The sequence below is a fragment of the Nyctereutes procyonoides genome, unplaced genomic scaffold, assembly GCF_905146905.1.
Source record: "Nyctereutes procyonoides isolate TBG_1078 unplaced genomic scaffold, NYPRO_anot_genome, whole genome shotgun sequence".
NCBI lineage: Eukaryota > Metazoa > Chordata > Mammalia > Carnivora > Canidae > Nyctereutes > Nyctereutes procyonoides.
In genome coordinates this window covers 41,522,743-41,658,894 of record NW_026575131.1, presented here as the reverse complement: position 1 = coordinate 41,658,894, position 136,152 = coordinate 41,522,743, and the positions used below count along the sequence as shown (strand labels likewise).

Genomic DNA, 136,152 nt, shown 5'->3' with positions numbered 1-136,152 from the left:
GGACCTATGGCTAGGGTGCAGTGCGGGCACTCCAGTGCAGGCAAATTTCTCTGGTGGTTTGCTTCTCAAAGTGTGAGAGAACTGGACTCCTGTGTTTAGTTTCTACTTCTCCAAATGCAGCTGCATTCCAGAGCTGCCTTCTTGAGATTACACCCTGGTTACTGTGGTTGTGGATGTCAGGAAACTCTTCATTCACACTTTTCCAAAAGTCAGCTACTGACTATCCATCAGGTAATGATTATTTGTGAATGGCAACATTATTTTTTCGAGTCTTTGGAAGAGTAGGTCTCTCCCACATACATCCCACCAGCACATGTTTCACACATAAGTGCTATTGATTCTCACCGGGACTTCGCAGGTAGTGTGGCTCATTTTAGTATAAGGAAACAGCCTCAGAAGGGCTGAATAATTGACCTATTCATCAGCTAACTGGTGGTGGTGTCAAGAATTAAGACCAGATTTCCACACTCAGTCTAGCTCACTAGATGGGAGCAGTGTCTGACCTTTGGAAGCAGCTGTTCCATCCAGCCTTGTGCCCAGTGTGAAGGGGGCCTGGTACTATGCAGACCTTAGATTATAGAAGCAACATCTCTATGCTGAAGCAGAGGGAGCCAGGTTATCTGGGGGCTCAGTGCTGCAGGAGAAAGATCACTGGCAGGGCAGCCTGGATGGCTCAGCAGTTTAGTGCCACCTTCGACCCAGGGCCTGATCCTGGAGACCTGGGATTGAGTCCCACATCAGGCTCCCTGCATGGAGCCTGCTTCTCCCTCTGCCTGTGTCTCTGCCTCTCTCTCTCTCTCTCTCGAATAAATAAATAAATCTTAAAAAAGAAAAGAAAAAGAAAGATCACTGGTCCCTAAAATAAGAACAGTGCTTTTCATGGCATCTATACTCTCTTGCTCAGAACCAAAGAGCCTATGGATGAAAAGTGGACTGTGAGCTTTATTCCTCTGCTTGACTTCCCAAGTCCTTTTGTTGTAGTTCCGTGGACTCTTCCCCTCACAACAAACAGCAGAAACCACTCCTCTTTGCCCCAAAGGTGAGCACTGCTGTTTTCTGTTACTGCTCATGATCACATAACATTGTACAACCAGGAACTGGCCAAGGGATCACACAGTTCTCGTGGCAATTAGCCCAGACTTGCTGTTCCCAATTTAATCTTTTGTGGTACACAGATGTTTTTCTCTCTAATGGAGCTGAGCCCCGTTCCGTATTCTCTTTTTCCAGCTTTGCAGTTAGGATAAAAACCCAAACTCCATAGCATGGCATAGAAGGCCACTGTAACCTGGCACTTTTCCCCACTCGGCCTCCCTGAAATAGTCCTTCAGGGTGTCCATTTGGATATCACCCCTGCAGGAAAGCAACTCTGGTCTGCCTGGTGCCCCTTCTCTATGCATGCTCCCCATTCTTTATGCCATCAGGGCCATGACCTCTTTGCCTATCTTAACCTGGTAGATTGTGTCTTTTGTTGTGTACCCAGCAACCGGGCACATAGAGGAGGCCTAACAACTATGTTTCTTGAACTTGAGGACACTTGGGTGTATCAGATCAGAAGGTTGCCTAATCATGCTTCTCTCCTCTTCCTCCATTTCACATCACTGGCTTTTTAATAGTTTTATTGAGGCATAGTTTGCAGACCTTAACATTCACTTGTTTGAAGTGCTCAAAAGATTTTTGGTAAATAGAATTGCACAGCCACCGCTATCCCATCTTAGAATATTCTCACCATTTAAAAAAATTCCCTCATGCCTGTGGGCAGTTAAATCTCCGCTCTCACCCTCATACTCAGGCCTTCTGTCTCTAGATTTGCCTGTTCTTGACATTTCATGTAAATGGAATCCTAGGGATCCCTGGGTGGTGCAGCGGTTTGGCGCCTGCCTTTGGCCCAGAGCGTGATCCTGGAGACCCCGGATCGAATCCCACGTCGGGCTCCCGGTGCATGGAGCCTGCTTCTCCCTCTGCCTGTGTCTCTGCCTCTCTCTCTCTCTCTGTGTGACTATCATAAATAAATAAAAATTAAAAAAAAATAAATGGAATCCTATAAAATGTGGTCTTTTGTGTCTGGCTTCTTAAGAATGTTTTTGAGGTTCATCTATGCTATGGCATGTTTTGTTCTTTCTGAATAGTATTCCACTGCATGGATATGCCACATTTTGTTTAACCAATTTTTTTCACTAACTGATGAATATTTAGATTGTTTCCAGTTTGTTTGTGGCTGTTACAAATAACACTGCTATGATGTACAAGCCTTTGTGGACATGTATCTTCATTCCTCTTGAGTAGATTCCTAGAAGGTTGCTATCACATGGTAAATGTTTGTTCAACTTTTTTAAGGAACAGAAGAGCTTTCCCAAAGAAGCTGTACCATTCTACATTTCCATCAGAAGCAGGTGAGGGTGAGGGTTTCTCCACAGCCTTGCCAAACCTTGCAATTGTCTCTATTTGAATATAGCCATTCTCGTGGATATGACGTGGCATCTCCCTGTAGTTTTAATTTGTGTTTTCCTGACCACTAAAGATTTTGAGCATCTCTTCATGTCCTTATTAGCTATATCTTTGATGAAATATCTTTTCAATACTGGCCCATTTGGGGGGCCTGGTGGCTCAGTCTATTGAGTGTCTGCCTTCGGCTGAGGTCATAATCCTAGGGTCCTGGGATTGAGCCCTGTATCAGGCTCTCTACTTGGCGGGGAGCCTGCTTATTACTCTCCCTCTGCCTGCCACTTCTCCTGCTTTTGTTCTTTCTCTGTGTCAAATAAATAAGTAAAATCTTAAAAAAAAAATCTGGCCTTTTCTTTTTTAAGATTTTATTTGTTTATTCATGAGAGAGAGAGAAAGGCAGAGACAAAGGCAAAGGGAGAAGCAGGTTCCATGAAAGGATCCCAACGTGGGACTCAATCCCGGGACTCTGGGATCACACCCTGAGCCAAAGGCAGATGCTCAACCGCTGAGCCACCCAGGTGTCCCGAATCTGGCCATTTTTAATTTGGGTTATATGTCTTATGAATAAACTGTAAGAATTCTTTACATTTTCTGGATACCAATCCTTTATCAGATACAGGATTTGTAAATATTTTCTCCTAGTATATGGTGTTTCTTCATTTTGTCAGTGGTGTCTCTTGAATTGTACAAGTTTTTAATTTTGATGAAGTTTGGCTCATCAGTTATTTGTTTTATGGATTAGGCTTGGAGTCATGTCTTAACTTTTTGCATAAGCAAAAATCATGAAGAAATTCTAGAAGTTTTATAGTTTTAGCTCTTAGGTAGCTATAGGAACCATCTTGAGTTAATCTTTAACATTTCATTATTGAGGGGCACCTGGGTGGCTCAGTCAGTTGAGCATCCGACTTGATATCAGTTCAGGTTGTGATTGCAGAGTCATGAGGTCAAGCCTTGCATTGGGCTCCATGCTCAGCAGTGTGTCTGCTTGAGATTCTCCTCCCTCTGCCCTCCTCCTGTTCATGCTCTCTCTCAAATAAATCTTGTTTTAAAATTCCGTTTTTTTGTGTACATGGATATCCATTTGTCTGAGTACATTTGTGGTAAAGACTATTCCTCCATTGAATTGCTTTGGCATCTTTGTTAGTCAGTTGACCATAAATAGAAGAGTTTATTTCTAGCTTTTCAGTTCTGTTCCGTTGATCTTATATACTTGTCCATGAGCCAATACCACACTGATTGTATGGTATTGATTTCTTCATCTTTAAAGTAAGTCTTAAATAAGTCCTTAACCTTGTCTGCTCAAAATTCTTTTGACTATTTTAGATACTTTGCACTCTCATACCTTTTATAATCAGTTCATCAGTTTATACGGAAAAGCCTTCTGGGGATTTAATGGATATTATATTGAATTTACAGATCAATTTGAGGAGAAGAGCCATTCTTACAATATAAGTTCTTCCAATCCATGAACATATAATGTTAGCCATTTGTTTGGATCTTTCTTGATTTCTCAGCAATATTTTGTCATTTTCAGTGTATAATCTTGTACTTCTTTGGCTAAAATATTCCTACATATTTTTGTTTTTATGCTATTGTCGATGGAATTGCTTTCTTTATTTTCAGATTTTTTTGGTGCTAGTTATTTAGAAATGATTTTTTAATATTGATCTTGTATTTAGACCTTGCTAAACTCATGTATTTGTTTTTATTCTTAAAAAACATGTATATCCCTTGGGATTTATATACATTATATAATATATATGATATATATATGACATATCATTTGTTAATAAAGGCAGTTTTACTTTTTTCTTTCCAATCTGGATGTCTTTAACTTTTTCCTGCTTAGCTATGCCTGGGGGCTCAGCGGTTGGGTGTCTGCCTTTGGCTCAGGGCGTGATCCCAGGGTCTGGGATTGAGTCCCACTTTGGGCTTCCTGAAAGGAATGTGCTTCTCCGTCTGCCTACGTTTCTGCCTCTCTCCATGTGTCTCTCATTAGTAAATAAATAACATCTTTAAAAAACAAACAAACAACTTTTTCCTGCTTATTGCACTAGCTGGAACTTCCAATACAGTGTTGTGTAAAAGTGGCAAAAGTGAACCTCCTTGCCTTGTTCTCAGGAAAACATTCAGTCCTTTACCATTAAATATGTTAAGCTGTGGATTTTTTAAATTTTTAATCAATTTATTAATTTATTTTTATTCATGAGAGACACAGAGAGAGAGAGGCAGAGACATAGGCAGAGGGAGAAGCAGGCTCCATGCACCCAGACATCCCTGTGGATTTTTTTTAATAAAGATTTTATTTATATAACAGAGTGAGTGTAAGGTAAGCCCGATGGGGAGGGGCAGGGGGAGAAGAAGACTCCCCACTGAGCATGGAATCCAGTGCAGGGCTCTATCACAGGACCCTGAGATCATGATCTGAGCTAAAGTCAGGTGCTTAGCCAACTGAGCCACCCAGGTGCCCCAAAGCTATGGATTTTTCATTGACTTTTCAAGCTGATAGGGGCTTATTCTATTCTTAGTTTGTTGAAAGTTTTTGTCATCAAGAGGTATTAGATTCGGGGATTCCTGGGTGGCTCGGTGGTTTCGCGCCTGCCTTTGGCCGAGGGCGCAATCCTGGAGTCCCGGGATCGAGTCCCGCATCGGGCTCCCGGCATGGAGCCTGCTTCTCCCTCTGCCTGTGTCTCTTCCTTTCTCTCTCTCTCTCTCTCTCTGTGTGTGTGTGTGTGTCTATCATAAATGAATAAAAATCTTTAAAAATAAAGGTATTAGATTCCATCAGATGCTTTTCCTGCATATATCACAGTGATCATGTGGGTTTTGTCCTTTAACCTACTAATATGGGATATAACACTGATTTTCAAGAAGAAACCACTAGGTTCCTGAGTGAGCAACTAGGAAGATGAGAGATACAATATGAGGAGGGGGAAACTAGGGGGTAACCGGTTCAGGTTCCACTTTGGACGTTGTCATATAAGAGTCATTCATCTTTTTCTTTTTTAAAGATTGTATTTATTTATTCATGAGAGAGAGAGAGAGGCAGAAACACAGACAGAGGGAGAAGCAGTTTCCATGCAGGGAACCCAGTGTGGGACTCAATCCCAGATCTCCAGGATCAGGCCCTGGGCCGAAGGTAGCGCTAAACTGCTGAGCCACCGGGGCTGCCCTCTCTTTCTTTCTTTCTTTTTCTTTCTTTCTTTCTTTCTTTCTTTCTTTCTTTCTTTCTTTCTTTCTTTCTTTCTTTCTTCTTTCTTTCTTGATTTTATTTATTCATTCATGAGAGACACAGATGGAGAGAGAGGCAGAGACACAGGCAGAGGGAAAAGCAGGCTCCATGCAGGGAGCCTGATGCGGGACTCGATCCCGGGTCACCAGGATCACGTTCTGGGCCAAAGGCGGCGCCAAACCGCTGAGTCACCCGGGCTGCCCCCCCCCCCCTTGGTCCTTTATAGAATATTTGTCCAACAAGTCTTGCAGGATCTCCCCAAAGAGATAGCAGGGATATCCACATTTTATAGATAAGCAAACAGGGTGAAAGGGGAGGAGACCCCCTGCCCAAGATCACTCAATAATAAGTGGCAAACAAAATCAACAGGTAGATAACAAATTGTGATGAGACCATACTTGGCAATAAGGAATGAACTATTGATACAACATGAATGAATCTCAAAATCCTTAGAAAAGCCAGACATGAAAATAATGTCTACTGTCTGATTCTTAGCCCATTCAGGCTGCTGTAACAAAATGCTGTAGATTGAGTGGCTTACAAACAACATAAATTTATTTCTCATGGTTGTGGAGGCTGCGAAGCCTCAAATCAAGGAACTGGCAGACTTGGTGTCTAGTGAGGTCCTGCTTCCTGGTTCACAGACAGCTAGCTTCTTGCTTTGTGTGCCATCACGTGGCAGGACTGGCAGGGCAGTTCTCCATCTCTTACAAAGGCACTAATGGATCCATTTGTGAAGTCCTCACCCTCATGACCTAATCACCTCCCAAAGGCACCACCTCCAAATACCTTCAGTTTAGAGCGTAGGGTTTCAACATACACATTTTGAAGAGACACAAACACCCAATCTAGAGAAGCTTCCTTTTATATAAAACTCTGGAAATTGCAAACTAATCCATACCAACAGAAAGCAGTGGTTACCTGAGAACAGCAGGACTGGGGAAGACAGTGTTAGGGAAGAGGCAAGGGTTATAAAGAAATGTGAGGAAGTTTTTGGGGATGGTGAATATGTGTACTATTTTGACTTTGGTGATGACTTCAGGGGTATTTACTATGTCAAATGTATCTAAATGTACATTTTCAATACATATAGGCAGGTTAATTGTATTTAATTCAATGTGTATTGTATGTCAATTATAGCTCAATAAACCTGTTTTGGTTTTTCTTATTTTTTTTTTTAAGATTTATTTTAGAGGGTGAGTCAGAGGAGGGGCAGAAGAGAATCTTCAAGTAAGCAGACCCCTTGCCCAGTGGAGCCTGACTTGGGGCTCGATCTCACAACCCTGAAATCATGACTTGACCCAAAACCAAGAGTCAGATGCCTAACCGACTGAGCCACCTAGACACCCCTGTTTTGTTTGTTTGTTTTTTAAGCAGAACACTGATTGTCAAAAACAAAACACTAATTCTCACTGCAGCTTCTGAGTCCCCTAAGATCTCCTGTCTCCTCTGGGGCTCGGGATCCTGTGATAGGGTGCAGATGGTAAGGGGGCCTGTGGGGCCTCAGGGCACTGTGGTCTCCATCACATGGGGACAAGCCCAGCTCAGCAGCTCCCGGGCTGAGGCCAGGTATGTCCTCCAATGTAGGTAAGCTTTGGAGTCCTGCTTTTACCATTTGACACAATTTCCTTGATGTTACATTGTCCTCAAGATTATCACTGTTTTGAATTGTTCAATTTCTTTATGCCTATACTCACCTCATACCTCCCCCTTCTACTTCACATAAAGGAAAAGTGTCCCTCAGAGTAAGGCTTTGCTCCAGTGCAACTCCCACTTTTTTCCTTTCATTTCCTGCTTGACTCCCCCTCATTCTCCTACCACTTGTATCAGTAGCTCCCCCAACAAAGAGCCCCGCTAACACCCATGGATTTTCATCTCTGCTTTTCTCCATCTAAATGTCTATATTAGGACTTTCTGTCTGTTTCACAGAAAACGGATTCTACTGTCCATAATGCTTGAGCTTTCTTTTCCCCACACCTTCTGCTGAAGCTCTAATCTAACCCATGTATTTGCCCCACCATTGATTCAGCCATTCCCCTCACCATTCCTGGTTTCCTCTTCATTCCCACATTTTGGCCACTTGGTTTTCTTGAAAGATGTTGTTTTATTTTGTATACCCTGTGTCTTTAATCCAGCTGGAATTATTAATAGATGTTATATGTTTCCTCCAAGTGGCCAGTTAGACCTACCTCATTTGAAAACTATCCTTTTCCCACTGACAGGCCCTGCCATCATGATCACCCATCATCACCCATCTCTTCTGATAAACCTTCCTAGACCGTAGTCACTTTGTCCAAACACATTTTTAATATTCAATAATTTTTGTCTATTTTTTAAAAAGATTTTATTTATTTATTCATGACAGACACAGAGAGGCAGAGACATAGGCAGAGGGAGAAGCAGACCCCTGCGGGACTTGATCCCATGTCCCCAGGATCATGACCTGAACCAAAGGCAGATACTCAACCACTGAGCCACCCAGGTGCCCCTATATTCTGTAATTTTTGAAAGCATGCATTGCTTCTATAATAAGAATCATTAATCACTTACCAAAAAAAAAAAAAAAAAGAAAGCAATTCGGGAAAAACCAATTCTTTAAAAGGCTTGCACAGTCAAACTTCACATGGCCAGTTGAGGTGGGTGGAGGCAGAGGCTCAGCGCCTTTGAGGTGGGACAGTGGACAGGGCCTGCTGCTCCCCTGCCCCAGTGGTGGGAGATCCACGCCACTCTCCCTGAAGGCCCACCTCTTTAATCCTGAGGTTGAAGTGGGTGGTGGTGCTGGACTTCTAAAGAAGCCAGAAAAAAACAGTGGTTGACTCTGTTTTACAGATGAGGGAACTAGGGCGTGCAGAGGTCACAGTTACAGGTTTGAAGGGACTTAGCCCAGGTCTTCACTTCCCACCAAAACCTCTGAAAGGGGCCTCTCAGGTGACTTCCCCAAAGATTTAAGATGTTTGGGGCTTTTAGAAACTAGCTGAAGGATCTCACTTCATAGCTGTATCTGACCTTGAGGGGTCACTTCCTGTCTTTGCCCCTCCTCTCCATTTCTGTGAAGTCAGGAGAATACCTGCCTTGCCTGTTCAGCTGCCAGGAGAGGGGCAGTTGGGCCAGAAGGGGATGCCAGAAGCCTCCATCCACCACCATCACCAGGAGACACTAGTGAGACCAGTCCCCTTCCTGTCTGTCCTTTGAAACAGCTCTGTATATTCCTTTCTGCTCAGGGCCTGAGTATAGGCTGAATTCCTAGACCCACATTTCATCCTTGGGCAAACCCCCAAATTTACTAGCTGTCCAGCTGTCAGGCCTTGAGATTAAAATCTTTGTCTTACCTTACCATGGAAGAAACATGATCACAAAAACAGCAGTAGCTAATGTTAACCAAGCACTTAGTACCTGTGCCAGGCATTCTCTCCTGCCCACTGACCTCACAGGCTGCCTTTTGGAGGTAGATGTTATGTGCTTCCCAGCCTGGGTGGGCCCTAGGACACTCATCAAGCTCAGTAGTGGGATGGCTTCCAGGCTGAAGAAGGGCCATCCTCGTGGCCTCTTATTAAAGAACCACAAGGCTTGGGTGACAATCTCCTCATAGCTTGGTTGGCGCTGGGCCACACAGGCCACCAATGTTAACTAAGCCTCTGGTTAGCACTGGTGTCCTCCAGGCCCCTACTGTTGTCCCTTCTCTGATCCTGCCACCCGCAATCCCTTTTGGGTGCTACTCTGGCTGCCTTGCCCAAGGGCTGCTGGTGACTTGTAAGACTGGTGCCTTCCTGAAAGGGGTCTCTCCTTTGCTACAGATCAACCAGTCCAAATGCCGACTGACATCCCCAATTTAAAATGGAGCCTCAGAAAGAATTTTGGGGTGGGCTTCCTCTACCCTAAAGGCTGTATAGGAGTTGGAAGACAGCCAGAATCCCAGGGACCTGGAACAGGTCAGCTATGGGGAAGAAGAGGTCTGGTCACAGCAGCAGCCTAATTGGGGTAACTGGCATCTGCCTAATTCCAAGTCTTATTTATCCTATCCGATAAGAGACACCGAGTTTATTTTTTTACTTATTAAAAGATTTTGTTTATTTGAGAGAGAGAGAGAGTGCAAGCTCATGTGCAAGACCTGGGGTGGGGGGAGGTGGGGGGTGGGGCTGGAGGGATTGTGTGGGGTTGGGGAGAAGGAGAGGAAGAAAGAGAATCTCAAGCCGAATAACCATGGACCCACGCAGGGCTCAGTCCCACAACCCTGGGATCATGACCTGAGCTGAAAGCAAGAGTCGGACACTTCACCAATTGAACCATCTAGGCACCCCAAGAGACACCAAGTTTGGGAGTATGCACCCTGCACCCTGAAGCCAGGCTGGTAGTTGGAGTCCAGCCAGAGATCCATGGGCTTAGACTGCCCCCTACAGGTGGAGGCGCACTAATAACATGAAGCCTGTGCCTGCTCAGGTGGCACAGGTCAGAGTGGCCAAGTGCTGCAGCAGGACAATGTGGTCAGGCAAGGCTGGTTCACGGCCACTTGAGGAGTCCCTGGCATCAGCCTAGCAGCAAGCCTTCACCTACACAAATGCGCATATTCACTGTGCAGGCAAAGCTGGAGGAACCTGTACTACCTTGCCAGGTTCAGCCCAGCACAGTGGCTGGGATATCTCCTCCAATAAAAGATACCTGTAAGTCTTGATTTCTGGAAGAAACCAGAGACCCCAAAGAGCAGTCAGTCCAAATAGAGACTGTCCTTCAAAGCTGACATCTCAGGAATATATTTTGGAGGTGGGCTTCCTCAGTCCTAGAAGCGTGTACCAACTCACACTCCACTTGCCTAGAGGACCCTGGCTGACCTCAGCTGGCAGACCATGTGTGTGCTCTGCTTGTTTGAGGTGTGCAGGTCAGGTTGTCAGGGTCCTGGGACAGGGCAAAGTCAGTCGAGGCCTGTCACAGGAGGGGCACATAGATCAGCCTGATCCCAACCCTTAACCTACACAGATGTGCATTTTCCCACTGCAGGCAGAGCTGGAGAGATATAGACTCCCTTGCTGGGGCAGTGCCTGGAGGGATGGCTGGGGTACCTTCCAATAAGAGACACCTGGGAGCCCCAATTGCCACAGAAGCCCGGGACCCTATCAGGCAGCCTGTCATCTGTAGAGCAGAGATGACTCCTCTTACCTTGGAAGAGTGAGAAGATTAAAAGCTAATGTGGGTGGAGGACCTGGGTCAGCAAGTAAGGCAGAGGAAGCCTCAGGTGCGGTGGCTTCTAGGGCTGTGGTGATTTTTAGGGCAGTGATGGCCTAGAGGTGCAGCTGAGACCATTAGCAAGTATGGAGCTCTGACCCCTCCAGACTCTGACCAGGACCCGATTTTGCAGATGAAGAAAGTCAGGCCCGGGGAGGTTAAGAATGGGGTCCCGGGCACAGAGCTGGTAAGTGGAGGTGCTATGGTTTGGAACAAAAATATTTCACAAGGGCCAAGGAATTGTGAAGAAAGGGATCCCTGGGTGGCGCAGCAGTTTGGTGCCTGCCTTTGGCCCAGGGCGCGATCCTGGAGACCCGGGATCGAGTCCCACATCGGGCTCCCGGTGCATGGAGCCTGCTTCTCCCTCTGCCTGTGTCTCTGCCTCTCTCTCTCTCTCTCTCTCTCTCTCTCTATCATAAATTAAAAAAAAAAAAAAGGAATTGTGAAGAAAGAAGCCCAGTGGCCCCTTGGGCCAGCCTCTGTCCTCCCGGGCCTCAGCTTCCCCCTTGCTCTAATGGGGTGGTCAAGGGGGGGTACAAATTCTGGGAACCCTTAGCCCTTGCCCAGGTGGCCTGCACAAGCCAGATGGAGAAAGTGGTTGTGGCCATATTGGGCCCATGGGGACACACACTCAATGTTCCAGAACCAGCATTAGGGCCCCACTACCCACGAGCACTGAGACCTCAGCTAGAAAGAGCCTGACATCTGAGAATCCCACAGGTTGGCCCCAGCCCTGACCCATCAGGTTTGGCACCCCCTTCCTCCATGCAGAGGGTGCTGCCCAGCCTCCAGACTCTCACTGCAAAGGCCAGGACGTCTCAAAGTTCTGCCACGGTTGGCTGTGCTACTGCTTAATGCTTAGCACCAGGCAATCCAGGAGGGTGCGTGTGGGCAATCCTGAAGGCTCCATCTATCCTGGAGTCTCTCCCTATCAATGACCTGAACTAGGGGGTTTGTCCTAGGTATGGGAGGGATAAATCCTCTGATGCTTCTTTTCTACCCACAAACACTGGTACAGGAGGGCCCCTCACCCAATATTTAAATCTGGTCCTGAGCAAAAAAAAAAAAAAAAAATCATTGTTTCAGATCTGCTGGAGGTTGGTGTACCAGTGACCCCTGGGATTGTGGCTGTGTCGTTACAACACTGTGGCCTTGGCGCCATCTGCTGGCCAAGTGGCCTCTGGGAGATGAGGAGTTGAGGGGGAGTGTGGTTTCTTGGATGGGCCTCAGAGGCCCCGGACCTTCTTGCATATTTGCAAACCTGTTGTATGGGAGCCTTTCCTAGGAAGAAAGTAACCAATGCTCCAAGAGCTCCTAGAGGGTCCAGGGCCTCTCTAGAGGGAAGAGGACCAGCCCTAAATCACTGAGCATCTGCTCCCTTGCTGGGGGCCTTTCTCTGGGTCAACGGGAGGGGAGCTGCCTCAGAGTCCCCTCCCAAGCTCCAGTAAACTGGATGGTGGCTGGAAGGGAAGGAATTCCATGGGAACTCCTCTGGCTCTGGCTTCCAATTTGTCAGGTGTGAGACCCAGAGAGCTCTCTCCCCACTCCCTTCCTTCTCTCCTCTCCTTCCCTCTTCTCTCTTCTTTTCTCCATTCCCCTGCCACACCAGACTGAGCCCCTGTCCTCCCTCAGAGCCCATGTGCTGTTCTAGGCAGGCTATTTCCCTTTCTATGCCTCAGTTTCTCCACCTGTCAGGCAGTGGTTCTCGATTCTCATCCAAGGAAGGTGGTAGGGGATGAGGACTCCCTGTCTCCTATTTGGATGGCTATGACCATTCTTCCTGGATACACCTCCTGGTGTGTGTGGGCAGGAGTCTTTCTAGGCTATGTAGATACCCAGCCATTGAATTGCTGGGACACAAGAGATATGTAGTGTCAACCCAACTAAATAATACAAACTGGTTTTCCAAAGTGATGGTGCCAATTTACCATCAGTTCCTGTGGGGGCATATCCTCACCAATACTACTTTTTGACTGATGTGTACTCATTCATCTGATTTGTATGAAGTGAACTTTCATCACTGTTTGGGTTTGCATTTCCCTGGGTATTGATGAGGTTCAACATCTTTCCATACATGACTGGCTGTCCCCTACGAGTCATATGCCCATTTTTCTGTTAGGCTATTTGTCTTTTTCTTCTTTCCCTCCTCCTTGTTCTTCTTCTCCTTCTTCTACCTTTAAGATTTTATTCATTAGAGGGACACCTGAGTGGCTCAGCGGTTGAGCATCTGCCTTCAGCTCAGGATGTGATCCTGGAATTCCAGAATATCTCTGCCTTCTCTCTGTGTCTTTCATGAATAAATAAATAAAATCTTTTAAAAAAAAAAGAAAGAGAAACTTCTTTTTAAAAAAATATTTTATTCATTATAAAGGAGCAAGGAGTGAAGGCAGAGGGAGAGGGAGAACCAGACTCACTGCAGAGCAGGGAGTCCAATTTGGGGCTCAATCCCAGGACCCTGAGACAATGACTCGAGCCAAAGGCGGACGCTTAACTGACTGAGCAACGCAGGCACCCCTGTCCTTCTTGAGAACTCATGAGAGTATTTTACACAGCCTATTTTTATTCATTTTTATTTTTTTTAATTTTTATTTATTAATGATAGTCACACACACACACACACACAGAGAGAGGCAGAGACATAGGCAGAGGGAGAAGCAGGCTCCATGCACCGGGAGCCCCACGTAGGATTCGATCCCAGGTCTCCAGGATCGCGCCCTGGGCCAAAGGCAGCCGCTAAATCGCTGCGCCACCCAGGGATCCCTTTTTATTCATTTTTAAAAAGAAGTCTTCATGCTTGACATGGGGATCAAACTCACAACCCCAAGATCAAGAGTTGTATGCTCTACCAAATGATCCAGTCAGGTGCCCTGAGGTTTGTTTTGTTTTGTTTTTTGTTTTTACATATTCTGGATGATAATCCTTTACTGGTTATGGCTGACAAATATTTTCTCCCAGTTTGGTCATGTCCTTGCTTTATGGTGTCCTGTTATATAATTTCAGACTTATATAGAAAAGTTACAAAAGTAGTATAAAGAATTTCTTCATCCTCTTTTCCTAGATTCTCCAAGTGTTAATATTTTGCCACATTTGCACCCTCTTCCTCTCTTGCTCCCTGTATATAACATTATGGATATAACACAAGTACACACACACACATACTTATCCTTCACCCGTCCCCCTCCCAGCTTCCTGTGAGAGATTTGAGAATAAGGGAATAAGGGACAGGGGCAGAATGCTGCCTTTTTACATCTAAATAGTTAGATGTATATTTTCTAAAAATAACTCTCTTCAGTAACATTGAACAAGTCTCAAAATCAATAAATTAACACAAAAACACTACCATTATCTAATCTACAGACCTTATTCAGATTTCACCAATTTTCCTCGTGATGTCCTTTAGTGCAAAAGAAAACCTCATATCACATATGTTTCATTCCATTGTTAGGCCTCTTCAGTGTGGGTCTGTCAAGCTCCTTCATCTGAAGTTATTTTTTCCCCTTGGTAATTAATAAGTATATTGCAGGGAGCTACTATGGGAGTATAGAACTACCATGTTACTTTACTTCTTAAGTTCATTACTTTTATGTCCATTGATGATTTTGTCTGAATTATTAATATGATGGTTGCTGAAGAGTGGTTTCCTAATTTCCTCCTTCGTAATAAATCTAGTAGTTGGCTTTCTACTGTTTTCCCCATTATTTATTTATACTTGTATAAATTTATGTATCTTTTATTTGATAGGTTATAATCCCTTACTATCCTTATGTTATTTTCATTCTCAAATTGTGCCAGATTTGGCAGATGAAGCCTCTTAAGCTGGCTCCAGTGTTTTATGATGTCTTTTGCTCAACAGAATTTATTAACTCACATGAAGTTGAATTTACTGATCTTCCATCATGGCTGGTACTTTCTATACCTTAAGAAATATTTCCCTGCTCAACTTTATGTAAGATATTCTCCTATATCTACTTTGAAAAGTTAGAGATATTTGCCTTTCTCATTTCAGTCCTTAATATACCTGGAATTAACTTCTTTTTTTTTTAAGATTTTATTTATTCATGAGAGACACACACACACAGAGGCAGAGACACAGGCAGAGGGAGAGGCAGGCTCCACGCAGGGAGCCCGACATGGGACTCGATCCCAGGACCCTGGGATCCCAACCTGAGCCAAAGGCAGGTGCTCAACCAGTGAGCCACCCGGGCACCCCTGGAATTAACTTTTTATGTTAACTTTTTATTGAACTGTAACATGTATGCAAAAAGTGCTCAATAGAAAAGTGTACAGCTTGGTTTATTTACCTCTTACTGAAGTAAGTAAACAGATTCCTGTAACCAGTGCCCAGATCGATCAAGAGACAGAACATACATTCACAGGAGCCCACAAGTTCCTTGTGTGTCCTCCACTTGCTATCACTTCTCTTCTCCCACCCCCAAGGATGACCCCTCTCCTGACTCTCTGCAAGACTGGGAACATGATGTGAGGTTGAATCTGTATCAGTTAGGGTTTTCCAGAGAAAACAGAACCAATAGAAGACACATAGATAGTTCGTAGATAGACACATAGACAGATGGATTGATTTTAAGGAATTGGCTAACGTGACTGGGGGGTTTGCGATGACCAAAGTCTATAGGTAGAATTTCTTCTGTTAAGGACACCAGTTGCTGGTTTAGGGCCCACCCTAATCCAGTATGACTTTGACTATATCTGCAAAGACCCTATTTCTTCTCTCTCTTTTAAAGATTTTCTTTATTTATTCATGAGAGACACAGAGAGAGGCAGAAAGAAAAGCAGGCTTTCTATGGGGAGCCCGATGTGGGACTCAATCCCCAGACCCCGGGATCACAACCTGAGCCACCCAGGCATTCTGGCCCTATTTCTAAGTAAGATCATAGTCACAGATACCTGGGGGTTAGGATTTTAACATATCTTCGTGGGGGTTACAATTCACCCCATAACAGACTCCAATTTATTATTTATTTTTTAAAATTTATTCATGAGAGACACAGAGACAGAGAGGCAGAGACACAGGCAGAGGGAGAAGCAGGCTTCATGCAGGGAGCCCGATGTGGGACTCGATCCTGGATCTCCAGGATCAGGCCCTGGGCTGAAGTCAGCGCTAAACCACTAAGTCACCCAGGCTGCCCCAGACTCCAATTTAATTGTTTCCCTTTGGGGAACTAGTTGATCTGCATCATTTAGTCAGTCACCTTTCCACTCCTCTCTGGCCTGCAGTGCTAGAGTCCACTGAGTGGACATGGAAGGCTTCAGTCTTTTACTGGGTTTTCTACTCCATTCCGATGTCTAATGTTATATTCCTGAAGAAATACCTACCCTGTTCCAATTACCCAGGTTTCTACCAGGACTAGACATCTGGTGGAATAGGTCTTCTCATTTTGTTTCTCTTCTTTAACACTATATAGGCTCTTGAGGCCTTTGCTTTTCCATCTAAATTTGAGAAGCATCTTCTCAACTTACACACACACACACACACACACACACACACACACACACACACACAAATTAGGAGTTTGACAGGAGTTGCACTGAGCCTAAGGATCACCTCTCTTCTTTTAGGAAGACTTCTCTCCTCACCAACCCCATTAGGCTCTCTCTGCCCCCCACAGATTCAGTTTCCCTACCCTGTTCTGTGGAGGTGATTGGGCCTGAGCACACCAAACCCCACCCCCGTTCTGCCCCTGTGGTACATTATTTCCTCTAGTTCCCCCTCACACATTTCCTATGTGTGCCTATCCCAGACCTCTCTGTGAAGATCCTGAGGCAGCAGTTCCTCTGCCCCTACTGCTCTCTATAGGGCCCAGAACAGAGTCCTGGGAATCCATAATTCTTGGTATAGGTCCTTCCTCTGAGGCACCACCCTCTACAGCCCATCAGTATACCAGCCAGTGTAACCCTTAAACCTAGGTCCGATCATATCCTTCCTCTGTTCCGGAGCCTCCCATGGTTCCCCAGGTCATCCAAAGAAAAGCCCAGATCCTCACCATGGCTTTTGAGACCCTGTACCACCTGCAAAACCCTACCTCACCTCTACCTAGTGCCTCTCTCACCCTGTCTCTGTTTTCCACACACCCTGGCCTCTTTGTTGTTCTCCAGACACAGCCTTGGCTCAGGGTCTTTGCCTTTGCTATGCTCTCTTTCTAGAACTCTCTTCCCCTAGCTATGTCTCTGGCTTGCTCCTTTACTTCCTCAAATTTCTGCTCAAATAGACATTATCAATGAAGCGTTTTCTCACCATCAATATAAAAGCTACAAAACTGCAGATATCCCTTCCTCATGCTCCCATCCTCCTTTCTCTGCTGCTTTTTCATCTTAACCATAGCTGTTATCGCCATCAAACATACCATATATTCTTTGTTCTGTTAATGTTTGTGTCCCCTCACTCGATTATGACCTCATGATGGCAGAGATTTTGGCCTGTTTTATTCAACAGCACCTAGAACAGTGCATAGGACACAGGCAGTGTTGAGTAATTATTTGTTTTTTTTTTTTAAAGATTTTATTTATTTAAAATTTAAAATTTATTTATTCATGAGGCACACAGAGAGGCATTGACATAGGCAGAGGGAGAAGCAGGGTCCCTGCAGGGAGCCCAATACAGCACTTGATCCCAGGACCCAGGGATCATGCCCTGAGCCAAAGGCAGATGCTCAACCACTGAGCCACCCAGGTGCCCCAGTAATATTTGTTGAATAGCTTAGCTAAGAGGGAGGACACCCTGACCCAGCGTGGACTCTTCCATTCACTTGCAGGGAGACTTGAGGGATCCAGTCATCAATCCAGACCTCAGTTTCCGCTTCTGTAAAATGGGGAGGATGTCTTTGAATCCTGGAGCCTAGTCAGAGTTCCCTTTTGCCACTGCAGTTCCACTCACTTGGAATGCCTGCCTCTATGTAGAGGTTCTCTGTCTTAGGAGACTTCCTATTCCTGACCTGTCCCTTTCTGACTGTCCCTGCCCATACTAACCTACAACCGCTTAATTTTGACCCCTTGCTGGTCTTAAGCTTGGGGCATGAGCTGTCTATGTCCCTGTGGCCAAACTGCTTCCTGTGTCTGCCTGCTTCCCTAGCCCTATGTCCTGAATCTTGTCTTTTTTTCTTGTTCAGCAATGTTTTTTTTTTTTTTTTTTTTGCTCAGCAATGTTATGCTATAATTAGTCTCCCATCCCCCAGCCTGCTCTGGTTCTAGCTGCTGTATCCATGTCTAATGCTTCCCTGATGGCTGGCCACTACCTCACCATCAGAGAACCCCTAAATAAGCTGCTTTCTGCTTCTGCATTTCATTTACTATAACCTGTGTTGGGGCAACTTTCTCCTCTTTCTCGTGGTTGGGATTTTTCAGGGCATGGGCCTTATCCTCAAGGCCTCCACCTGTGACCAGGTGACCCCAAGATGCTCCTCCAGAAACAGGCTCTTTTAAGATATCAGTAAATTTTTCTCTTCTTAAAAAAAAAAAATTAACTGTAAGATCTTGCCTTTTCTTAAAAAAAATTCTATTGTAGTAAAATGAACCTAAAATAAGTTCAGGATTTTAACCATACAATTTGACATTAAGCACATTTACGTTGTTTTGCAACCACCATCCATCCCTAGAACTATTTTATCATTTCATACTGAAACTCTATATCCATTAAACACTAACTCCCTCCCCTGGCTCTGGTAACCACCATTCCACTTTTAGTCTCTATGAATTTAACTATACTTAGGTACCTCATATAAGTGGAATCATACAATATTTGTCCTTTATTTTTATTTTTTTTTAATTTTTATTTACTTATGATAGTCACACACACAGAGAGAGAGAGAGGCAGAGACACAGGCAGAGGGAGAAGCAGGCTCCATGCACCAGGAGCCCGACGTGGGATTCGGTCCCGGGTCTCCAGGATCGCGCCGTGGGCCAAAGGCAGGCGCCAAACCGCTGCGCCACCCAGGGATCCCCTATTTGTCCTTTTTTTAAAACAGATTTGAGAGAGTGCGTGTGCAGGAGAGCACAAGGTGAGGAGGGAGCAGAGGCAGTGGGAGAAGCTGAGCAGGGAGCCCCACCTGGGACTGGGTTCCAGGACTCCAGGGTCACGACCTGAGCTGAAGGCATGCTTAACCAACTGAGCCACCCAGGCACCCCAATATTTATCCTTTTTGCTCTGGTTTACTTCACTCAGCATAATATTTTCAAGTTCATTGATATTGCAGCAGGTGTCAGAGTTCCCTTCTTTTTTTTATTTTTTATTTTGACAGGTGAATAATAGCCCGTGGCATGCATTTGCCACATCTTGTTTATCCATTCATCCATGATACACATTTGCTTTGTTTCCACCTTTCGGCTTTTGTGAATGACATAGTTAGGAACACTGGTGTGCTCTCATTTTCTTTTCCATGAAGGTTGGCCCGTGACTGAGTCTTGCAAAGTCTGGGGCCAAACTGGGCCCAAACTGCGCTGTGGGTGAATCCGCTCTTGCGAGCCCCCATACCACATTCCAGGCTCTCCTTTGCATTTCTTGAACGGCTCAAAGGCATCCATATCCGGCTTCACACAAGACAGACCTGAACTCTTCGCTTCCCCTGGCGTTTCTCCGCTTTACACCCCATCTAGGCGTTCTTCTCCCCTCCCTGCGAGGGGACACGTCCGTGTCTGAGTCCCCGGCCTTTCAGACCGAACCGAGCGTTCCAGTCTCCAACCACTCACTTCTTTGCCCCAAAGCTCTGCACTTGGGATAAAAACCCTTTGCTGTCTTCTCAGCCCCATGTCCTACCCAGCCCGGGGGTCTCTCCTTCAGGGCTCAGTTTCCAAGTCACCTCTCTAGGGCGGCCCACCTGCCACGCTAGCTCTATCAGAGCACCTGCCTCTCCCCTCTCTGTCCTTCCGCTCCACTTGGGACTTCAAGCTTCTGGGTGAGTTCTCTAACGCCCTTCCCACGAGATAGGAGCGCCGAGGCGAGGCGGAAGGCAGGCCCGCAGGTCCCCCCGGCCGGCCGGGAAAGGAAAACCAGCTCGCGCCGGCTTCGCAGCTACGTGCAGGAAAACTATCACTCCCAGAAACCCTTTCTCCGGGGGCTGGAGAGTCGCCCTCCACGCCCTTCCTGCGGAGGAGACTGAGCATGCGCAACGGCCACTGCGGTTAGCCCGCAAGGCTGCGCGGGCGGGGACTGCATCTCCCAGGAGGCCCTGCGTGCAATTTTCATCGCCGCGTGACGAGCGGCTTCCGGCGCGGAGGGGCGGGGCGCGCGGCTGAGGCAGCAGCTGGGGCAGCCAGGGGAGCGGCCGGGTGGCCGGCGGGCGCCAGCCGCCATGGAGGCCGTGCCCCGCATGCCCATGATCTGGCTGGACCTGAAGGAGGCCGGAGACTTCCTCTTCCAGCCGGCCGTGAAGAAAGTAAGTCCTTTCCCCCCACCTCTCCCGCGTAGCGCCGTCTGCCAGCGCGTGACGCCCCCTGCGCGTCCATCATCTCCCTAGGCCCTGGTCGCAGGGTCGGGTGAGGCCGGGAGGGGCCTCCGCTGGATTTCCTCAGCCCGCGCCCCCTCCCCCCCCCCCCCGCAGACATTCCTGTCCCCTCCTCGCCCGCTCGGGGCTAGCACCCGCAGTCCGTCGAAACCTGCTTCCCGACTTCTGCTCCGGGCCATCCACGGTTCCCACCGAGGCACCGCACTTCCTCCGTGTGACGCTCGGGACCTGGTTCTGCCCCGCCCCTCCTCCACGCCGGGACCGCCTCGCGGGGAGAGGTGGGCGGCCCTGGCCGTCTGCTCTGAACTGTGCCCTGCGTGCGCTGTCTGTCGTTCCAGGACCGGCCTGGGACGAGCGCCGGGGATGGCTCAGCATGTGTGTGTGTCAAGGCGGGAGCCAGAGGAGTGCCTGACCTCTGCGATTGGGGTCTCTCTGACACTTGGTGCAGTTCTCTCTGGACCCTTAAGAAGAACCATATTCGGGAGTCCCCTTAGACCAAAAGATACAATTCCTTGTCATTTTTTTGGGAGAGTTACTGCTTTTCTTAATTGCCAGGAGGGGGTAGACAGCGTTGTAGCTCCTGGAGAAACCTTAGCTGTCGTGTTTGGACCTTCAGTTGGACGGAGGAGACCCAGGCAGGTTTGGTGGTGATGGAGGCAGGGGACCTGTGTGGTGAGATCAGGTGGGGCTGGTACAGAGAGGGGGGCCAGGTGTGTTGAATGAGCACCGGGTGCCTTCTGAGACTTCAGCCTTGGGGAGGGCCACCTAAGAGCATTGGGTCAGAGCAGAAGTAAACAGGAACAACCAGGTCGTTACAGGTTGGCATCCTCGTGATTTTAGTAGTTTAGAAAGACAGGAAATTGGATTCATCTAAAACTTAAGAGTTTTGTTACCTCTTCCCCAGACTTTGGCCTTCTAGCCATCTGCTCTTTCAAGTACAGTTAGATGAGTTTTCCTGAAACACAACAAAACTTTGTTTTCTAGTTCATCTCTAACCCATTTAGAGTTCTCCCCGACCAACCACAGCTCTTTCCGTAGTTTTTGAAGGCCCACTGTATGTTTGATCTGTGTTGTTTTTTTTTTTTTTAAGATTTTATTTATTTATTTGAGAGACCGGGTGATCTAGAGAGCACAAGCAGGGGGAGGGGCAGAGTGAGAGGGAGAAGCAGACTACTCCCTGATCAGGGAGCCCAATGAGGGGCTCGATGCCAGGGCCTCGAGATCATGATCCACGTGGAAGGCAGACCCTCAACCGTCTGAGCCACCCAGGCATCCCCTTGATCTATGTATTTCTGTTGTAGGTTCTGTTCACAGTCAGCCTTTTGCTGTTCTCTTAACATTCTCTGTATATTTGCTCTTCTGTGCCTTTGGTTGTGGAATTCCTCCCACCCAGAAGTGCCCTATTCTTTGTCGTGTGGGATGGGCATGGGGCCCTTCTTTAATCTCTTAGGTTGATTCTCTCCATCTTTCAAGGTCCAGTTTAAGTTCTTTCTCTTCCAAAAGTGTTCTCTTAATTCTTTGATTTGGGTTAAACTTCCCCTTCTCTGAATCCTTTTTTCCATTCTTCTCCTGGTGTTAGTATTGTGTGCTATGTTTTAACTCTCCTATTCAATTTTAAGTGACCTGAGAGGCATCTCCCTGCTCCTCGAAGCCTAGCGGGGCCCTCTCTACACAGTTGACATTCAGGAAAATATTGCTCAAATAAGGACATTTGAGAGAGAATTTAGTCATGGTGACCATAAATTTATGGAAATCCAGTGGATAAAATCTCAGCCCAGAAAATCCTAGGAGATATTTTTGTTTAAACTTAGCCTTTGATATTCTGGTCACTCTTATCTAACCAACAAGGTTTTATGTGAGTAATGACTTCCCTGGAAGCCTTCCTGAGTCTCCATGAAAGTAGTTGGTCACTAGCTGTTTAGCCTGAGGTGGTATTAAATGCTGAAGAAACTATTCATTTCCTAGACTTCAGCTCTTTTTCTGTGTTTCCTCCTGGGGATTGGGGAAGATACCGCTGTGGTTGTGACATGTATTTGCATGAACCCATTGAAAAGGACTAACAACCCGTGGGTAGGCTGGGCTTGCAAATGGCCAACTCCCTCAGGGTACCCTGGAGCTCTTCCTACAGGAGACTGCAGAAGCCACTGCAACCTGGGAACTCTTCCTGACCTGGACTCTTCCCCAGCCCTTGAGCCCTTGCTCTGCCCTTGTCCTCTTCTATCCTTTCTCTTAACCATGGGAACCTTCACCAATGATTTGGAGCTGAGAGAATTTAGGTTAGGATACTGGGGTAAAAATTGATTCTGTTGAGGTCACCCTGTTGAACACATCTGTATTGGTAATACAGATGAATAACAGACAATTCTGTTTTTCTTTCATGGAGTTCAGTTTAGTAGAGGAAACTTAAAAACTAAATGGCTATATCAGTGGAAGAATATGTGTAGGGTACAGAAGTACCAGCCTAAGGACGGGCCATCAGAGAAGCCTTGGTGGGATGAATAGCCTTTGCAGGATGAATTGAAGTTTTCCAGATAGCTGAAAGGGTTTGTTTCATTGTAAGGCCTGGGCTGTTGAAAGACCTTTAATAATGATTAGTATTGTTTTTTGCTGCTGATGGACATGCCTTCAATTATGAAATAATGTAAAATAAGAGCCAGGAGAACAAGCTGGTTTTGAACTGCAGCGCCATGTTTTGGGTTGAATAACGCTGCCCATGTAATTTTTTAGTGTAAAAATGCTGCTGTTCCTGCACTTCCTTTTTTTTTTTTTTTTTAAAGATTTTATTTATTTATTAATGAGAGACACAGAGGGAGAAGCAGGCTGCACGCAGGGAACCCGACATGGGACTCGATCTTGGGACCCCAGGATCACGCCCCAAGCTGAAGGCAGGTGCTCAACTGCTAAGCCACCGTCATCCCGTCCCTGCACTTTCTTACCTGAGCCCAGATTGCTGACTCACTGGAAACTGATGAAGGCTGATTTGTACTTTTCATCATTGAGTGATTTGGTGACAAGTGTTGGTATTTGAAGTTGTTTTCTCTTCTGGTGCCAAACACCTTCCCCTAATCAACTGCACTGGAGCATAAATCTGACTTGGACTTAGGTGTTAACATCATCTCTGACTCATTCTTTGAGCAAGTGTTTATTGAGTGACTGTATGTGCCAACCCTGAGAATTCAGGGCTCTGTGTAATGATAAAAATTGTTGCTTTCAGGGAGCTTATCTTTTAATGATCCACATGGTAACCCATCCTCAAGGGAAGATGTATCATGTGGTAGCCACCCTGCCATCTGAGTGACTCCTTGGCCTTTCCCCCACTCCCACTCCGGCTGGATTGATCTCTAAATCTTAGTTTTCCACCAGGTTCCTCCAAAGAAACTGCCTGCTATTCAAGGCCTGCCACCACTTGGCTTCAGCCTGCCTCTTTCTAATTCATTCCCTCAGGCCTCTCCTCTAGGAACTGTCAGCCTCTTTTCCTTCCACATCTGATCATTGCTCTTGCTCTGGTCCTTACTGGAATTCCTTTCCTCTAGTTCATTACTCTGGTTGAACCATACCTCCCCAGCTGCCTGGCTATTGAACAACACTCCAGATTCAGACAGGTCTTAGCACTCAGCTTGTCTGTACCACAGAGTGCACACTCTTCTTACCTCTTGTTACTGTTCCTCTTATTCACATGTAGGGAGAGTCTGGTTTTTAGGTTTGTGGAATTCCCCCCCCTTCCATGTTTCTCATAGGATAGCTGCTGACTCCTTTGAATCACTTGCAACATACACAGAAAAGATTATGAGACAACTGGAGGCCTAAAAGGGGACCTGCCTCCTCAGCAGTGAGGAGCAAGGGACATTGCCAGTTACCTCTGGTGTTGGGTGACCTGTCTTTTCTCTTATCACAGATTTAGAGTTACCAAACCTGTCTGCCTACTTATGTTTTACACAGGATGACTTTAGGAACAAATGACGTGCATTGTCTAGTTCATTCTTCTCTGACTTTAGTCTTATACACCAAAAACCTGTATCCATTTCACTTCAGATTCTTCCCTTTACTCGGGAAGTAATAAATATCTGTATGTGGAGAATGCTTTACAAGTGTTGGTTGAATGACCTAGTCTAGTTCTAGCACCCACTGGGAGATGTAACATGAGTTGTCCTTGCTGATATTGTTTAGATGAGATGTGGAATAGGGATTAGGCTAGGCAGGGACGAAGGTCTGTTCTCTTCCTCTGTGCGGTAGGGCTGTAATTTGGTTTTAGGCTTGTTGACATCAAGGGTGGGACTTGATCCCGGGACTCTGGGATCACACCCTGAGCCAAAGTCAGATGCTCAACCACTGAGCCACTCAGGCGTCCTAATAAAATTAATCTCATTTGAAATTCAGTAGCAAAGTATATATTGTATTTATTAACAGTCCTATATGTGGGACTTAGTTTTATGTGTGTTTCCATGGACCTGCCTAAGGAATGGGCTTCAGAGTGTCTGTGAACTAAAATTGTGTGCACATTTTTGGGTTTGTGCATAGTTGAATATTTCTAGGGAGATTTCTTTTATGGCTTTTGTAGTCTCAAAGGACTCAGAAAAAGGCTAAGAACTATGGATATAGGGGAAAGTGTTTTTCAGGTACCGTTTAATTCTTCAGCAACTCTTAAATATTTGTTTTCCACATTTCCAATGTACAGAAAAGTTGAAAGAATAATAAATTTAATAAATAATAATAAAATTCTCTCTACCTAGTTTTGATAATTATATTTCACCATATTTGTGTGTTCTCTGTGTCTTTATGTATGTGCTTACGTGCATGTGTATGTATCTTGTGAACCTTTGAAAGTAAGTTGTACACATCTCAGCACATCATAAGACTAAGGACATTCTCCTGTGTAACCATATTATCACACATAAGAAAATCCACAAAAATTTTCTGTTATATGTTAAAACTTCACCTATTGTCCCCAAAGCATTTTTTAAAGATTTTTTTTTTCATTTTTTTAAAGATTTTAAGTCATCTCTACACCCAATGTGGGGCTCAGACTTATAACTCTGAGATCAAGAGTCACATGTTCTACTCACAGCCAGTCAGGTGCCCCTCCCCCCAGTTTCTTTCCCCCCAAAGATTGTATTTGTTTATTCATGAGAGACAGAAAGAGAGAGGCAGAGACATAGGCAGAGGGAGAAGCAGGCTCCACACAGGGAGCCCGATGTGGGACTAGATCCCGGGACTCCAGGATCATGCCCTGACCTGAAGGCAGGCACCCAACCCCTGAGCCAGTCAGGCATCCCCCCCCCCCAAATATTTTTTATGACTTTTTCTTCCCCAAATTTGGATTCAGTCAAGGTTCTCATATTGAATTTAGTTCTCTTTCTTTAATATTTTAAAATCTAAACTGGTCTCCTGTTTACCCCACCACCACCATGACATTGATTTTTTTCAGAGACTGGGTTAACTGTTGAGCAGAAGTCCCAGCTTTTGAATATTCTTGAGTGTCTCCTTTTAGTATTTTCAGTTTGTTCACCCATCCTCTGAATTTCATGTAAGTGCCACCATTTGCAGAGCATCTGACACATCTGATAAGGCTCCTACCATTCCCAATGCACTCATTGTTTGGTGCGGGTTAGAGGGGTGTCACTGGCATGACCCTGCCACGGTGCCAGGCACAGTCTGGTGAAGGCATGTTTAGAATGTAGAGAGAGCAGCAGTTAAAGTTTAAGGGATTGACATTTCAGCTGAGTCTTTTTTATTTTTATTTTTTAAGATTTTATGTATTTATTCATGAGAGACACAGAGAGAAGCAGAGACATAGGCAGAGGGAGAAGCAGGTTTCCCGTAGGGAACCCAGTGCGGGACTTGATCCTGGGACCCCGGGATTAGGCCCTGAGCTGAAGGCTGACACTCCATCGCTGAGCCACCGAGGCGTTCCTCAGCTGAGTTAATATTGGAGAGGGGACAACATGTGGGCAAGCATTGAGACCTGAAAGCAGCAGTTCCACAGGACTGTTGGCTGGGCGTCCTCAGGAGTCACTTGAAGACAGTCCTTGAAGGCAATTGGGAGCTGGTTGTGAAGGGCCAGGAACTCTGTGCATAGGAGAGATTGGAGGCTTTGGAGAGCCATTGTTGCACATCCTTTTCAGATTATAATTTTTCTCTTTAGATTGCAACTCATTTCTCATCATCTCACTAACCTGAGAAAAGTTTGGGTTTATTTTTTCCCCCGGTGTGTGTGTGTGTTTCAGAAGGCTTTGAAGTTTGGAGTGACAGTGAAGTTTGCTAGAAAGAGAACTCTGGCCTCTAGGTAAGGAGCACATTTAAAGGGGTGACAACAGGATAGAGAAGAGAGCTCATGGACACACGGGATTTGCAGGAGGTAAAACCAGCAGAAGAGGTGGGCATCACTGCCCTTTGTGTTTGTGGAATGGGTATATCTGGCTCCCCCTAGATTGCTAAGTCAGCCAATAGGAACCATAACAGGGGTGGTTCCAGCTGCCTTAGTCTGTTGACCTTAGGTGAACAAGGGGTCTTTTGATGCAGGCTGTGCCTCCAGACTGATGAGTTTGCTCATTTTTGAGAGAGTCTGCTCCTGAGGTGGTGAGTGCTATTGTGGCCAGGCATGCCAGTCCCCTATCTGATGTGGGCACTGACTTTTCCTTCTATCTTGATCATTCCCAACACACACCTGCAGGCCTTTCTTCAAGGTGAGGAAGATGTAAATTATTTATTCTGTGTTGCCATATCCTAGCCTGGAGAGCTGGCAAAGAAGGCTTTGCGCTCCCACTCTTGTTTGGTATCTCTTGCCTATGTTTGTGGTTGGATTAGGATTATGGTTGTAATCCCAGAACACAGCAAGGTCTAGTCCTTGAGGGAGGCTTGAATTTGTGGCCTATTGGGATGTTCAGTAGGATCCCTTTTCAGCCAGCTAAGTTCCCCTGCTTCCTGAGCTGCCAGAGTCCTGGACTTCACAGAGAGGGCTGCAGCATGATGAAGACCAGAGTGTTCACCTAAAGTCGCCCAGCATTATTTTCTATTTTGCTCAAAGGTAGAGGCATCTTAGCGCTGCTCCATCTTTGAGGTAGAGTTCATAGTGGTCCGGGAGATAGGCTCGTGATTGTGGATCTAGACTGGTGACTGCCAAGGACTCAGGGCAGGAGTGAGAGCAGGGGAGTGTTCTGTATTCATGGTTTAAGTTGTTTTCTCTTTCTCTTTTTCTTTCTAGTTTGTCCTAAAAAATTATGGAGAGAACCCAGAAGCCTACAATGAGGAACTGAAGAAGCTGGAGTTGCTCAGACAGGTAGGAGGATAGTATTTTTATGCACTTGTAAACAGGACTGCTTGGTAGGGAGGTAAAGAAACCACCTGAAACTGTTGTTAATTTAATGTTTTTTCCTCTTTAAGAGCAGCAAAGTTAATGGTAAAAAAATTTGAAAATGCTTTAAAAAAAAAAGGACAGTTTTTTAAAAATCCTTCTCACATTTTTGTATATATTTTATAATTTTTATATAATCAGTCCTTGAACAACAGGGATTTGAACTGTGTGGGTTCGCTTATATGCAGGTTTTGTGTAGTACAGGCTTTGCATGTATTTTCTTTATGATTTCTTTAATATTTCCTTTTCTCTAGCTTACTTTATTATAAGAATACAATATATAATGTATATAACATACAAAATGTGTGTTAATTGACTGTTTCCAGTGGGGCTCTGGTCAACAGTAGGCTATTAGTAGTTAAGTTTTTGGGAAGTCAAAAATTATAGTAGATTTTTGACATGGGGGTCAGCACCCTTTAACCCACACTGTTCAAGTATCAGCTGTGCATTCTATATAAAAACACAATAGGATCCTACACTGCCTGTAGAGCTTATGTATTCTGCGCTTTATTTATTTATTTTTTATTTATTTATAGATTTTATTTATTCATGAGAGACACAGACAGAGAGGTAGAGATACAGGCAGAGGGAGAAGCAGGCTCCATGCAGGGAGCCGGATGTGGAACTCGATCCTGGGACTCCAGGATCACGCCCTAGGCCAAAGGCAGGCGCTCAACTGCTGAGCCACCCAGTCGTCCCATGTGTTTTCATATAATGCATTGTAGATTTGTTTCTTTATCAATGAACATAGAACAGTAGTATTTTTCATGTCTTGTGATCATTACATTGCACTGTGATTTAATCCATCTGGTCTCATTGAACATTAGGTTATTTCAGTTTTCACCATTGTAAGTATAATTCATGTCTGTGCATACTTGGGCATTGACGGGATTGTTTCTGTAGGAATTAGTGGGTGAACAGGATGCATTTGCTTTCGTTTCCACCTCCAGCATGGTACATGCTTATTCCTGCTGTTACTTTTCAGTTCTGGCAATCTGGTAGGTGAAAAGGGTATTTAATTTTAATTTTCAGTTATTTGGCTAATAGTAAGGTTTCACAATTGTGGTTTTTTTTTTTTAAAATTTATTTATGATAGTCACAGAGAGAGAGAGAGAGAGAGAGAGAGAGGCAGAAACATAGGCAGAGGGAGAAGCAGGCTCCATGCACCGGGAGCCTGACGTGGGATTTGGTCCCGGGTCTCCAGGATCGCGCCCTGGGCCAAAGGCAGGCGCCAAACTGCTGCGCCACCCAGGGATCCCGGTTTCACAATTGTTAATGTGTTTGTTACATATCTTCTTTTAGGGCTTGCCAATATCTTTTGTCCATTTTTCTATTAGAGTCATATAGGCATACCTTGTATTGCGCTTTGCTTTATTGCACTTCACAGATACTGTGTGTGTGCGTTCTTGAAGATTTTTTTAAGTAATCTCTGCACCCACTGTGGGGCTTGAACCCACAACGTCAAGATCAAGAGTCACATGCTCCACCAACTGATCCAGTCAGGAGCCTCTAGATATACTGTGTTTTTACAGATTGAAGGATTGGGCTGTCTTGCATGGAGCAAATCTGTTGGTGTGTTTTCCCGATAGTACTTGTTCACTTTGTGTCTCTGTGTCACATTTTGGTAATTCTCACAATATTACAAACTTTTTCATTATTGTATTTGTGAGGGTGATATGTGATCAGTGATTTTTGAGGTTACTGTTGCAATTGTTTTGGGGCACTGCAGACCCCGTATAAGACCGAGAGCTTGGGGATCCCTGGGTGGCTCAGCGGTTTGGCGCCTGCCTTTGGCCCAGGGCGCGGTCCCGGAGTCCCGGCATCAAGTCCTGCGTGGGGCTCCTGGCATGGAGCCTGCTTCTCCCTCTGCCTGTGTCTCTGCCTCTCTCTCTCTCTCTCTCTCTATCATAAATAAATAAATCTTAAAAAAAAGAAAAGAAAAGACCAAGAGCTTGGGGCAGCCTGGGTGGCTCAGCGGTTTAGCGCCGCCTTCGGCCCAGGGCGTGATCCTGGAGACCCGGGATTGAGTCCCACATCGGACTCCCTGCATGGAGCCTGCTTCTCCCTCTGCCTGTGTCTCTGCCTCTCTCTCTCTCTCTCTGTGTCTCTCATTAATAAATAAATAAAATCTTAAAAAAAAAAAAAAAGACCAAGAGCTTAATGGGTAAATGTTCGGTGTGTTCTGACTGCTCAATCAATCCACTGTTCCCTTTTCTCTCTCCTTGGGTTTCCCTGTTTCCTGAGACACAACAGTATTGATATTAGGGCAATCAATAACCTCGCAACAGCCTCTAAGTGTTTCAGTGAAAGGAAGAGTCTCACATTCTCATCTTAAATCAGAAGCTAGGGACGCCTGGGTGGCTCAGTGGATGAGTGTCTGCCTTTTGCCCAGGGCGTGATCCTGGCGTCCTGAGGTTGAGTCCCACATCGGGCTCCCTGCATGGAGCCTGCTTTTCCCTCTGCCTGTGTCTCTGCCTCTCTCTTTCTCTCTGTCTCTCATGAATAAATAAAATCTTAAAAAAAAATAAATCAGAAGCTGGAAATGATTAAGTTTAGTGAGGAAGACAGGTTGAAAGCCAAGGTAGGCTGAAAGGTAGGCCGCTTGCACCAGTTAGTCAGGTTGTGAATGCAAAGGAGAAGTTTTGTTTTTTTTTTTTTTTTTTAAATTTTATTTATTCATTAGAGAGGCAGAGACACAGGCCGAGGGAGAAGCAGGCTCCATGCAGGGAGCCCGACGTGGGACTTGATCCCGGGCCTCCAGGATCACGCTCTGGGCCGAAGGTGACGCTAAACTGCTGAGCCACCCAGGCTGCTCTGCAAAGGAAAAGTTCTTGAAGGAAATTAAAAGTGTTACTCCAGTGAGCACATGAATGATAATAAAACCACATCAGCAATGGCTGATGAGGAGAAAGTTTGAGTGGTGTGCATAGAAGATCAAAGCAGCTACAACAGTCCCTTAAGCCAAAACCTAGTCCAGAGCAAGGCCCTTACTCTCTTCAATTATATGAAGGCCCAGAGAGGTTGAGGAAGCTGCAAAAGGAAAATTTCAAGCTAGCAGAAGTTGGGTTATGTTTTTTTTTTTTTTTTTTTTTAAGATTTTACTTATTTATTCATGAGACAGAGAGAGAGAGAGAGAGAGAGAGGCAGGGACACAGGCCAAGGGAGAAGCAGGCTCTATGCAGGGAGCCCAACGTGGGACTCAATCCCGGGTTTCCAGGATCAGGCCCTGGGCCAAAGGCGGTGCTAAACCGCTGAGCCACCCAGGCTGCCCAGGTTACGAGGTTTAAGAAGAGAAGCCATCTTCGTAACATAAAAGTACAAGGTGAAGCACCAAGTGCTGATGGAGAGATCCGGAAGATAATTCATGAAAGTGGCTACACTAAACAACAGATTTTCAGTGGAGACAAAACAGCCTTCTGTTGGAAGAAGATGCCATCTAGAACTTTCACAGCTAGAGAGGATAAGTCAATGCCTGGCTTCAAAGCTTCAAAGGATAGGCTGACTCTCTTGTTGGGGGCTAGTGCAGCTTGTGACTGTAAGTTATAGCCAGTACTCATTTATCATTCTGAAAATCTGAGATCCCTGAAGAATTCTACTGAATCTACTTTGCCCATGCTCTAGACATGGAACAACAAAGTCTAGATGGCAGTACATCTATTTACAATGTAGTTTACCAAATTTTTTAAGGCCCCTTTTAAGATCTCAGAAAAAAAAAGATTCCTTTCAGAATATTACTGCTCATTGACAATGCACATGGTCACCCAAGAGCACTGATGGAAACTTACGAGGGCTTTTTATTTTGTTTCGTTTTTACCCCCGGGGTTCCTCAGTAAAGTTTTCTTCATGTAGGTTTTACACATAACTTGTTGAGTTTATTTCCGCACTTTTTTTTTGATTGTTGTTGCTATTATTGAATATTCTTCCCCCCTTCTTCTTTTATATTTTCCACTTCTTACAGTAGAGAAAAGCAACTGAGCAATATATTTTGTTTTTTGTTGTTTATTTTTAATTAATCTCTACATCCACCATGGGGCTTCAGCTCATAACTCTGAGATCAAGAGTTGCATGCTTATCCGACTAACCCAGTCAGGCACCCTGAGCAATTTATTTTAATTGTTTTCTTTCTAATAGTATTTGAGTTCACTTTCTTTCTATTTTTATTTTTATTTTTATTATTTTTTTAAAATTTATTTATGATAGTCACACAGAGAGATAGAGAGAGGCAGAGACACAGGCAGAGGGAGAAGCAGGCCCCATGCACCGGGAGCCGGACGTGGGACTCGATCCCGGGTCTCCAGGATCGCACCCTGGGCCAAAGGCAGGCGCCAAACCGCTGCGCCACTCAGGGATCCCTTGAGTTCACTTTCTTGGGTTTTCCAAGTACTTGAGTCATAGCATAAACGCATAATGATTTTACTTTCTTTCTAGTGGTTGTACTCCTTATTTTCTTGGAATTAGGCATTTCCAGAGCATTGCTAATAATTGTGAAAATGACTTGTTTCTGGTGTTGAGGTATCAGCTTTGAGCACAGTGCTGGCTGCTGTACCCCGTGTCTGAGGGCTTGTTTCTGCATTTGGGGGTGCAGTGGCCCATAGCAGTGGCTCTTAGCAGCTCATGTCTGTCTCATAGGGGCAGGGGTGTCTGCACATTTGCTCATTTGGTGTTCTGATTATTAACAGATCATAAAAACTATAAAAAGCTTTGAAAATAAGAGAAATATAAAGAACAAGACAGCCATTCCCACAGGCAGTCATTGTGATTTTACACATTTCATTTTTATTTAAAAAGCGAGAAGTTAAAATAACATTGCCAAAACACTATAGACTAAATTATTTTAATTGTTACAGTATTTGCTTAGATTTTATTGTTACTAACCTTTCTTAACCCTTGCTCCTTAGCAATAAACAATGACCAATAACCAAATGGTGTTTCTGTAATTAATATGAAGAAAGCATTTTTCCCAGTTTTTGAATAAGAATGACATAAAACTGAATAATTTCAGCTCAGCTCTTGCTGGGGGCAAAGCTTGATCACCCAATAGAGAACTAAGAGGAGCTCTTTATCTGTCCTATTTATATACTGGACTTCCAGTCACGCTTTTTATTTATTCCATTAGCAAACATTTGTTGAACGTTTTCTTAATTTCAGGTACTGTCTAGGTACTGTAGATCAACAGTGAAGAAAGCAAAGTTCTTGTGGCATTATGTGACATTCTTTTTTTTTTTTTTTAAAGATTTTATTTATTTATTCATGAGAGACAGAGAGAGGTGCAGAGACACAGACAGAGGGAGAATCAGGCTTCATGCAGGGAGCCTGACGTGGGATTCAATTCCGGGTCTCCGGGATCACACCCTGGGCCAGAGGCAGCACTAAACCACTGAGCCACCCGGGCTGCCTGTTATGTGACATTCTAAATAAGATTCTTTGAGCACAATGGCACTGGTGTGGCACCACTGGCAGTGGGCTAAGCTTCCAGTGGCAGGGAAGAGGACAGAGGAGCCAAATTCTGAGGGTTAGGGGGAAAAAAAAAGGATGCCCAGTGAACAAGAGGCTTCATGAGGGATCCAGGAAGCGTGATGCTGGAGTGGTGGTTTCATTAGGCAGTCTTGGGTAAGGCCTTCATGCTTCCATAGGACTTATTAAATGCCTCCCTCAGCCTCCTGTGGTGTGGTCCCAACCATCCATATGGTGGTTCATCGGAGACACAGTTATGGAGCAACAAGTATGGGAACCAGATCTAGAAGATTTTTTTTTTTAAAGGTTTTATTTATTCATTCATGAAAGACACAGAGAAAGAGGCAGAGGGAGAAGTAGGCTCCATGCAGGGAGCCCGATGTGGGACTTGATCCCGGGACTCTGGGATCACGCCCTGAGCCAAAGACAGACAATCCACCGCTAAGCCACTCAGGCTTCCCCAGATCTAGATTTGATGTAGGTGCAATTCTCAAGCAAGAAGTTGTTCTCCTGCCTACAGCATTGTGGAAACAGTGGTATCAAGGCCAAGTGCCAGTTTGCTTATTTTATTTTTGAAAAATTTACTCAAGAGTTTCAACAGTGAAAGGCTGCAATTAAGGAAGCTGCACATGAGTCCCCTTGCAGATCTTTTTTTTTTTTTTTTTAAGATGTGTTTATTTATTAGCAGGGAGTGAGGCAGAGGGAGAGAGAAAGCATGCGCACATTGGGGGGCAGGGGCAAAGGGAGCTTGAGATGGGGGAAGGACGGGGGAATCTCAAGCTGCCTCTGCACTGAGCATGGAGCCTCATGCAGGGCTCAATCCTATAACCCCGAGATCATGATCTGAGCTGAAACGAAGAATCCAATGCCTAACCAACTGAGCCACACAGGTGCCCCCTGGAAATGGAAGCTGGATACATCTTGGGGAGCTGTAGGCTCTTCTCACAATCTGGCCTGTTTCCTCATCGGTAAAGCAGAGGCTGGAAGAGTTGTCTCTAAGAACACCTTCCAGGTGCAACTCTGAGGTAAATTCTTGATTTATAGAGCATAAAGCTGGCAGGCATGGTGAGGGGCTTGCTGGGAATGGTAGGAGTGGCATGGTCTCAGAGCTTCCTTACCGACCCTCCTGCTCGCTTCAGCTTCTCCACGTGCAGGTATTGGAGAACAGGGCAGGTGGGACTGGACGAGGGGAGTTCCTGGCTGGATTAAAAGTGCCAGTGGAGGGGTGCCTGGGTGGCTCAGTGGTTGAGCATCTGCCTTTGACTCAGGGCCTGATCCCAGTGTCCTGGAATAGAGTTCCTCATCAGGCTCCCCACAGGGAGCCTGCTCCTTTTCCTGTGTCTCTGCCTTTTTCTCATATCTCTCATGAATGAATGAATGAATAAAATCTTAAAAAAAAAAAAAGTGCCAGTGGAGTTGTGTGGCTTAGAGAGAGGGTTGCTTTCATTGTTTCCCAAAGATGATTTTAGGAAGTACAAAGACAAATCTTTTGTTTTAATCTTTTTGTATAGGCTTTAGTATTAAAAAAAAAAAAGTAACTATAACATCAACCCTGTTGCAAAGAGGTGACTTCTTAGGATGTGGCTCCACTTTGAAAAATGGCTCAGCTTAAAGGAAAATGTTAACTCTAGGTGGTATCTGATTATGGCAGAGAAAGATGGGGAGGGGGTAGTGACTCTGATTCCAGAAGTCCTGGTTTGAGGGACAAGTCACACCTTAGCAGTATACGTGTCTGTGGGCCTCATCTTTGCTCTGGGCCCTCTGGAGGCTGCTTCCTGAGGGAGCTTACATTCCTGTTCAGAGAGGAGACAGGCCCTAGGGAATGCTGTTGAGTGCAACTGGTGCTGGCTAGTCCTGCCCTGTTCTTCTGAGAGCATCCCTGGCAGGGCCTTGGAGCCCAGCTCTGGAGGGTGGTATCCTCCAAGAAGGGTTTCTTCTAGCCAGTGCTGGCCAGCTCTCTGCTGGGCCCCCTGGCTGCTAAAGTCTTCTGGGAGTGTGTGTGGGGGGATACTCTGGTTCTCTCCAGCAGGTGGGGGAGAGTGTTCACAGTGCTGCTAGCCTGTCCCTTTGTTTTGTGCTTCTTGGAGAGTAGGTTGTCTGCTTTTCTGTTTGTTTGAGCACGGGGTTCATCTGCTTTGATTTATTTCCCCAAAATGGGAAGAGCTTTATTGTTTTTAATAAAAAGTGAAAGTGGGGGCAGCCCAGGTGGCTCAGCGGTTTAGCGCTGCCTTCAGCCCAGGGCGTGATCATGGAGACCCGGGATCAAGTCTCGCGTCAGGCTCCCTGCATGGAGCCTGCTTCTCCCTCTGCCTGTGTCTCTGCCTGTGTGTGTGTGTGTGTGTGTGTGTGTGTGTGTCTCATGAATAAATAAATAAAATATTTAAATTAATTAAAATATTTTTTTAAAAAATTTTTAAAAATCCTTTAAAAAAGTGGGGGAGGATCAAGGGGGATGGGGTACTACTGAGTGTTGGGAGCACGTGATGTAATGAGCACTGGGTGTTATATGCAACTGATGAATCGCTGAACTCTACCTCTGAAACTAATAATATACTGTATGTTAATTGGATTTAAATGATAAAATAAGTGCTCGCTTCGGCAGCACATATACTAAATGATAAAATAGGAAAAAGGTGAAAGTGTTTAATATGAAGAATAAGCAATACAAAGAAATATATGTCTCTACATGTGTATATAGAATAGGATAAGTTACTTAAACCCTGTTACCCAGTGGTAATCACTTAACATTTTGGTGTATACCCTAGAATCTTGTGTATGTACCCAGTTGGCTATCAGTTTCTATACGATTTCACATAAATGAAATCATACTGCTCATCTGTTACCTTTTTTTTTTTTTTTTTGACTCAATAAATATATCATGAACATTTAAACATAGTACTCTCATCTTGGGTCCTTGTGGCTATAGGGTATTTTCTTTTGTGGGTAGTCTTGACATTATTTAAACAGTCCTGTTTAATGGAAATTTTGGTGGCATCCAGTATTTGACCCTGTTAATAATATACTGTGATAAATATCCTTGTATGCTCACCAAGCATTTGCTTTTCTGGGTGTCTTTTACTGTATGGTTTAGATACAGAACTGTGGGTCAGGATCAAGTACATGAACATTTTTAATGCATGTTATAAAACTGCCTTCGGGAGAAGTGGGACTGACTCAGCCAGCCCTGGCTGGCTGGTGGGGTGGTTGTTGAACAGCTGCAGGCATAGCTGTGGGCTGTCTCTGGATCCCTTGGAGTGTGCAGTTGCCTAGCTCAGATGCAGATTTCTTTCTTGGGGATCTATGGGCAGACAGACCTGCCTGTACTCTACCCCAAGTGATGGCAGGCCTGCTTCTCCCATCCACCCTCCAGAATGCTGTCCGTGTCCCACGGGACTTTGAGGGCTGCAGTGTCCTCCGCAAGTACCTAGGCCAGCTCCACTACCTGCAGAGTCGGGTCCCCATGGGCTCAGGCCAGGAGGCTGCTGTTCCTGTCACTTGGTGAGAGCTGGCAGGCAGGGCTGGGGGGAGCCTGAAGGGTGCCTGGGGCAGCCCAGGGTGTTTGGGTGATGGAGATGTCCCAAGCCCTCCCTTCCCTCCCCTCCCCTCCCTTCTTCCTCGCTGCAGAGGATGGGGAGTGGCTTGGTGTGTGTGGTTGGTCTCCTTAGGTATCCCTCTGACCTCCACTGGGGTGGCTGGTCCCCTCACCTGGCCTCAAGGCCCTAGCTGGCTCCTTTCCTTAAGATGATGTGGGTGGCATGTCTGCAGGACTGAGATCTTCTCTGGCAAGTCTGTGGCCCATGAGGATATCAAGTATGAGCAGGCCTGCATTCTCTACAACCTTGGTGAGCTGCCTCCCACTTTCCCCATGGTCCTATCTCCCAGCCCTGCCAACCCAGGATCTCAGCTCAGCAGGTCACAAAGGCAGTGGGTTCATGGGCAGAGGACCCCTGGGTTCTGACCCCTTCACTGCCTTCCTCATAGCTCTGCCAGCACCTCTTTTATGGGCCAAGGGGAGCCACCATGCTGGGGAGGAGCTCTGCTGGGCTGGCCACCATGTGGTGTTGCTGTGTACTCTGGCCAGGAGTGGTGGCCTCTATTTGACCGGACACTCTGACCCCGCTTATGGCTTTGGGCTGCACCAGTCAGGAGACCAAGGCTGGCCTCAACTAACCCTGTTATCAACCCTGATGACTTAGCCTCATTGTGGCTCAAGGGAGAATCCTGGGGAGCCCAAGTCCTATATAGGCATCCCTGGGGCTTCAAGACTGACCTGTAGGCTGGGTGCTATGTATGGAAGTTCTTCCTTCCTCCACCCCCACATCTGCCTGGTGTAGAGCAAGGCAGAGGGGCTTGGGCTGGACTTGTGAGTTTTTCCTTCTGGGTGTCCTTGGACCAGCTCCCTGATCACGAGTGACAGCACTGCCCCTCCTGCCTTATGCTCAACAAAGGCGTGGGGCAACCTGAGAGCAGCCCCAGGCTAGTTCTGACATTGTGTCCTCTGACTTCCCAGGGGCGCTGCACTCCATGTTGGGGGCCATGGACAAGCGGGTGTCTGAGGAGGTGAGGAGAGGTGGGGCAATGGGCGGGACATAGGACATAACAGGGAGAGGTGCTGAGTGTTCTTCATCTCCAGAGCTCCAGAGTTTACATCCTGTCCCGTGGGAGTGGACCTGGGCAACTCTCTGGCTCTGCCTCTGGCCATCCTCCTCCTCTCCCCTCCCAGGGCATGAAGGTCTCCTGTACTCACTTCCAGTGTGCAGCAGGCGCCTTCGCCTACCTGCGTGAGCACTTCCCTCATGCCTACAGCGTTGACATGAGCCGCCAGATCCTCACTCTCAATGTCAACCTCATGCTGGTGAGGCAGTGCCCTTGTTGGGGCCCAGTTCACTGCAGGGGAGGGGGCAGCTGGCACTGGAGTCTGGACCAGGCCCCGTGCACATAACAGTGGGGCCTTGGCTTTGAATTTTTAAGCCCCAGGTGGATCAGAGTAGGGCAGTGTTTCTTGGAGTAGGAAGGCTAGAGGAGAGAGGACAGGGCAGGGTATCTCTCATTGGTTCCGATGGGGAGGGTAAGATCTCTGGGTGAATGAATGACTGCACCTGCATTTGTCCACCCAGGGCCAGGCTCAGGAGTGCCTTCTGGAGAAGTCAATGTTGGACAACAGGAAGAGCTTTCTGGTGGCCCGCATCAGTGCACAGGTAGGGACAGGGGTAGATGGTGGCATGGCCCCCAAGGGACTGTGAGAATAGGCCTTTAGTTTACTCCTGATCCCCACTCCTGACCCCCTCCTGGTTCCCAGGTGGTGGATTACTACAAGGAAGCATGCCGGGCCTTGGAGAACCCCGACACCGCCTCACTGCTGGGCCGGATCCAGAAGGACTGGAAGAAGCTTGTCCAGATGAAGATCTACTACTTTGCAGCTGTGGCTCATGTGCGAGCACTGTGACCGCTGGGGTGGGGTGGGCTGGGGTGTCCACAGCTTGGGGAATAAGTAGTGGCCTCTCTTCTTTCTTGCCAGCTGCACATGGGAAAGCAAGCTGAGGAGCAGCAGAAGTTCGGTGAGCGGGTAAGTGAGCCGTGGCAGGGAAGGATTCGACTGATTCCAGCCTTTTCACGAGGTGCTAGAGGGGTCCCTTCTCTATAGCATAGAGGAGGCTCTCCTCACCATCCCTCACCCCCACATGCTTGGCCACCCCCTGACTGCAGGCCTGGTGTTTTCTTTTGTGTTGTTCCATCTGCTTTACCCTCATCCCTAGGGGACTGCAGAGCTATAACAGGCTCCCCGCCAGTGGGGACTCCTGGTGGGAGGCGTAGCTGTAAGGTGGAGTGGTCTTTGTGCTCTTGGCTGGGCTGGTGCCTGGCTCCTTCCTCAGCTTCTGGTCTAGTGGGTCACCTCATAGCCAGCCAGGGCTTAATGGGGTGGCATAAGGAGGGAAGGATGGACCAGGCTCTGCTTGTTGCTCCCCACAGGTCGCGTACTTCCAGAGTGCCCTGGACAAGCTCAATGAAGCCATCAAGTTGGCCAAGGTAAAGCTGAAGAAGAGTCTGGTGGGTCTTCAGAGTGAGGGTTGTCCTCACTCTGGCTTTGATTGGTGTTGAGTCCCCTCCCATCTCTGTCCTACAGGGCCAGCCTGACACTGTGCAAGATGCATTGCGCTTTGCAATGGATGTCATTGGGGGCAAGTGAGTCTGTGGGGCTGGGGATGGCCTTGTTTCCTTCCTGTTGGGAAGGGTCTTGGCCCTCTGCATTGTTGGAAGGAAGCCACTACCTGAGAGCAGTGGCCTGATTGCTGGACTTTCCACTTCCCTTTCTGACCCCAGGTACAATTCTGCCAAAAAGGACAATGACTTCATCTACCATGAGGCTGTCCCAGCACTGGACACCCTTCAGCCTGTAAAAGGTCTGGAGCTGAGGGGGGGCTGAGGATTGGGAAGGGGTGAAGATGGGAGTATAGAACAGAGGCATACCCGAGGCTTGTGTGGGCCTGGTTTCTACAGTTGTTACTCTCCCTCCCAGGTGCGCCCTTGGTGAAGCCCTTACCAGTGAACCCCACAGACCCAGCTGTTACGGGCCCTGACATCTTTGCCAAACTGGTACCCATGGCTGCTCATGAAGCCTCATCACTGTACAGGTGGGTGGGAATGGCTAGCTCTGGTCTTAGCACAGATGGGGTTGGGATGTCTCAAGACTCAGGCTTCCAGCAACTGCTTTGTCACTTTGGCAGTGAGGAGAAGGCCAAGCTGCTTCGGGAGATGATGGCCAAGATTGAGGACAAGAATGAGGTCCTGGAGTGAGTTCAGGGCTGGAGGTGGGAGGCGTGGGAGGTACACAGCAGACTTCTGCGGGGTCCCCAGTGCTGCTTGCACAGGGAGAGGAATAGCGAATGTCTTCTTGTACCAGGTTTCCTAGCTCAGCCCTTCTGGCTCATGGTCTTGGGTGCTAGATTTATAGGGGGCAGTCACTTGGCGTGGGAGGGCGATGTTCCCGTGGCCTGTTGTTTTTAGCAGTGCCCTGGGCTGCTACACAGAACACTCTGTGGGGCCAGGCCAGACTCTTTTGGCGGAGGTCAAGAGGCTGATCTGCCTCTGCTAGGACCTCAGACTTAGTTTCAGTGGTGAGGGAGGGAGGAGTTGGGTCGGTGCCCACCTGGTTCTAACCCCCCTGCAGTCAGTTCATGGATTCAATGCAGTTGGACCCTGAGACTGTGGACAACCTTGATGCATACAGCCACATCCCACCCCAGCTTATGGAGAAGTGTGCAGCTCTCAGTGTCCGGCCAGACACCGTCAGGAACCTTGTCCAGTCCATGCAGGGTGAGCAAGGGGGAGAAGCAAGTGAGTGGAGTCCTCTATGGTGGCCTTCTCCATGGACCCTGTTCCTAAGGACAGAGGAGGTGCCAGCACCCGCCCTCATGCCTTTGTAGATCCCTGCACCCTGCATCTGTTCTGCTCGGCAAGTCTGGGGCCACACACAAGCCCTTGACCATGGGGGTGGTTCTGTCTCCCTGGGGAAGGGCGCAAGTTGGGTGCCTGGTGTGCCTGCCTCAGGAGCTGTTCCCCTTTCACAAACACTCTCCAGTGCTGTCAGGTGTGTTCACGGATGTGGAGGCCTCCCTGAAGGACATCCGGGAGCTGCTAGAGGAGGACGAGCTGCTTGAGCAGAAGTTCCAGGAGGCCTTGGGGCAGGCTGGGGCCAGCCTGGCAGGCTCCAAGGCAGAGCTGGCTGAGGTGAGGCGCGACTGGGCTAAGTACATGGAGGTCCATGAGAAGGCCTCATTCACCAATAGCGAGCTGCACCGTGCCATGAATCTGCACGTCGGCAATCTGCGCCTGCTCAGCGGGCCACTGGACCAGGTCCGGGCTGCTCTGCCCACGCCAACCCTCACCCCTGGTGAGCCACCCCCCCCCCCATCCCATGCCCCTGAGAAGGGATGTGGAGCTGTGGCCTCGGGTCTCACCCACCTCTGCTGCACCTAGAGGACAAGGCTGTGCTGCAGAACCTGAAGCGCATCCTGGCCAAGGTGCAGGAGATGCGGGACCAGCGTGTGTCCCTGGAGCAGCAGCTGCGTGAGCTGATCCAGAAGGATGATATCACGGCCTCCCTGGTTACTACGGATCACTCAGAGATGAAGGTGGGGTTGGTGGGCCAGGGACAGTCTCTGACTCTGGGCTCCACACCGAAGTAGTGAAGCCCTGAGTGTCTGCTCTCCACTCCCCCCCCCCCCCCCAGAAGCTGTTTGAGGAGCAGCTGAAGAAGTACGACCAGCTGAGGGTATACCTGGAGCAGAACCTGGCGGCCCAGGACAATGTCCTGAGGGCGCTGACGGAGGCCAACGTGCAGTATGCAGCTGTGCGGCGGGTGCTCAGTGAACTGGACCAAAAGTCAGTGTCTGGCCCTGTGCTCCAGCCCAGACTCCCACCTGGAGCTCAGCCCGGCCACTCACCTCCGCTGGCCCTTCTGCCTGCCAGGTGGAACTCCACACTCCAGACCCTGGTGGCCTCCTACGAAGCCTATGAGGATCTGATGAAGAAGTCGCAGGAGGGCAAGGACTTCTATGCGGACCTGGAGAGCAAGGTGGCTGCTCTCCTGGAACGGGCCCAGTCCACCTGCCAGGCCCGCGAGGCTGCCCGCCAGCAGCTCCTGGACAGGTGGGTGTGGCCTTGGGGCAGCTGCAGCCCAGCCCCAGCTCGGCTAGTGGGGGCCCGGCTCCACTCTCTGCTCCTTCCTGGCTTGTTTGTTCTGTAGGGAGCTGAAGAAGAAGCCACCCCCTCGGCCCACAGCCCCAAAGCCACTGCTGCCCCGGAGGGAGGAGGGCGAGGTGCTGGAGACAGGAGACCTGCCTGAGGAGCTGCGCAGCCTGCCCCCTGAAATGGTGGCTGCTCCCCGGCCACCTGATGCCTACTTGGCTGCTGCTGCCGTCCTCCGTTTTCCTCCTAGCCCCTTCCCCAGCTCTGTGGGCCCAGGACCCCACTATCTTTCAGGCCCCTTACCTCCAGGTGCCTACTCAGGCCCCACCCAGGGCTTGCAGCCCAGGCCCCCCCAGGCCCCAGGCCCCCCTGCTGTGGTCCTGGCCCCTGGTCCTGCTCTCTACCCTGCCTCTGCCTACACTCCAGAGTTGGGCCTTGTGCCCCGGTCGTCCCCACAGCACGGTGTGGTAAGCAGTCCCTATGGGGGGGTAGGACCACCCCCGCCAGTTGCAGGTCTGCCCTCTGCCCCTCCTCCCCAGTTCTCAGGCCCCGAGATGGCCCTGGGGGTTCGGCCAGCCACTACCACTGTGGATAGTGTCCAGGCCCCCATCTCCAGCCACACTGCTCCACGGCCAAACCCCAGCCCCGCTCCACCCCAGCCCTGCTTCCCAGTGCCCCCACCACAGCCGCAGCTGCTGCCCACACCCTACACCTACCCTATGGGGGCCAAGCCGCCTCTCACAGCTCCCCCTGCCCAGCACCACTTTGCTCCTGGGATTCCCCCAGCTTTTCCGGCCCCCAGGGTTGGGCCCCAGCCCCATCCCACAGGAGTGGCATTCACACCCCAGCCCCCCCAGCAGCCCCTTCCGCTCCAGCATCCGAACCTCTTCCCACCCCAGGCTCAGGGGCGGGTGCCCCCACAACCCCCCTACCCTTTTGCTCCTCAGCCTAGTGTCCTGGGACAGCCCACACCGCCTCTGCACACCCCTCTCTACCCAGGCCCCTCTCAGGACCCTCTGCCCCCCCACTCGGGGGCTCTGCCCTTCCCTAGCCCCGGGCCACCTCCGTCTCCCCATCCCACCCTGGCGTATGGTCCTGCCCCGGCCCCTAGACCCCTGGGCCCTCAGGCTACCCCGCTCTCCATTAGAGGTCCTTCACCTGCTGGCCAACCTGCCCCTACCCCCCACCCAGTGCCTTCACCTGCCCCGTCACCAGGGCCCGGCCCAGTGCCACCTCGGGCCCCTGCAGCAGAGCCGCCCCCATGTGTGCGCCGGGGCCCTGCAGCTGCAGACCTGCTATCCTCCAGCCCGGAGAGTCAGCACGGGGGCACACAGCCTCCTGGGGGTGGGCAGCCCCTGCTGCAGCCCACAAAGGTGGATGCGGCCGAGGGCCGCCGGCCACAGGCCCTGCGGCTGATTGAGAGGGACCCCTACGAGCGCCCCGAGAGGCTGCAGCAGTTGCAGCGGGAGCTGGAGGCCTTTCGAGGCCAGCTGGGGGACACTGGGGCACTGGACGCCATGTGGCGGGAGCTGCAGGACGCACAGGAACATGACGCCCGTGGTCGCTCCATCGCTATCGCCCGCTGCTACTCGCTCAAGAACCGGCACCAGGACGTCATGCCCTACGACAGTAACCGTGTGGTGCTGCGCTCGGGCAAGGACGACTACATCAATGCCAGCCGCGTGGAGGGGCTCTCGCCCTACTGCCCGCCCTTGGTGGCCACCCAGGCCCCGCTGCCCGGTACTGCTGCCGACTTCTGGCTCATGGTGCATGAACAGAAGGTGTCCGTCATTGTCATGCTGGTGTCGGAGGCTGAGATGGAGAAGGTGAGGGGGTGGGCAAGGAGGGCAGGGGAGGGGGTGCCCAGGAGGGGGACCCAGAAGAAGAGCAGACCTCACCACCTTGTTTGTCCCTTAGCAAAAGGTGGCACGTTACTTCCCTGCTGAGCGGGGACAGCCCATGGTACACGGTGCCCTGAGTGTGGCACTGAGCAGCGTCCGTGCCACCGAGACCCATGTGGAGCGGGTGCTGAGCCTGCAGTTTCGGGACCAGAGCCTCAAGCGCTCACTTGTGCACCTCCACTTCCCCACCTGGCCTGAGTTGTGCGTCTGCTGCCCCCGGTGTGTGTGGGGGTGGTGGGTAAGGGTATCTGTCTGGCCCTGCTCACGGCCCTCTGGCCTGCACCCTGCAGGGGCCTGCCGGACAGCCCTGGCAACCTGCTGCGCTTCATCCAGGAGGTGCATGCACACTGCCTGCATCAGCGGCCCCTGCACACACCAGTCGTCGTGCACTGCAGGTGGGCCCCAGGCTGGTGGGTGAGGGGGTGTCTGAGGGGGGACCCTGGGCCCAGCTGACACCCGCCTTCCCACCACAGCTCTGGGGTGGGCCGCACGGGAGCCTTTGCACTGCTCTATGCGGCGGTGCAGGAGGTGGAGGCCGGGAACGGGATCCCTGAGCTGCCTCGGCTGGTGCGGCGCATGCGGCAGCAGAGGAAGCACATGCTGCAGGAGAAAGTGAGGGGCGGGCTGGAGGGGTGGGGCTGGGGCTGGGGGCGGGGTGCAGGGGGATACCCTCAACCCTAGGGCAAGGAGGCCCTGTGCTGTTGACCAAACCGAGGGCCCTCTCCAGCTGCACTTGCGGTTCTGCCACGAGGCGGTGGTGAGACACGTGGAGCAGGTCTTGCAGCGCCATGGCATGCCCCCTCCAGGCAGATCGTCAGCTGGCACAAGCGTCAGTCAGAAGGTAGGGAGCCCTTGGGGCTTGTGGGGGGCAAGGGGGCACAGCCACAGCCTGGTGGACTCATGTACACCCATTTCTGTCTTCCCAGAATCACCTTCCTCAGGACTCCCAGGACCTGGTCCTCGGCGGGGATGTGCCCATTAGCTCCATCCAGGCCACCATCGCCAAGCTCAGCATCCGGCCTCCCGGGGGCCTGGATTCCCCGGCTACCAGCCTCCCAGGCCCTGTAGAGCCCCCAGGCTTGCCACCAGCCAGCCTCCCAGAGTCTGCCCAGCTCCCATCCTCCTCCCCACCCCCTCTCCCTTCACCTCTGCCCGAAGCCCCCCAGCCTGAGGAGGAACAGCCAGTACCTGAGGCCCCCAGCGTGGGGCCCCCCTCCTCCTCCTTGGAGCTGTTGGCCTCCCTAACTCCCGAGGCCTTCTCTCTGGACAGCTCCTTGCGAGGGAAGCAGCGCATGAGTAAGCAGAACTTTCTGCAGGCCCATAATGGGCAGGGCCTACGGGCTGCCCGGCCCACTGATGACCCTCTCAGCCTTCTGGATCCGCTCTGGACGCTCAACAAGACCTGAAGAGGCTTTGCCTGCCCGGTCCGGTCCTTACACTACATCATCTCCCCCGCTGGTCTGCCCACCCTAGGAGGGCCTCTCCAGCGGGCCTGGTCTCTTACTCCCATTCCTGCTGCCTTCAGCCCTGCCTGGCCCAGCCCGCACCCCTGTGGGGTGGAGATGCCTTGCGGGCCTTGGGTCAGGTTCTCCTTTGTGGGACCTGACATTTTTCAGCTCTTTGCTATTAAAAGTAATCAACCTGTTCTGTGGCCAGTGTCTGCCCATTGCCTCAGTGAGGGAGCCTCGGTAGCACCGCCTGAACCATGGTGCCTTAGCCGGGATGGATGTGGCCGCCCTGGCCTTCCACACCTCTGAAAGGTTAAGAAAGCAGGCCCGTAGCCCGGGGCTTCCCCGCCCCATAACCTGCGGCTCACAGAAGCGTGTGAGCCAGTGCTGGCTTTTAGGCCCAGGGAGGGTGGGTGCGTAGCAGCTCTAGGGGAAGACGTAAGTGGCTCGAAAGGCCAGTGGCAGATGGGATTTAAAAAAAAAAAAGTTTAATATTACAGTCACAAGGCAGAGACAGCTTCCAGAAGACTCAGCTCTGCACCACAGCTCCTGCCTGCCATGCCCCCACTCAGTCCAGCTTCTCCAGCACAGAGGGCACATACACCAGGCTGAGCTCGCTGCCAAAGTTGCAGACGATGGCAGCATTGTCGAGCACCAGGATCTGGCGGGTGGGCTGGGCCTCGCTGTTCTTCCCCAGGTAGACTGTCTGTAACAGGTCCCCGTAGTTTAGGTCCCAAAAGGAGACACAGCCCTGGCCGCCAGTCACCAGCAGGTTGTCGGAGATGACACCCAAGCTTGCACCACAGCCCAGGTCCTGGAGGCAGAGACACGATGAGCTCTAGGTCTCGAATCCCCCCCCTAAAACACCAAGAATCCTGTGGCCCCCAGTCTGCCCACCTGCTGAATGGAGTAGAGTTTGATGCCCGTGCTACGGTCCCAGATGCTGATGAGATCATCCAGGCCACTACTGATGACGCAGGAGGTGGTACAGGTGAGGGAGGTGACGTCCCCACGGTGAGCGAACATGTGGCTGACCCGGCTGCCGGTCAGCACGTCCCACAGGCAGATGGCCCCATCTTGTCCTCCACTGGCCAGCACCATGGTCTAGGGGAACAGGCCCAGGGGAGCCAGGTCACTGGTGGAATACCTTTGTCTACGGGGGTGTCTCTACCCTGGGGAGTGGGGGGCTTCCCGCTCTGCTTCCCACACGGTTCTGGGGCCAGCTGTCCAGAGTAAGAAACAAAGGCCATGGCTTGGTACCCCTGCAGCCCACCACAGCACCCCCCCCCTCCCCTGACCCCCTCACCTGGTCAATGTACACAGTTGTGATGGCCCCTGAGTGGCCCTGCAGGGTGAAGAGGCAACACGAGTCCTCCAGACGGAACACCTGGGGCAGGGGTGGGCATCAGGTTGTGTGGTCTCTGGGGGCTTCCCGCTTACATTTTGGCCAGGAAATCCCTTCTGCATCCTCTCCCTGACTGACCCTGAATGCTTGCCCTCCTATGGCAGGCCACCCCAGCACCCACAAGATGGAACCAACTCTCACTCTCAGAGTGTGGTCTTGGCTCCCAGTCACAAGCCGCCCAGCTGCGGCCTTGAGGGCAGTGATGGGTTTCTGGTGTGCACAGGGGACGGTGTGGGTCAGGCGACAGGATACTGTGTCACTGCTGCTGTACACAGGGGACGTAGGGGAACTGCTCCGCCCTGGAGTCCCTGGGGACAACAGACCAAGTGAGATCTCAGAGAAAACACGCTGCAAGCAGCGGCCGCCCTCCCCGCACCAGGTGCAGACACCTGCACAGGCCTCTGACCTCGGAACTGCAGGGGACTGAGGACGCTGTGGGTCTCCAAGGAGAAGAAGTCCAGGGAACCGTTGAGCCGGGCAGCCACAATCCTGCAAGAGAAGAGTGGCTGCTGGTGGCTCTCCCTCAGAACACCCGGGCTTGGGGCTGAGCACTGCGGCCACCTGAAGGGTCAGCTCCACTAGGCATATGGGAACAGAGGGACCACAGCCAAGATGCAATCACAGGTGCTGGGAAACCTGCTGAAGCCAGGGAACATGGGGTGCAACTCTCCTTTGCCTTTATCTGTGAAATGGGGACAACTACCCACCTCACGGGATGAGCCTGAGGGTAAATGAGCTTGTGTGTTAAGAGGCACCTGGAGAACATCATGGAAGACTAGGGGTTAAGAACCCTCACAGCCTGGAGATTAATTAGGAGGGCCTTCTGAGGAAGGAGATGGGTCCCGGGGCGGCTGTGTGGTGGAGCCACCGGAGGCGGAGGCACTACGTCTGGTCTGTCTCTGCTCTCCGAAAGCAGCTTTGATCCAAGCTCCACCCACTGCACTTCCTTTTTCCACAAAGAAAGGATTTCTTCACTGCCAGGGGGATTCCTAGGCAGAGACAGGGGCATCTGCCCAGCGGCCCCAAAGCTTTGAAACGAGTGGAGTTCCAAATCTTCTCCGGCACAAGGTGATGCTTGCCTATGAGTCCTGAACAGGAAGGGCCCACCAGAGCCTGTGAAGGCAGGGGTGCAGGGAGGGGAGGGCGAAGGGAAAGGGGAGCACACTCGGGCACCGGGAACTCAGGGCAGGGCTGACACCTGGGGGCTTTCCCTGAACCTGAAAAAACAAGCAGCAGGGAAGAATTTCCAAGTGTGGAGGAAGCCTACAAACCTGGCCAGGCTAGAGAAGAGAGTGACCGCCAAGGCCCACGCAAGCAGCCTCTGCATCAGGGCAGAGATGACAGTGGCAGCCACCAGAACCGAGGGCCAAGTGTACCCCGCCCCAAGAAGAAAAAGGCTCCAATTTTAGCTTAGAGGCTGGTACCACTCGGGACCAGCAGGGGTCAGGCAGGACAAGTGTTGAGCAGGAGGCGCCAGGTCTCAGTGAGACCTGGGTTTATTGGCTACGAATGAGGAGCGAAGAAAGCTCTGGTGGCTGGGCCCCCGGGGAGCACCCACAGCCAAGAAGCAGGCCAGGGAGGGAGGCGAGAGCAGCGGACAGCACCAAACATGAAGGAAAGTTTTAAAAAGGTTCTGAGAAAGCGTCTTTCTGTCACGGAAAATGCAGCTGAGACCTGGTAAGGTCTGCGCTGATGGGCTCGTCTGGGAAACCCTGACTGTGAAACAGAAGGGAAACCAAGGTGCAGTCGTTAAGGGCCCCAGGCCCTCGGCGGTCACCCCTGCGGTTCACAGGTGTGGGGCTGCAGTACTGAGAAGGGCCACCAAGCACGGTGGGAAAGGGGCCGGGACGTGGGCTTGCGGAGGGCAGGCAGCCCAGCGTGCTTACCTCTTGTCCAGGAAGACCAGGGCTGTGATGCCCGAGGACACCTCCTCGCTGCTGCAGCGCAGTGTACCCTCGATGGCATCCCAAACCTGCAGGTGCAGAGGCCATGAGCGCCTGAGGCCAGGGAGGACCCCAAGCCCAGGGACGCCCTCCGCCCACCCCCGGGCGGCGCCGCCCACCTCCAGGCGGCCGCTGCTCCGCCCCACGACGATGAGGCTGCCCTGCAGCTCCAGGCTCCAGATGGAGCCATCTGCGCTGGGGGCCCAGGCCAGGCAAGGGGAGCCCTTCTCGGGAGGACCCTCGTCCTCGGGGGTCAGGGGCGGCCCGGGCCCGGGGGAGGGCGGGCGCAGAGCTGGCGTGCAGCTGGGCGCGAGGCCGTCCTCCTGGTACACGCGCTGCACCAGGCGGCTGAAGTCGTAGCCCGGGCCGTCGCGCGCACGGCTGCAGCCCGCCCGGTGCCGGGGCTCGGGCTGCGTGGGCTCCGAGAGCCTCGGCTGTGCCGAGAAGTTGGTGTCGATCAGGCAGGTGAGGTCTGGCTGGTCCCCGAAGAGGGCAGGAGGCGGAGGGCCCCGGGGCCGGTGCCGCAGCGGAGGGCTGTCCCCAGGCTCCTCCGGGCCTCCCTTCCCGCTGTCGGACAACCGTTCCCAGCTCTCCTGCGCCTCGAACGCGATGCCAACGCCACTATCTCGGCGCTGCCTGCGGGGGTCGGGGGAGGCAATGGAGTGAGGGTGGGGGTAGGGGGGGTGGGGGGTAGGGGGGGTAGGGGCGGCCCGGCCACCTACCCCGGGCGCGGGATGCGCGTGAGACAGTCCCCGGTCTGCGCGTCCCACACACAGACGTGGCCCGCCAGGCAGCAGCTCACCAGCAGCATGCCGTCGCTGGCCAGACACTCGATGTCCTGCGGGAGGCGGCGGTCAGCACGCGGGCCTCGCCCCGGCCCGCCCCGCCCGCCCCCGCGCCGCCCCCTCACCATGAGGTGTCCCCGCAGCACCAGCGGCACGATCTCCGTCTCGGGCGGCGCGTAGCCGTAGTCGTCGCAGGGCAGCTCCCCGCGCCGCCGCCGGCCGGGCCCGCTGCCGGGCTGCCCGTAGTTGCGCGGACACAGCACGCGGTAGAGGCAGAGCAGCAGCAGCACGAGCACCATGCCGGCCGCCAGGCCCAGCGCAGCCACCCTGCACGGGCGGGAGGGGTGAGGAGCGCCCCGGGCCCCCTTCGCCCCCCGCCCACGCCCTCCTCACGGGCCTTACTTGTACAGGGTGACGTCGCCGTGGGCCGGCGCCACCCCCGGGGCCCTGGGGCCGGCCTCCCAGAGCCCACCGGGCCCGGGCCGCCGCTGGGGCCAGGCGCTGCGGCCGTCCTGGGGGTGCCGCCCCTCCAGGGCCTCCCTGGGGTTCAGGCGCAGCGTGACCGGGATGACGGGCAGCAGGCTGATGTACCTGGGGGCGGCGCGGATCAGCCGAGAGCCTGCGGAAGGGCCCCTCCCCACTGCCCACGTGCAGGCTCACCTGGGCAACTCCAAGCCCCCCTCCCTCTGGGGACAGGCTTCCCAGCAGTTGGGGGGGGGGTGCCTTGCTCTGTTACAGCCATCACTGTGCACGGGCTCCCTCCTTTGCCCATCCTGGCACGGGGGGGGGGGCTGGTGGCGGCTGGGGGGCTGAGGGACTGGCAGCAGCACCCTGTTACTGTCCTGGGCTGTGTGCTGCCTGGAGCGCTGGGTCCTACCTCACAGCCCTATGGGTGTTTCTTGAAGGAAACACAGAAGGAAATACAGAATTCAAAGCAATGGGTCTCCCACCTGAGGGGGAAGGGATGCTTTGGGGACAATGAGCCGACACCAAATGGGAAGGTGGCAGCTGGCACAGCCCAGCTCACCTCTTGGCCAGGGTGATGTTGTAGTAGCTGAAGAGCGTGGGCCAGTGGCGGAAGGACAGCTTCCTCCAGAGTTCCTCATCCTCAGGCCCCCACGTTACCTCGGGGACCAGGCTGTCATGGGCGCCCTCTGCTGGGCCCCCAGGCTCAGGCGGCTCTCCAGGCAGCGTCTGGTTCTCAGGTAACTTAGGGCCATCAGGTGGGAAGATGGAGAAGGCAGGGTCCGGGTGGCTGGCAGGCAGCACGCCACCAGGCACAGGCATGGGAGTCAGGGCACCCTCACCCAGTGGGCTCTGTTCTGTCACCTGGGCAGCAAGGTAGGTGCGCAGCCCTGCTGGGTCTGTGTACACCAGGATGCCGATCCAGACAACGGTGCCAGCCTGCAGTGGGGTAGTAGGGTGCTCTCAGCGGGGCCTTTAGGTGGCCCTGACCCCCAGCAGCCTTGGCCCTTGTGCCAGAAGGAAGCAGCACAGGGGGAGGACATGCCTGGTGGGGGGAGGACACAGGCCCCAACCTATCCTCCCTTCTGCCTCATGAAGTCCCACCACTACCATCTGGGCCAACTGCCATTGGAGGGACCTAGTTCCCTTTTCATGGTCACGGTTTCGGTTTCCTGGCCTAGAAATACAAAGAATACCCTTAGAACTTCCCCAAACCCATCTCAGCTGGGGCCAGAAGGCAGGCACCATTCCCATGGTCAGAGAGCAAGAGGGACCTGCTCAGAGATGCCATGGGTCCTCCCTAGTCCTCGGAGGGCCTCAGCCTTGCTTCCTCTCCCTGCAGCCCCCTGGGGGCGCCACTGCTGGCCAGCAGCCTGCCCTGCTCCTCTCCTGCCCAGCCCAGCAAGTGAATTATTCTGGCCAGCATCTTCTGATGCCCGTGCACTATATAGCAGGGGAGCCCTGGCTTGGGGAACCACGGTAGCTCCATTCCAAAGCACTCCATCTCCCAGGTTCCGTCCTGGGTCCCTCTAAGGAGATGATGACTCTTCTACCCAATGCCCCAAGGGCTGCTTCTTCAAGGGATAGATTTATTGCCTTAGAAGCCCAGGTGGCTCAGCGGTTTGGCGCCGCCTTCAGCCCAGGGCGTGATCCTGGAGACCTGGGATCAAATCCCACATCAGGCTCCCTGCATGGGGCCTGCTTCTCCCTCTGCCTGTGTCTCTGCCTCTCTCTCTCTGTGTCTCTCATGAATAAATAAAATAGTTTTTTTAAAAATCTGTCTAGGGATCCCTGGGTGGCGCAGCGGTTTGGCGCCTGCCTTTGGCCCAGGGCGTGATCCTGGAGACCTGGGATCGAATCCCACGTCGGGCTCCCGGTGCATGGAGCCTGCTTCTCCCTCTGCCTGTGTCTCTGCCTCTCTCTCTCTCTCTCTCTCTCTCTGTGACTATCATACATAAATTTTAAAAAAAAATTAAAAAAAAGAATATTAAAAAAAAAAATCTGTCTTAAAAAAAAAAAAAAAGGAAGCCTCTAGGATCTGGGCAAGACGGTATGGCAGGCAGCTTCCCAAAGCCAGGATTCATGAAGCCACGAGGGCCTGACGAGCACCCCCCACCTCCAAGGCAAAGTGCAAAAGTCCAGAGGGAACGGGGCGCTGGCCCTCAGAGGGCAGGGAGGGGTGGCCAATACCATGATAAGGCGCTGTGCCAGGCGGGTGCGGGCCAGGAAGTAGATGACGCGCAGCCTCTTGGGAAGCCGCAGGTTTCGGAAGGAGGACGGTTGCAGGGTGATGGTGTGGGGTGTGGATGGCCGTACGGCCAGCTGCCGCTCGAAGCGTGTTGGTCGCCCCACTGGTTTTGCTGGAGGCAGGCAGGCCTCAGAGGGCAGCCGCTTGTTCAGGTCCGCTAGCTGTTGGGGGCGCAATGGTCAGGGCTTGGGGCTGCCCAACAGGGTGGATGCCCTGAACGTGGCCAGGGCCAGAAAGGCAGGTAGGGCAGGGCCCAGCCCACTCCTACCTCCATCCGACGAATGTCAATGGACAGGACAGTGGTGAAAAATAGCATCTGAAGGAAGAAGTCTGACACGAGGCCCACGACGGCAAAGAGACAAAACTCCTGGAATTAGAACAGATGAGGAGACACGATGACGTCACAGCCCAGCACCTGAGAAGCAGCTCCCTGTCTGCAGGCCCCTCAGAATCTGTGGGGCAGCAGCAGGGGGAGGGCAGCAGAGAGAAAAAGAGACGCTGGTTAAAAAAAAAAAAGAAAAAGAGAGAGAGATGCTGGTTACATTCGGAGTCTGGGAGTGGCGGCGGAGGGGCAGTGCCAGCTGCCCCCCTCCCCACCAGGGGGCAGCAGAGAGAAGGCTGAAGGGGGGTGCTCTCCGGACACTTTCCAGTCCCCCTTGAGAGGAGGGCCTGATCCAGCCTGGAAAGCACTGAGCCCCACCAGCCCGCTCCCCAAAAAGTCCTCCCCCACTGCTCCTCTGGCCCTGCTTAAGTCCCATGACCAATGCCTACCTAGAGCCCAGGCCTGACCCAATGTCAGGACGCTCAGAAAGCTTGTTGGCCGGTGACTGCCAAGGACCAAAGGAAAGAGGGCAGGAGGAAATTAATTTACGCCCTGAAGCTTAAAACAGGTAGTCTCTGCTCCCCAAGCTCTGCCAAGAGATGAAATCTGCTCAGATTTCAGTTTTCCTCCCCTGCCCTTCACCACAGCTTCCACTCAATCTGCGGTAAGATGAAGGACCCAGCAGGTGGTGGCACAGTGGTCATGTCAGTTTCATGTCCCAAGATGGCACTGTGTCCCGCGGACACCCTCTGGGGAGAAGCCTACAGCCCTATGTTGTTTGCTCTCCCCCACAACTCAGTAGGCCTGCCAGCCATGGGGGCAAGTAGCGGGGGACAAGATCCAGCACTCCCTTCCTGCAGCCCCTCAAGCAGTGGTCAGCAAGTCTGGGTTCTGACTCAGTGTAGGGCCCCCTCCACCTGCTCACAGCCCCACAGCCAAGTGGGGGCACTGGGCCAAGAGCAGGAGCTACTCTGAGCAATGGGTGGTGGCCCTCCTGGTCTGGAGGCTGCAGATGTGGGTGAGGGCTAAACCTAGGAAGGAGGAGGGGCCCCACATTGCTTCTGCCTGAGAAATGAGCAACAGGTCTGCCTGGAGCCGCGGGAGCACTTCTGAAGCAGACCTGCTGGGAGCACTCTGTGTGTGGAACACCATCCCTGGCAGCGAAGAGGTCCCATCTCCTAGGCGAGGGTTGCCTGCACTGAGAAGGGTACACCCTGCACGCTGCTGCACAGCTGGGGAGCTGAGCAGCTGGCTCCACACTCACCCGAGAAGAGAGCCTTAGGGCCTTACCTGGATGGCAGGCACCAGGGTGAAGTAGCCAATGAGGATGATGCCCAGTTCCGTGGCCATGTTCTTCATGATGGACCAGCTCTCACTGCTTAGGCCTGCGGAGGACGACAGGGCCATGGGGCCAGCACATGTCTGCACCCAGCCTCCTGTTCCCCAGAGGGCAGAGGCTTTGGAGGCTGAGTGCCCAGCTTTTTGAGGCAGCCGGCCCACCACAGCACCCAGGCTCCGGGTGCTGCCATCACTGCACAGGTGCTGCGGGGAGGGGCAGGAGGGTACAGAGGAGAGCTACAGCCACCATCAGAGCCAGGGAGAAGCAGGGTGCTGAGACGAGCAAATCCAAGAGGAAAGCCGAGCGCCACCCACTCTGCCACATCCAGCCTCCAAGTACTGCTCTGCCTGGTGCGCACGGGCCCCACACGGGCGCAAGACCCAAGCAAGGGAAGCGCTGGCTATGGTCTTCCTCCAGCCCTCCCCTATAGGAAGACTCTGCTGGGTGAGGGGCCATGTCTCCTCCTGCCACCAGAGCCCCCCATCTAGTGCAGGGCCTGGCCTCTCACAGAATTTCACAAAAATTTGTCTGTCCAACAAATGAACAGCCTGCCCTCAGCCCTGTTCCCACAGACTAGGGGTAAGGAGGAGGAAGAACAAAAGTTCAGACTTCCGGGTCTAGGCTCTCTGCCCACTTTCCTCAGAATCCTGATCCCCAACTTCTGGCACTGAGTCCACAAGGACCTTTTGCGGCAGCTGTGGAGGCAGTCTCTGAAGTGACCAGCCTCAGGAGTCTGGGCCTAGTGTGGTGGAGTGAGGCAGGAAGAAGCAGCACCAGGTGCCAGTCTGGACAAAAGGCCACCAAACACAAGCCCTGCAGAGTCCAGTCTGTGTTCTTAGGGACACATGAACCAGGACAAAGTAAAGTCCAGCAATTCCATGGTTCCTCAGGGCATGTGCTAACAAGCTTCCAGGGCCTGGTGGTCCACACCATGTTACACTAGAGGTCAGAGCAAGGGCAATTTCTGGACCTGTCTCCTCCATAGCAGAAAGCACAGCATAGGCCCTCCCCTGTGTACCCCCCCAACTGCCAGCATTACCTTGAGCGATGCGCAGCTTCACCTCGAGGTCCACTGGGGTTGAGACCACTGACTTGGTGAGCACCAACACATTCTCTAACCCAATAACCACCACAAGGTAGGGGAAAATCTCGCTGGGGACAAAGAGGGAGAGGGTGAGGACAGTACTGAGGAAGGCTTCTCAACAAGTCTGGGTCCCGGGAAGGCTGTGGGGTTTGCAGCCTGTAGTGGGAGGATGCTGAGCACAGGGCCCAGAAGCCCAGGGCCCAAGCCCTAACCTCCCCCACCTCGCCACACACACGCCCATCTACCTCGCTTTCAGCTTTCAGGCGGCCCTGGAAGCCTGGCCAAGTGGCCAGCAAGCATCCCTGCCTCCATCTCTGCAGTATGGTGGCTTCCGGTGCACCCCTCTCCCTGTCCCTCCCACACCAGACTCTGCTGGCCAGAGCGAATGGTCAGGAGCCCTCAGCATTGCTGCCGGCCAAGCCGTCAGGATGAAGTAACAGCAGATGAGAGGGGTCTCAAGCCCTGCTCACCTCTACAGAGGGTGTTTGGAGAATGGGTCCTAAAGAAAACTACTAGCTCTCCAGGAGCTGAGGCTCACACTACTGGTGAGGGACTATGAGAAACTGGGCACACCAGCTGAGGTAAACCTGGTGGGACACCTGCTGTGGGGTCGTGGGAAGGAGGGCTCTGAGGATGGCATGGCAGACAGCCATGAAGGAGGGGGTGTGTTAGCACCATCAGGTTCAGGAAGGAAGCAAGTGTTCCACGAGCAAAAGAAGTAACAGAAAACACAACATCACTGCTCCTGCAACCAGTCTGACAAACCCCGGTAGGGGACAGGCCAGGTGGCCAGCAACCATGAGCAAACAGGGGGGCAGGGCCTAGTCAGAGCCATGCAGGCCCAAGACAAACATGGAAACGGGCTTCCAGCCCAAGAGTTGGAGAGAAATGGCAAGAGAAAGCACACATCAGTGGAAAGGTGGCAAATTAGTGTGTGTCTTTTAAAAACTTACTCTGAAATGACCTATTTTATTAGTCTTTTAAATGTTTTAGTGGTAAAAAAAGGGAAGAAATGTACCTTTCTTAACTTCCTACCCATCTGTGCCTCAAACCATCATGAAGCAGTATGCGTGTTTGTGTATATAAATATATATAAATGAACACACACCCACATCCACTTATACACACAAGACAAGACCACACACGTGCAGAAATACACTTATATCTACATATATGAATGCATGTCCCACACACACACACACACACACACCTATACATGTATTATATGTATATACAGATACGCTACACATACATCAATATGAATACAGGCCAGGTAAGTCAAAGGTAAAAATGTACCTCTTAAATGTCAAAATAACAATGTGAAGATATGAGAGCAATCATCCGGTCCCAGGCATGCCCAGAGGCTCTCCAGCCCAAGGGCACCCCTGAAGCTCAGTGGAGCCTGGTGAGGACCTACCCGCCATTGAGGGTAGGGGTCAGGCCGAAGAGTGTGCAGAGCCCCACAGACATGAGCAGCGAGCTGAGCACTGTAACCACGGCAGCCAGAGCCAGCCCCCATTTGGACTTGACCATGTCGATCTTGCCTGGAGGGCAGAGAGGGCACATCAGGGCAGCATCTTCCCCAGATCCTGACATACCCCGGGCCCTTCTGTGCTTATCTCCTAGGAGTAGAGAGTACCCTGACATCTGAGGAAGGGGAGGCCCCTGGTTTCACCAAAGAAAAGGACACCCACGTATACTTCCCAGTCTCAGAGAAGCAGTGTGTCTTTTGGGAACCCTAACCGAGAAAGGGTCTTTTCTGGAGAAGCCAGAGAAGGCCTGGACCCACCCAAGCCCAAGACTATTGGGGGATGAAGCCCTGGCTTTTGTGACCACTGGGCATGTTTGTCATCTCTGCCTAAGCCACCTCCAGAGGCAGGGAAGCAGGTGGTGTGGAATGCCCATTTAGCTTGGAGGAAGCCTTGAGCCTCTGCACTGGACCTACGTGTGGAGAAATAGATGTAGGCAAACAAGATGATGTAGGTGGTCACGAGGGGGATGAGTTCGGCGATGCCAATCTCCTCCTTGAAGTGCACGTGGACCAGGCTCTCCGCCCGAAGGCTGCAGTTGGGGCTGGGGTGCAGGAGCATCAGGCGGGCCCGCAGGCTGCCCAGGAACCTGCTCATAGAAGGGGGTGATCGATGGACTGGCTCTCTTGGGCCCGGGGTAAAGACAATCCCTTGAAGGAAGGCCCATCAGGGCCAGGGCTTCCCTCCTCCCTGTGTTGGAAGGAGCTTTTCTGTGGTGTCTGAGTTTCCCAGTCTTCAAGGGGCCTTGGAAGAATTATAAAATTGTCTTAGGAGCACCCCAGGCTCCTTCCTCAACACCCTTTTTCTGACCTGTCATACCACTCTGAGTGCCAAAGGCCCAGGACAGTCAGTTGGAGGCATCCCCAGTGCTCTCTGCCTAGGGAGGGAGCTGCCTGCAGCACTTGCTGGGAAGGCCTGAGGCCACATGCCTATGGCACCAGTGGGGCTCTACCAGAGGCTCAAGAAAGACCAGTGGAGGCACCAGGACCCTGAATTTGCCTTCATCCCTTACTCTTGACCACGTGTCAGGTCACCCCCACTGAAATGTGAATCTAAGGGAGATAAACATTTTAACAGGAGGCCTAAAAACTCCAATTCCTGGGGGACATTCTGGATACCCTAAAACAGAATGGGGACTACTCCGAGCCTCGTGCCATTCCACAGCCCAGCCAGGAGCCCTGAGTGCCGATGGCCTTACTTGGCATGGTAGTGCTGGAAGACCAGGGTAATGGTATATGAGACCATCCTCTTTCTGGTGTAGAGGCTCACCCCGCTGTACTTCCCAGGAACACCAAACAGCAAGTCTGCAGACAGAAACCAGCAGGCACTGACAGAGGAAGACAGCCGCTGTAGAGCCAAGGACCCCTTCCCACCCCGAGCCAAAAAAACAAGGGGTAACCCTTGATCTGCCAGAGCGCCCATCAAAGAGGGCATGGTGACCAACAGACACCCTTTGCAGGTCCCTGGGGAACCTGCCCTGGGGGTACCTTTGAGCGTGGCTGAGGTCTGTAGGGTTTTGGGCTCATGCTGGTGGATAGTCCCGATGATGTCAGGATCAGCATGAAAGCGTTCCCGGTCATTCTGCCAGAAGTTCCCAGGGGATAATAGCAGGCATCCATGCTCAGGAAGTAGGTTCCGGAGCTTCCTGAGGCCTGGCAGCAGGTCGGTCACCTGCAGGCACACCTCCTCCAGACCCCTGGTCCCGGAACTGTGCAGGAGATAGCACAAGGCACCTGCTATGTCTGTGAGCACAAGGCAGGCCCACTACATTTACGGGGGACCCTCTGTCATCAGGCTCCCAGATGCCTGCTATCTCAAAGAGCCTAAGGATGAGGACAGCAGGGAAAAGTTCTTCCAGGTGGTTGACAGCATGTGGCTGATGCACCTTCAAAGTACATGTGGGGTCCCAAGGCTGTGAGAAGTGAATTCTGGGACCATACGCAACCTCTCACCCACTAAGATATCTCGGCCAATTCAGTGGCCAGAGAGGCTAGGGTGAAAATTAGGGGCTTCATTTCATTCACCAAAATGCACTGTCAAAACCCTCAGCTAACTAAAAACCCAGCGGGTGAAGCGGCCTGTGAAGCCAGCACACTCCAGAGACCCACTGGGAGCCGGGGGGCACCATCTTGGCTGGGACGTCCAAAGTGATCCCCAGGTGGAGTGTGCTCCTTCCTCCTCAGCTCGGCCACCATCATATCCACATCTAAGAACCACTGGGAAGTAAGCCATCTGAGGCGTGAGGCAAGCAGCTCCCCATCAGCTCAGCCCTAAGGACACCTACTCTGAGACCTGAGGACAAAACTGCCTGTGCCATCCACAGAGGTCCAGGGGGAGTGCAGCCATGCGGGCCCCACAGGATGCTGAGCCAGGAAGCTGGCTCACCCGTCACTCTTCTCACTTGTTCAAGTTCTGCAGAGCTGGCTGGCTCAGGAGAGTTATGCCAAGGACTGTCCCTCCCTTCAGTCTGGGATGGATTCAGGGCGGCTGGGGTCCCTGGGAGGGGTACCTGTCTCTCAGCACGTGGTTCCGGATCTCTTCCACCAGCTGGAATGCCCGGGACAGAGGTGAGCGAAACACATCCACTGCCAAGAGGTTCTTGTGCCAGGGAGACACCGAGGACTTCACAAATATCTGCTGGATATAAGCCACAGGGGCACCCACATACTGCAGAAGAAATAGGGGAGGGGTGGAAAGGTTAGCTCACACAGGAGGGAGAAAAGCGGGCCCACATTTAGTAAGGGTTTACTGAGCAACTCTATGGGCAAAGCACGTGGGGCCCAAAGGACAGGCTTTCAGAAATGAAGATATCCACAAGGGGCTTTTTATCAGATATCAACCACTTTCCTACACACTTCCCATTAGACCAGGGGTTGGCAGACTACGGCCACGGGCTAAATCAAGCTGGATACCTGCTTTTCTAAATACGGTCACCCCATTCTGTACTGTCCGTGGCAGCTCTCAAAACCAACAATAGCAGAGGTGAGTGTTTGCAACAGAAACTGTGTGAGCTGCAAAGCCTAAAGCATTTACCATCTAGGTCTCTACGGAACATACCTGCTGACCTCGCGGTGGACCATAAGCTCCCAACAGGAGCTTCCACTTGTAGGTCAGTGGTTTTTAAAGATTAAAAGACCCAATTTTAAATCCCAGCTCTCCAACTGTATGGCCTTTGAAACACTTTGGATTTCAGTTTCCTGACTGTGAAGAGGGGGTAACCAACATTCATCCTGCACCATTGAAGATGCACACACACTCACGCACACCTCACACCACCATGGACACTATTACACACATATGCATACAAACAACACATGCAGAGATTAAGTATTAATGGAAGTATTAGCAATAAACAGTTGTGGCACATCTCTTCATCAACTCCCCCATGACAGTCCTATGGGAAGCAAGGTGACGATGCAAGATTTCATGACTCATGCAGGGTGGTGCAAGGACCCAAGCCCATGTCTCCTCACTGAACATCACGACTTTCTCTCTAGAACATGCCATCTGCTCCTGAAGAGCTAACAACAGGCACCTGACCAAAGCATTCAGACATGTAACAGGCAAGGAGTAACTCCCAGGAATGGAGAGGTCGGGGGGCACCCCCAAAATGAGGTACTGGATTAGCCGTGGCAGGATTATGGCCAAGGGAGAAACTGAGTGGAGCCACAAGGAATGGCAGGAGAAGGACAGGGAGGGTCTCTGAGAGCACAGCCAGTCTAGACAACACAAAGGAGTCTTGCCAATAAATAACAGAAATCACAGCTAGAACGATGAGGGGTGGCAAGGAGGACGCCTGACTGAGTTGTCTAGATTCTAACGAGCTGAAGTGAAAAGCCTCCAGGTGTCTGAGAGGAAGGGTGACCCCAGAATAAAGCAGTGCTCTGGAAGCCTACTCTGGAGTTACAGCGTCATCTAGCTGGAGGCCAGGAAAGACTGCCCACAGCCACACACGGTGGTACCAGCTGAAAGGGCTGTCCTCACGTCCGTGCCACAATCAGAGACTCTCAAGGGGAGAGGAGGAGGTGAAGGAAGGCCGCTTAGCCACTCAATGATGCCTGACTAGAGATTATTGCACAAGCAAGGGTCAGGAAGCTGAACACAAATACCAAGTTACGGCCTCCTGGGCATAAAGGAACAACCCAAGGCAGCCACCTGCACCTTTGTGAAGTTTACATTTATGAAGCCATGTCTTACAAAGGCTCTGGGAAAACAAGGCCTCACCTGCTTTGTCATTTGCACTGGACTCGGCGTGCTAGAAGCTGTCCAGAGGAATCTGGATGGAGCTGGCTGCCGCAGGCTCTGACCTAAACAGCAGCTCAAGGGCTCAACTCATCACACAGGCCTGATTAGGGGAGGAGCTGTCTGGAGATGAACAGCTCTACAAGGAGAGCCATCCCCATGGAATCATCCTCAAACCCTGTGAAGGACACAGTGTGTCACCCAGGGACAGCATGACACTGTGGAGCCTCCATCCTGGGTGGGTCTGTCTGTTGGCCACAAGGTGGTGTCGCACGTACCACCTCCTCTGCCCAGCGCCCTTATTGGGCCCTCCACCTCCGACCTCAGGCCCACCGGAGCCTCTGCAACTGAACCCTTAGTTTCCAGGCGTCAAACTCCTCCTCGCTCCTCAGCCCTCCAGCCCCCTTCCCAGCCAGGCACCTTCTCCCCAGCCAGGAGCACCATTTCAACAAAGTACTAATGAACATGACAACCGGAACTTTTTCCCTGGGCTCTGGGGATGGCTCTAAGAGTTCTGCCTATAAGCGAACATACATACATATGGTTTTGTTTTTGTTTTTAATGTTTCTGCATAAAAGTATACATATTGTCACTGCTATCGTCATTTTCGGGGGAGAGGATCCATGGCTTTCATCAGATTTTCACAGGAACATGTAACCCCTCTATCCCAGACATCTCTCCATTGTCCTTCCACCAATGCTGGGCAAATCCACTACTCATTTGTTTGCATGCCTCGGCTGGCAGGCCCCACCAGGCAAGAACCAGGGAATCGTGAATCCTACTGCAGAGCCCTGTTCCCTGGCATTGGCCAGGCCTCCCTCTGCTGGCAGGCTCTTGACTCACCCTCCCTGATTTCCAAATGAACTTTCTAAGCAGTTATTCCACATCTTTCCAACCCTTCAAAGGGCTTGGTCTGCTCATGTTTTAACATGATTGTAGCAAACTCGTCGCCCAACATATGTGCCCTCAACCCCCCTCTTCTGGGCATCGAAATTCCCTTACAGTGGTTTATTCAACAGGCATGGACCTGACTCTTGTCATCCACTACCTAGTCTGGGTTCCCCAGGAGTGGACCCTAAGATGGGTGCTTTACTTGCAAGGTAGAGAAAGCACAGGGAGGGGAGTAGGGGTAGGAACAAGGGAGGGAAAGTGGCCAACAAAGGGTATTACTGGCCAAGTGACCTCTGTGGGTAATGGGGTTTAGCTGAGTCATCTCACCTAAGGGATTAGGGAGCTCAGGTACTACACATCAAGCCCTGAGGCTATTGCTTGAGGGCTGCTCATAGGGGCTTGAACTCCCCAGCACCTCCGGCTGGCTGCACCAGAGGTCCTTTGACTTACGAGATGCAGGTACTGGTGGCTGGAAAGCAGGTAGGCAGGCACTGAAATGGCAGTGAAGATTGGCAAGGGCCCCCCACTCCCCATCTGGGTGCTATGGTCATCACTACTAGATATTCAAGTGAGAAACAGACATGGAAACAGACACAACACATGGTATCTGAAGTGAGTGACAGAGGAGGCGTAAGGGCCAGTGGATCCAGATGCCAGTGGGCACAGGGTGCAGACTCCCCACGAGATGGAGGCTGTGGCAGGCAGTCTTCTAACAGGGCCCCGGTCACCCCCACCTCCCTGTGCTCATGCCCACGTGCAATACCGAGTGGGCTGCGCCTAGTGATTTGCTTCTAACAAACACATTCGAGCAAAAATAGTGAGATGTCATTTCTGAGATTAGGTTACAAAAGACTATAGCCCTTGAGGACATTATGCTGAGTTAAAATAAGCCAGTCACAAAAAAACAAGTACTGTACAATTCTACTTATACAAGGTACCTAAAGTAGTAGAGACAGAAAGAACGGTGGTTGCCAGGGGCTGCAGGAGGAGGGCAGTTATTAATAGGTATATAGAGTCTCTGTTTTACAAGATGAAAAGTTATAGAGATGGATGATTGTACAACATGAATGTATTTAATACCAGTGAACTATACACTCTAAAGGGCTTTGATGGTAAATTTTATGTTGTATTTTGATACACACATACACAAACTCACACACAATTGGAAGAAATAAAGATACAATTCTTCCTCTGTCCCCATCTTCTGGAACCACGACTCTGATGAAGTCAGCCATTTTGTGAACTTCTCAAAGGTCCACAAAGCAAGGAACTGAGGTGACCCTCAGCTCGGACATGATGAGGAATGGAGCCCCTCTGCTCAACAGCCTGCAAGGAGACTGTTGCCAGCTGGCCACTGAGTGAGCCTGGAAGCTGATTCTCCCCAGTTGGGCTTGGAGATGAATGCAGCCTTGGCTGCTCACCTTGAGTGCAGCCTCAGGAGACCCTGAGCCAGAAGACCCAGATAAGAAAACCAAGGCCCAGAGAGATAAGCGATGTGTCCAAGGACAGAACTGACAGGCAGCTGAGCCAGGATTAAAGCCAAGGCCGCTCAATTCTCCAACCTGTTTTTTCTCAACAGCCAACGTGTCTGGGTAGTTGGGAACCACGCGAGTTCCCACAGAGAATAGGAAACGGATGGGAAGGCCCAGAAGAAGCAGTGCAGGAGGGGAGCTGAGGTTCTGGGGACCCCTGGGGTCTCCAGCCATCAGCATTCACAGCAAGAGGCCCTGACCAGGGCTTCTTGGAAATCCTGTGTCCAGGCCAGGCTCAGCCACCAGCACAAACACTGCAATGCTGGCCCTGGGAGCCCAGCCAGCTCTGAGGCCTGCCAGGTAGGCCTGATGACCTGGTCTAGAGAAGGAAGCCAGACCTGTGCAGATCTCAGGCTTGTTTTGTTTTTTTTTTTAAACACGGTTGTTCCTCTACATTTGGATAGAGCAACCTAGAGCTCCAGGGATTTACCTTTACACTGACACACCCAAGGGCTCCCTTTAGAACATGACAGAGGACACTTGTTACTCAGCAATTCCAAAAACCAGGGCTCCTGGTTTCTTGTCATCCAGCCCTGGGCATGTACGGGGTGTAGCGTGGGGAAAGGGCAGGCTCAGGGGACCCACCTGGGTCCAACTTTTAGTGCTGGCCTCAGCTGTGTGCCTTGGACAATGGTGCCTATACTCTCCAAGCCCTAGTCCCTTCCTAGGGAGCAGGGATGGAATCCTAGAGCTCACATGTCACTGTGAGGACCAAACAAAACAACACACATAACCATCCAGCAAAGTGTCTGGCCAAAAACATGTCAGTTACGTGGAGCTACATCATCATGGCTTAAACATACTGAAATTAGCTTTGCCATCCTCTGAAGATCAATCCCTCTGATCCTTCCACACCCTGACCCTTCTCCTAAGCATGGGCACCTCCACCTCCAAGTTCAACATGACTGATCTCCTTACTGCCACTTTCCTCATGTCCTCACCTCTGGGGGACTGGCTTCCCACTGCCCAAAGTTGAAAGCCCACCGCCTCAGCTTCAACTAGGTCCCATCTACCTTATCACCTGTCATGCTCCAAGAAAAATACCTCACTTTACATTCCTGGCCTGCTAAATAAGTGGCACTGTTTCTCTGTTCAACAAGAAGCCTTTCTTCAGTATCTACTATGTGAAAATAGTGGGCTATACACACTTGAATGGAACACGATTCCATTCGAACACGATTCCTACTAGGTGGAAATACAGAGCAGAGAGAAGCAGGGAGAAAGAGCTGGGGAAGGCTTCCTGGAAAGAGTGGCATGTGAGCTCAGGCTAAAGGACTGCAGGCCTGGTGTGCCCCAGAGGTAATCCAAGCATATAAACTTTGGTCCTCCTCCAGAACTTTGGCCAGATCTGATCAATGACAATGACAACAGTGCCCAGGGACTGCATGCCTTCATGTAATCCTCTGACAACTTATGATATAGATGTGATTATCATTTCCATTTTATGAATGCAGAAATGAGGGCACGAAAGTGTGAATTAACTTGCCTGAGGTTAAAGCTTGTGCAAAGTGGAAAGCCTCTACCATCTTTGCTTTGCTCTTCCTCTGGGAAAAACATCCCTCTTTCCAGAAAGTTCCCCTCCCAACCCAACAAGGCCATTCATTCGTTAGTGACTCCAACAGAAGGTGGGCCTGACTCAGAGCACCAGGACCCAGCAGAGAGGATCAGAGACCTCTCTGCAGGACCCACAAAGGTGAAACTGCACAGTATAGCTGGCATTCCACTGTGGGGACCCTATAGCAAAAGGGGAGGAAGAGATAGCCATCTCCAGCATATGAATTCCATAAAAAGAAATCCACACAACTTCATTCAAAATGGGCAAAAACCTAAAGGAAGACATGCAAATACAATAAGCACTTGACGTAATAAACCAGGGAAGGCAAATGAAGACCACAATGAGATTTCTCTATGTACCCATTAGAACCTTTTTTTTTTTAAAGGTTTTATTTATTTTTATTTATTTATTCATCAGAGACAGAGAGAGAGAGGCAGAGGGAGAAGCAGGTTCCATGCAGGGAGCCTGGACATGGGACTCAATCCCGGGTCTCCAGGATCACACCCTGGGCTGAAGGCAGCGCTAAACCACTGAGCCACCCGGGCTGCCCTATCATATTTATTTTAAACTGACATCTTTGGGGTCCCTGGATGGCTCAGTGGTTGAGCGACTGCCTTTGGCTCAGGTCGTGATTCTGGGGTCCTGGGATTGAGTCCCGGATCAGCTCCCCACAGGAAGCCTACTTCTCTCTCTGCCTATGTCTCTGCCTCTCTCTGCATGTCTCTCTTGAATAAATAAAATCTTAAAAAAATAAAAATAGGGGGCACCTGGGTGGCTCAGCGGTTGGGCAGAGTGTGCCTCCAGCTCAGGGCATGATCCCTGCCCAGGGATCAAGTCCCACATCAGGCTCCCTGAGGGGAGCCTGCTTCTCCCTCTATGTCTCTGCCTCTCTGTGTCTTTCATGAATAAATAAATAAAATATTTAAAAACAAACAGACAGACATCTTTGTCTTCTCTTTCTAACTAGACAGAGATCTCCCTGGAAGCTGTGGGGGTTCTAGGTGTCCCCTAGATCATCCTGCTAGGCACACGACACACATACAATAAACATTCGAGGAATACAGGAAGGAATGAGGGAATGAAGGATGTTCTGGTTCCAGGGTGGGCAGCAGGTACTTGTGTTGTGCTACCCGGTGCCTGAGCCTCCTGATTTTCCTTTGGAAATGGTCCTTTCTCATTCTCAGCCTCATGATGGAGACAACTAACTGATGAAGCCAGTCAACAAAGTACCCACCTTTGCCACAGGATTTGGGATGGAGACAGGCAAGTCACCTCACATAGCATCAACGTGGCACCCTCTCATCCTGCACCAGATTGGATACTGCAAGAATAAAGCACTGAAGCTGCTGAAGCTACTGTTAGGTAGGAACAAGAGGGGAGCTGACAGAGCGGAGAGGTGGGCTCCTTCTGAGACCCCAGCCATACTATGCCTGAGTTCTGGGACTTCCAAAGTTCCCTTCTGGCTTACTCTGGTTTGGGTGGAGTTTTCTGTTCCTTATAACTAAAGCAGTTCTTACCACTCCTGTCTTGCTGGCCTGAATTTTTATCATGGACTGTCAGTGGAGGTAAGATAATGGAACACCGACTGGATAACAGGTGGCCGCACTGAGGCCTTGAAGGGATGGGGGCTCCAATGAGGAAGAGAGAAAACACAATCCTCTGACCGCGGAGCCCTGAAGTTATTTGTACCCCTGCTCACTATCATCATCCCAGACCAAAGAAGGGCACTATGGAAGTTTAAAGAGCTTACAAACAAGTCTCCCCCCACTTGCCCCACCCCATAGCTGTATCATTAGACATCTCTCCTGTACCATCAGGCCCAATGAACTCTTGGGAGTCATGAAACATCCACAAACACAGACTACCCTGCTGTGACCAGGAGCCATCAGTTTCACTATGTGGTATAACTGCATCAGGAAGTTAATGAAGATAAAAAGTGTGAACCAAGAAGGTCCCATGCTGAGCCAATGGTCAAGCTGGGACATGAAGTCACAGAGCTGGTTTCTGCCAGCAACAGATTGTGTTCCCTCTGACCTTCATGGACAGGGTCCTAGTAAGCCGGATTAATGTACAGCTTAATACTCACCCAGCTTCCCAGCTAGGTCTCTCTCTGTTGAGCACCAGTTGGGCTAAGTTTATAACAAGGACCTGACCGCTACATTACCCACAAAGAAAACAAAAAGGCTGTCAGAGAGAAGGCAAGAGAGGAAGAGCTCTGTTCTCTGAGCTTTGGTTTTCCTTCTCAACAACGGACTCAGCCCTAGCACAAATCCACAGGACCAAAGCACAGTGTGTGAAGGAAGGACACTTTATCCACTACCTGGCAGGTAAAAGCTTTAGAGATGGGCTAATTGAGCTTTTAAGATTTCCAAATAACGAGTCCAGCATCACAGTGAGTGACAACTGAGACTCTGGATTGGAGCAACGGTTATTTCTTGGTGGACATCAGGGCTCAGCTCAGAGATAGTTAACTGAGAACAGTATGGTCCAGAAGCAGCAGGGACCTGGGGTTCTGATGTAGCAAGACCCCATGTGTGCTAAAAAACAGAGGCCCTTCATCACTCTGGGCCCCACTTCCTTAACTGGAAAAGGAATTTAAAAAAACCCAAAACCTCAACACATTTTACCTAACTGCACTCTGAGGAGAAAAATCAGACCTAATCAATCTGAAAAAATTGGGTGCACACTGCAAACATTAGACAGTGTCAAGACTCCAATGACAGAACATTCTCTAGGGATGCTTCATGGTTCTCATGACCCATTGGGGCAAGGAGATGGGTTGTTTGACAGAGCACTGCTTGGCCCTGGGCATGGTTGTGTGAGCAGCCCAGGTAGGCATCCAGACCCATGTGGCCACAGCTCTGACAACCAGAGATCCCACCCAGTTGTTGTAGGACAGTTGCACTTCTGTGTCATTTGGTGTTTCCCTTCAAAAAGGGTTACTCATTAGCTGTGTGACTAGGTATCTGTGGTGCCTTTGTAAAACCGGTCATGTATGTGTATTCACCAATCAGAAGCTGGCCACCTTCACTCTCACTCCCAGAACCCCTGCCTGGGCCCATCTCCACCCAACCCTTGGGGCTCTCCCCAGCCACACATGAGCACCTACCCACTCTGGCCGCTCACTGGGCTCCCCTGGTTTGTGGTCAGGGGCCACAGGCGGGGGCGAGTAGTCCTTCACGGGAGTGGTGAACTCCACCGGTCCTGTCCCTGGCAGGGGCAGTTTCAGCAGTGGGCAGCTGGGATGAACAAGAAGGAGAGAAGGGTTAGGACATGGGCGGGAGCACCATCTGCGCCGAGATGAGTGATATAGGAGCCACTGCAGGTGCACTGCGTTCTCCCTGCTGGGACTGTATGTGTGCGAAATACTGGAATCTGAAAACTGCAGAGCTAGAAAGACACTCAGAAGCCACCTAGATCAGAATTTTTCAAGCTCATTTTTAGTCACAGAAAGCTTACAAGGAAGTCCAATTCATAAAACAGACTGGTTGAGTATTTTTGAGATGTAACAAAGATGCAAAAAAAAAAAAAAAAAAACCACCAAAAAAAAGAAAAATAAAACTTCTCAAATTAGATGTAAGCAAGACTATAAAAAACAGGGGGAAATCTATAAAAATCCCAAGGATCCTGATGCATATTGCAGGGCAACTGCTCCAATTTAAAGAGACCACAAAAATTGTGTGTAACATGCTGAGGGTATGGTATGATTTACACTCAGACCCACCATTTACATGGGAAAAATATTGGCTTTATATCAAAAAGCTGGCAAACCAATATGCATTTTGTTTCATGTCTTACTTTTTAACAAAACTTGTTTTTGAAAATTAACTTTTATATAATACAATGCACAAATCTTAACTAATGAATTTTTCTATATGCATACACCTGTGTAATTACTACCTATATCAAGCTATAGAACATTTTCCAGAATCTCGAAAGGCCTTTGCCTTTGTGAGCATCCCCCAAACTACTATCAGAACTTCTAGGGTCAGTCAAGTACCTGACTTCTTGATCTCAGCTCAGGTCTTGATCTCAGAGTTCTGAATTCAAGCCCTGCATTGGGCTCCACAGTGGGTGTGGAACCTACAATCAATCAATCAATCAATCAATCAATCTTGGGACACCTGGGTGGCTCAGGGGTTGAGCATCTGCGTTTGGCTCAGGGCGTGATCCTGGAGTCCTGGGATCAAGTCCCATATCAGGCTCCTGCATGGAACCTGCTTCTCCCTTTGCCTATGTCTCTGCCTCTCTCTCTGTGTCTCTCATGAATAAATAAAATCTTTGAAAAAAAATCCATCTTCTATCACCATAAATTAGTTTTGCTTTTTTAATGGCTTACACATGAAACCACCCTTTCCATGTGTGTACTCTCTTATGACTGGCTTTTTTCATTTAAATTTTATCTGCTAGAATCCATCCATACCAGTGGGTGCAGCAGATCACTCCCACAGATATGTGCTATTCCACTGAATTATACTTTAGTGCATTTTTCCATTCTGCTGTCAAGGAATGTCTGGCTGTTTCCAGTTTCACTTATTAAGAATAAAGATATTATGGCCATTTTTACATGTGGCTTTGGTGGCCATAACCACTCATTTTGTTGGGTGTGTTCCTAGAAGACAATTTCTGAGCTGTAGGGTGTACATGTTCAGCTTCGTAAATACTACCAATTTTCCAAAGTACGTGTACAAATGTATGTTCCCACCAGTAGCATGACAGGAGTTTTAACTGCTCCATATCCCACCTCTAGATACTGTCAGGCCAATTAATCGTAACCATGTAGAAGAGGAGGCAGTGATGTCTCTCTGTGGTTTCAATGTTCAACAATGTTGAAAATTCTTTTGCATACTTGTTGGCCATTTGGATGCATTCTCTTTTGTGAAGCCCCTCTTCAACTCTTTCAACCATTTTTCCCCCTAGATATGAGTACTGAGTCGTCTTCACAGCTACACATTTTCCTCCTCCTAATAGTACTACATTCACAGCACCCCATCAGACTTGGTGTATTGTGTTTCTGTTTCTGTCCTCACTTCAAGGTATTTCCTAATTTCCCTTCTGGTTTCTTGGCTCACTGGTTGTTTTAGAACGTATTGTTTAACTTCCATTTATCTGTGGATTTTCCAGTTTTTCTCCTAGTATTTTTTGTTTCATCCCACTGTGATTGGGAAAGACATTCTATATGATTTTGGTCTTCTTTCATTTATTAAGACTTGCTTGTGGCCTAACACATGGTCTCTATCCTGGAGAATGTTCCATAAACATTTAAGAAGAATGTCAATCTCGGGCAGCCCGGGTGGCTCAGCGGTTTAGCGCCACCTTCAGCCCAGGGTGTGATCCTGGAGACCTGGGATGGAGTCCCACATCAGGCTCCCTGCATGAAGCCTGCTTCTCCCTCTGCCTGTGTCTCTGCCTCTCTCTCTGTGTGTGTCTCTCATGAATAAATAAAAACTAAAAAAAAAGAAGAAGAAGAGGGATCCCTGGGTGGCGCAGCGGTTTGGCGCCTGCCTTTGGCCCAGGGCGCGATCCTGGAGACCCGGGATCGAATCCCACGTCAGGCTCCTGGTGCATGGAGCCTGCTTCTCCCTCTGCCTGTGTCTCTGCCTCTCTCTCTCTCTCTCTGTATGACTATCGTAAATAAAAAAAAAATAAAAAAAAAATTAAAAAAAAAAAAAAGAAGAATGTCAATCTTGCCGTTGCTGGGTGTTCTCTACATGTCTGTTAGGTCTAGCTAGTAGACAGTTTGTTCAAGTCCATCTTCTTATCATCTTTTTGGTTTTCGTAGCCAATACTGAAAGTGCAGTATTCAAATATCCAACTATAACTATGGATTTCTCAATTTCACATTTCAATTCTGCTCATTTTTGCTTCATGTATTTTGGGGCTCTATTGTTAGGTGTGTGTGTGTTTATAACTGTCATGCATTCTTGCTGTATTAAAGCATTTTAAAAAATATTTAAGATTTTTTATTTATTTATTTGAGAGAGAGAGAGAGGCAGAGACACAGGCAGAGGGAGAAACAGGCTCCATGCAGGGAGGCCGACGTGGGACTCCAGGATCATGCCCTGGACCAAAGGCAGGCGCTGAACCGCTGACCTACCCAGGCATCCCAGTTTCAATACTATCTAAACACTGTCTCTAGGGATCCCTGGGTGGCGCAGCGGTTTAGCGCCTGCCTTTGGCCCAGGGCGTGATCCTGGAGACCCCGGATCGAATCCCACGTCGGGCTCCCGGTGCATGGAGCCTGCTTCTCCCTCTGCCTGTGTCTCTGCCTCTCTCTCTCTCTGTGTGTGTGTGTGACTATCATAAAATAAAAAAATAAATAAATAAATAAACACTGTCTCTATAGATCTCTGTCTCTCCTCTTTTGTACTGTTATTGCTACAGATTACAATTAATTTTTTTTTAAGATTTATTTATTTACTTATGAGAGACACAGAAAGACAGAGGGAGAAGCAGGCTCCTTGTAGGGAGCCTGATGTGGGACTCGATCCCAGATACTGGGATCACGCCCTGAGCTGAAGGCAGATGCTCAACTGCTGAGCCACCTAGATGTCCCAAGGATTACAATTTGTACACTGAATGCCCATCACCAAATATTTAAAAATTGCTGTTCAATGCACTTGCTTTTAACTCACAAAAGACAAAGATGTTACAAACCAAAGTATACAAGTCTGGTTACTTTTACTAGTGTTATTTTTAATGATGGTTTCAAAGTACTGTCTAGTATCCCTTTATTTCAGCCTGAAGGCTGAACAAATCCCCTCAGCTTTTATCTGGAAAGATCTCAATTTCTCCTTCATTACCAAAGAATCATTTTGTAGAATACAGAATCTTGGTTGAGTTTTTTTCATTCAAATCTTTAAATGTTATCCCATAGCCTTCTGGGCTCCATGGTTTCTGAGGAGAAATAAGCTGTCACTCAAACTGACAGTCCCTTCTATATGAACAGTTGCTCTTCTCTTGCTGCTTTCAAAAGCTAAGGTTCAACTGTTTGAAGGCAGGTGTCAAGGGCTGACTCCAGACTTAGCTAAGGTTGTGCTATGGAAAGCTTTGTACAACACACATGGGCTGAGCCCTGGGCTCTTGGTGCGCAGCACAGCCTTAGGACCCAGAGCTAATGCTGATGGGAAAGCAGGCAGTATTTTTACATCCACATTCACTTTCCACACTAGAGCTGCTCAAACACTGACTGAACTAAAGGCAGCTGGTTTCTCAAACGGTGATTTAAAACATCTGTGAAGGGCAGCCCAGATGGCTCAGCAGTTTAGCGCCACCATCAGCCCAGGGCGTGATCCTGGAGACCCAGGATCGAGTCCCACGTTGGGCTCCCTCCATGGAGTCTGCTTCTCCCTCTGCCTGTGTCTCTGCCTCTCTCTCTCTGTGTGTCTCTCATTAATAAATAAATAAAATCTTAAAAAAAAAAATCTGTGAATTCCAGGAGTCTAAACACTGCAGCAGGAAGAGAAAGGACAGGATACTTCAGAGCATCCAACTTTCTTAGGATAAAGGCTCCTGGGAAAATGTCCACAGGCCTTGAAATTCTTCAAAAGGTTCCTAGTCCTTCTCCAACCTTGCCCTGGAGCCACACAATTGCTCTTTTGCTGCTGAGGCTCTGCTCCTACTGGTACATGCTTGCCCATGCTTTTCCTAGATAACTCATCTTTGAAGCCTCAGTTGTAGTACCACTTGCCCCCGGAAGTCTGTCCCTTCCCCCAAAGTGTGGTTTGGGAGCCCTCCTCCTGTGAGCTACCCAAGTGCCCCATACTCATCCCAACCTGGTTCTTATCACTGACAGTGAACCCGTTTCTGTCCCTGTACCAGTAATGGTTTCTCTCACTGAGTACCTATGGGCCAGGCACCAATCCCAGTGCCTTCCATCTATTTGCACATTTAAAAGCCCTACCACAACCCAATGAAACACACAGAAACTATAGCCTCACTAGGAAGTGACAAAACCAGTATGTCAACACAGGCAGTCTGGCACCAGAGTCTGTGCTCTTAACATCACACTCTAATACCTAGTATTGCATTTGTTTTGTTAAAAAAAATTTAAACAACCATATATTCCTCTTAACATAGGCAAAGAAAAACACCAAGAAAAAGATTCTACAAAATTGCAAAATGTGAGGTCATAATCACCATCCATGGCTACCAAATTCTAGCCAAAAGGAAAGCTTGGAAGAAAAGTGTCAGGCAACTTTGAGAAGTGAAAACACTCACTTTTCCAAGGTTAGAAAACAGACTAGAGGGGGCAGCCTAGGTGGCTCAGCGGTTTGGCGCCGCCTTCGGCCTAGGGTGTGATCCTGGAGTCCCAGGATCCAATCCCACATCAGGCTCCCTGTATGGAGCCTGCTTCTCCCTCTGCCTGTGTCTCTGCCTCTCTCTCTCTCTCTCTCTCTCTCTCTCTCTCTCTCTCTCTGTCTCTCATGAATAAAAAAGATCTTAAAAAAAAAAAAAAAAGAAAAAACAGACTAGAGACTTGTAAAGAAACTGGGGATTTCTACCACTACCCCCATGTTGCTTCCGCAAAACCCATTTCTAAGGCCAGATTATATCTTGGTTTACCCTGATCTTACAGGGGTAAAGGAAATTAACCAGGGCTCTAAACCTCCCCTGCCTTTCCTGTCTCAGCTCCACCCATCCAGCTGCTCAGGCCAAGCACTTTGATCTTGACTCCTTTTTTTCTCATACTCCACATCTGGTCCTCAGATAATCCTGAGGGTTCTACCTTCAAAATATAGCCAGACACTGCCACGTCTTACCTCCTCCAGGCCTTCTGCTTAAACTAAGCAATCATCAACTCTCACCTGGAGCAATGCACTAGCCCAGCAAGACTACTTCTACCTCTGGTATCACTCACCTCTTAAGTATAGAACTGAAATCCCAAATCCCCACCACCACCCAGCCCACACACTTTCTGCTACCACACCTGTCCAGCCTGCTTCCCAAATGTGGCCATCCAACTCATCCCCAGAGGCTGCTGGTGCCCTCCCCTTACTTCCTGTTCTTCTGGGCATGCTGGCTCAATTTCCAACTGCTAGCACTTGCATCTCTTTCCCTGAAATTGTTCTATTGCTGTTGGAGGCCTCTCTGCCTAGGTGGTGGGAATTGATACTAGCTGGAGGCAGTCCTCAACCAGTGGTTGATGCTGTTGTATAGATCAGGATTGGCAAACTACAGCCTATGGCCCATTTCTGTGTGGTCTGGGAGCTAAGAATGGTTTTTACATATTTAAAAGGCTATTTTTTTTGATTGTTTGTTTTTTTAAAAGATTTTATTTATTTATTCATGAGAGACACACACACAGAGAGAGGGAGAATCACAAGCAGAAGGAGAAGCAGGCTCCATGCAGGGAGCCCAACGTGGGACTCGATCCCAAGTCTCCAGGATCAGGCCCTGGGCTGAAGGCGGCGTTAAACCGCTGAACCACCCAGGCTGCCCCTTAAAAGGTTATTTGAAACAAATAAATGTGGGTGCCTGGGTGGCTCAGCCGGGTAAGTATCTGCCTTTGGCTCAGGTCATGATCCCAGGGTTCTGGGATGGAGACCCACATCAGCTACCTGCTCAGCAGGGAGCCTGCTTCTCCCTCTCCCTCTGCCCCTCCCTCCTGCTTGTGCTTTCTCTCGCTCTCTCAAATGGATAAATAAAATCTTAAAACAACAAAAAAAGGAATGCCTGGGTGGCTCAGTGGTTGAGCGTCTCCCTTTAGCTCAGGTAGTGTTCTGCGGTCCTGGGATCAAGCCCTGCATCGGGCTCCGCAGAGGGAGCCTGCTTCTTTCTCTGCCTATGTCTTTGCATCTCTGTCTCTCATGAATAAATAAAATCTTTAAAAAACAAACAAACACAAAGAAAAATACATGACAGAGACCGTATGTGTCCTTACTATCTGGCGCTTAAGGGAAAGAGTCTGCTGATCCCCGGCACAGACTGTCCAACTCCCCCACATGCAGGTGGGGAGCTCTGAGATGGACGTCCTACATCGTTTCTCACCACTCCCCAGTGAGATTACACAGCTGCCTGCAGTGGGAACTTGCTGCCTGATACTCCTTCTTTCCCAGCTCACTGTTCCACCTTCTGCCAGTGCTCATTTCATCTCACACACAAGATACATGTACTCAAATCCTTGTCTTAGGGGAGCACAAACCAAAACACTCCCCCTGCCCTCCAAATGCCAACCAAATTCCTGCTTCTCCTTCAAGGCAATACTGCCTCTTTACTCCTCTGTCCTTAAGCAGGTAGGTACCTCTCCTCTGTGCTATGGCAGCAGGCTGATCCAGAGACCTGTACTCATCTGCATGATCAGATGAAAAATGTAGGTAGAGGACATGCCATTTTAGTTTCTGCATCCCCAATACTAGGCACGTGGAAGATGTTCAAAATTATTTATCTACCGGATGGTCCACACAAGGCTGCCTTCATGGGTATGCAATCCATATTGCCACACAGGACCCCATGCTCAGTCTCAGTGCTTGGGGTTTAATGCTCTTCAGTAGCAGTATGGAAATTTTAATAAATTTATCTTTAAACTTGTGTTTTGAAGTCCATTACAATGGAATGTGTGTTGAGGGTACAGGCTGTAGTTTCACCCATGGCTCCTCCTCCCTGGGACAGGTTCTTGACCACCACCAGCTCCTCTGCCCCCTCACATCCCAGGACCTGGCAGGACCTGGCTTTGCCCTCCCTATACACATAGGGATATGCTACTGCCCTCTGGTAGGCACCTGAATGTAAAAACAAGGAGGAGGGAGTTGGGGTCAGATGTGCACACCCTGTTGTGTCCTAGGGCAGGGTGAGGCATTGGCCATCCAGTAGTCCAGACTGGCAACACCATAGCACATCTAGTGGGTTTTGGCTGGGGACTTTAACCCACTGCCATGCAAGTATATTTAGGACCTTTAATGGTCCTTTCCCCTGCTTCTTGACCAAGCAGCCCTGCACTGTCCTATTGCTTGGGTCCCACAATTACGGGGATGCTCCTGGCTCTAGTCTTGTCCCTTTTCACTCCCAGTCATCAGGGACAGGGGTTCAGGAGATGCTGAAGACAAGATGGAAGCAGCAGCCACAGAAATGACACTAGGAGATATCGCCTGAAGCACCTTTCTGGAGACATCAGGGTGGGAGAGGTTTTCTCTCTTCTCTTCTCAGGGGAAAATAGTACAAGACTAGGGATAGGGTAGTGAAACACTAGAAGGTGGTATTTCTGAAATCTCTTGCTTTCTTTTGTGTTTGAGGAAATCTTGGGTGGTAAAGGAGTCTTTGATCTCCCACAGGCATTTCAGAGCTTTTCCAGAGCTTGTTTGTGAAGCCAGGAGTAACTTTTGCTGGGGGGGGAGGGGGGGGCTCGGCTTTGGTATGCTGAACAGGCCAGCATCCTGGAGCAGCTGCAGGAGCTGGTCCCTTGGGCTCTGAGGTGTAGGCTTCAGGGCAGAGCTCAGTAGTGCTTTGGGACTCGTTCTCAGCTATCCAGCCTACCTCTTCAGAACACAGTTGCAGATAGGGCTTCAATTACTTAGATTTCTTTATTGTCCACGAAGAGAATATAAATGTGTTTAGAGCTGCCACACAGGCATAGAAAAAAGAAGCCTTTAACACAAGCCCCTGTGTGCACAACCCCCCAAGAAGCCATGGTGATCTGGGGAATTTCAAGATGTGGGCAGACTCGGGGAGAGGCTAACAGGCAGAGGTCACTGCACCAGAGATGTGCACCTTAGCCTGAAGGTACTGTCCCTCCAGAGAAAATGGAAGAGGAAAGGAGCCAAGCCTGCTCTGGAATACCCACACAGGCTGCATAATTACCATCCTTCATGAGGTTTAGAATGCCCTCGTTGTGATTTAACTTGCTCTCCAAGTTAAAATCATCATCTTTGGCCATGAGCAACAGGTTGTAGAATCAACAAGGGACCCAAAGACCTTCAGGCTAAGGTCTGACCTGCACACAGGCAGGCCAGTAGCCTGGCACCCAAGCACTCTTTCGTCATCCCACGGTACACCCACCATACAACTCCACCTGGGAGCAGCAGTGCCCTCCGCCTTGCTGGGCTGCTGCTGGGGTGCACCTCGGGTGGCCTAACCTCTGGGAAATGTGAAGACACCTCTTGCCACAGTGCCTGTGTGCTACAAGTTTCATCAGCTCTCCCGAGGAAAGAGCATTCACTGACAAACAGAGCTGACAAACAGGTCTATGGCTCAGGTGGCTGCTAGGTCTGGACAGGGATATGGAGTGCAGGAATCCTTTGGGTTCAAGCTGCACAAGTACCTCATTCCAGGAACAATAAGAGGTAAGCAACTAAGTAGAATGTGGATATCTAACAAAACTACTAAAAGCTGTCTGTGACCCACACTTGGTTTTCTGCAGGCAACCTGAGGTCTGAACAAAAGCGGGGAAGACCCTGCTCTGGACAGAGAACCTTCTCAGGTTAAAGAGGAGAGGAAGGCTTGTGCCCTAGGTCCCCAATATCTGGTCTCTTAGACAAAAAGGCCCAGAATCTGTAGATTCTCTGATATAAACTTTGTCATTTTAAGAGGCTAACAGGCTTCACTGATCTGGCCTTGGATAATTTTCCCTAAGTCAATCAGATTTTAAGAAAAGTTGTTAAAAAACTCCTTTGAGATGACACGACAAGATGCTGGTTTGGGAAAATAAGCACACAGCACTAACGATGAGAGTACATAAGACTGGTTTTCCTCTTCAAAGAAAAACCTTGTGACTACAAAGACATGAGAAGACTGTAGCGCTGTCAGAGAGGGCGGGACCAGAAGAGGCAGCAGGTTCTCAGTGGGGCTCCCCGGGACACTGCCCTCCCGGTCCCTCTGCTGAGTGAGCTGATGGCCATAGCCATAAACAGGAGAGGGGGAGAGGAAGATGGCACTTATTCTTCCTACAGGGTTTGGCTCAGAGCTTCCCCCCACCACCACCCACCACCTCCCGCTGCCCTGAGAAGCCTCCCTGACATTGTCTCCCTTTGCACCAAGGCCAGGTCACAGCTGCTGGGCACAATATCCAATGGCCCTGCAACTGTCTGTTTCGGGCCCAGACCCCGCTTCTGAGAAGGATGATATGTACACCACTGGTCTGGCACGGTGCCTGGCATAGATTATTGTCACCTTTATTAAAGTGCTATGAAATTCAACTTTGTGCTCTCTCAATTTCCATTACACAAGGCGACTGCCTCAAAAAGCCTCTATGCTCTCTGTCTAGGCACAGCCTGCTGGGCCTTGCTCCGGGCCCAAATCAGCTGAGACCATCTCTCTTAGGTTTCCTGTTCAGGGAGCAAACTCCTTGCAATTAAAGCTATTGGCACTATGTGGTATTCTTCAAAAAGTTCCCATCACTTTGCTGAAGTAGAGAAAGTACAGGGCTTTCCTCAAGGACCTGTTGGTTGAAACACCACTAAAAACTTAACCAGCTCTCCATGCTAGTTTCATCATCTTTAAAAAAACTAGGACATAACCACCCCCTCCAAGGATGTCAGGCATCAAACAGAACAGTATGTGTGAGGAGGAAGCACCTGAGGACCCAGGAAGCCAGGGGTCAGGGAAGACCTGTCTTCCGTGCCTTCCCAATGGCCCAGTCCTACCCTGAGCCTCGTCCACCCCTTTCCTGGGACTGATGTTCAGCCAGGAGTACCTGTGCGATATAAGGCAGGCTTGGCTGCATCTGGACTGTGCTGGAGGTTAAATATGGTTATCATCACATCTGTCTCTTCTTCCCTTCCAGCCCATTCTAATTCACCCTGAGTCAAGAAGGGATCCTCCAAACTTGAGACCTTAGCCATCTTAGGTTTTCATACCAGAGGCCCTCACCAGAGGCCACTGGACGGTCATTAATCCAAGGACCATCTGTTCTGAAACACTTGTGTAACAGCAAATTATTCGTTCAAAGGTAAAGCCCAACTGCACCCAAGCAGCTGCTACATGTATCCCATATCTGAGGTTCAGGAAGCTGCCTGGTCTCAGCTGGCGACACCCACTCCCCAGAAGATGAATAGCAAACGGGAAACATCCTTTCCTTTTCCTGTAACTAGTTATCTTTGTGGAAGGAGAATCACAACTACCACCTCTCCAATTCAAACTGTCCACACAGCATACAAGTTTATTTCAAGGTATTCATCCATCAAGTATTTCTTACCACCTTTCCATGTGCTGAGGTGGGTACAAAGAGGCCACTGAGGAACTGAGAATGTAGTGGAGGGGAAGCTCAGTCCCCCCACACTCAACAGAAGGCCATACCAATGATAATAAACATGAGCATCTCCATGAGCTGCTGCTCTATAAATCAGAATAAAAGAGAAAACACTTTTAGCTGAGACACAGTAGAGTTTCAGGGATATTTTCAAGAAACACAGTCTAGTGGTTCTGGGCACGTGATCCCAGGCCTGGAGACTCTGTTCGATATACAAATTCTTGGGCCCATCCCAGACCTGATGAATGAGAAACTCTGCGGGTAGGCCCAGCAGTCCATGTTGTGCAGTGTCTCCAGGTGATTCTGTTGCTAGCTCAGGTTTGAGAACCACTGACTTATTACATATACCAGGCCTAGAAAAGTGTGATTTTGAAGGACAGAGATGACTTTTAAAAAGTATGATCTTGAGAGATTTTGAAAGATAATTAACTTAGAGAAAAAAACAGACGCAAGAGCTGGGTTCTACTAATATATCTCCTATAGGATGTAGCCATGTCTTATCTTTTACAACACAATTTAGCAAAATTTAAACATCAGTACAAATACACTGAGCCAAAGCAAGGACGGTCAGGGTGACAGAGTGCCATGAGGGCAGGCACCAGAATCCCTAGGCCTAGACTGAAAGTCCAGTGTCCCTGCTTACTAACTATGTAGATCACACAAGGTTCCAAAATCCTCCATTCTCCTTTGGTTAAATGGAAATATAACTGGACTGTTTCCCAAGATTATTATGAGGACTGATGAGGTTAATTGTATGCCTGAAGCACCCAGCAGGAAATTCTCCAGATACTCATCTTTCTTAGTCCTAATTAGAGAAGAACTTGGAAGCGTTAACAACTCAACAGTGAGCTCAGTCCTGAACCACCCTCCTTCCAGCACTGAATACATCTAACAAACTTCAGATGTACAAAGAATGTGGAAACCAGAATGCTTTCCAGAGGCAAGGATAACACAGTGGGCTCTTTTCATGGCTGTTAGTGTTTTGGAGCCAAAAACGGCCGCCAGATAGCCTCTTACACCAAGCCTGCCCTTTTACAATGTCATTGTCGGCCATAGCCTCATGAAGTCCTCTAACAGACAGACAGACATGACCCGAAGGCAGCTACAGCAGGCACAACCACAGGCTCCAAGAATCAGCAAGAAGTCAGAAAGAGGCTCCTGGTGAACACAAGGAAATGACCAGAGAGCAGAGAACTTGGGTGAGCCTGCATGAGGGTGTCCAAAGAATTGTTCCAATGGATTTTGTTTTACAACACTTAAGTGCTGTCATCCAGGTACCAAAATGAAACTGTCAACTGTTGAGAAGGAATATTAAAAAATCATGCCTTTCAATTATCTTGCAGTTTCTTAGAAGCATCTAAACATTATTCTGAAATAGATTCCTAGTGATGTGAACAAATCTGCTGACTCTCTAAGTTGGGGCCAGCCTGGGCTGTTTCAGTTTAGTGGCTAAACACCCCAGGCCTAGAGCTCTCCATTCAGCAGCTCCAGTGAGCCCCCAGTTCCACTGTGTAAGAAGTATACACAGTCTGAGAGTTACAGAGTAGTCAGGATTAGGAAGCCTACTGCCCCAACACAGTGGCCCACCAAATCCAGGGCAACTCAGAAGAACCATACCAGCAGGCTAAGATGCAGAGCCCCGTGAAGAGGATGATAGGGATGGGGTAGGATGCGCAGAGCAGCCCATGGTTGTAGAAGGCCTGAGATATCTTCTCACGAAGCCTTTCAGTCAGGGTCATCCTCAGTTGAAGTCACCTTGCTGCCATCCCGGAAAGTGACCATGGATCAGCCTGGTGTGCGCTGGACAGCACCGACAGTGGACACCATCTGCAGGTACCTGACAAGGGAAAAAATTCAATGAGTGCTGGTTCTGCACCCTGGGGCTGCTGGGGAAGGCAGCTGTGATGTGTGGCTGGTGATGTGATTCAGGATGCCTACATGCAGGATCTGGAGCCATCACCCCCCCCACACACACACACACACACACCTCTCTGGTCAGCTCTTAGTTTCTGTGGGCAGTTTTTCAGTCTAACCAAAGAGGCCAAAAACTGCCCCTCCAGCACTGATAACACAATCTTAACCCTCTTCCATACAGACATTTTTTTTCTTTTTTTTTTTTAAGATTTGAGAGAGCAAGCATGCACATGAAGGAGAGAGAGCATGGGCGTGGGGAGGGATGGAGAGAGAAAAGCAGACTCCTCACCAAGCGGGGAGCCAGATGCAGGGCTCAATCCCTGTATCCCAGGATCACAACCTGAGCTGAAGAGAGACACCTGATGAGGCCAACCAGGCACCCCCATGCAGGCATTTTTCAAAGACCACTCCCTCAAGTGGGCACTGTTCCCACAGGTGGCACAAGAAAGCACACCTGAGGGACAGACATCCCTGTCAGCTGCTCCTTGATAGAGGGGCTTTCTGGGCCTCCTCCCCATCTTTCTCTGGGCACAGGCCAGATGGACAGAGATCCTTGGGGAAAGACTTTACACAGGGCTGATGCCTCAAAAAACACAGTCTTGCACAGTGTTTCATTGGTAAAGAATGTTCAGTGGAGTCAGCCTCTAACATACAAACAGCCAAAAAGCCCCAGCCTCTGACAGAAATCAAATTTCAGCATGGCAGCAGCATCAGGTGGAAGCTATTGTTCCTGAAGAGGTAGCTGTTCCCGGGACGAAACCATGCTGCAGCCTGCTCAGCACCTGTGTCCTTCATGGCGCAGAGGAGCTTCCTCTTTCCCTAGGATTGGGCCTGGACAGGCTGTCAGCCCAGATGCTCCTCCCTGACCCACACCAGGCCAGTTGGGCCTCTGTCCCTGGACTTGGACTTCTAAGAGAAAGAAGCAGGAAGTGGATGTAGTGGAGCTTATTCAACTCCTAGAGGTTCCTGCTCCCAAGATCATGGCTCCTCTGACACCAGCCCTTTCTGAAGACAAGGCTCAGCAGCTTTTCCTTCTAGCCTGTGAGCCATCCCATATCCTTCCAATAAATCCTCTTTCCGCTGGTGTCAGCCAAAAGTAACTTCTGTTGCTTCTAAGTAGAAAACCTTAAACCAATAAAATCAGAATAGAAAACTCTAGCAGAAGGCCCTGGGATCTAGAATTCCCTTCCTCACTGAGCTTGCCAATATTACCCATGTATAAACCCACTTTTCCTGCTCCATGTTGCTGTTTTCTTTGGTCTGTGTTACAGGGAACGTGCCGGGACTTTTGTCTTGGCTTGATCAGGCTCACTGATGGAAACCTAGGTAGGCCAAAGAAGAAACTCTTCAGCAGCATCAAGACCAGAAAGAAGCAAAAGGAGTCACAGCACAGCCAATTCACAAGAAGATGTATGTATGGCTACCACTCCTTCTACCACCTTCTTGGAAACACAAGCATTCAATGCATATGCAATTTTCTGGTCCAGCAGCCTACTAAGGAAATACAAAGAACCCTCTGGGGGTCAACTCAACAGGCTACTGATAGAGGAGCCAGCAGGTGGCAGGTCCAGCCAGCATAGGAGTTTGTGGTAGCTCAACCATTCATAAGGCTTGCCCAGAGCATGGCAGGTTAAAGAGGTCTCTAGCAGAGCACCCACAGCGGGCAACCCGCAATAGTTCTCCACCCAAAGTACACAAGGACTCTGGGAGGCAATGTTTCTGCTCCAGTGCCCTGGCCCTCCATCCTGCCCCCGGGGTGTGGGTAGTGAAACAAACACTAATGAGATGTACACCTGCAGGGAGAGAGACACTATCACAAGGATCCCTGAAGACTGAGGCCATAAACCAACTGTGCCTCTTCCAAGCTCAGTCCTCTGACAAGTCTCACAACCCTTCCCTTAAGTGTTGCAAAACTAAGCCCTCCAGAAAATTGATTTTGTAATCCCAATCTCCTTCTCTACCTCCTCTGCACACACATTGGCAATACAGGAGGGGGAGGAGCCCCACCTTTGTAGTCCAGCTCTTATAAGTGGAACTAAGGAGAGAAGAACTATCTAACTCACTTGCAGTTTGCAGCAAGCATAACTTTTTCTGACATGATCTTAGTTAATTTCAGCTTCCTCTGATCTTAATATTATCAGTTATACTAATTGTTAACATTAACAGCACCTGGAAAACAAAGCAAAAAAAAAAATCCCAAATTCTAGTTTATTACACAATCAACCCACCTGAACCGTCCAAAAGGAGACATACCTTATTCATCTCTACTCTACTGTACACATTTTACTGCGAACCTACTCCAAAGCAAAATTTACACAACTTAATCCAAAAACCTGTTTTTCTTACATTGCCTCATACTTATAGGTTTCTTCAGATCAAAATCTACAGCTCTGCTTCCTGAATTTAAAGAGACACAACAGGGCAGCCCGGGTGGCTCAGTGGTTTAGCGCCGCCTTCAGCCCAGGGTGTGATCCTGGAGACCCAGGATTGAGTCCCACATTGGGCTTCCTGCATGGGGCCTGCTTCTCCCTCTGCCTGTGTCTCTGCCTCTCTCTCTCTGTCTCTCGTGAATAAGTAAGTAAAATATTTTTTTAAAAAATAAAAAGACACAACATGTGGAAGGGATGGAGGCCTGGGAGGCCTAAGTGGACATTACATAAAAATGTAGACAATCCTGCCACCCCATTATAAGCAAAAGCAAAGAAGAGGGGATCCCTGGGTGGCTCAGCGGTTTAGCGCCTGCCTTTGGCCCAGGGCGCCATCCTGAAGTCCTGGGATCGAGTCCCACCATTGGGCTCCCGGCATGGAACCTGCTTCTCCCTCTGCCTGTGACACACTCTGCCTCTCTCTCTCTCTCTCTATCATAAATAAATAATTCTTAAAAAAAAAAAAGCAGAGAAGATTGTTACTAGACACCTAAATTATTGACCTGCCCACATAAAGAAAAAAACTCCTAGAACCAGTCAGAACAGCCTGAGGAATTCTATAGAGGACAAGCCCAGATCAAACCAGACACTCTGGCTCAGAAAATAAAGGGCACTAGGAATGGAATGTGTCTGTGAGGAGACACTAAGGAGGCGGCTCATCCTACTTTGTCATCAGCTTTCTTGAGGTGCCCACAGTTCTGAATCAGCCTCAGATGAGAAAATACATGTGAAAACTTCAGAAAAATCCAAATACATACAACATATTATCATAAGACTTAAAAAAAAAAGATGATTATCTTTTTGTGCCTATATTCACCAAACATTCAACATTTAAAATCCTCTTCAACCGGATGCCTGGGTGGCTCAGTGGTTGAGCATCTGCCTTCAGCTCACGGCGGGAACCCGGAATTCTGGAATCCTATGGAGCCTGCTTCTCTTCCCTTGCCTATGTCTCTGCTTCTCTCTCTGTGTCTCTCATGAATAAATAAGATCTTATAAAAATAAAAATAAAATAAAATTCTCTTCAATCACCTCACACATATTAAGAATCAATCAAGAAAAATAAATGTGCCAAAGACACAACAGAGGTGGGGGGCGGGGACAGAAAAAAAGAGGTAAAAAAACTATATAGACTACAGGCTCTGTCCCACAGCTTTCCAGGATCATTTGTTGAAAATACTCACCATCTACCCCAAGGTTCAGCCGCAATGGACCTATCATGCTTGTTTTTGTTTTTGTTTTTTTAAGATTTTATTTATTCATGAGAGACACAGAGTGACAAGAGAGGCAGAGACACAGGCAGAGGGAGAAGCAGGCTCCATGCAGGGAGCCTGACGTGGGACTTGATCCCGGGTCTTCAGGATCATGCCCTGGGTCAAAGGCAGTGCTAAACCACTGAGCCACCCGGGCTGCCCTCATGCTTGTTTTTAACTACAAAGTTTACTGACTATCCCATTTCTTTGGAATAAATGCCTAGAAGTGAAACTGCTAAGTAGTATGGTATGTTGACGTTTTCTAAGAAACTCCCAAAATATTTTCTAGAGGGCCTGTACCATTTTATATTGCCATCAGCAGCATATGATGTTATGTTTCTTCTCATCTGCCATCATTTGGTATTTCCACTATTTTTTATTTTGGCTATGCTAACAGGTGTGTACTGATAATTAACAGGGTCTTAAACTGTATTTCCCTAATGACTAGTTGATAACATGTGCATGTCTGCCACCTGTCTGTGTATGCCTTAAGATGTTACATATATGAGATCACGTCATTTTCAAGTAGAGTTAGTTTAACTGCTTCTTTTCTAATCTGGATACTTCTTTTTGTTTTTCTTATAAAACTGTCTTGGCTAGAACTTCCAGTACAATGTTGAACTGCAGTGGTGAGAATGAATCCTCAACTTATTCCTGAGTTTAGGAAGAGAACATTCAGTCTTTCACCATTAAATATGGTATTACATGGAAGTTTTTCATAGATGCCTTTACCAGGCTAAGAGAGATCCCTTCTATTCCTAGTTAAAGGTTTGTTTGTTTGTATTTTGCAGAGTTTTTTGGGGGGAGGGGGCACACAAAGGGAGAGGGAGAGAGAGAATCTGACGCAGGTTCCATGCTCAGTGCAGAGCCCAATGTGGGGCTTGATCTCACAACCCCAGGATCATGACCTGAGCCGAAATCAAGAGTCAGATGCTTAACTGACTGATGCACCCAGGCATCCTAAGAGTTTTTATTTTTAATTAGTTTTACTTTTCAAGTGGGAAATTTTAAAATCAACTCAATTTCTTTCCCTGTTTCCTGCTATTCAGATTTTCTATTTCTTCTTGGGGTACCTGGGTAGCTCAGTTATGTATCCTACTCTTGTTTTCAACCCAGGTCATGATCTCAGGGTTGTGAAATCAAGCCCTGCATCAGGCTCTGTGCTGGGCGTGAAGCCTGCTGGGGATTCTCTCTCTTCCTTTCCCTCTGCTCTTTGTTCACGACCCCTCTTCTCTCTCCCTCCCTAAAAAAAGGGGGGGAAATTTCTAATTTTTAAAAGATCTTATTTATTTTAGACAAAAAGATCAAGGGAGGGGGGGAGGCACCCCTCTAGATCTTCTCTAGTAAGTTTTCTTAGTTTGTATGTTTCTTAGTTTGTATGACCTGTCGTTTCATCTAAGCTAATTTATCAGTATCATATTTACTGTTCATAGCATTTCCTTACAATCATTTCTGTTTAGGTAATTTCCCTACTTTCATTAATAATTCTAGTAATCTGGGGCACCTGGGTGGCTCAGTGGTTGAGTGTCTGCCTCCGGCTCAGGGCGTGATCCTGGAGTCCCGGGATCGAGTCCCTCTGCCTGTGTCTCTGCCTCTCTATATCTCTCAAGAATAAATAAAGTCTTAAAAAAATAATTCCAGTAATCTGAATCTTATTTTCTTGGTCATTCTGGCTAAAGGCTTGCCAATTTTGTTGATCTTTTAAAAGAATCAATTTTTGGTTTCACTTACTCTGATTTTTCTATTCTCTATTCATTTGTTTCTACTCTAGTCTTTATTCTTTTCTTCCTTCTGTTTGCCTTGGGTTTATTGTGTTCTTCCCGTTCTAGTTTCTGAAAGCAGTTAATCGCTGAGGTTACTGACTTGATATCTTCCTTCTTTCTTCATACAAGCATTTACAGCTATAAATCCTCACCAAATACTTTAGCTGCATTCCATAAGTTGCCATATGTTGTGATTTTTGTTTTCTCATTTCTCTTGTGCCTTCTTCTTTGATCCAGGGGGTATTCAGGAATTGCTGAGATTTCCTTATATTCTTTTGATAGGAGTCTCCATATGATATTTCTTTTTAAAAGATTTTTAAAATTTATTCATGAAAGACACACAGAGAGAGAGAGAGAGAGGCAGAGACACAGGCAGAGGGAGAAGCAGGCTCCATGCAGGGAGCCCGATGTGGGACTCGATCCCAGGTCTCCAGGATTAGGTCTCCGGCTGAAGGCGGCTCTAAACCACTGAGCCACCCAGGCGTCCCTGATATGTTGTTTAGAAATATTTTCTCCCACTCTGTAGCTTTTCCCACTCCCACTCTTTTTAATTCTTTCCACAAACACTTTGACAGAGTCAAAGTTTCTAATTTCGATGAAGTCTAGTTTACCCATTTTTTTCTTTTATGGATCTTGCTTTACTTATCGTCTATAAAATTCCTTTCACCAAGCCGTACTTCTGAAAATTTTCTGATGTTTTTCTCCTAACACTTTTTATACTTTTACATCTGAATCTATGACCATTTGAGTTACTCTTTGTATAAGATGTGAAGCATAGAAAAAAAAAAAAAAAGATGTGAAGCATAGGCCTAGGTTTGTTCTTTTTCCACCCTCTCTATGGATATCGAATCGTTCCAGCACCAACTGTTGAAAAGACCACCCTTCCTCCACTGAATTGCTTTGGCACATCTTAGTCTATTTGAGCTTCTGTAACAAAAATACCATGCACTGGGTGACTTAAACAACATACATTTATCTTTCACAGTTCTGGAAGCTGGGAAATCCAAGATCAATGACCCTAGCTGATTACATTTCTGGGGAGTGTCCACTTCCTGGTTCACAGATGGCCATCTTCTCACTGTGTCCTCACATGGCAAAAAGGAGAATCAGAGCTCTCTGGGGTCCTTTTATGAGGGCATGGATCCCATTCATGAGGGTTCCATCCCCATGGCCTAACCACCTCCCAAAGTTCCCCACTTTCTAGTAGCAGCCCACTGGGCTTAAGATTTTAACATGTGAATTTGGGGGAGTTACAAACATTCAGTCAAAAAGCAGTTGGCTCTACTTGCATGGATCTATTTCTGGGTTTCCTATTCTGTTCCTGTGATTTCCATGTCTATCTCTCTCCACCAATACTATAGTCTTGATTACTACAGCTATAAAATAAGCCCTGAAATAGGTACTGTAATTCCTCCCATTTAAAACTGTTTTATCTAAAGTGTTTTTTTGTGGATTCCTTGGGATGTTCTAAATGGATATGTCATCTGCAAATTTCTTCCTTTCCATAATTTCCTCCAACAGTTTTCTGTACCACTCCATCACCTCTCTTTTTGGGATTTCGGTAATATGAAAGCTAAGCTCTGTGTTATTGTTCCATAACTCCCTACAGCTCTGTGTACTCTTCTTCAGTTTAATTCCTGCTAGGTTGGACTGGTTCATTCTCACTGCTCTCTGTCTTCAAGTTAACAGACTCTTCAGTTACCTCCACTCTGTTACTGAGGTCATTTGATAAATTTTTCATTTAGCTTAAGTTGTAAATTTTCCAACCTTAAATATCTAATTTTCCATTTGTTTCAAGAGTGTTCACTCTTACTTCTTAAAAAGAGGTTTTAATTATATTTTAACTATACTTTCTACCTTAAAGTTTTTGATAATCCAAATACCTATATCGTGTCATAGTTACCATCTGTTGACTGTCCTTTCCCCTTAGGACACAGTAAGATTTTCCTCATTCTTCATATGTGGAGCAATTTTCAATTTCTGGATATTATGCTATGTTTATCTGAATCTTGTTTAGGTGAAATGGAAAATGTTGGATTTTTGTTCATTTTAACAATAATTAACTTGATTAGGTCCAATTCCACAAGTTCCTATCCATCTTTTGTAGGCTGTGATCCAATGTAAGTGTAGTTTTCACAGCTCTTGTACTATTTTGATCTGTCCCAGGCACATCATGCAGTGGCAGCAGAGGACTTGGGCAGTAGTCTACTCCACAGTTGAGTCTTAAAGGCTCTTGGTATGCTGTTTAGGGTCAGATACATGCATGCTATTTCAAAGGAGATCCTAGGAGTTCATACATAATACTCTGGGTTTCCTTTGTTGAGTTCCTTCCTCTCTGCAATCTTCCTGACACCTTCCAGTGCCCAGGGGCTCCTTTCCCAGTCTTCTGGCTAGAAAGGAAAAGCTTAGTTTCTCTGTTGAGCACCTCCCACAGCAGTGACTGCCTCTAGGGTAAAGTGGTGAGAGGAGAGAGAGAGAAAAAAAAAATTAAGTGAATCTCTCTCCATGCTCTTGGGACCATAATCCCTCCAAACAAAAGGATTCCTCTCCCATCTGGCTGCCAATGTCACTACTGCCTCCACTGCTACAGAATTTCATGTGGGCCAGGGCAGGAGAAAGGGGAGAAGCATGGGGAAGCAATCAAAAAACAAGAGCTTCTCTTCCTCCATCTCTACTCCCTAACCCATAGGAATACCCTTTCCTACTCCCAAGACTAGAAAGAGAAGGGTTCTCTTGAACCTTCTTCTGTCTACACCCAGTGCCCAGTTCCAGTATTTTGTTACCTTTGAGTCCAGGCTCGAATGTCCATCTACTATCATTTATCTTTCAGGGTACTCAGCTGATCCAAGCAGTCAGTCCAGGGATTTTATTTGTATTCAGTCAGAGACAAAGGGTAGAATGTGCTTACCACATCTTGACCAGAATCAGAAACTTTTCATTTCTTGATGTAAATATTTTCCTAAATTCCTGGATTTTTTTTGCCATTAAAGAAACTTAATGGCTATCCTACCCGTTAGCACCTTTCTGTAATCATATCATCCTTCCATTGAGAGAAGTATGCAATGCATATACTTTTTACAAGTTTAACAAGTTTTCCACACAGAATATGTGTTATTTTTACAGTCTGAAATAATGAAATAAGGGTTATAGGCAAAAAATGCACATCAGGAGAATGGAAGGAAATTTTTTTTTTAAAGATTTATTCATTCATTCAGAGAGAGCGAAGAGAGAGGCAGAGACACAGGCAGAGGGAGAAGCAGGCTCCATGCAGGAAGCCCGATGTGGGACTCGATCCCGGGTCTCCAGGATCACACCCCAGGCTGCAGGCGGCGCTAAACTGCTGCGCCACAGGGGCTGCCCAGGAAATGTTAATACTGGTTGTTCGTCTTCATGTGGTTATGAGATATGTGAAGATATATTTTAAGTCAACTTTCTGTACTTTTACATTTTTTATGAGTACTGCCTTTTTTAAATACAATCTTTAAATTTAGCATAAAATATTGCAGAAAAGTATACAAATTTTATAAGCATACAGTTCCATGAAATTAAACACAACCATTTAACCTAAACATCACTCACATCAAGAATTAAGAGCATTACCCCAAAGTTCTCCATTACCAGCCACAATAGTGATTGCTTTTCCATTGTAAAAGTTGTACATGCGGATTTATATTTAAATAGTACCAGAATGTATTTCTGATTTTAGTTACTGTGATGCTTATCTCTTTATATATTGTCAACATTTATGTTTACTTCTTAAATTGTTTTAAAAAATCTGTACATTTTGTATAGGTTGCTTCTAAATGGTTTTTTTTTTTTAATTTCTTATTTATTTATGATAGTCACACAGAGATAGAGAGAGAGAGAGGCAGAGACACAGGCAGAGGGAGAAGCAGGCTCCATGCACCGGGAGCCCGACGTGGGATTCGATCCCGAGTCTCCAGGATTGCGCCCTGGGCCAAAGGCAGGCGCCAAACCGCTGCGCCACCCAGGGATCCCCTGGTTGCTTCTAAAACACAATAACCATTTAAAAAGCATTTGGAGGGATGCCTGGGTGGCTCAGCGGTTGAGTGCTTGCCTTTGGTCCAGGGCATGATCCTGGGGTCCTGGGATCGAGTCCCACATTGGGCTCCCTGCATGGAGCCTGCTTCTCCCTCTGCCTGTGTGTGTGTGTCTCTCCCTGTGTCTCTCATGAATAAATAAATAAAATCTTTAAAAAAAAATAAAAATAAAAAAAAATAAAAAGCATTTGGAGGGGGTGCCTGGGTGACTCAGTAGGTTAAGCGGTTAAGTATCTGCCTTCAGCTCAGGTTATAATCACAGGGTCCTGGGATCAAGCCAAGAGTCTGTATCCCTGCTCATTGCGGAACCTGCTTCTACCTCTCCATCTGCCGTTCCCCTTGCTTATTCTCTCTTGCTCTCTCTCTCTCTCTCTGTCAAATAAATAAATAGCACTCAGAGGGGTGCCTGGATGGTTCAGCCAGTTAAGCATCTGACTTCTAAAAACTTTTTTAAATTTAATTCAATTTAGTTAATGTATAGTCTATTATTAGATTCAGGGGTAGAATTCAATGATTCATCAATTGCATATAACACCCAGTGCTCATTATATCAGTGCTCTCCTTAATGCGCATCACCCGGTTACCCCATCCCCCCACCAACCTCTCCTCCAACAATCCTCAGTTTGTTTCCTAGATTAATACTCTCCTGGTATGCCTCCCTCTCTGTTCTCAACTTATTTTACTTTTCCTTCCCTTCCCCTATGTTCATCTGTTTTATTTTTTTGATCTCAGAGTGTGAGTTGCTGGGTGTGGAGTCCACTTGAAAAAACAAAAAGATAAAAAGCATTTGGAATATCTGATAATACAACTGTCATTCACTGGGAAAGCATCAGGATCCCCAGCAAGCTGACAGAGAAGGTATTTTTCTCCCAAGGCCAGTCCATCAAGGCTAGAGAAGGTGACTACTTCTTCAAGCAAACACAGCAACATAAGACATCCAGGAACATGAAATCAAGAAAACAAGACATCACCAAAGGAACACAGTAATTTTCCAGTAACTGACCCCAAAGAAATGGAGACCTGCAATCTACTTACTAAAGAATTCAGCCAGGGAAACAGAAAGACAATTCAATGAAATCAGTAAACAATACAAAAAATGAGAAGTTTAGCAGAAAGATAGAAATTATAAAAAAGATCCAAACAGAAATCCTGGAAGTGAAGAATGTAATGAGTGAAATGAAAAATGCAGTAGAGGGCACCAACAGCAGACATGATTAAAGCAGATGAAAGAATCTGTGAAGTCATAGGTCACTTGAAATTATCCAAAGAACAAAGAGAAAATAACAAAAAAGATTGAAGAAAGCCCATGTGAATTATAAGGAGAAACTATTTAAGCATTGCTGGCATCCCAGAAGGAAAAGAGAAGGAAAAAGGACAGAAAGCTTATTTAAGGAAATAATGGGTGAGGCCTTCCCAAGTCTGGGGAGAGATTTAACATCCATATTCATAAAGCTCATAAGTCCCCAAAAAGGTCTTCTCCAAGACACACTATAATAACGCCATCTAAAATCAAAGAGAGAGGGGATCCCTGGATGGCTCAGCGGTTTAGTGCCTGCCTGCCTTTGGCCCAGGGCGCGATCCTGGAGTCCCAGGATCTAGTCCCATGTTGGGCTCCTGGCATGGAGACTGCTTCTCCCTCCTCCTGTGCCTCTGCCTCTCTCTCTATGTCTATCATAAAATAAATAAATAAATATTTAATAAATAAATAAATAAATAAATCAAAGAGAGAATTTTTAAAGCAGGAAGAAAACAAAAATTCTTCACATATAAGGGAACCCCCATAAGGTTATCAGTGGATTTCTCAGCACAAACACTACAGTTCAGGGGATCCCTGGGTGGCTCAGAGGTTTAGCGCCTGCCTTTGGCCCAGGGCGCGATCCTGGAGTCCTGGGATGGAGTCCCACGTCGGGCTCCCGGCATGGAGCCTGCTTCTCCCTTTGCCTGTGTCTCTGCCTCTCTCTCTCTCTCCAGGTCTATCATAAATAAATAAATAAACAAACAAATCTATCTATCTATTTATCTTAAAAAAAAAACAAAAACACTACAGTTCAAGAGAGTGAGATGATGTATTCAAAGTGATGTAAGAGGGCACCCCCGGTGGCGCAGCGGTTTAGCGCCGCCTGCAGCCCGGGGTCTGATCCTGGAGACCCAGAATCGAGTCCCGCGTCAGGCTCCCTGCATGGAGCCCACTTCTCCCTCTGCCTGTGTCTCTGCCTCTCAGTCTCTCTCTCTCTCTCTCTGAATAAATAAATTTAAAAAAATGTTTTATAAACAAACAAAAAAAAAAAAAAACCGATGTAAGAGGGCAGGCTGGGTGGCTCAGCGGTTTAGTGCCACCTTCAGCCCAGGGTGCGATCCTGGAGACCTGGGATTGAGTCCCACATCGGGCTCACTGCATGGGGCCTGCTCCTCCCTCTGCCTGTGTCTCTGCCTCTCTCTCTGTGTCTCTCATGAATAAATAAATAAAATCTTAAAAAACAAAAACAAAGCGCTATAAGAGACTGATTGAGGAAGATGACGGTGGAGTAGGGAGGGCCACAGGCTGGCCTTGTCTCACAAATACAACTAGATAACTATCAAACTATCCTCCATACCCCAGAAATTTATCTGAAGACTGACAGGAGAAACTCCAAAACTAAAGATAGAGAAGAGGCCATATCAAAGAAGGTAGGAAATGCAGAGATGCAGTTTGGGAAAGAAATGGATACTACATTGGCTACTGCAGTAGGGAGGCTACTGCAGTAGGGAGGGAGCCACAGCTGAGAAGGGCAAGAGACAGAGTAGCACACAGAGGAGTGCATAGGGAAAACAAATCCCCAGAGCAATTGCCTTGGAAAGCAAAAGGACCCAAATTTCGAATCTCCTGAGTTCTTCCAACCACTGGGGCTTGAAGCATGCTTGGCTGTGGGAGAGCTAAGAAGACACTGCAGCTGCTCTCGGAGAAAAGGCAGGGCAAATAGCCTGCAGGCATATAGTGTAGAGACAGTAATCTGAAGAGGGTCTAGGACACAGAGTGGGGAGGTTAGTTGCTTATCTGGGAACATGTCCCCAAGAGGCAGTGTTCACAGAGAGACACTCCTTCCCTCCCACTTGCCCCCCACACCACACCAACAAAGTAACTGGACAGTGCCATTTCCCTCCTCCACCCCTCAGTGTAAACACAAAGCCACTGCCTGGAACCAGTGCAGTGGCTACATTCCCTACCTAATTTGCTTACATCAAGCTCCTTCCTACCACTCACCTCCCTGCACTCAAGTGGAACTGCCCTTCCCAGCCATACTTGCCTCAGTCCCAATCTGGGGAGAGGAAGGCACCCTCCCCTGGAAGACTGGCCCAAACTCCTGCCCATACCGTGTCTCCCAATCCAGAAGCTTTTTGTTTTTTAATATTTTATTTACTTATTTGACAGAGTAGGTTAACATATGAACACACACAGGCAGGGGGAGCAGAAGAGGAAGAAGTAGGCTCCCCATTGAGTAGGGAGCCCAATGCAGGGCTCGATCCCAGGACGCTGGGATCATGACCTGAGGCAAAGAAAGACTCTTAACCAACTGAGCCACCTAGGTACACTCCAACCGAGGAGTTTTGTGAGGCCTCAGTTCCAGTGGCAGCAGCAACAGGTCTCATTTCACAAGCAGGCCAGAGCACACCAAGTCAAAACATGCCACACTCAGGCCAGGGACCAAACACTACCCCACAACAGGCAAAGAAAGCCTAAGCAGACAACTGTCCTGAAGGATAAAGTGGCCAGAATACAAGAGTAGAGCACACACAGCTCACACTGGAGACAGTCCCAAAAGTACCATGCCCTGGAATCAGGGGACACTACACTGCAGGGGACTACATGATCTCCTCTTCATAAAGCCATTACCCTCAAAAACAGGAGATGTTCCTGACTTCCCAACACAGAGAAACAGGCACAAAGACTTAGACAAAATGAGAAAACAGAGGAATTTGTCTTAGATGAAAAAAGAAGACAAGATCACGATCGGAGACCTGAGTGAAACAAATATAAGTAACATGCCTGATGCAGAATTTAAAGCAATTATCAAAAAATAAATAAATAAAGCAATTATCATGGGGCACCTAGCTGGGTCAGTTGGTAGAGCACACCATGCTTGATCTCAGTGCCATTAGTTCAAGCCCCATACTGGGTGTAAAACTTACTTAAAAAAAAAAATACAAACCTAAAGCAATGATCATAAGATCACTGGACTTAAGAGCAGAGGGCATCAGTAAAACCATTAACACAGTGCTAGGGAATAACATAGCAGAGATAAAGGGCTCAATAAACACAATGAGAAACACACCTGATGGAATGAACAGCAGGCTGCAAGAAGCAGAGAAACAAAGTAATGACTTAGAAGACAGAATAATGGAAAGTAATCAAGCTTAACAAAAGAGAGAAAAAAGAATTATGCAAAATAAGAACAGACTTAGGAAACTCAGTGACTCCATCAATAACATCTGTATTACAGGAGTCCCAGAAAAAGGAGAGAGAGAAAAGGGGGCAGAGAATTTATATGAAGAAATAACAGCTGAAAATGTCACTAATCTGGAAAGAAAACAAACATCCAGATCCAAGAGAAACAGAGAACCCCTCAACAAAATCAACAAAAGCAGATTCACATCAACACATATTGTAATTAAAATGGCAAAATAAGGATGCCTGGGTGGCTCAGTGGTTGAGCATCTGCCTTTGGCTCAGGGCGTGACCCCCAAGTTCCGGGATCAAGTCCCACATTGGCCTTCCTGCATGGAGCCTGCTTCTCCCTCTGCCTATGTCTCTGCCTCTCTCTCTATCATGAATAAATAAAATCTTTAATAAATAAACAAATAATGAAATGGCAAAATACAGTGGTAAAGAAAAATTATTAAAAGCAGCAAGACAAAAAAAGACAGTTACATACAGAAGAAACACCATAAGCCTATCAGTGGATTTTTCATCAGAAATTTTCCAAGCCAGAAAGGAGTGGCAAGATTCACTCAAAGTGCTGAATGTGGAGCACCTGGGTGGCTCAGTGGTTGAGCATCTGCCTTTGGCTCAGGTCATGATCCTGGGATCGAGTCCCGCATCAGGCTCCCCGTGGGGAACCTGCTTCTCCCTCTGCCAATGTTTCTGCCTCTCTCTGTGTGTCTATCATAAATAAATCAATTAATTAAAAAGCCTTTAAAAAAAAAGTGCTGAATGGGAAAAACCTGCAGCCAATAACACTCTGTCCAGGAAGGTTATCATTTAGAAGAGAAGGAGAAATAGAGAGTTTCCTATACAAACAAAAACTAAAGGAGTTCATGACCACTAAACTAGCCCTGCAAGAAATATTAAAGAGGACTCTTTGAATAGAAAGAAAAGACCAAAATCAACAGCATGAAGGTAGGAAGTACAAAAACAATAAAAAGAAATATTTCTGTAAAAAAAAAAAAAAAAGCTAAGGAACACAAAATAAAAGGATGTAAAATATGACATTATATACCTAAAACATGGGGAGGTGTAAAGAATGGGTTCAAACTTAAATGACCATCAACTTAATATAAACTGCTAAATTCAGAAAATATACACAAACTTAATGGTAACCACAAAAAAAAAAAAAAAACACTAATAAACATGAAAAGAGCCTTTTCCCTGTCAGAACAACACAAGGATGTCCACTCTCACCACTTTTATTCGACAGTATTAAGTCGTAGTCATAACAGACAACAAAAAATAATAAAAAGCATCCAAATCATCAAAGAAGTCAAACTTTCACTATTTCTAGATAACATGATACTGTATACAGAAAACCCAAATGACCACACCCCAAAACTGCTAGAACTAATAAATGAATTCAGTAAAGTTGCAGGATACAAATTCAATGTACAGAAATCTGTTGCACTTCTATACACCAGTAATAATAAACCAGAATGAGAAATTAAGAAAACAATCCAATTTATAATTGCACCCAAAATAATAAGATACCTAGGAATAAACCTAATCAAAAAGGTGAAAGACCTGTACTCTAAGAACTGTAAAACACCAGGGAAATTGAAGATGACACAAAGAAATGGAAAAACATTCTATGCTCATGGATTGGAAAAAAATATTGTTAAAGTGTCTAAACTATCCAAAGCAATCTACACATTTAATGTAATCCTATCAAAATACCAACAGCATTTTTCACAGAGCTATAACAAACAATCCTAAAATTTGTATGGAGGGATGCTTGGGTGGCTCAGTGGTTGAGTGTCTGCCTTCGGCCCAGGGCATGATCTCAGGGCCCCGGGATCGAGTCCCACATGGGGCTCCCTGCTCCTCCCTCTGCCTGTGTCTCTGTCTTTCTTTGTGTGTCTCTCATGAATAAATAAATAAAATCTTAAAAAAAAATTCGTATGGAAATACAAAAGACCCCAAATAGCCAAAGCAATCTTAAAAATGAAAAGCAAATCTGAAGACATCACAATTCCAGATTTCAGGTTATATCACAAAGCTGTAGTAATCAAAATTTGTATGGTACTGGCACAAAAACAAACACATAGATCAATGGAACAGAATAGAAAAATCCAGAAATAAAACCACAATTATATGGTCACTTAATTGTTGATAAAGCAGGAAAGGATATCCAATGGGGAAAAAGGACAGTCTCTTCAACAAATTGGTGTTGTGAAACTGGACAGCTACATGCAAAAGAATGAAACTGGACCACTTTCTTATACCATACACAAAAATATATTAAAAATTAATTAAAGGCCTACATGTGAGACCTAAAACCATAAAAATCTTAGAAAAGAACACAGGCAATAATAACTTCTCTGACATCAGCTATAGCAATTTCTTTCTAGATAGGTCCCCTGAGGCAAGGGAAACAAAAGCAAAACTATAAACTACTGAGAAGACATCAAAATAAAAAGCTTCTACAAGTAAAGGAAACAATCAATAAAACTAAACAGCAACCTAAAGAATGGGAAAAGATATTTGCAAATAACATATCCTTTAAAGGGTTAGGGTTAGTATCCAAAATATATTTACTTATAAAACCATGAAATGCCTGGTGTCTCAGTGGTTGAGCATCTGCCTTTGGCTCAGATCATGATCCTGGGGTCCTAGGACTGAGTCCCACCTCAGGCTCCCCTATGGGGAACCTGCCTTTTTTTTTTTTTTTAAGATTTTATTTTATTTACTTATTCATGAGATACAGAGAGAGAAGTAGAAACAAAGGCAGAGGGAGAAGCAGGCTCCATGCAGGGAGCCCAATATGGGACTTGGGCTAAAATCTTTAAAACAAACAAAAAGGAACTTATAAAACCCAACACCCAAAAACAATCCAATTTAAAAATGGGCAAGAGACATGAACAGACATTTCTCCAAAGAAGACATAGAGATGGCCAACAGACACATGAAATGATGCTCAACATCACTCACTCTCAGGGAAATGCAAATCAAAAATACAATAAGATACCACCTCACACCTGTCGGAATAGCTAAAATAAAACACACACACACAAAAAAACGGGTTGGTGAGTACGTGGAGAAAAAGGAAGCCTTGTGTACTGTTTGTGAGAATGCAAACTGGTGCAGCCACTGTGGAAAACAGTATGGCGGTTCCTCAAAAATTTAAAAATAGAACTACTCGATGATCCAGCAATCACACTACGGAGTATTTACCCAAAAATTACAAAAACATTAATTCAAAGGAATATATGTACCTCTATTTTTATAGCAGCATTATTTATAATTGCCAAGATGTGAAAGCAGCCCAAGTGTCTACTGAAAGATGAATGGATAAAGATGATGTGGTATATACATGCAATGTAAAACTATTCAGTCATAAAAAAGAATTGCCATTTGCAATAACATGGATGGAGCTAGAGAGTATAATGCTAAGTGAAATAAGTCTGAGAAAGACAAATACCATAAGATGTCACTCAAAGGTGGAATTTAAAAAACAAAGGAGCAAAGGGGTAAAAAAGAGAGAGACAAACCAAGAAACAGACTCTTAATTATAGAGGACAAACTGATGGTTACTAGAGGGGAGAGGGTTGGGGGAATGGATGATACAGGTGATGTGGATTAAGGAATACACTTGTCATGATGACTACTGAGTGATTCAAATAAATACTTAAAAACCGCACAAAGCGTTGCAAGAAAAAAACTGCCAACCAAGAATACATTACCCAGCAAAGTTGTCCTTCAGAAATGAAGGAGAGATAAAGACTTTTGTGGATAAACAAAAGCTTAGAGTTCATCACCACTAGAACTGCTTTATAAGAAATGCTGAAAGGAGTTCTTCAAGCTGACATGAAAGGACAATAATTAATATTGTGAAAATATACACTGGGTAAAGGCCAAGTATACAGTCAAATTCAGAATATTCTAATACTGTAATATGGCGTGTTAATTACTTAACTCTAGTATAAAGGTTAAGAGACAAAACTACTAAAAATAACTACAGCTACAATAATTTGTTAATAGCTACAAAGAAAACAAAAGTAGTCAACAGGTACATGAAAAGGTGCTCAATATCCCTAATCATCAGGGAAATGAGATCAAAACTACCTCACACCTGCTGGGATGTCTTTTATTTAAAAAGACAACACGGGGGCACCTGGGTGGCTCAGTTGGTGAAGTGTCTTTGATTTCAGCTCATGTCATGATCCCAAGGTTGTGAGCCCCATGCTGGGCTCATACACTGGACATAGAGCCCACTTTAAAATAAAATAAAAAGATAAAAAGACAACAGATAACACGTGTCAGGAAAAGATGTGGAGAAAAGAGAATCCTTGTACACTGTTAGTACAAATGTAAATTGGTATGGTCATTATGGAAAACAGTATTAAAGTTCCTCAAAAACTTAAAAACCAAACTATCTTATAATCTAGCAATCCTACTTCTGGGTATATATCCAAAGGAAACAAAACCATTATATTGAAGAGCTACGTGCATCCCCATGTTCATGAGCATTATTCACAATAGCCAAGATACAGAAACAATTGTCTTTGAACAGATAAATGGATAAAGATGATGTGGTGTATATATACAGTGGAATACTATTCAGCCATAAGAAGGAAATCCTGCCATTTACATTATATATACCTACATATAGATAGATACAGACTCCATATATCCTTCTCAACCCCAAAGCCAAAATCAAGCCAATTGGGAACACATTAGAATAATTCCCATCAAAGTAAAAGGCAAAACAAGCCTACGCATTTCACCATCACCATTTACTACTGTCGTGGACGTACTAGTGATCACAATTAGGTGACAAAGACAATAGAGGTATGCAACTGGAAAAGAAAAAGTAAATGACCATTATTTGTAGATGACAATATTATATACCTAGAGAATCAACTAAAAACCTTTACTGTTTTACAATCAGATATGGTAGTGAAAACTAATATACAGAAATCCATGCCTTCACATACATCATCAATAGGTAGAAGATAAAATGCTTCAACACTAAAAATAAAACAAAAGACCTGAGAATAAACTTAACAAGAAATGTCAAGAAATCTCTCAAAGAGATTTCATTGGGATGAAAGAAGGCTCAAGCAAAGAGGAAAGCATACAATCTTAGTGGGGAAGACTCATCACCTAAATATCACTCTTCCTACATTAATCTAAAAATGGAATGCAGCGCCAATAAAAAAGGATTTTTTTTAAACAGGCAAATTTATCTTAAGGTTCATATAGAAAAACAAACATAGCCAGGAAAGTTCTAAAATTAAAGGTAATGAATGATAATTAACTTTACCAAATATCAAAACATGATCTAAAGCCAGAGAGAAACAACGTATACCCAAACATAAATACACAGAAAAATGTATAGAACAGAAAGTCCGGGGATCCCTGGGTGGCGCAGTGGTTTGGCGCCTGCCTTTGGCCCAGGGCGCGATCCTGGAGACCCGGGATCGAATCCCATGTCGGGCTCCCGGTGCGTGGAGCCTGCTTCTCCCTCTGCCTGTGTCTCTGCCTCTCTCTCTCTCTCTCTCTCTCTCTCTCTCTGTGACTATCATAAATAAATAAATAAATAAAATATTTAAAAAAATAAAAAAAAAAAAAGAACAGAAAGTCCGGAAATAGACCCAAATGTATATGATACGTGGCAAAATATATCACATTTAGTAAAGAACATTTGAACAAGTGGGAGGAAAGATGAATTGCTCATTACAAGGTGTCCCAGCAAATGTGTGGCCATTTGGGAAAAATTAATTTGTACCTATACTTCTTACCAAAATAAATCCCAAATGGATGAAAAATATAAAGGTGAATAATTAAAACTTAAAAGCACTTTAAGAAACCACAGGATAATTTTTCATATTCTTCTACTAGGGAAGATCTGTCTAGGTATGATAAAGAATCCAGAACATGACCCAATAAAGAATCTTTTTTTTTCCAATGACATCCTAAATAAAGAGAAATAACAATCTGAAAAAATACAACTGCAATTTATATCACCAACAAAGTGCTACGTTTCTTCATATATAAACAATTTTTACAAAATCAATGTTAAAAACACCAAAGCCTCAGAAAAATGGGCAAAGAAAATGGAAATGCTTCTTCAACCTTATAGCAACAGGAGAGCTACAAATTAAAAGAATATAAGTGTTCACTCTATTACTCTTTTTTCTATAGGGCAAACTAAGTTTTGGAAGAAAAATACACACAAAGAAATACTTTTTTTTTTTTTTTACCTGTCAGAGTTCAAACTGTGTACTATCACAGTATTGGTGAGGCTGTGGATATACAGTCACTGCCACATACAGTTAAGCCTATTGGAGAAAGCCTATTTGGAGGTTTATCTTTTGTATTACAAAAGTACATACTCACCAACCCAGCAGTCCTGCCTCTGGTAAGTGACCAGACAGATGTACTTGCCTATGCATTAAATGATGCATATAGAAGGTTACTGAGTGTTTCTGCACTAGCAAAATTTACAACACCTTATATTTCTATCAGTAGTGCTTTTTCTAAATAAAGGTAAATCCTGACAATGGAATATTATGCAGTTGTGAAAGACAATGAGAAAGCGCTTATGTATGGATAATGAACTATCACAGAGAAAAAAGCAAAGGATATAGTGTGCTACTTTCACGTAAAAGAAAAGAGCTCTCTTGTGTGTTTGTATTATGCAAAGAACACCTGTGAACAGATACTTGAGAACTGGTAACACTGGCTGCCCCTGGGGAGAGGATGTGGTGGCCAGGGGCAAGATAGAAGGAAACTTTCTTGTGTATACTCTGTTGTTCCCTTTTAATTCTATGCCATGTGAATCTATTACTGCACTGAAAAGCCAAAATTAAAAATAATGAACGCTTCCCTGTGGAAGCAACAGCCTTCTTCTCTGAGCTTCTGTAACTGTGTATTTCAATCATGCCTGTGTTCATTCAGACTCTTTCGGCCTCCTCTGATTGATTGTGGTTTCTTTGAGGAAAAGGTCACTGTTGAATCACCTTTGTATTCCCTAGAGCACCCAGCACCTCATTTGGTGCCAAGTGGAAAGTAACTGCTGGTCTGTTCACTGTACTAAACCAGTCCACTGGTACAAACAGTTCATCCTTGGAGGAAAGAAGATTTTTCTGAAAGTTGTTTTGTAAAATGGACCAATGATTAGAACAGGAAATTCTGCTTCTGTGAGCATCAAAATTAGCCAAATAAGCCAGAAGAATGCTCAGCAGAACAAGTTAAAAGTACTGAATAGAAGGATGCCTGGGTGGTTCAGTGGTTGGGCGCCTGCCTTCGGCTCAGGTCATGATCCCGAGATCAAGTCCCACATCCAGCTTCCTTAAGGAGCCTGCTTCTCCCTCTGCCTATATCTCTGCCCCTCTCTCTCAGTCTGTGTCTCTCATGAATCAATAAATAAAATCTTAAAAAAAAAAAAAAAAGTACTGAAAAGAGAAAGAAGTTTCAGTTCATGAGTAAAAGCTGATTCCAGAGAATGTGAAACCTGAAAACACATATATTCAAGAGAATGATTACTGCCACATTTAGAATAACCTTTCAGATGACACAGCAAAACCCAGATTGAAGGGAAGACAAAATTATATTAACTGGTTGTAATGACCATCACAGATAACCACGTACATGATGCCAACCCTCTTTACAATTGGACATCAACAAATATATTAAATATTTTCTTCCACAATGCCAGCTACCTACATTCTTATTCCCTCTTGACCTGGTTAGAAATGACTAACAAAGAGACTGAACTGACCCCTGCTAAGAATATGGGCAAAGAATTTGTTTTAAAGCTAGAAACAGGGGCGCCTGGGTGGCTCGTCAGTTAAGCATCCAACTCTCTATTTCAGCTCAGGTTATGAGGGAAAGAACTGCAAAGAGAGCCAAAAGGTGAAGTTCACCTGTTGCTCTTCTCCTTGACACAATCTTGTCAACAAACAGTGCTGGGAAAACTGAACAGCCACTATGCAAGAGTTAAGTTGGACCCTTACATCACGTACAAAAATGTGAAATGCATCAAAGACCTAATCAAAGAGCAAAAACTGGGATCCCTGGGTGGCGCAGCAGTTTGGCGCCTGCCTTTGGCCCAGGGCACGATCCTGGAGACCCGGGATCGAGTCCCACGTCAGGCTCCCGGTGAATGGAGCCTGCTTCTCCCTTGCCTATGTCTCTGCCTCTCTCTCTCTCTCTCTCTCTCTCTCTCTGTGACTATCATAAATTAAAAAAAAATTTTAAAAAAGAGCAAAAACTATAAAACTCTTGAAAGAAAGTAGAGTAAAAGTTTCATAACATTGGATTTGGTAGGATTTCTTGGATATGACATCAAAAGCATAGGTCAAAAAAAATGACCTCAAAAATTAATATTTTTGGTGCAAAACAAAGGAAACTATCAACTGAGTGAAAAGACAACCCAGAGAATGGGAAAAAGTATTTCCAAATCACATATAATAAGCAATGAATATCCAGAATGTATAAAGAACTTTCATAAGTTGGCAACAAAAAAACAAACAACCCTATTCAAAACTGGGCAAAGGATTTGAACAGGCATTTCTCTAGATATACAGATGGCCAATAGGCAGATGAAAAAATGCCCAACATCACTAATCATTAGGGAAATGAAAATTAAAGCCATAAGAAGATACCACTTCACATCTACTATGATGGCTCTTATTAAAAAATAATTTATTTTTATTTTATTTATTTATTTATTTATTTATTTATTTATTTATTTATTTATGATAGTCACACACAAAGAGAGAGAGAAAGAGAGGCAGAGACATAGGCAGAGGGAGAAGCAGGCTCCATGCACCCGGAGCCCAACGTGGGATTCGATCCCAGGTCTCCAGGATCGCGCCCTGGGCCAAAGGCAGGCGCCAAACCGCTGCGCCACCCAGGGATCCCTAAAAAATAATTTAAAAAATGCAAATAGGAAATGAGTGTTGGTAAGGATGTGGAGCAACTGGGAACTCTTATACATTACTGGTAGACTATGAAATGGGGCAGCCGCTGTGGGAAACAGTTTGGCAGCTCCTCAAAAAGTGAAACACAGAATTACCAAATGGTCCAGCAATTCCTCCCCTGGGTACATATCCATAGAACTGAAAGTAGGGATTTGAACAGATATCCATACATTCATGTTTATAACAGCCTTAGTCATAATAGGCAAGAGGTAGAAACACCCAAAATGTTCAGTGACAGATGAAAAGATAAATAAAATGTAAATAGACTTACTATAGAATATTATTTGGCCTGAAAAAGCAATGAAATTCTGATACATGCTTCAACATGACCACTGAAAACACTATATTAAGTGAAATAAGTGACATACAAAAGGACAAATACAACATGATTCCACTCATGTGAGGGACCTAGAATGGGCAAAAGCAGAGACAGAAAGAAAAATAGTGGTTGCTAGGGCCTAGGGTGAGGGGAGAATCAGAACTTGTTTAACGAGTAGAGTTTCTGTTTGGAATAATGAAAAAGTTCTAGAAACAGACAGTGGTGATGGTTGTACAACACTGTGAATACATCTGATGCCAATGAATGGTACACCTAAAAATGGTTAAAATGGTGCTCACTTAAGGAGCACATATAGTAATATATGAACAATACATCCTTGGCCCCTGTGCAAGGATGACACACAAATTTGTGAAGCATTCCATATATATATATATATATATATATATATATATACTTTAATTGTTAAAATGGTAAATTTTGTTATGTATATTTTAACACACAAAAAAAAAAAACCAAAAAACAACAACAACAAAAAAAAAACCTCAAATAACTTAGAAAGAAAAAAAGGGGCAGCCAGGGTGGCTCAGAGGTTTAGCACTGCCTTCAGCCCAGGGCGTAATCCTGGAGACCCGGGATCGAGTCCCATGTCAGGCTCCCTGCATGGAGCCTAATTCTCCCTCTGCCTATGTCTCTGCCTCTCTCTCTCTCTGTGTGTCTCTCATGAATAAATAAAATAAAAAGAAAAACATAAAAAGAGGAAGAGAGGAGAATACAGATGAAGCAAGAATGCCCTGAGTTGAGTAAATGACAGATATAACTAAGTTATAGGCACACAAAGGCTCATGCTTTCTGCTTTTGTATATATCTGAATTTTACCATAATGAACATTAATAAACAAAGTCCTTCAGAATGAATTCTTACAAAACCTTTTAAGAATTTATCCCCTTACAAAATTTAGCAAGATTAAATATGTAAGGTTCAAAGATCTGGGGTCCTTGGCTGGCTCAGTTGGAAGAGCATGTGATTCTTAATCTGAGGGTTCTGTTGTGAGTTTGAGCCCCACACTGGGTATAGAGATTATTTAAAAATTTTTTTAAAAAAGGGGCAGCCCGGGTGGCTCAGCGGTTTAGTGCCACCTTCAGCCCAGGGCCTGATCCTGGAGAGCCAGGATCGAGTCCCACATGGGGCTCCCTGCATGGAGCCTGCTTCTCCTTCTGCCTGTCTCTCTCTCTCTCTCTTTCACTGTCTCTCATGAATAAATAAATAAAATCTTTAAAAAAAATTTTTAAAGGTTAAGAAAATGTTCAAAGACCTAAACTTAAGACCAAAAACTATAAAATTCTTAAAAGAAAACAGGGGGAGCCTGGGTGGCTCAGTTGGTTAGGCATCTGCCTTTGGCTCGGGTCATGCATGATCCTGGGGTCCAGGGACCCTGGGATCAAGGCCCACATCAGGCTCCCTGCTCAGTGGGGAGCCTGCTTTTTCCTCTGCTCCTCCCCGCTGCTTGTGATCTCTCTCTCATGCTTTTTCTTGCAAATAAAATAAAATCTTTAAAAAAAAAAAAAAAAAAGAAAGAAAGGGCAGCCCTGGGGCACAGCAGTTTAGCACTGCCTTCGGCCCGGGGTGTGATCCTGGAGACCCGGGATCGAGTCCCACATTGGGCTCCCTGCATGGAGCCTGCTTCTTCCTCTGCCTGTGTCTCTGCCCCTCTCTCTCTCTGTCTCTATGAATAAATAAATTAAAAATCTTTTAAAAAAATTCTAAAAAAAAAAAAGAGGAAAGAAAGAAAGAAAGAAAAGAAAACACAGGGCAGGGGGCGCTTGCCTGGCTCAGTAGGAATAGCATGTGAGTCTTGATCGTGAGCAGGGTCATGAGTTCAAGCCCTCCACTGGGTGCAGAAATTACTTAAAAAAAAAAAAAAGGGGCAGGGCAACCCCGGTGGCTCAGCAGTTTAGTGCCGCCTACAGCCTAGGGCGTGATCCTGGAGACCCAGGATCAAGTCCCACATCAGGCTCCCTGCATGGAGCCTGCTTCTCCCTCTGCCTGTGTCTCTGCCTCTCTCTCTCTCTCTCACTGTGTCTTTCATGAATGAATGAATGAATAAATAAATAAATATTTTTAAAGAAGAAAAAAACAAACTGGTTTCATAAAAAATTTTAAATTGTGTGCATCAAAAGATATAATCAACAGAATAAAAAGGCAGCACACAGAAAATATTTACAAATCAGGTATCTGATAAAGAGACTACTATCCAGCATACATAGAGAACTCCTAAAACTCAACAACAACAAAAAACAATCTGATGTAAAACTGGGCAAAAAACTTGAATAAACATTTCTCCAAAGATATACCAATGGCTAATAAGCACATGAAAAGATGCTCAATATCACTGACCATTAGGGAAATGCAAATCAAAACTACAATGAGATACCACCCCACACCCACTAGGATGGTTACCATCCAAAAACAAAATAAAAACAAAACAGAAAATAACAAGTATTGGCAAAGATGTGGAGAAATTGGAACCCTTGTGCATTGCTAGTGAGAATGTAAAATGGTACAGCCACTGTGGAAAGCAGTATGGTGGTGCTTCAAAAAATTAATCATAGAATTACTATATAATCAATTGCACTTATGTATGTATCCAAAACAGGAACTTGAACAAATATTCATACATCTATGTCCATAGCAGCATTATTCACAATAGCCAAAAGGTAGAAACAACCCAAATGTCCACCAATGGATAGATACATGAATAAACATAATGCAATACATAAATTTCACGGACTATTATTCAGCTTTAAAATGAAAGTAAATGCTAATACATGCTATGATACAGATGAACCATGAGGACATCATGCTAAATGAAACACGCCAGTCACAAAAAGACGAATACTGTATGATTCCACTCACATGAGGTACTTAGTGTAGACAAAAACATAGAGACAAGAAGTAGAATGGTGGTTGCCAGGGGCTGAGGGAAGGAGGGGATAGAGAGTTAGTGTTTAATGGGTAAGGAGTTTCAGTGTTGCAAGATGAAAAGAGAAATAGAGAAGAATGGGAATGAGAGCTGCACATTATGAATGTATTTAATACCACTCAACTGTACACTTAAAATGATTAAGATGGTAAGTTTTATGTATATTTACCACAGCAGAAAAATTAAACAACAATAACAAAGAATGAGTACACAGGAAGGGATGGGGGAAGACAGGGGGAGGAGAGATTCAAGTGTATCAGAAAAAAAAGGAAATAGGATGGGAACAAATATTTGGCTATAATATAATCACAGTAACATTCAGAACAGGGATGAAATGTGTTATATATTTTATGGTATAATCTAAAAAAGCAAAATAACTAGCCATTAAACAGAATATTAGTAGTCTTAACACAGAAAGCACAAGTCATAGAATTCTGAATATAAACCTGACTCTGAGCTCCCTAACAGTCAACACAAAGAGGGAAACATTATTGACATAGTTCATGTTATACGTTAGACAAAATCAAACCAGTGGCTTAGAAGAGGCACAGTCAGTTTTAAATTGTGTGCATCAAAAGATACAATCAACAGAATAAAAAGGCAGCACACAGAAAATTATTTACAAATCAGGTATCTGAAAAAAAAAAAACAAATCAGGTATCTGATAAAGAGACTACTATCCAGCATACATAGAGAACTCTTAAAACTCAACAGCAACAAAAAACAATCTGATGTAAAACTGGGCAAAAAAAGGAAATAGGGAACTTCACTTTCTTCACTCCAGGCACTGAACGTGAAGAAATTTCTAATTGGCCTCACAGACTTTCTTGGGGACTTCTCACATAGATCTCAATGCAAGCTGATGGGGCCATGCAAAGTCAGTTTATCAAAAAGCTGGAAAAGGGGCCAGAATTATGTTGCTTCCTAATGATCTGACTTCACCCAAAGACAAAATATGGCTTGCAATGTGTGCATTAAAACACCTTCCAGCACAGTCTGATGAATGTGCTTTCTCACAGATGAACTTAGGATTGGCATTTGGGAAGTGAAGAATTCAAGATTACCCTTCCTCTCTGACAAGAATATGATATGCAACATTCTCTGTTGTTTGCTAAAGGCAGGTCTTGATGTTTCCAGTAGTCACTGTGGCAGGGAGGACAAATTAGAATGCATGTCCAAACCCAACCAGGGCTCAGACTAGAAAGAAGGGACCTTCATGGAGATGAGGTGGCATCAAGAGCTGGTATGGAAGAAGGGCTGGGCAGGCCAGCTTGGGGAAGATCATGAAAGCAAGGGTATATGGAAGACTGTTGAAGAGAACCACAACTGAAGACTTGCTGAGTAACAGTATAGTCTTCTGAAAGGTACAACCCACAGCCAAACACAACAAGCTGTTCAAAGGATCAAGTTATTGGGGAACATAAAAAAAAAGAGATTTAAATTAAAAAAAAAAACAAAAATGTTGCAGAATAGTGTCTCTGTTCACACACAACGAAAAATAGACACAAAACAGTACCATCCCATTATAAAGAGAGAATGCTTGAGAACAAGAGAATGAGCAACAATGAAGCCTGCTAGTGGTCACCACTGGGATTACAGACAAAAACTGCACATGCACACCTGCCTATTTGTTGTTCTTCAAAAATTATTATTAAAAAAAATACTTCTAGCTTTTCAAGAAATTTATATAGTGTTACAGTCAAAAATATATAGCAATATAATTGTGAATGAAATCTCATTTATGACATCATCTAAAAATAAGAACTGTCTAAAAACAAGAGCCAGTTATGTACTTGGCAAAACTATACTATACAACTGACTGACGCTGATGGGAATCAGTGTGAAATACGTAAGCCCTGGCATCATGCTTTGGTTTTAGGTGCACATGTACAGAGACATGGCTCTCAAAGTATAGATCCATAGACCAGCAGCAGCACCTTGTTTGAAATTCAAATTCCAAGGCCTATCTCTAACCTACAGAGTGACTCTAGTGAAGTAGGATTAAAATGAGCCCTCCAGGTGATGCTGATTCACACTAAAGTCTGAGAACTTTCATACTTTCATTCATACTGAGAAAGTATGAATAAGGTCTCACCTATCTAGCTAAGGGAATATATTTCTTGCTCAAATCCCTTTCTGTTATTTTAACCTCAACTCCTGAACAAATACTAATAATCTATTCAATTGTGAAATAAGCTGGAAGATAATTTAAAGATGTTTTTTAAATTAGGTAGAATTCTGGATTTGCTTGTTTTGATATAATGTACCAACCACTGCAGTGGAGTGACCTGAAGAAAGCCAAACCTAGTTTGTAAGAAGTGGTAAAGAATCAACATATTTGGAATTTCAATATATCTAACTATATCTAAATATCATCTAAGATTTGCAAATACTCTAAAGTTGGCGAACAGCACAAATACTACTATTACAACTGCCACATTTACATTAACTATTTTAGTTTCTCTTGCTTCTGACATTAACAGGTTCAAAATATAAGAGGTTCAACAAAATTTTAATTTCTAAAGGGCTATATCAGTCACTATAGCTTCAAACTTAAGATTGCTGCTACATATGAGACATAAAGACCATAAAAATACCAGATCCTCTTTCATAAAATCATGACTGCAATTTTTGAAGTAACTTATAATTGGTTATTTTTGTTTGTTTTTTAAAGATTTTATTTATTCATGAGAGACACAGAGAGAGGAAGAGACCTAGAGGGAGAAGCAGGCTCAATGTGGGACTCAATCCCAAGACCCCAGGATCAGGACCTGAGCCAAAGGCAGAGGCTCAACCACTGAGCCACCCAGGTGCTCCTATAATTGGTTATTGATACGAAATCCCATTCTCCCTGATTATGTGGAATTACACTGAACTTCACTAAACTTCCAACTTAGCACAACTTACCTATCTGATACAAATACTAAATAAATATCAAGTAAATCAGTAGTTTCAAAATGTTATTTGATTTGAACCCCCAATAAGAATTTATGTATATATCCCAATATATGTATATTTGTATATGTTAAATATACTACTATAATAAATAGCATACATTATAAAATAACCTAATAAAAATTAAGTAAAGCTAAAATAAACATAAAGATCAGTTTTGATTTTTTTCCCCGAGACCTCCAAGCATCCTTGATGCACGCACACCCCACATCCTTGGACTCCTTCGACTCCCCTGAAAAGCTTACGTATGGCCCAGCAACCCTGCAAGCATTCTCGGACAGGGCAGCATCGCCAGCCACTCAAGTGGAAGCTATCAAATGCAGCAACCAAATTGCTGTCTCCTTCCTGCTGAGTTCCACACCTCTGACTTGGATCTTGTGATGCTGGCTTCTTCCCTTCACCCCATCACCTTCTGCTACCTCTCTCCTGCCAATGGGCAGTGGAGGACTGTGAGGCCAGCAGGTGCAAGAAGAGCATAAAAGCATGGACTGTTGTCAAGCAAACCTGGGTTTGTACCTGGGCTCTACCTCTAACTCAGCAGGTGACCCAGGGCAAGTCAGATAACATCTATAAAACTCATCATTAAAGGGGGGTGATAACAGTATCATTTCACCTGGTTACTATGATGATTAAATGAGATAAGCTATTATTAGAGTACCTAGCACAGTACCTACACAGCACAGGTGTTCAATAAATATTTTACTCACAATTACTACTTCAGGCAGCAGGGGGGGAAAAAAAGTCATCTGGACTTTGTTTCATCAGCCAATTCAGGAAGGAAGCAAGTTACAGTAGAAGCAGCTCTGGCAGTAGTTTGGCAGATCTGGTTTGAAGGCCTGATCCACCACTTATAAACTGGGTTACTCAGGAAACCCAAATTCTGTATAAGGGGCAGTCATCTCATCTGTTCAAATGGAAGTGACGACATAAGCCATATACAAAGTACCTGTCAGGGGATCCCTGGGTGGCTCAGCGGTTTAGTGCCTGCCTTCGGCCCAGGGTGTGATCCTGGAGACCCGGGATCAAGTCTGACATCGGGCTCCCTGCATGGAGCCTGCTTCTCCCTCTGCCTGTGTCTCTGCCTCTCTCTCTCTCTCCTTCTGCCTCTCATGAATAAATAAATAAAATATTTTAAAAAACAAACAAACAAACAAAAAAGTACCTGTGAGAGCCAATATAACTAACCTTGGTCACAGTAAATGGCTACCAATGGTGAGGGTAAACATACAGCACATAAACCTAAGTGTGATTCCAGAGTCCTCAGGACAGATTCATAAACATGACTAGATAACAAAGGAGTAAGCATCCGTAAAGACTGCCACCAAATGTTAATAAATGCATGAGTACTGACCCCATAGGCATGGTTTGCTTTTTGCAACTGGACAGTTTACTTGCTCACACATGACCTCGGACTATTCATCATCTTTCTGCTTTCATCTTCTAATCATAAACTAGGAGTAGATTTTTTACCTACCTCACAACAGTAAACTGTATGATGGGGATGGAGAAGGGGGCAAATCAAAGATTACAAAGCACATGGAGACCTCAGGAGAGGCACTGTTTTTGCACAATAGGAAAAGAGAGGTCTTAATCACCAGATTAGTTCAAAATAGATGAGAATTCTTTCAATCTATGACCAAAAAAATGAATATGAAGATACATTTACATATATTTTGTTTGTTTTACATCATACGCCTCGTGGGAATGCTGCAAATGTGTAAAACACCTAAGCCAAAACTATATCAACATGCACTTAAAAAGGTACAGGTCACAGGGGCCTGGGTGGCTCAGTCAGTTGAGTGGCTGACTCTTGATACCAGCTCAGGCCTTGATCTCAGGGTCATGAGTTCAAGCCCCCGATTGGGCTCCAAGCTGGGCGTGGAGCCTACTTGAAAAAAGAACAGATACACGTCAGATGGTAACCACTCTTATGATAAGCATAATATACTGAGAAGTTGAATCACAGCTGTACACCTGAAAATAATGTAACGTAACTATGCTCCAAAAAAAAATTTCTTTAAATGGCACCATTTAAAAAAAGATTAAAAAGGGTAAAGAAACAGCTGGTCAGTTAGGCAGCACTCGGGAACACAAACCAGACGTTCCCGATCCTGGCTCCAATCTTTAGCAGGATATCCTGAGACTGCAGCACACCAGTAAGACACGGTAGAGTCAGGCTTCCAAAGAGAAACACTACACTAGCATCACTAAGAAAACCTTTCCTAGGTCTTCTTCACGAGAACTGTTACAAAATCCCCGGAAAGACTATCATCACGGAGCCACAGACGGTGGGAAAGCAAGGAGCCCAACAGAGGGGCAGCTCCTGCCAGGGCCCCCGCAGGGACCCTCCGCCCCCTCCCGCCGACAGCATTTCCACCTGTGCAACTTTCTGCGCTTCCAATGGTCCAAGCTCCCTGCAACTGATGCCACCGTGACGTTATAATCCCGTATGATACACTGAGACAATAAACACGAGGCAACACAGTAAACACAGGCAACGTGAGCGAGCAAAGTTTGGGCTTGGGCAAAACACAAAACTAGAAGCCAAGCAAAACCCAGCAAAGCAGCTACGTGTTGCCTCAAAACCAGACACGGCCCCAGGGAGGCAGGAGTGGACAGCATGCTCTCCCCCGCACCGTGGAAACCCCGACGGCCCCAAAGCAGGTTCTAGAAGCGCCGGCTTCCCGGGCCCGGCGCGACCCCCTCCCCCGGGGCCAGGAGCTGGGTGGGGACGCGGGCGCGCGGGCGGGGGCGCGGCCCGGGTGGGGGTGGGGGTGGGGGCGGGGACGCGGCGGCCCGGCCCCCTCTCGCGGCTGCGGTCTCCTGGCCCGCACGGCTGCTGGACAGCGCCCACGCCCGCGCGCCCGTAGCCCCGGCGGCCCCCAGCCCCGACCTCCCGGGCCGCGCGGCCCGAGGCCCGAGCCCAGGCTGGCGGAAGGCGCTGTAGGGACACGCGCGGCGGTACCTGTGGCGGCAGCAAGCAGCTCCCGGGCGGCGGTGGCGGTGGCGGTGGCGGTGGCGGCGGCGGCGGCGGCGGTGGCGGCGGCCGCGGCGGCGGGGGCGGGGCGCGGCGTGCGCGCTCCCGGCCCGCGGCCCGGTGCGTGGTGCCCGCCCTCCTCTCCCCGCTGCCGGGCGCCCGCGCAGCTCTCCGCCCCTTCACCTCTCACCTCCTACCTTTCCCCTCCCGCCCTCACCGCCCCCCGCACGTGTTCCAGCGGTGCGCACATGCGTAGTCGAGCCCCGCCCGCGGCTCCCGCCCGCCCCCTGGCGGATGCCCGTCCCGCTCCCCGGAGGAAGGGAGAGCGACGGTCCCGGGCGGGGACTGGAGGGCGGCGGGGCGGGGCTTGAAGACGCGGCAAGGCCCTGAGGACCGCACCGGGATCCACAGCACTTCGCGGAGAAGTAGCAAGGACGTGCACAAGATGCCTAGGTCCCCGTTGAAAACAGCAAAAAATTAAAAGTGACAATACAGATAGATGCGCGACAAATACAGATGGGTCGATAAACCTTGTCCATAAAAGGAGTTTCCCCGCAGTCTTTTTAAAGGATAAGTTTTATGAATACTTAACTGATGTTGAAACTTGTGCTTCAAAGATGGTGCAAAGTGAGCTGTAAAGTACGATCTCATTTTTTATTGAAAGACATCCACGGAGAAGGTGGGGCTGGGTGCTGCGGCCGGTCTGGATGGCGGGCTTGGGGTGTTGTTTTCCATTCGCCGATGGGCATTTAACCGTTTTTACACGGCCCGTGTCAGAGCCGCGGCCGCTGAGCGTTTACTCTGTGCCGGGTGCCGAGCGGAGCACTCATCCGCGAGGAAGACTCCTTACTGCGTCCAACACAGGGGAACGGAGGAGGCTTCGCCCGCGCTGCGCACAGGTCCTGGCCCGCCCAGCGCCGGCCACCCCGGGATGCTGCCCGGGGCCCGCGCGGGGATCCCGATCGCATCCCTCTCGCCCTCGCGGGGCCGGGTCTCGAGTATACGGATCAGCCCCGCCCCCAACCCTGCTCAGCCCCACCTACCCCAGGGCAGACCCTAATCCTGCCCTCAGGGACAGCAGCTCCGCGATGGCTTAAGATTTAGATCTAGCATAATGCAAGGTTGGACTCAGGAGCGGCTCTTCTGCCAATGCAGCCCCCTGGCCCCTTCTAAGGTTTCTTCAGAGTCATACCCCCTCCTTCACACCCATTCATTTCCACCGGACTCAGGACCACCTGTCCAATGCCACCCACATTTTGCCTCCCTCCCTCCCCATCACACTATTGTCACAGGAAAATTAAACAAGAGTGGAGACAACTGACCTTGGTCTAAAGTGACGTTTACGATTTTGCTCTGTATTTGGGATTGGCTTCTGGTTTTATTTTTTAAAGATTTTATTTATTTATTCATGAGAGACAGAGAGAGGCAGACATAGGCAGAAGGAGAAGCAGGCTCCATGCAGGGAGCCCGACACGGGACTTGCTCCCCGGACTCCAGAATCACACCCTAGGCCGAAGGCAGGGTTAGGGTTAGGGTTAGGGCTAAACTGCTGAGCCATCCAGGGATCCCCTGGCTTCTGGTTTTAGATGGTAATTTGGAGAGGACAGCTGAGTGTAACTTGAGTAATATCATTACAGTTGATTATTCCCTGTTCCCTTTCTGTGAAGGGATCATACACACAGGCATGCCCATTGTCAAGTGACAGTGGTGCCTCCGGGCAGGGTGAGTGCACTTCCCTCTCTAGTGTCATCTTTGGTCACATGTCTTGCTTTGGCCAACAGAGAGTATGAGTGAACATGACTTGTACGGGCCTGGTAGAAGCTCTAAGAGCCATTGCTTGGGAGAATGAGGCTCTCATTCTCTCCCTTAGTAAAAAAAATAATAAAAAATAAAAAATAAATTGAATGGATAACTATTTCAGAAATAAATAGTACTAAAACTGGCACAACAAAGTTATAATATATACAGACCAATAACAAAGAAATATTTTTAAACTACCTCAAAAAACCACTTGACCTTGACCAATGCAAGTCCTAATCTGGGATAAAAAACACTAAGAATTTCAATGTATATAAAATATAGTGAATTCCTCAACATGGTTTATGAGGCATATATTGCTATTTTTTTTTTAGATTTTTTTATCTATTTGAGGGAGGAGGGGTAGGGGAAGAGGGGAGAGAATCCTTAAGGAGACTCCCTGCCAAGTGCAGAGTCTGACATGGGGCTTGAACCCAGGACTCTGAGATCATGACCTGAGCTGAAACCAAGAGTCAGATGTTCAACCAACTGAGCCATCCAGGTACCCCAAGGCATATGTTGTCCTAATGCTCAAGCAGCCAAGCTCAAAGAGATAAGCAAAAAACTACAGCTCATTTTTGCTTACAAATACAGATTGCATAATATCTCAATAATATTAATTTAAAAATCTTAGCAAGCCTAACATAAATAGCAGGTTATAGAAAATACAACAAATACCAGTAAGACAAGGCTATAAAAAGAATCCAGGGCTCGCACAGCAGAGAAATGCTCAAATCATCCACAGGAAAAATAGTGCCGATATTTCAATAAGGCTGAGAAAGTATAGAATTCACTAATAATTACTTATTAAACTATAAAAGGGGGGACAGGAGATTGAGGAGAATTTTTGTTTGTTAAGATTTTTATTCATTTATTTGAAAGAGAGAAAAAAATGAGCGGTGGAGAGGGGCAGAGGGAGAGAGAGAGAAGCAGACTTCCCAGGGAGTAAGAAGCCCAATACAACACTCCATCCCAGGACCCAGGGATCACGACCTGAGCTGAAGGCAGACACTTAACCGCCTGAGCCACCCAGGCCTAAAGAGCATTTCTTTTTCCTTTCCCTTTCCAAGGTTGTTTCACTGACTTGATAATTAATGTATTTTAAAATTAAGAATTACTCTAAAAAATGCTTCTTATTCCCTTAAAAACAGGAATGAAGACAGTAAATACCTTCACACCACTCTTAACAAATTTCAAAATGCTGACTAAAGTTATTCGGGGGTAAATAAACTATTGGAGCTACATCAAACTAAAAAAACTTTTGCATAGCAAAGAAAGTCATTAACAAAATGAAAACGCAACTGACCAAATAGAAGAAATTTGCAAATGATATGTGATAAGGGGTTAATACCTAAAATACATAAAAAGCTCCTGCAACTCAACACTGAAGAAAAAAAAAGTCCAATTAAAAAATGGGCAGTGGACCTTAAATAGACATTTTTCAAAGAAGACATCCAGATGACAACAGCCACATGAAAAGATGCTCACCATCACTCATCATCAGGGAAATGCGAATCAAAACCACAATGAGCTATCACTTCACACTTGTCAGAATGGCTAGAATCAAAAACACAAGAAATAACAAGTATTGGAGAAGATGTGGAGAAAAAAGGAATTCTCATGCACTATTGATGAGACGGTAAACTGGTACAGCTCCTGTGGAAGATATGGAGGTTCCTCAAAAAATTAAAAATAGAAATACTACATGACCAGTAATTCTACTTGTGGGTATTTACCCAAAGAAAACAATACCAATTTGAAAAGATAATGCACCCCTATGTTTATTGCAGCACTATTTACAACAGCTAAGATATGGAAGCAACTCAAGTATCCCATTAATAGATGAATGGATAAAGAGGATCACACACACTCATAGACACACACACACAGGAATATCACTCAGCTATAAAGAAGAATGAGCTGGGCACCTGGGTGGCTCAGTTGGTTAAGTGTCTGCCTTAGGCTCAGGTTGTGATCCCAGAGTCCTGGGATCAAGCCTCACAACAGGCTCCCTGCTTAGTGAAGAGTCACCTCCTCCCTCTCCTCCTGCCCCTATCCCCTGCTCATACTCTCTCTCAAATAAATAAAAACTTTAATAAAAGAGAGAGAGAACTGTTGCCATTGGTGACAACATGGATGGACCTAGAGGGTATTATACTAAGTGAAATAACTCAGAGAAAGACAAATAACATGATTTCACTTACGTATGGAATATAAAAACAAATAAAAAACAGAAAGATTCATAAATCCAGAGAAGGTGGTCCCTCGACAGCAGGGGGGTAGGAGGACAGGCAAAATCGGTGGAGGGGATCAAGAGGTACAAACTTTCAGGGATCCCTGGGTGGCGCAGTGGTTTGGTGCCTGCCTTTGGCCCAGGGCGCGATCCTGGAGACCCGGGATCGAATCCCACGTTGGGCTCCCAGTGCATGGAGCCTGCTTCTCCCTCTGCCTCTCTCTCTCTCTGTGTGTGACTATCATAAATAAATAAAAATTAAAAAAATTAAAAAAAAAACAAACTTTCAGTTATAAAATAAGTCACAGGGATGCAAAATACATCATAGGAAATATAGTCAATAATATTGTAATAACTTTGCATGGTGACAGATGAGAATTATCATTACTTGTACGGTGGTAAGCATTTCATAATGTATATAACTGTCGAATCACTATGTTGTACACCTGAAACTAGTAAGTCAAGGTGCCTGTGTGGCTTGGTCGGTTGGACATCTGCCTTCGGCTTGGATCATGATCCCACCGTCCTGGGATCAAGCCCTGCATCGGGCTCCCTGCTTAGTGGGAGTCTGTTTCTCCCTCTCCTTCCACCCCTCTGCTAGCTTGTGCTCTTTCTCTCTGTCAAATAAATAAATAAAACCTTAAAAAAAAATAAGTCAACTATACTTCAATAAAAAATTCTCCCTACTTAAAGGAAAATTAAGCAAGGTTGGCATATATTTGCAGATGTTAATATCTGAAAAAAGGAAAACAAGAAAAATATCTAAAAATTCAGAAACATCAATCGGAAAATTATAGAGTAGTTTAGAAAAACTATAGGATAAGTTATAAATTTTAAAAAGTCAACTACATCCCTATGTCAAAGACACCATAGAAAAATCCACAAAATCAGGTGCACCTGGGTGGCTCATTTGGTTAGGCATCCAGCTCTTAATTTCAGCTCAGGTCTTGATCTCAGGGTCATGGGTTCAAGCCCTGCATTGGGCTCCCTGTTGGCATAGAGCCTACTTAAAAAAAAAAAAAAAATTAAAAAGTTCCACAAAATCAGATCATTTATTTTCCGATAATAAAAAACATTTAATAAGAAGATATTGGGATGCCTCAGTGGTTCAGCATCTGCCTTCAGCTCAGGGTGTGATCCCGGACTTCTGGGATCAAGTCCCACATTGGGAGCCTGGCATGAAGCCTGCTTCTCCTCCCTCTGCCTATGTTTCTGCCTCTCTCTGTGTGTCTCTTGTGAATAGATTTTTAAAAATCTTTAAAAAAATTTTTTTAAAAGAGGGTATTAATTTCTCCACAAGTGTTTTTATTTTTATTTATTTATTTAAAAGATTTTATTTATTTATTTATTTATTTATTTATTTATTTATTTATTCATGAGAGACAGGCAGAGACACAGACAGAGGGAGAAGCAGGCTCCATGCAGGGAGCCCGATGTGGGACTTGATCCCGGGTTTCCAGGATCACACCCCAGGCTGCAGTCAGCGCTAAACTGCTGCGCTACAGGGGCTGCCCTCCACAAGTGTTTTTAAATAAAATTATACAACCACAATTTTTTAAATGAGAGGAAAAAATCCCTGAAGAACACTTTATAGAGCTTGACAACATGCTGGTGAAATTCATCTGGATAAATAAATGGCATGATACCCTTTTAATAAAGGCTCTTGAGAACAGACATATAGTAACTTTTCAATACCTACTAAAGACAAATTTCAGAAGAGCTCAATTTTAAGAACTCTACATATAAATAAACCCAAACTACATAACGAGAAAGGATCACTATTTTTCAGTAAATACTGCTGGGCTATTTAGTTATCACCACAGAGACAAATTACAACACTGTAGCAAATTCTAAATAAGTTAATTTAAAGCATATTTTAAAAATTATTTTAAACTAGAAAATAACAATAAACAGCACATTTTTTCCATTCAGGAAAACAAAAAAAACCTCTCTGAATCCTGAAAAACTAAGGTACCACCAGAAACAAAATAGGAACATTCCAAGGTCTTTTTTTCAAATAGTACTGCCTCCATAAATTCTTCCCCAATTCTCTGCTCCCTCAACAAAACAGTGATGGGAAAATAATCACTCTTTCCTGTGACCATCAGCATGTCAGCGCCCGTTAACTTGAGTTGTTTTTATGGCTCTCATCTTCTCCACTGTGTCACATCACTTAAGTGCCTGCTCTCTAGCCCCCATCAGAGCACAGTACGTGCCTTTAGGATTTTTATCTGATTAGTCCTTATATAAAACAAGCAGTCCACAAATATTTCTTGAACTAATGCATATTGGAGTAGAAAATAAATCTTCCTGAAAATATTTTTAAAAACCCAAATATAGGGGATCCCTGGGTGGCGCAGCGGTTTGGCGCCTGCCTTTGGCCCAGGGCGCGGTCCTGGAGACCCGGGATCGAGTCCCACGTCGGGCTCCCGGTGCATGGAGCCTGCTTCTCCCTCTGCCTGTGTCTCTGCCTCTCTCTCTCTCTGTGACTGTCATGAATAAATAAATAAATAAAATTAAAAAAAAAAAAAAAAAAAACAAATATAGGGATCCCTGGGTGGCAGAGTGGTTTGGCGCCTGCCTTTGGCCCAGGGCTCGATCCTGGAGACCAGGGATCGAATCCCACATCGGGCTCCCAGTGCATCGAGCCTGCTTCTCCCTCTGCCTGTGTCTCTGCCTCTCTCTCTGTCTCTCTGTGTGACTATCATAAATAAATAAATAAATAAATAATTTATAAAAAAAAAAATAAAATAAAAACCCAAATATAGAAAAACATACATGAGCAAGTGATAAAATCCATTCCAAAATATTACAAAGAATGGATAAAACAAAGTTGATACCAGATCCTCTTTGATAAATGATTAAGGGTGAAGAATATATTCTCCACACATAAGAATATACAGAGAAAATTATATCCTAGTCCTTAAAGAAATGTCTATTTTCACACAACTCTGCACAACTTTCAAATTAGTAAAAGATAAGTTGTATCCAATGTTGGTGGAGGAAAACTTCTAGATCACTGTTAACTGGCTCCATCATTCTGAAGAACAGTCTGATATGTGAGGGCCAGTCCATGTTTTGTTTTTTAATTAAGTAGGCTCCATGCCCAACATGAGGCTTGAATCCATGACCCAAGATCAAGAGTCACATGCTCTACCAACTGAGCCATCCAGGTGCCCCAATTCATGCTTTAATTCAGAAATTCAACTTCAGGGAGAAAACTAAATTTTCATCATTCCTCACTTTCATAGGCCCCTTCGCCTGCTTTATCTATTTTTTAAAGTTTATTTTTTGGGGGCAACCCTGTTGGGACCCCTCTCACTTCTGAGAGCTTTCTCTGTATCTCTGTTTAATAAACTTCTATCACTTTGCTAAAAAAAAAAAAAAAAAAAAGTTGTTTTTTTTTTTTTTTAGTAATCTCTACACCTATTGTGGGACTCAAACTCACAACCCTGAGATCAAGAGTCTCACGCTCTTCCAATGGAGCTAGCCAGGAGCCCCTTCCCTGTTGTATTTATAGTACTTTACACAGTTTAACTCTACATAGATTACTTTTCAATTTGTTGCAGGCAGGGACCTGCTTTGTCATGGCCATACCCTCAATGCCTACAGCAGCCTGCAATTTAGAAGCTGTACAGTTATTTAAGTGACTGAATTAATGTTCTAAGGAAACAAGTATCTACCCCCACCTCCAAATAGGTTTAATATGTAAAATTTGTAGGGCACCCAGCTGGCTCAGTTGGTAGAGAATGCAACTCTTGATCTCAGGGTTTTGAGTTTGAGCCCCATTTTGGGCATAAAATATTTTTTTTATTTTATAAAAATAAAATCTTTGGCTCAGGGAGTGATCCTGGAGTCCCGGGATGGAGTCCCACATCAGGCTCCCTGCATGGAGAGCCTGCTTCTCCTCCTGCCTGTGTCTCTGCCTCTCTGTGTCTCTCATGAATGTATAAATAAAATCTTTAGGAAAATTAATGAAGGGAGATCCCTGGGTGGCTCAGCTATTTAGAGCCTGTCTTCCACCCAGGGTGTGATCCTGGAGTCCCGGGATCGAGTCCCACATCAAGCTCCCTGCATGGAGCCTGCTTCTCCCTCTGCCTGTGTCTCTGCCTCTCTCTCTGTGTCTCTCGTGAATAAATAAAATCTTAAAAAAAAAAAAAGAAAAGAAAGAAGGAAAAAGAAATGAAATAAAATCTTGAATTTTTTAAATAAAAAAATAAAACGTATAACATAATTTATAACTACCAACTCCAGAACTAAACACTCAAGAGAATAGCTAAGCAAATTAGAATGACACCATAACAGGCTCAATAACCATTAAACATTAAAAACTTAATGAACTCATTGATAAATTAAGTGAAGAAACATAATAGCAACATTCATATCATATAAAAAATGTTTTGTGAGGGGTGCCCGGGTAGCTCAGTCAGTTAAGCATCTGGCTCCAGCTTCGGTCATGATCCCAGGGTCCTGAGATTGAGCCTCGCGTCAGGTTCCCCACTCAGCTTAGAGCCTGCTTCTCCCTCTCTCTCTCTGCTTGTGTTCTGTCAAATAAATAACATAAAATCTTTTTTTTTTTAAGATTTTGTTTATTCATGAGAGACACAGAGAGGGGCAAAGACACAGGCAGAGGGAGAAGCAGGCTCCATGCAGGGAGCCTGATGTGGGACTCAATCCCAGGTCTCCAGGATCACGCCCTGGGCCGAAGGCAGCACCAAACCACTGAGCACCCGGGCGTCCCTCATTAGATCTTAATAACCACTTTCTCAAGTGACTTGTACACATAATTTTCAAATATTCTACCAAGTCTGTGTTATTTTGGGGGAAAAAATGGCTAATGTTACTGGTTATCAGTGGGATAAGTAACACAAGAGTATGACTTGAGGAGTGATGAATTGCTCCCTTTGACAAAAACTAAAAAACATGAAAAGTTAAAATTAAACAATAGATATGAAATTTCCTCAATCCCTGCAGAGCAGTGTTATTTACTTTTAGAATCAGTGTTTTATTTGCATACAACAAAAATGTACCCAGTTTAAGGGAAGGCCCCTGGCGTCCACTCCCGGGTGATCTTGGCTGATGGGCTGTGTGGCATCTCTGGGATGCTAGGGCAAGAGCTCACGTCTGAGGGAGACTGCAAGTTGCCAAGGCCCCATCTTGCCTGGCAGTAAGAACACTCTCTACCCTTCTCACCACAGAAAACCAGGAGGAAGCGAGCCGGTGACCCGAGTGGGGAGCCTCAGAGGCTCAGTCAGCGAGTGAGGACTCCAGAGTCAGGCTCCATTCCCTGCAGCCTGTTCTACAGCCTTGAGACGCTGCCCAGCTTCCTGAAGCTGGTTTTCTGACTGGACTGAAGGGCAAACATCTCTGCAGGATGCAGTAGATGAGACAGTCCACTACGAGGAAGCCATGACATGAGGACTCTCCTCACGGCAGCCATGATTATCCACAGTGTCCCCCCCGGAGGCCTGCCAACTGTCTCCTAGCTGGTACAATCATACCCACTCTGGCTGTGAAAGGCGACAGCAAAAATGGGCGGTTGAGGCTGACGCAGATGTAATGAAAGGCTCCTGGGACCACTTTCACCCTGTTTCAGCCCGTCCCTCTCCACAGAGGCCAGGTTGCAGGTCCTTCTGTGCTTTCTAACAGGGCCCAGGGGAGCGAAGGCATGCCATCACAGCACCCTTCCCCTGCCCCGTGTCACAGTGGGGCTGCCGGTCCAGGCTGAGATGCCACTTCAAAGGTGTACAGGTCCACTGCTGCCAGGTGCTTTATCTTTCACGTCTGAAAACAGTCAAAGGTCACCACGTTTGCTTCTCAATCAGGTCAAAGAATAGCAGGAGACATTCCTTTGGCAAAAAAGGACACACTCTTGTCCTGTATCTTATACTGGTAAGTGAGGCTCCGGTCCCGCTGGGCTGCAGGCTGTGATGGTGTCCTCCAGAGGATCTTCAGCTACGGGGACAAGAGGAATGAAAGGGAAGCAGCCCCCAAGTCCCTGCCTCCTCCACAACCTGCGACCGAGGCCTCCAGAGGTCCCAGTCAGGTGCCATGCAGCCATGGGACCCACTTCTAAAACAAAGCTTCTTACCAGCTAACTACAACTACAGAGATCACTCCCCTTCATTACAGGAGTGACAGCCGCTCATCACAGAAATTGTGAAAGAGAAAGAGAAAGAAAAGTCGCTATCCAGAGAAAAACCACTAAGGTATTCTTATGTGTTCCCTTTTGGTCTTTTTTTCTACGTGTGGTTTTGTTGGCTACACTGATTTTGAAAATCAACTCATTAGAGTCAGTACATTCACTTATTTTATCCTCATCTGTCTCAATGCGAGGCTTGCTAGAATGCTCAGGGGGACTGGCCTCAGAGGCGGCCCAAGCTGCTGGGCAAAACCCTCTCCTCATGCTGTGCACACACACACACCACTGATACGGCTTTCCTGGGCTTGCCCATATTTGTTCTCTGTCCTGTACCTGCCCGTGAATGACTCCGGGCCAAAACTCCCACCCGTGCCTCATGGGTCAAGAGTGGTCAATGTCAAGCTAACCTGGAAGCTGTGACGGAGACTTTGGGGGATGATTCTGAAAGAGAAGGTCCAGAAGGCAGAGAACCATGGCAGCCCTCCGGAGGGCTAGAACCTGACCTCCCTCCCAAGGCAGGACCCTTGGCTTCTGCCTGAGTTCTCAAACATTCTGGTCAGAGGCAACAGAGGGGGTGACAGCCACCCCGGCTATGGGTATGGTTCCCCCCAGATTTGTGTTTTAAAAGAAGCAGCACTAACTTCTTATTCATAGCCTGCTGAGGTCCTGCAGAAGCATCCTTCCATTCTGACAGCAGGGTCCCAGCATTCTGCTCTAGATGGCCGTCTCCTTTTTAGAGAGTTCCGCTTTGGTCGCATATGGGGTCACCATGGAAAACATGTACTAGTACCTGAGGCTAGTGCCCTCGGGAGCAGACTCTGCCTTGCATTCACACAACTCCTGAGGCTGCCCTAGCACCTGAAGGAACACCCCAACCAGACAACCCCTGGGGCCCGACACGATCCCACGTACAGTCTCGGCTCAGGTGCAGGGTGAGGAGCTGATGCCCAGTGAGCCCCTGTGTACCTGTCCATGCACGTCCCTGCAGAAGCCAGTAGCCAGACCCTCGGCCCTCAGAATCAGGTGGCTCTGGTGACTAAGGCCATTCAAAAGGATGTCGTTCTCCTCGTCCTCAGCGTCTCCACTGTCGTGTACCAGGGCCACTATGTTTCCCTACAACAGAGAAATCAAGATGCAAATTCAATCCCCCCAGCAGGGCCATCAAGGGAGCACTGGGCCTGCAGCATCTTCACTCCCCTGCATGTCTTTACCCAGATCAGCCTCCATGCTGCTGCTGCTACTGCTGCAATCATCCCCTCCGTGGGAAGGACCATTGCCTGCGCTCCAGGTCCCTAATTCCAGCCTCACCAGCACATCCAACCTACACTGCCAGCTCAATCCCTCTTAAAACAGGCTTGGCTGCCAAGTCCTGGTCATCTGGTCAGCTGCTCCTGAGTGCTCGGCATGAGCCAGACCCCGCAGCACGGAGAAGAGGGGATTGGTGTGGGCCCCAGAGATAATACGGGACATGAGCTAGGAGAAAGGGGAGGAGGGGCTGAGTGAACACAGGGAAGAGGCATCCCATCTGGCCCAGAGAGAGTCAAGGAGGTGGGCACACATGAGCCAAGTCAACAGGGCCAGTAGGAGTTAACCAACCAGAACTGGAGGGAAGGCCGAGCTGTTGAAGGGGATACCCTGAATAGTAGTAAGTCCTTTCAAAGGAAGACTGTCCAGTTGTTAAAAAGAATGTGGCAGATCTGTGTGTTGTTTCAGGCAAAGGACGCCAAAATATACTATGTTATGAAATGGCATGGCAGTGACATGAAAAATGCAGAGACACAAACATACGTAAAACAGGTTCACAATTGCACAGTCTCTCTCGAAGAATATACATGTTGGGAAAGAGACAATTACTTTTTACTAAAGTCCTCCTCACACTCTTTACTTTTTTAACTATAAGAAACATTTTTACAAAACAAGGGTGGCAGTGGGTCACAAAGCAAGTTAAGCTGCAGGCACTGTGCCTGCCTCAGTGTTGCTGCTCAAGCCATCCACGACTGTTCCATTCCCTCTTCCTCCCATTCTCTCCATGTCACCTGGCTCCCAGCCCTGTGATTATGGCCATACGGCCCTGGAAGTTCTCCTGAACCCAACTGTCAGGCAAGTCTTTGCACACAGGAGGTGCTCAACACGTATCGCTGGGTATATGCACCCCTGGCTGACTCCACTAGTTCATCCCAGCTGCTGCCCAGCACCCCAGCCTGACCACATGGGGCACCACCACATGCTGAAGAGTGGTCACTGTGGGCCAGATGCCGTGCGGATGTGTTGCAAGCTGCATGTCACTAAACTCTTACAGTTGGGTTCCTGTGAGGCAAGCACAACAGCCATTCCAGTTTTATAGGTGGGTCTACCACCATTGTTTAACTCTCTGTTTTAGCAAAATGCCCATTTCTACCACATAATTTGACAATAAAGGTTATGTCCTATACTTGCATCGCATCTCACAATTTTTTTTAAAGCAGTTTAGATCTCAACTGATCAAAACACAGGCAGAGTGATAATGACTTATCCCAAAACATAAGGGAGTGTGTGCAGAGCTAGGACTGGTACAGTACCACACACGACTGGCCACATTCAAGACAGTACTGGTCAACCTTTTAATTTTAAGGGCTTTATTTTCTTGCAGTGGCAAGTAGGGGAGTGGAGAATGGGAGACCAAAAGATTTTGGGCCTACCAGAATAAACCCAAACCCTCACGCAAATAAACAAGAAAGATCACTGCAAGCCAGGGAGGTATGGACCCCTCTGGGCCCATGGAGGCCACAAGCAGGAGCACAGAGAGCAAGCCAATCCATACCTTTTGTTCCCAGCACACAGCAGCTCTGCAGTAGTGAATGAAGTCCAACACAGCCACCGCCCCCATGCCCAGGCTCAGCAGCACACTGAGGTCATCCACCAGCAGCACCGGGCACCTCCACGCAGCCTGCCCATCGTCCGCGGGCTTCAGAGCCTCTCGTACAAACTCATACAGGGGCTGCAGGTTCCCAGCATCAGCCTCCCTGGAACATCAGGCAAGGATCACTCTCTACAAATGTTTATCTGGGACCAAGCAACACCACAGGAAAAGGGCGGGGCAGAGGAGGGGGAAGGCAAAGAACTGGATCACAGTCCTCAGCCAAAGGGGCTCCTGATCTGGTTGGAAAGAAAAAGGAATGCATGCATACATGAGCAAACTGCACTTCAAACACTCCTTGAGGCCTACGAGGTACAAAGCACTGTGCTAGAAACTGGGGGACACAAAAGCAGTCAGTCTCCTGGATTCTCAAGTAACACCACACAGCCCCTCTCTGAGGGAGAGCCTCAGATCTTAGGGCATCAGAAGATTAACCTGGATTGGGCCGGCAGGAGAAGCCTTCCCGGGAGGTCATAATGTGTACAAAAAGCTAAACAGCAATTCATGTGACCTGTCGGTGACAGGCCAAGGTCTGAGGCTGTTTGTGTACCTAACAGATTCTACCTATTTCTGAACAAGATGGCCCAGCTACCTCCGCCTCCCCAGTGACTACCCCTGGCAGTCACTTCCCAGCAAAAGAGGCTCAGAAAGCACCAGAGTACAGGGCCTAGGCACAGGCCCACACTCCACATCCGAGCACCGCTAACAGCGAAGACAACCCCCACAACCTGGGGGTGAGGTATAACCAGGCCCATCATTCAGACAAAGACACCCAGATTCAGAAACAGAATAGGCTGTATGTGAGATCACACAAAGTCAGGGCACAAGACCTTCTGACTCTACATGGCCTTCAGGCTGCTGCATAAGGCTGAGTCTAAGAGAGGGGGCGGTGGGGAGACTTCCCATATGGACTCCTTTGTGGTGGAGGAAGAACAGCAGCCAGGTGAGGAGTATGCACAGAGCTATGTTTGTGGCTGACACTCTTCAAGGACAAGAAACAGGAAAACCAATCTCAAAATAGCAAACCCAGGGGTCAACAAACTTGTTCTTAAAGGGCAACAGTAGTATTTTGGGCTTGTGGGCCATATGGTCTCTGTCTCAACTACCCAACTGTGCTGGTTGGAGTGCTAGAGAGCCAGGGACAATATGCAAATATGTGAATGCAGCTATTCCAATAAAGCTTTATTTACAAAAGCAGGTAGCTGGCCCATGGCCCATACTGTTGAGCCCTGTATCAAGCCAAAAACAGAATAAAAGTGTGTGCTAGGGTTCTGAGCCAGGGTTGAGAAAAACATACTCTTCTGCTATACTCCCAGCAAATAATGTTTTCCGTAGCATCTGGGTCAGCCATATAGAGCCATACAAAGCCAAGGGCTTTCTGATAAAGCTGCAAAACCAGGGAAGTGTCTGCCAACTGAAGCCAGCTGCGTCCCCAACATAGTTGGGGGAAGAATCACATGGCAAGCCCGGTATGGGCCCACCTACCAGGTGTGCACTTCTGAGCAGGGCTGCAGGCTGGCTGACCTGAGGAACTGCAGAGGGTGTGGCTCCGCCTGAGCCCGGAAGAAGACATCCACGGAAGACTTGAGACCCTCCAGGAACACAAGCTGCCCACATTCCCGTGCTGCAGTCAGGCTGACACCCTAAACAACACAGAGGAGAGTGAATCACCATGTCCCGCAGGTGATTGTAGAGGTCAGACTCCAGCTCACAAAACAGGACAGGACACACTCTAAACCCTGCAAATGTGCACCTGTCCACCTTCGGATGGGGCCTATGACTTCTTTCCACTGGATGTTCCCAACTCACAATCCCCACTGTGCTCAGGTGTGCTTTTACATTTGTCACTTGACAAAAAAAAACTGACACCTTGCTCACATGTTCATTTTCATGACCGCTGAATACTTGCTTTTAATTTGCAATAGTGTCATAAAGCTTCCTTTTTAAGTGTACGTATTTAAACGTTATGTACATTTAGACACAGTAATAATGACAACAAAACAGTGGGAGAATGGCCAAGGTCTGAAAAATGCTGTTGCAGAAGGGCCAGATCTTGGCTTTGAATTTCACAAACCCTCTTGTGTGCCCATCAGTGGCACAGGACCTCAGACCTGCTCTGAGGCTTTCAATAACATAACTCATAGATCATAACTGCCAAACTGCCTGTATTACACGAAGATCTTATCACCAGCAAGTTCTTGTTTTCTTTCCTCTTCTCTGAGGAGGCACTCTCATGAGAGCTAAGCAAAATGAATTCTTGATGCACTAGTTCAGAGGTGGGCAAAGTTTCTCTGCAAAGGGCAAGACAGGCTTTGCAGGCCATACAGTCTATGCTGTAATTAACTCAATTCGGTAGAGTGACAGCAGCCGCACACAATTCATACACAAATGGATATGGCTATGGTTTGTCAACCCCTGCTCTAGACTTTTTTTTTAAGTTTTTTTATTTTTAAAATTATCTCTACCTCCAACATAGGGCTCGGGCTCAAACTCATGACCCCAAGATTAAGAATCACATGCTCTTTGGACTGAGCCAGCCAGGTGCCCCTAGACTAGAACTTAATATGGCTCTTCATGAACTACCCGATTAAGAAGCTCTTGTGTCACTCGATTAAAAAGGCAGATCCCTGAGTGCCACTCTACAACTCCAGAACCAGAAGCTTTGCAGGCAGGGCCCAGGAATCTGCATTTCGACAAAGATGGATACAATTTAAATATGCAACCCAGGGCAGCCCGGGTGGCTCAGCGGTTTAGTGCCACCTTCAGCCCAGGGCCTGATCCTGGAGACCCAGGATTGAGTCCCACGTCGGGCTCCCTGCCTAAAGCCTGATTCTTCCTCTGCCAGTGTCTCTGCCTCTCTCTCTCTCTCTCTCATGAATAAATAAAATCTTTAAAAAAAAAAAAAATATATATATATATATATATGCAACCCAGCTGCTCAATCTGTGCAAAAACAGACTAGGCTCCTCATGCCCCTAAACCAAGTTTCAATTGCTCATTCACACTCCAGTGTCCTCCACTATGCAGCACCATTAGCTCCACAGCCACCCCTGGTAGCCAGAAAGACTCCTATTTATTACCTTTGCTCTTGCTCGTTACCATGCTACTAATGGCAGTTCAATAACACACCAAGAGTGTGGAGGCTCACACTCTAGCCCTTCACCTGCCCAGTACTGTGCACGCCATTCCTGCTGTGTTGATAATAATGATTCAAAGGTGAGAGGAAAGTAGCCAATCTGGACATGAGTGTACACAGATTTCTCATCTAGAAACACAGATACCAGAGTCACAGAGACACACTTCACAGACGTGGAATGTAATGTGTGTTCTTGACATGACCGTTCTCCCTGAGCTCAAGCTCTGACCTCTAACACAGGAATTTCCTCCTTTTTTGCAAAGGATGGGAAAGGGTCTACCCTCCTCTCATCCTCTCATGTGTTTCTCCCCATCAGAGTGACATTAGGCAAAGACATGGCCCAGTAAGAACACTGGCATTTCAATGATCACTCCTAATGTGTGGCCTGTTTCTTTCCCTAAGGCTGGCCTATTAAAAACAAAACAAGACCAAAAAACAAAAACAAAAACAAAAACAAAAAACAAAACAGTAAGTCCCCCTGGTCATAGGTCATGGGTGATGGCCTAGGCTAAGCCGGAAGGTTCAACACCCTCTTGGCCATCTTATTCTTGCCCACCTGCATCTGACAAGATGAAGGGCAGACAAATATGAAGTAAGGAACAAGTGACAAAAGCAGCTCCCCCCACATTTGGGTCCTAAGCCCTAAACTTAGGGAGACAGTAGGAGGCATTCAACTTGGTGGAAGACCAAGCTGTGATCTCCAACTCAGGAGGACTGAGATTAAAGCGCACACTGAGGAGAAAATCTTAACTGGTCCAGAGTCAGTACAGCTGCATTTGATTAATTAACAACAGATCTGGTTCTATAAATTCTAAATTAATAAAACAGGTAGACATGCTGCCTTAGCCCTTCAGATAAGGGGTTCAGCACTCCTCAGTGGCTCTCCTGCTAAGTTCTCTACAATCCAAACACAGGAGCCTAGCCTTGGCCCCACTCACACCTGCATGACCCACATACTCAGAGACTGCACTGAGGAGGTCTTCAATATTTACCAACTTCTGTCCCACGATATTGTAGTGACTGAAGGACTGGATGAGTGCCACAAAACAGACTTTACAGTTAGCTAGAAAACAAAACAGATTTTTGATGAAGTCTTTGCTTATAATCAGTCTCATAGAATCCATACTTCTGGAAACAAAAGCATTGAGGCAGGTCTAGACAGATGCAAGGGGCCTTGCAACCTGACACAACCAATCTGATCTTAAGATGCACTTTTTTCTTATATAATAATTATATCTTATTTCATTGACCCTAAGATGTACTTCTGTTACGTGTATTGCTAGATATTGTACTTTGTTCTACTGTAAATAAATTGTGGTTTTTTAAAAGTACTTTTTGGGCAGCCCCGGTGGCACAGCGGTTTAGTGCCGCCTGCAGCCCGGGGCGTGATCCTGGAGACCCTGGATCGAGTCCCGCGTCGGGCTCTCTGCATGGAGCCTGCTTCTCCCTCTGCCTGTGTCTCTGCCTCTCTCTCTCTCTCTCTCTCTGTGTGTGTCTCTATGAATAAATAAATAAAATCTTTAAAAAAATAAAAAATAGGGATCCCTGGGTGGCGCAGCGGTTTGGCGCCTGCCTTTGGCCCAGGGCGCGATCCTGGAGACCCGGGATCGAATCCCACATCGGGCTCCCGGTGCATGGCGCCTGCTTCTCCCTCTGCCTGTGTCTCTGCCTCTCTCTCTCTCTCTCTCTCTCTGACTATCATAAATAAATAAATAATTAAAAAAAAGAAATAAAAAAATAAAAATATTTTTCTGTTTGGTGTTGATGTACTAAAATACAGTTGATTTGTTTTTATTTTTATTTTTTATTTATTTATGATAGTCACAGAGGGAGAGAGAGAGAGGCAGAGACACAGGCAGAGGGAGAAGCAGGCTCCATGCACCGGGAGCCCGACGTGGGATTCGATCCCGGGTCTCCGGGATCGCGCCCTGGGCCAAAGGCAGGCGCCAAACCGCTGCGCCACCCAGGGATCCCCAGCTGATTTTTTTTAAAACTGGTCTTACATCCAAAAAGTTATGAGAGGAGCAGAAAGAAGTTCTAGCTACCTTACTGAACATAATTATTCTAACAATTTATCCACAGATTCTCTTGCTCTTTCAGTGCTGACAATAACATCACCTGGAAAAGAAAACTTTCAGAGCTATGGATTTTTATGACTAAGAGTGCCAACTCTACCCTCTATCCTGACCTGGCTCAGTAGGGGCTCAAGGAGAATCAGTTGATAAAGGAGTCTTTTTTTCATTTCGGCTGTTTTCTTCTTATTATCTACTTCCATATATAAATTACAGTGGCTCTTCAGTTTTCCTTTTCCTATGTTCTTTAGAAACCATCTCAAGATAAACAAGGAATGAGGAGCAACTAAATCAGGAGGCCACATAAGAGTTTCAGTGAGACAGTGTCCACACACTGGTAGAGAAGGGAAACTAGGACATGGATACAGAGAGTATATATCACCCTTTGGGAGGGATGGGCAGGGAACAAGACAGTCAAGTAACCTGTTACCCAAACATCAAACCCCTGGTTGGTTAATACTATTCCCATTGCAGGGGATCCCTGGGTGGCTCAGTGGTTTAGCGCCTTCGGCCCGGGGCCTGATCCTGGAGTCCCGCATCGGGCTCCCTGCATGGAACCTGCTTCTCCCTCTGCCTGCGTCTCTGCCTCTCTCTCTGTCTCTCATAAATAAATAAATAAAATCTTTTTAAAAAAATACTATTCCCATTGCCTTTTGCCTTAGGTTTCTTTTTACAGCATCAATGAGTCTTATACCTTTGAGGTAGAAGGAGAGAAAGTGGTGCACAAGGAAGCTGCCATCTGTCTTAGCATCACAGAGTAGAGTCAGTTTCCCCTACAAGAACACAAAAAGGTGAATTAGACTCCCTGGAAAGGGGTCAGTATCTACACACACAGACACAGACACACGGATTACCAAAAAGAAGAAAATAAGTCAAAACTCTGGAAAAAACAACAATTAAAGTGATTGCTATTAAGTCACTTACAAGCAGCAAGCCTATCTCAGCTTCCAGTTTCCCAAGACAAAGAATAAAATGCCTCTCTTCCTCATTCACTTTGGTAACTCAGGGATAAGTCTTGGGAGAACTAGATCCTGAACAAAAGAAGTTTTTACCATCAGAATCCAACAAAAATCACAGTCTGCCAAGATTGGAATAGACCTTCAAAAAAACTAATCTGATCCAACTTCTTTCCTATTTCTAATTCTGATACCAACTCTGTCTAACAGAGTGGGGGAGAAGGGAGTGGCAGTAGTTGACAGAGACCTCCAGTGACAAGGTTCTCACCCCAATGGCCCTGGACACTGCTTCAGGCAGAGCTCTAATCATGCAAAGTCCTGGAAAGACCCCTAGAGATGGTCTCCACAGTGGCTGGCTGCCCTGCTCTTGCCATCTCCAGTTCCTTGGCAGTGATAGGGGAGGTCGGGATCAAGTGGTACCAGATAACACTTCCATGTTCTGACTTTTTTTCACTTCTAGAACATGAAAGATTGCACTATCAGAACTTGAGGGTCATCTCCAGTGCCGTCATTTCCTTGTGCCCACTCTGATCCTCCATTACTTCACTACTCTGGCCCTGGGGTGAGCACTTTGGAGGTGCCAGTACTAACTAGCAAGGTCGCCAGTGCCACCTGCTGGCTTGGGGAACTGAAATCCACAGGGTCTATTAAAAACTGTAATTTGCCTATTAAAGAGGCCTGACTGGGGGCAGCCCGGTGGCTCAGATGTTTAGCACTGCCTTCAGCCCAGGGTGTGATCCTGGAGACCCGGGATCAAGTCCCATGTCAGGCTCCCTGCATGGAGCCTGCTTCTCCCTCTGCCTGTGTCTGCCTCTGTGCATGTGTGTCTCACGAATAAATACATAAAATCTTAAAAAAAAAAAAAAAAAAAAAAAGGCCTGACTGGTACACGTGGTGTCTTAGCTGCCTGGAGGAGCTTGCCATTTCCTTAGGAAGACAAAGGTTATAAAATAAACCAGGTTAAGTTCCTGGGAGAAGTAACACCCCAGGTTTAAAATGTGAAAAATCTCGGGATGCCCCGGACTGCGGGAAGGAGGGTGGAGAAAACAAAGTGGCGAAGCTGTTGTGCCCAAGGCCGACCTGATCCAAGCCGACGTTGACCGAGAGCAATTTGGAAGAGCACCATTCAAGACCACGAAGAGGAAGAGGAGGAAGAGTGTTCACTCCCGACCCTCAGGCAACCTGCTCTGGGCGCCGGGACGCCCACCCCAGGGAGGACGCACAGGGCACCCCAGTACACGTCTGGGAACGTAAGCCAATGCACAGTCGACCGTTTCCCGGGCACTTTCGAGAGTATGCGGGGCCAGCGCCGAGCCCAGTTCCCGGGGCGGCCCTTCCCGGGACTACAATTCCCAGGCGCCCCCCGTGCCCACCGACGTCGCGTCTTTCCCACGGTACACATGTGCTTCATCCGGGGATGTGGTCTTCCGCCACGCTCCGGGACCCGCCCCCCCCTTCCCACCGCGCGACGTCCTACCTGCTCCGCCCTGTCAGGGGTGGTGTCGAGAAGGTTATTGAGTTCCGGGAACATTCCGGGCTGCGGGCACTAGCGTCCCGAAGCGGGAGCCGGGTCGGCGGCGGGGACCACGGAGATCGAGGAGCTACACGCCACTCGAGCCCGCGCGGGGGAAGCGCGCACGCGCAACGCCACTTCCAGGCGCCGCCGCAGCCAATCAGGAGCGAGAGCGCGCATCCGGCGGGCGTGGTAGCGGGCGCTGGTCCTGCAGCGCCCTCTTCCGGGGTCCGCCGCGCGGGAGGCCTCGCGGTGGCCCTCAAAGCCCCGCAGGGCAGGTCTCCTCCGCGATCTCTTGGCCTTGTCCTCTCCGCGGCCCCGGGCCTCCACACGTGCCTGTCGAGCTCCTACTGTGTGTCCCCCACCGCTCGGAGCTCGGGCTGCTTTGCGAGCGAGATGGGTGAGGACGCCCGCCCTTGCTCGCCCTTGCTCGCCAAGCAGAAAACGAACGCAATATGCACGGAATTGCGTATAGAAAAGTTCTTGGAAAAAAGCAAAAGCAGGATAAGGGAGTAACGGTGGGGTAGGGGTAGGTTCGGAATTAAAGAGGTTGTCGGGGTAGGAACACTATGAAAATGTGATTGGAACACACCTGGCGTGCCCCTACTCAGGACTTGTGCACCAACCATGCCTCCTTCCTAGAATTCGGTTTTCCCAAATACTCAGAAGATTTTTTAAAATCTCCCACTTTTTTTTGAGATCTTCAGATGTCGCTAACCAAGGCCTTTCTGTACCTTCCTGTTTAAATTACAACTGCCTGGGGATCCCTGGGTGGCCCAGTGGTTGAGCGCCTGCCTTCAGCCCAGGCCCTGATCCTGGAGTCCCGGGATCGAGTCCCACGTCGGGCTCCCTGCATGGAGCCTGCTTCTCCCTCTGCCTCTCTCTCTCTCTCTCTCCCTGTGTCTCTCATGAATGAATAAATAAATTTTAAAATATATAAAAAAATAATAAATTGCAACTGCCTTTTCTCCAACACAGGCTTTTCCCCTACTTTTCTTTTTCCATAACATTTATATCTAGCTCACTATATATAGTTCTGTTGTAGCCCAATGAGCCTCAGAGCACCGGAGAGAAGCCTGTAATTCAACAAAATAGAGTTTACTTACTCAATGGAATGAGGGAGGTAGCATACCAATAGAGTCCGGGGGGCCTGTCACCAAACAAAGGAAAGGGAGTTATTTTAGGATTTGGCAAAGGATGGCTTTCAGGTAAAATTTACATGAAGTAGCGTTTTGTTGATAGGCTGGAAACAGCACAGCTGTGTGTCAGGAGTCACTATCTGGCCCGGACTGTAAAATGGACCAAGGTTTCCAGTGCATATCGCGAGGTTAAGATAGATGTGGAATGGGGAGGTGGTTTGAGGATGGGTAAAATAGATAAAGGTAAGAGTACACTTTTTTTTCCGCATTAAAACACTCATAATTGAAATATTTTTAATTTTATGTACGATGAGTTGGGGTCAAGGTAGGTATCTTGGATGACCCAGTCAAGGAAGTTCACTTAATCAAACTTAATGAAACCTATATCCTTCGCATATTGATGGAACACTGACAGCAAAAATTGAGGCTGTATTTCTGGATCAGACCTTACTGGTTTGAGCAAGCAAGAACCCTGGCCGTCTATCCTCAGGTGGCTCCAGTAGAGCTGCTACTGACCCAGGTTGCTCTCTCGGATGCAACAAGGCAAAAAGAGGAGCACCCTGATGAGCACTGAGAAATGTATGGAATTGTTGAATCATTATATTGTACACCTGAAACTATTATAATATTCTAGGTTTATGCTTCAATAAAAATAAATTTTTTAAAAGATTTTATTTATTCATGAGAGAGGCACAGAGAGAGGCAGAGATATAGGCAGAGGGATAAGCAGGCTCTTTAAGGGGAGCCTGATGTGGGACTCGATGCCAGGACCTCAGGAAAACGACCTGAGCCAAAGGCAGACATTCAACCACTGAGCCACTCAGGTACCCCCAAAAAAGTGTGTGTATGTGTTTTTTAGGATACATATTAAGTAGTCATTCACTTACTTGAAAATCCCCACCTGGGCTGGAAATCGAGGCTGCTTCTCTGTGTCAAAATTACTTAGATCCTCCAGCCAAGAATGGGATGTTACACGCTTACTGATATGCAAGAAAGAGAAAAGCAGCCCCTGGCATCCAGGAGCTGGCCTGTCACAACTAGTTCTTGGTGTTGTCCTGTTGAGCATAAACAATTTCACAAAACATCAATATCAAACTGATTATGATGGATCAGGACAAAACAAGTCCACTCCATAGTTACGCTAAACAAGAAACAGGAATATTGTCCAAGCCAGACTACCACATATCCCCTCTCCCAGCTAATGGACTACTGCTTCTTTACCATCACAGCTTTAGCCTCACTCTTGTCAGCCCTCCCTGTAGAGGAAGTTTATTAAGATACTTGATCATGGAATTAACCCTTCTTTCTGACAGCATCCAATCCCAAACCCTCCTCCCAATCACCTAACAAGCCCAAATCCTATAATGATGTTCTAATACTCTTTAAAAAAATTTTTCTGGGCAGCCCAGGTGGCTCAAAGGTTTAGCGCCACCTTCAGCCCAGGGCCTGATCCTGGAGACTCAGGATCCAGTCCCACATCAGGCTCCCTGCATGGAGCCTGCTTCTCCCTCTGCCTGTGTCTCTGCCTCTCTCTCTCTCTCTCTCTCTCTCTCT

The 136,152-nt window shown here is 47.3% G+C and overlaps 3 protein-coding genes and 1 pseudogene across 5 annotated transcripts; 2 read left to right on the top strand and 2 right to left on the bottom strand.

The window, feature by feature from the left end:
* Positions 1–18,653: 18,653 nt before the first annotated feature.
* On the top strand, positions 18,654–45,391 carry PTPN23 (protein tyrosine phosphatase non-receptor type 23). Of its 2 annotated transcripts, none has more exons than XM_055343767.1 (25): positions 18,654–20,277; positions 27,548–27,622; positions 36,522–36,649; positions 36,917–36,993; positions 37,662–37,711; positions 37,875–38,006; positions 38,269–38,349; positions 38,451–38,582; positions 38,670–38,717; positions 39,122–39,178; positions 39,276–39,334; positions 39,473–39,552; positions 39,669–39,783; positions 39,877–39,942; positions 40,320–40,465; positions 40,731–41,042; positions 41,129–41,283; positions 41,382–41,533; positions 41,621–41,800; positions 41,898–43,665; positions 43,757–43,941; positions 44,031–44,135; positions 44,214–44,352; positions 44,468–44,581; positions 44,667–45,391. In XM_055343767.1, exons 1-25 carry the CDS (start codon positions 20,194–20,196, stop codon positions 45,144–45,146), a joined length of 4,920 nt encoding a protein of 1,639 aa, XP_055199742.1. In that variant the 5' UTR covers positions 18,654–20,193; the 3' UTR covers positions 45,147–45,391. The 2 variants fall into 2 exon arrangements, with proteins under 2 accessions (XP_055199742.1, XP_055199743.1); XM_055343768.1 differs by lacking the exon at positions 18,654–20,277 and adding an exon at positions 28,601–28,695 and having other exon boundaries at positions 27,573–27,622.
* A 269-nt stretch (positions 45,392–45,660) lies between these two features.
* On the bottom strand, positions 45,661–112,787 carry SCAP (SREBF chaperone). Its single transcript, XM_055344217.1, has 23 exons — positions 112,703–112,787; positions 80,328–80,547; positions 67,638–67,767; positions 58,818–58,975; positions 57,796–58,016; positions 57,507–57,612; positions 56,725–56,897; positions 56,197–56,323; positions 54,735–54,847; positions 53,647–53,741; positions 52,303–52,401; positions 51,977–52,195; positions 50,349–50,725; positions 49,724–49,912; positions 49,447–49,648; positions 49,259–49,374; positions 48,656–49,172; positions 48,480–48,565; positions 47,000–47,082; positions 46,735–46,901; positions 46,495–46,575; positions 46,086–46,292; positions 45,661–46,002 (listed from the first exon to the last, which is right to left on the bottom strand). Exons 2-23 carry the CDS (start codon positions 80,447–80,449, stop codon positions 45,757–45,759), a joined length of 3,834 nt encoding a protein of 1,277 aa, XP_055200192.1. The 5' UTR covers positions 80,450–80,547; positions 112,703–112,787; the 3' UTR covers positions 45,661–45,756.
* On the top strand, positions 104,133–104,230 carry LOC129522656 (U6 spliceosomal RNA; annotated as a pseudogene).
* An 8,140-nt stretch (positions 112,788–120,927) lies between the features above and the next one.
* ELP6 (elongator acetyltransferase complex subunit 6) lies at positions 120,928–133,574 on the bottom strand. Of its 2 annotated transcripts, none has more exons than XM_055344795.1 (7): positions 133,424–133,574; positions 131,685–131,763; positions 129,911–129,981; positions 127,268–127,425; positions 125,687–125,888; positions 123,853–123,999; positions 120,928–122,699 (listed from the first exon to the last, which is right to left on the bottom strand). In XM_055344795.1, the coding sequence occupies exons 1-7, from the start codon at positions 133,475–133,477 to the stop codon at positions 122,571–122,573; spliced, it is 840 nt and encodes a 279-aa protein (XP_055200770.1). In that variant the 5' UTR covers positions 133,478–133,574; the 3' UTR covers positions 120,928–122,570. The 2 variants fall into 2 exon arrangements, with proteins under 2 accessions (XP_055200770.1, XP_055200771.1); XM_055344796.1 differs by having other exon boundaries at positions 127,307–127,425.
* Between the last annotated feature and the right edge of the window lie 2,578 nt (positions 133,575–136,152).

Coding starts and splice junctions, on each gene's coding strand:
- ELP6 (XM_055344795.1), bottom strand. CDS start 133,477: ATGTTCCCGGAACTCAATAACCTTCTCGACACCACCCCTGACAGGGCG. Junction 127,426..129,910: donor ATATCGTGGGACAGAAGTTG/GTAAATATTGAA, acceptor TGTGTTGTTTAG/GGTGTCAGCCTGACTGCAGC. Junction 122,700..123,852: donor GCAGGGACGTGCATGGACAG/GTACACAGGGGC, acceptor TTGTCCCCGTAG/CTGAAGATCCTCTGGAGGAC.
- SCAP (XM_055344217.1), bottom strand. CDS start 80,449: ATGACCCTGACTGAAAGGCTTCGTGAGAAGATATCTCAGGCCTTCTAC. Junction 57,613..57,795: donor GACCTCAGCCACGCTCAAAG/GTACCCCCAGGG, acceptor TTCTGTCTGCAG/ACTTGCTGTTTGGTGTTCCT. Junction 56,324..56,724: donor CTACATCTATTTCTCCACAC/GTAGGTCCAGTG, acceptor TCTGCCCTCCAG/GCAAGATCGACATGGTCAAG.
- PTPN23 (XM_055343767.1), top strand. CDS start 20,194: ATGGAGGCCGTGCCCCGCATGCCCATGATCTGGCTGGACCTGAAGGAG. Junction 40,466..40,730: donor CCTTGTCCAGTCCATGCAGG/GTGAGCAAGGGG, acceptor AACACTCTCCAG/TGCTGTCAGGTGTGTTCACG. Junction 41,534..41,620: donor CTCAGTGAACTGGACCAAAA/GTCAGTGTCTGG, acceptor TCTGCCTGCCAG/GTGGAACTCCACACTCCAGA.